This window comes from Carassius auratus, unplaced genomic scaffold (genome assembly GCF_003368295.1).
Source record: "Carassius auratus strain Wakin unplaced genomic scaffold, ASM336829v1 scaf_tig00033206, whole genome shotgun sequence".
NCBI classification, from domain to species: domain Eukaryota; kingdom Metazoa; phylum Chordata; class Actinopteri; order Cypriniformes; family Cyprinidae; genus Carassius; species Carassius auratus.
Window position 1 is genome coordinate 1 of NW_020526059.1, and position 111,261 is coordinate 111,261.

The 111,261-nt window shown below is 37.5% G+C and overlaps 3 protein-coding genes, 1 long non-coding RNA gene, 1 other non-coding gene and 2 pseudogenes across 8 annotated transcripts; 4 read left to right on the plus strand and 3 right to left on the minus strand.

Annotated features, from left to right (window-relative positions):
- The first annotated feature begins 1,380 nt into the window (after nt 1–1,380).
- Nucleotides 1,381–13,161, plus strand: LOC113081127 (cytokine receptor-like factor 3; annotated as a pseudogene).
- A 111-nt stretch (nt 13,162–13,272) lies between these two features.
- Nucleotides 13,273–24,435, minus strand: LOC113081122 (polycomb protein suz12-A). 2 transcript variants are annotated; one of them, XM_026253158.1, is made up of 16 exons: nt 23,714–24,435; nt 23,091–23,137; nt 22,881–22,945; nt 22,599–22,667; nt 22,463–22,512; nt 22,281–22,366; nt 19,992–20,211; nt 19,784–19,886; nt 19,580–19,685; nt 19,289–19,469; nt 19,075–19,163; nt 18,608–18,751; nt 18,187–18,344; nt 17,345–17,543; nt 15,276–15,355; nt 13,273–15,065 (listed from the first exon to the last, which is right to left on the minus strand). In XM_026253158.1, the coding sequence occupies exons 1-16, from the start codon at nt 23,886–23,888 to the stop codon at nt 14,789–14,791; spliced, it is 2,049 nt and encodes a 682-aa protein (XP_026108943.1). In that variant the 5' UTR covers nt 23,889–24,435; the 3' UTR covers nt 13,273–14,788. The 2 variants fall into 2 exon arrangements, with proteins under 2 accessions (XP_026108943.1, XP_026108944.1); XM_026253159.1 differs by having other exon boundaries at nt 14,804–15,168.
- Nucleotides 24,436–26,438: 2,003 nt separating this feature from the next.
- trnat-cgu (transfer RNA threonine (anticodon CGU)) lies at nt 26,439–26,510 on the plus strand. The gene has a single exon. It is a non-coding gene; the product is annotated as a tRNA-Thr (tRNA).
- Nucleotides 26,511–27,712: 1,202 nt separating this feature from the next.
- LOC113081126 (uncharacterized) lies at nt 27,713–46,262 on the plus strand. Its single transcript, XR_003282106.1, has 2 exons — nt 27,713–28,413; nt 44,160–46,262. It is a non-coding gene; the product is annotated as an uncharacterized LOC113081126 (long non-coding RNA).
- A 5,750-nt stretch (nt 46,263–52,012) lies between these two features.
- Nucleotides 52,013–96,785, minus strand: LOC113081123 (rab11 family-interacting protein 4A). 3 transcript variants are annotated; one of them, XM_026253161.1, is made up of 15 exons: nt 96,523–96,785; nt 91,120–91,207; nt 88,502–88,587; nt 69,309–69,547; nt 69,025–69,192; nt 68,144–68,278; nt 63,901–63,936; nt 63,281–63,380; nt 62,981–63,084; nt 62,288–62,428; nt 62,106–62,187; nt 54,417–54,554; nt 54,179–54,334; nt 53,560–53,703; nt 52,013–53,166 (listed from the first exon to the last, which is right to left on the minus strand). In XM_026253161.1, exons 1-15 carry the CDS (start codon nt 96,673–96,675, stop codon nt 53,050–53,052), a joined length of 1,887 nt encoding a protein of 628 aa, XP_026108946.1. In that variant the 5' UTR covers nt 96,676–96,785; the 3' UTR covers nt 52,013–53,049. The 3 variants fall into 3 exon arrangements, with proteins under 3 accessions (XP_026108946.1, XP_026108947.1, XP_026108948.1); XM_026253162.1 differs by having other exon boundaries at nt 52,014–53,166; nt 69,330–69,547; nt 96,523–96,784; XM_026253163.1 differs by lacking the exons at nt 88,502–88,587; nt 91,120–91,207; nt 96,523–96,785 and adding an exon at nt 75,786–76,113 and having other exon boundaries at nt 52,014–53,166.
- A 1,155-nt stretch (nt 96,786–97,940) lies between these two features.
- Nucleotides 97,941–101,919, minus strand: LOC113081124 (coilin-like; annotated as a pseudogene).
- Nucleotides 101,920–102,022: 103 nt separating this feature from the next.
- Nucleotides 102,023–106,492, plus strand: LOC113081125 (retinoid-inducible serine carboxypeptidase). The gene is made up of 13 exons (XM_026253164.1): nt 102,023–102,194; nt 102,835–102,974; nt 103,131–103,220; nt 103,429–103,584; nt 103,669–103,743; nt 104,155–104,227; nt 104,423–104,460; nt 104,694–104,822; nt 104,924–105,014; nt 105,100–105,213; nt 105,296–105,433; nt 105,864–106,027; nt 106,214–106,492. The coding sequence occupies exons 1-13, from the start codon at nt 102,128–102,130 to the stop codon at nt 106,274–106,276; spliced, it is 1,338 nt and encodes a 445-aa protein (XP_026108949.1). The 5' UTR covers nt 102,023–102,127; the 3' UTR covers nt 106,277–106,492.
- The last annotated feature ends 4,769 nt before the right edge of the window (nt 106,493–111,261 follow it).

Below are 111,261 nucleotides of genomic sequence, written 5' to 3' on the forward strand. Positions count from 1 at the left end.
AGACTTCAGCCTATGAGGAATGATGCACATCTCTGGACAGAAGCATTTTTCTTGCATCAGTTGCAAACAAAGTGAAGCCCGGAAATTTCCACTAATGTTGATTAATAATACAGTCTCTTTTGGGTTTCATCCATTTATCCTGCACCACTTTATCGGTGTTATTTTAGGACTCTCTTCCCACTTCCTGGACGACAGGGTGTTATCTCTACCTACACACACTGTGACGGCAGTCTGTCGAGATCCATGGTGCAAATTGTCAACACGTTTGCACTGCGGTCTGCTGTGCGTGTTTCTGTCACATGTTTTTGCCTGTGGCTGCATTGCGTTTCACGTAATTATAAGGGAATTGAGATCTTCCTCGTTCCAGAAATATGACTCACAAGTGTAATTTTGCCTTCAACATCTCCTTTTTATGCCAATGTGAAGAGTGCTTGTTTGTGATAGTTCACTAGGTTTTAAGCTATAGTGTACTGGGCAATAATTCAGCTGAAGCATGCATCAGTGAACATTACAAATGTTGTTTTTATACATGGCATGTAAGAGCCAAGCTAACCTTATTTTGCAAGCGCAAGTTTCATGCTCACAAGAGGAACTGGTGTTTTTTTTTGTTTGTTTTTTTTACACTGAAAACCGCCAGGCTTCCTGTCACTCTTGGCTCCATTTTGCTGAAGGTGAAGTAGTTATTCTGAAAGATGCATCAAGAAAATTGAAATGTGCCATTGACTTCACCACTTTCCGCTTTCAGAACCTACACTTCTTACACAATACAAGACAGTGGCACATTTGTGTGACTTACTTTTTCAGCTAACATGGGATCATGGGATCAGTTAGTACTTTCATTATTCAAGAACGCATTTAATTGATCAAAGATGAACAATAATTGTTATGAAGTATTTCTGTTTTAAATAAATGCTGTTCTTTTGAACTGTCTATTCATTTAGAAATCTTAATATCTCTACAAAAATATTAAGCGGCCACATCTGTTTTTTACATTGATAATAATAAGAAGAAATGTTTCTTGAGCCAGCAAATTAGCATATTAGCATGATTTCTGAAGAATCATGTGACACTGAAGACTTGCAGTAATGACTGCTGAAAATACACACTTTCATTTACTGTAATTTGACAACTATAGATAATTTTTTATGTGCTACAACGGTGCACCCTCATCAGCATCTCGAGTAAAATACCCAGTTATGAAATTACAGACCATTGCTAACCACATCTGTCAATCAATGTAATTCAACCACATGTACCTTTTTCCCACTTTAAAAGGGAAACATTTTTCCTGAACTGTCGTCAGAAGCTCAATGGAATGGAGACAATTGTATGTAAATGTTGTTTGTGTGTGTGTGTGTGTGTGTGTGTGTGTGTGTTCAGGTGCGCGGCAGTGCCAGTCAGACGCGCGAGGCTCTGCAGCGGCACTTTTCAGGAGCTACAGACGGCAGTGAGTCGACTGCTGACCGAGAGGCTGAGTGCTCTGCTGCAAGAGGTGGACAGCATCGAGCTGGACAGTGTCAGTCCCTTAGATGACTGTCAGAAGCTGATTGAGCATGGAGTCAGCACAGCTGATGAGCTGCTTCGAGAGGGTGAGTCTGTCAGATCAATGGAAGGCTGACTGGCCAGTCAGTGCTAGGGCTACAGTTATACTTCAACTACAGTCACACTAATCTGATTACATGGAAGTACAAAATGACGTAAAGCCATCATTTCTCATGAGAGGGTATTAATCAGATCAGAAAATGAGATTTAGCCTTGTGCAAGACAAGGATCAGCTATGTCAGCTTGTAGGACTATGTCAGTGGTACGATAAATAGTCGAATAGCAGCAATTTAATTATCTGAATGTATCTATCAAACTGTCTGAAAATGTGGCTATTTAAAAAGGCTTAGCGATAAAGATGGCTTAAAGGGATAGTTCACCCAAAAATGAAAATTCTGTCATTAATTACTCATCCTCATGTCAGTACCATGACACATGTGTGAGAAGAGAAGAAATTGTTGAATAAAGTTTTCTTTGCGCACCAAAAGAATTCTCATAGCTTCATAATATTATGATTGAACCACTGATGTCACATGGATTATTTTAATGATGTTTTCCACTACCTTTCTGGGCCTTGAACATGTTAGTTACATTGCTGTCTGCAGGGCCAGAAAGCTTTCTGATTTCATCAAAAATATATGTATGTATATGTATGTATGTATGTATATGTATATTTATGTATATATATTTTCATCAAAAATATATATACATAAATATATATACATACATACACACAGTGCCCTCCATAAGCATCGGAACAGTAAAGACAAAATTGTTCCGTTTGCCGTGGAGTCAAGAAATCTGTAAATATGTTTAAAAGATGAATATGAGACAAAACTACAGAATGTCACATGTTATTATTGGCTGATTCAACACAAAGATGTTTTACCAGCTAAGAAGATTGGCACTTTTAGAGCTTCATCTCCCTGTCTGATGTGAGCAGAAGTATTGGAGCAGTATTGGACCTTACAGGTCTTTCTAAGTGTTTCTTCAAATATTAAAAGCAGGGAATGTGTCTTTTCAGTTATATCCATTGCTTCTGCATTCAAATCTTAGATTTGATGATGACACACACAAACCAGAATGAAGACGAGGAAGCCGACTCTGAAAGGAAAGCAAGCATTTTGGATGCTAAAGGAAAAGAGGAAGTCAATTAGAACTATAAGAAAAACAAAGGGTATGGAGAAAGCAAGAGTTTGGAAACTACTGGCGACATCAGCAAACAACAATGACCTGATCGACTGATGACTGACAAATCATAAAAGCTGTGAAAATGAACCCTAAAATACATGTCTGTAAAATCACCAACAACCTCCAGAAAGTTAGGGTGATGCTCTGTCCATCGACAGTCCGCAGGAGAATTTGACACAGAATTACAGAAGCTACAGCAAGATGCAAACCTCTGATTGGCACCAAAAATAGAAAGCCAAGATTCTTCACAAATGTAAAGTAGAGTTTTGGAACTGAGTTGATGGACCAATTAGACAAAGATTAACCTTTATCTAAGTGACTCGAAAGCAAAAGTGTGGAGAAAAAAGGGAACTGCAAATGATCCTAAGCCTACAACCTCACCTGTAAAGCTTGATGGAGGTGGTGTCATGGCATGGGCGTGTCTCTAGAACAGGACCTCGTCATTTTAATGATGACTTCATGTATGATGGCAGTAGCAGAATGAATTTTGAAGGGTAAAAAAAAATCATCTTGGCTACCAATATTCAAGAAAATGCCACCAAACTCATTAGAAAGCACTTCATATTGGATCAGGACAATGAGCCAAAACACCCTGCCAGTTGAGTCAAGGACTTTATCAGGGCAAAGAAATGTAAAGTCTTAGACTGCCCAAATCAATCTCCAGATTTTAAACCGATTGAACATTAATTTCATCATCTGAAGAGGAGACTAAAGACAGAAACTCCCCAAAACAAGCAACAGTTGGAATCGGTTGCATTAAAGGCTGGGGAAAAGCATTTCAAAGCATAAGACCAAGAGTCTGGTGATGTCTATGGGTTGCAGACTCAGCTCTGATTGCATGCAAGGGGTCTGCAACTAAATATTAGCTTTTAACCTTTTACAGCTGCCTTAAATCCAACTGTTCCAATACTTATCCTCACATCAAACAGTGGGATGAACTCAAAGTGCTGTCCTATTTATTTGGTAAAACATGTTATGTGTCAAAACTCCTAATAATAAAATGTGACATTCTGTAGTTTTGTCGAATATTCATCTTTTAATCATATTTGCAAATGTTTTGACTCCACAGCAGAGAAAGCAATTTTTCCTTTACTGTTCCAATACTTATGGAGGGCACTATCTATCTAAAATTAAATTTATGCATTTAGCAGATGCTTTTATCCAAAGCGACTTACAGTGCATTCAGGCTATCAATTTTACATATCATGTGTTCCCGAGGGAGGGAGGGAGGGATGGATGGATGGATGGATGGATGGAGCAGTCATTTAACTGCTGTAATGTCATTGAAACTATTAACAGGGCAAGTACAAATGTGAACCTACTAGCTCATATGGACCAGCAGGAAAAAAAATCTTGTTGTTGAGACCTGGTATTTGGATTTGCCAGCTATTAAATTTGTTGCCTGATTAAATGTTTAAGTGTTTAACAGTTAAACACAAACATTGCTAAAACCATACAACAGCTGGAATTTCCTCTAGAGCTCGTTTGATTATATTGGCTACAGTTTGATTTTTACTGCCCCTAACGTTCAGTTATAAATATAATAATATGACTGTCCCTTCAGGGGAGGCTGCCATCCGCTGTGGCATAAATGAGAAGGAGGACAAGCTGGGCAGCTTCACTAAGAAAGCCCTGCAGATCCAGTTGGACAGGTGAGGAGCACACAGACTCATTCACTTCAACCTTGGCTGGGCCAGTGAACGGAGACTCTCAATTCATGTCTAGAAACACTGAATACATGGAGATTCAGAGCTTGAGAACACAGAAAGCAAAGCCTTCTTTTCACATAATTACTAAAGCACTCATTTAAAGTAATGTCACCTAACCTTTATTAATGCCTGTTTTTATGACTCACGTTTTGTGACACATCTGCTCAAAGTTTAACGGAGAGATGGCAGCCGTACCAGCAGGGGTGTGCTGAATCATTCATGCTTAGCTTTATAGAACCATGCTGCCTTAGCTATGATTCATTTTACATGTACCCCGGGATCAGGTTTTAACATGCCTACAGTCATTACAGCAATAATTGTAGCATTGTGGATGCCATTTAAATAATAACTTGGGTGTTTTAGAATAAACACTTCTGAAATATTACATTTGAAAGTGTTTTAGAATGATCCTTCTGATCTTTAATCCTCATTTTGTCAATTAAGCCTCATTATAAGAGAACAATTACAACAGAAAATAATAATGACTCATCCCTCAGTTTGTGAAAAAGACAGAACGTGTTCAAGGTAACATACTTAAAAAACTGCAGCTACTGTTTAAATGCTCAAGCTTTTTAAAGTCAGGTGGATTCTGATTAGCTGTCATTGCTTTTATAGTTTGTCGTTTTCCCTCTTCACACAGAATTGGAATGAAGACACTTAACAGTTTTTTTTGTAGTTATTGTTCTTGGTGTAAACAGGCCTTAGGCTGATGATACACAGGGCAGCTTTTTGAGCAATGTTGCAGAGCAACTTTGGGTTTGTTACCCATTCTCAGTGGGAAAACGCCCACGCAACATTGCTCACAAAAAAAGTACAATACCTTTTGCATGTTATCCACAAAAGAGGAGCACAAAGGAACTTGACAACTCTATGTAAATAACTATTAAATGGGGCAAATAATGAACAAGTTGGTTGAAATCAATAAGTTGTTTAATTTTAATTCATAGCTTTGGGAAAATTTTTGGTTTTAAACTCCATGGCAATTATACATAAAATGACCAATAATAAAACATTTTGAAAATAATAGAGCTTTGCGCTTGACATGCAGGAGAAAAAAAGTGAGAATTGAGTGAATTTTAAGTGAATAGATAATTTAATTGGGTTTTATTTTGAGTTGGGAATGAGTTTTACACACATTCTCCAAAGCTTGCAGCATTGCATGGAGTCATTTTAAGTGAGAAGCATCTACATCAGTTTATGAGAACGCGGACAGCAAATAGTACAACTATTATTTCGTGCACACAATTTACTCGAAATGAGAGAACAAATTAGTAAATTGTAGAGATGTAGCGGTATTATCAATATCATGGTATCGCAATATGAAAATTGTCTATCATCATGGCCACATGACAATATCAAATGATACGTATTCCTGGCGAAAGGTGTAGTTTTATATATATATATATATATATATATATATATATATATATATATATATATATATATATATATATATATATATATATTAGTGCTGTCAATAAATTAAAAAAAATTAACTAATTAATCGCACAATTTTTTAAAATTAATCGCGATTAATCGCAATTAAAAGACTGAAACTTTTTGGATATGTAAATGTAAAATGTAAATAATTCATGTAAACTCAAGACAAAGAAACTATTTAAATTCAAAATATGATTGTTTATTGGAATTTTTGTTTAACTTGTAACACAGATTTTCTCATGTAAACAACATACCTGCAATAAACCATCAATATCCTCCAAATTAACTGTTGGCTTGAAAGCCATATTTATTACAGAAATAAAAACACAGGCATGTAAGTACCATTTGAATTTCAAAACAATCAATGCCAATAAAAAACAAAAATGATTTCCATGTTGAATTCTAAGTGGACTGCAAAAAGATTCCAAAGTATAGTCATTGCCAGTGCTTTAAGTGGGCCAGTACGCACCAGTACTCAGTACCGCCACTTCCAAATATAGCTCTTGAGCGTACCGGCACCTCTCCGTGCGCCCAGAACGTGCTTTTAGCATACCGGTACGCTCATTTGGACATCTGTTTTAATAGAGGTTTTAATCTTTTACCTGCACTGCCGATTTTCAGAGCGCCCTTCACAATGCAAGCTTCCTTATTCATCCCACCCAGAGCAGAAACTACATTACCCATTCACCCTTAAGTTATACTAGTGAATAGCGCATGTGTCGCTTTTCCCACTGTTAAGTGTCAACAACCGGAGAAGGTGTGTGAAACTCGTTGTGAGTTATACTAAAGCAAAATCTTGAGTATTTATTGTCTGATAAACATTAAAAACTGTCTGCGGAGGTTGAGTCGTCCTGCAGCCCCCGCTGGCTGTTCATTGGCTGCAGCATCTTTTTTCTAAGTTCTAAGAAAATACCGTAGACGGCAAGGCACAAATTTAGATATTCATTTATCTAATTAATCTATAGCCTATGCACAAAGACAATATGATCTTTTTGTCCCCTTTTTGTTTTAAAGCTTGATGAAGAGAGAGAGCGCAAGTTGCTGCAGCTGAGGAGGACAGTGATGCACGCGTACAGGAGTGATTGACAGTTCGCGGCACTGTGTACAAAAAATACTCCGCTACACAATTATTTCGTTATTTTCGTTTAAGCTTATTAACGTTAGCGTTACAGAAAGGTCTGATTTACGCACTGTTACAGTCATTGTTTTTTTTGTTTTTTTTTAACAATGACAATTGAGTTCATGATTTTAATGTTGCTGTTTCTTGTGGCAGACTAAATGAAGAGTAATGTTTCTTGTGGCAGACTGAAGAGTAATCCGGCAGAGTTTTATACTGAAACTTTCCGTCTAAAAGTCCTTCCTTGGTCTTATCCATATTTCTTTGCACGTTGAACACACATAGGCCACAACTGGAAATAAAAAAAAAACTGCAACCGCGTTAATTGCGTTATTTTTTTTTAACGCGTTAAATATTTCAAATTAATCGAATGCATTAACGCGCTAATTTTGACAGCACTAATATATATATATATATATATATATATATACACACACACACACACAGTATAGACCAAAAGTTTGGACACACCTTCTTATTCAAAGAGTTTTTTATTTTATTTTCATGACTATGAAAATTGTAGATTCACACTGAAGGCATCAAAACTATGAATTAACACATGTGTAATTATATATATAACAAAAAAGTGTGAAACAACTGAAAATATGTCATATTGTAGCCGCCTTTTGCTTTGATTACTGCTTTGCACACTCTTGTCATTCTCTTGATGAGCTTCAAGAGGTAGTCACCTGAATTGGTCTTCCAACAGTCTTGAAGGAGTTCCCCAAGAGATGCTTAGCACTTGTTGACCCTTTTGCCCTCTGTCTGTGGTCCAGCTCACCCCTAAACCATCTCGGTGTGTCCAAACTTTTGGTCTGTACTGTAAATAAACACCCTTCTTATTCTAACATAAAAGGTCTTTAAAGTTGTGTTTTGGTACAGTATGCTTTGGCACAGAATCTTTCAAACAAACTAAAACTGAAAACACAATATGGCTTAATCCCTTCATCAAGTATTCACTGCATGTTTCAATGAGAAGCGTGCACTTTGTTCACGCGATCAGTTTTCTTGATTCAATGTTTTCCGTACTTAATAACAACTCCGTTCACAGTGAATGCAGTGAACTCATTTATTGCATGTGCTGTGAGTACAGGTTTGGGAACGCAGTGGCAAACAGTTATGTTTTATTTTCATGGAAGATAATTACAGCATTTCACTTTAAAATGTACCACATTTTCTTAATTAGTTATATATATATATATATATATATATATCTATCTATATCATACCGGGGACTTCATATCAAGATATTATATCCTGAGATTATGATATCGTTACATCCCTAGAAAATTGTGTGCACGATTTAACTTTTTTTACCCCTGCATGTCATGTGCGGGGCTTTTCTTAAACAAAATTTTGTCAGCATGTTTTGTGCTACTTTATTCAGACTTAGTTACTTGATGTGCCTAGTTTTAACCTTACAGGAGAATTTGCCTAAGATTTATGTCTAATCATGAACAGATAGAGTAGATGTATAAACATGTTGTCGTCAGTCTGCCCGAGGTGCCTGCGCTGGTAGACGTGCCGTGTCTGTCTGCGCAGCTGGACGACTCTTTGCTGCATATGTTCCGTACACACGTGGCTCGGCACGGCAGCGTGGCCTCTCATCCGCCCGTCCAGATTGAGGAGCTGGTGGAAAGACCGGGTGGTGTGCTGGTGCGCTGGTGCAAGGTGAGTCTGGCCTCCCCTGTTCAAGGCCATCAGACTTTCTCAGCGCCACATGACTTGCTAATGTCCTCTGTTTGCGTGTAGGTGGACGATGACTTCTCCCCGCAGGATTACCGGTTGCAGTACCGTCGTGGTAACTCTTCTCAGTATGAGGACGCGTACATTGGAAGAGACACCGAGTTCCTGGTGCTCCAGCTTGACCCGCACATTGACCACCTGTTTCGTGTGTGTGCCAGAGGAGAGGGCCGAACCGAATGGAGCCCGTGGAGCATCCCGCAGACCGGCTACACCACACTCGCACCCCACGGTACAGACACGACGAAACCTAGCATTCTCTAACATTATACTGGGTTTCTTAAAGAGATCGTTCACCCAAAAATGAAAATGCTGTCATTTACTCACCCTCAAGTAGTAGTTTTGGAAGTCAGCGGGGACCAGCTACTCTTTGGTTACCCACATTCTTCAAAGTATCTTCTTTTATGTTCAACAGAAGAAGGAAATTCATACAGGTTTGGAACTACTTGAGGGTGAGTAAATGAGGTGGAGATTTCTGTGGAAATTCCTCATAAAGCACCTCCACGGAATGGGAGCTTGTTTCATGAATGTTGTTTAATTGTGTGTTGACAGAATGGCTTCCAGGCGTGGATGGGTACATTTTAAGCAGTAGGAAGAACATCGCCATGCGCAATGACTCATCGCCTGGTCACGGGGGTGTCCTGTACTCCAACTCCCCCTCGTACTTCTGTGGGCAGACCCTCACCTTCAAGTACATCAGTGTTTGATTCTTCCACATGATCTCATGGCAAATCAAATGTGGGCTATATGAAAGTGGGATGCTATAAATAGGCTAAGATCATATCATACATATAGCAATTAATTATTTAAAAAAAAAAAAACAACGGAGATATGCAGAATCATTGCAAATAAAATTGTTACAGTAATAAATATAAGCAGGCTTATGGTATGTCTTACTCATTGCGTGTCTGATTTTTGGCTCTCTGGTTTGTTTGCAGGATCACAGCTGCTGGACAGACAGATAAGCGTGACGGTTTGGGTGTGTGTGCGGACAGCAGAACTGCCACAGACTCACTGCAGAGGGATCAGGCGGTCTGCATCTCCACTAATGGTATGAACAGGACAATAAACTTCAACTTCCATAATATTTTAGGGCTGTCAAGACGCTCCAGTAATTAGAAGTATATCTCGAGCACATGCGTTCAGATCAGGGTTGCCAGGTTTTCACAGCAAATCCTGCCCAGTTGCTTCTCAAAACTAGTCCAAAACTAGCCTAATCGCGCTTCCAGAAGGTTCCCCGAAAAAAAGTTGCTTCCCGGGGTTAAAATATACGGTTTTTTTAGCAGGGTTGCCTTGGTAAAATTCGCACTTTAGGGGCTAAATATCACGTTATTTGTATTGGGGTCGCTTTGACCCGCGGACATTAAAAACTTACCACAGACTTGGCAACACCTGTTGGCATTTACTACACAGAGCCGTAATTCACTGACAATCTACACAAAATCGATGTTAATATCGTAGGCGATTCTTTGTCGATTTTGAAAGCGATTTTGTGTTAGTTGTCGGTAGACTACGGCTCTGTGCAGTAACTGCCGCTCCACCTGAACCAGTGTGGCCAAGTCTGTGATTGTTTTTCATGTCCGCGGTTTGAATCAACCCTAATACCAATAACGTGATATTTAGCCCCTAAAATGCAAATTTTACCAGGGCAACCCTTCCATAAAAATTATATTTTAACCCCGGGAAGCAATTTTTATCGGGGAACCTCCCGGAAGCGATTGGGCTAGTTTTGGACTAGTTTTAAGAAGCAACTGGCCAGGATTTATTGTAAAAACCTGGCAACCCTGATCTGAACGCACGTGCTGGAGATATACTTATAATTACAGGAGAGTCTTTACTGATGAGATGCGCATGAAAATCACATTCGATTTTTTGCACAGTCCTATAATATTTATACACCTTTTCAAGATATTCAGTGTTTACATTATTCTTCAAAAGTTTGAGGTTAGCATTTTTTTTATGTTTTTTAAAAAGTCTTCTGCTCACCAAGGTTGCATTTATTGGACCAAAAATACAGTAATATTATAAAATAATTACAATTAAAAGTAATTTTTTTTCTTTTTGAATATATTTTTTTACAAATTTCCCTTTGATGGCAAAACTGAATTTTCAGCACTGATAGCCTTGTGTGCAGCACACTGACATGTAACACCATTGCGCTACGGGTGTCCCGAGTTCGAATCCCAGCTCAATCCAATCCCCCCTTTCTATCCCACTTCACTTCCTGTCATCTTTATACTGTCCTATAGTAATAAAAGGCAAAACACCAAAACAAAATCTATAAAAATGTATACATATTTTTTTTTTTGTGGAAACTGTGCATTTTTTAGTGTTCTTTGGGGAAAAGAAATGCCAAAAGAACAGCATTTTTTTATAGGAATCTTTTATAACATTTCCCAGAATGTAGTTACTAACATAAAAGTATTTATTTCTAGAAAAAAAAAAAAACGTTGGAACAGTTGATATTTGTGCCTAAATGGCTTGAAGTATTTTTCTTTGAGATGGGGGAGCATCATTTTGATTTAAAAATTTCTAATTAAAGAAAGAAGTATAGTAAAATTCTAAAAATAACCAAGGATTAAATTCCACACTGTGTTCCTGTAGCTCAAGTGGTAGAGCATTGAGCTATGAAGCGCAAGGATGGAGGTTCGATTCCCTGGGAACAAGATAGGTAAAAATTTATAGCCTGAATGCACTGTAAGTCGCTTTGGATAAAAGAGTCTGCTAAATACATAAATTAAATTTAACTTAACCAAATGAACACAATCTAATATATATGTATGTATGTATGTACGCTATGTTTAATCAGTTTAACAAAGCATAAGAAATATTAGGTAGGGATTAGTGTTTATTGCTAAAACAATTAAATAAACACGAGCATTATGAGCATTCTCATTTATAAGATTTATGACTCAAATGAATCGTTTAAGTTATCATTTAAAAATGATTCACTGAAATGGATAGTTTAAGCTTATTAAAAGAAATGGACAAACTAACCCCTCTTTGGCGGGTTTAAATCATTAAAAGTGTCTTTTTGAGGCACGGCTTACTCACCGACTGCAGCCAACATTAGTGTCAAGTCAGCATGTGCTCTCCATTTTCCAGGTGCTGTGTTTGTGAATGGAAAGGAGATGACCAACCAGCTTCCAGCCATCACTGTTGGCTCTTCTGTGACCTTTGACATGGAAGTAGTCAACCTCTTTCCTGTGAGCAACAATAACAACCCCAGCGATGGTGGCAACTTCAAGCTGAGGGTGACGATTGGCTCAGGGAACAGGGAAGTGGTGTTTGATTGGCTGCTGGATCAGGTGGTGGACAGCCTTTTCTTTGGCTGCTCCTTCACGCACCCTGGATGGAAAGTGCTGGTGTTTTGATTGTTGCATGATGAAAGATGATCCAGTCTGATGGAATCCAAGACCTCTAGTTTTATTTAAATGTTATCAAACATCCCAAGTGCTTACAGTGTTCAGAAGTCACTTTTACCCTTTTTCTTATGATCAGCACCACGTATCGCTGCATTAGACTTTGTTCTGAGGTATGATGCCAACCACTACTCTTTGACCTCATTACAGATGGACAGGTGTTGTGGTATTTGCATAACAGTAAATATTTGCAAAAGAGACTGTTACGTGTTGCAAAGCATGCTGGGTCTGGTTTACCACAGAAAATAATCTACTGTGAAGTATTCAGAGATCAAAGGCACTCAAAAAAAAAAAAAGAAATTCCCATTTTATAAATAACGACAAAGCTGAATTTTCTACGCTCAGACAATCTTTTCTGCTTTTGAGTGTTCTCAAAAAAAAGTAGAGAATGTATCCTTAGAATTCGTAGTCTGTTTAAACAGCTGAATGTCATTTGATTTGGGACACAGTAACATTTAGAGATGGCATGTAACAACTAGTATTTCATTTGTTTGCCTGGTACTCAGTGTTCTCATTTAGAAAGTACTGTTTTTGATTTTCACATCACAAGGTTGTGTTTTCAGCAAAATAATACTGATCAGTAGATACCAATGTTTCCACAGAAATGTGATCATTCGCACTAAGCTTAAGTGTTGTGCCATTTTATGATGATTTTCTTTTCACATTTTTACATATATATACCGTGTTACTGAACCACTTCATGTTTTCATCAGTTGGCTTACCTTACAGTAATGTTTCGAATGCATTGGCTGGAGATTTCAGAGGAAAAACATAACAAAATGAGAGAACAAGCACCCAACTTGCATGTTCCGAAGATAAAACCTCATTTACAAGGTACTATGTGATTCCTCACTGCAGAAGAGAATATTTCAGCTCTACGCATATAAACCCATTAAAGATCTGATCTATACTATATTTATAAAACTGTGACTGTTTAATGTATATTTACTTTATTTTGTCTGTGCCTTTGCAATAAAGCTGTAAGAATACAACTTAACATTTGCGATTTAATAAACTGTTTGGAACATTAAAAAAGAAAATACCGATTTTTTTTTAATGCTAACTCAAAAGAAAACTATTAAAGATAATCATCAACTTGTGAGGTATCAATTGTAAAACAAAAAATCTTTATTTTAAATAAAGAGCAACCTCAAGCACAATTCAGAAACCCAAGCAGGTTTCATAATGTTCTTATTCAAGATATAAGTATCTTTTTTGACATTACTTTCTATCATTAATCCACATCCTGTGTAATCATAGCTGTATTGAGTGTTACACAAAAAAATGCAATTACACAATGGCTTCAGCCAGTTAAGTAATTGATCTCCAATATTGACCAAAAACATTTTCCAACCCAGTGCACAGTTGTAGAGAAATAAAGCAGTAATGATTCACAAACAGATCCCTTTAAAAATTTAAAACCGATGCATACAACAACAACAACAACAACAACAACAACAAAAACAACTATAAAGACTTACATTTCTGATTTGAAACCAACTAGACAAACATTATAGCCATTTCACTTTGGTCTAAAATAATATTCCTTCTGGAATGCAGTCCCCTTCAGCAAAGACATTGTGTAATATCACTAAACCTATGTACAACGTTACAACAGGCTTCCTCAGAAACACCTGAAAATCAAACAAAATGGCCACTGAAAAGGACAAGTGGAATCGAGATAAACCAATGGACATCAGAGCAGATGCACTGTGATTAAACTAATGTATAAACCGGACACAGTTTGAAATTATTCAAACAAGAATAAATGAAACCTTTCCACACTGATTTAGACCAAAAGTTCAAACCCTGCTTAGAGTCCACGTATTCATGGGTAAGGCAAGTGTAAACATTTCTGAAATCCACCGGTTGTAGTACCCTGTACCTGTATGTTTGTGTTTCAATGTCAGTAAAATTAAGGCTCTGAAAAACTTGATAAACTCTGCAGTGTGGACGCAGATGGCCTGCAGCACTGATGCTCGTTCTTCAATCCAAGAATCCAAAGAAAAACCAGGGTTTTTTTTTGTTTTTAAGTTGTAGTCTTCAAGTGTGGTGCAACATTGAAGTGGATACTAAGCCACCATGAAGCAAGCAAGAAAGAAAAACTTGGGATGGCACAAACTGAAATGCTGAACCCCCCCCACCCACCCACCCACCCCCAAAAAAAGAGAAATGAAACCATACACAAGCGCAAATAAACGTTTTCAGAACGAGTTTATCAACCCCTGTGAAAAATATGCAGTAAAAGCTAGTTTGTAGGAGCCATTTCCATCCACTGATTTTCAAAATATATTAAAAAGAAAATCTTCACAGTCCTTTTAAAAACAGGCACCTAAAACAAGTTTAACTAGAGCTACTGAGTTGTGCGGGAAGAGAAAAATCTGACCTGCTTGTACAGTCCATCATAAAGACTAATGGCATTTTCAAGTAATTTGAACCTAGTAAAGAGTTGCTTTGAACTCTGATGACATCAGGGCAAAATCATGATCTGCAGAGTATGTGGCCATCCAACCACATAACCCGCTTTAACTCAACATCAACTTGAACCCTGTGAGCGAGCAGAATTTGGTGGCTCTCGGATGCCTGCTGACACTCCATTCAACACAGAGTGTGAGGAGGAGGTTTCAGTGATTCTGGGTGTTGACTAAACTTGATACACTGGCATCACCATCGCAGCTGGATCCACCATCAGCATCGTCTTTGGATTGCTCCTGGCCTTCTTTCTGCGGTTTCAGGTGAGCCATGGCCTTATCTATGGTCGCTGTATTTACTAAACCGAAGTCGTGCATGCTGACCAGATGGAGCAGGATATTCCGGCAAAGATTCTTCTCCATGATGGTGGTGCTGTGCTGCTCCACAAACAACAAGCAGGCCTGATTCATTTGGTTGTCAGCTATGAATCTGCATGGAAAGAAAGCAGCGAATTACTGGCAGAAATGTGATCAAGCTCTGAGAGATAAACTCACGTAATAAGTAAGGTGATACGAGGAGAGTATCCAGGCCACTGTAATATACAGAACAAGGATTGCGTTTAACAGGAGAGGTTTGATTCAAAACAACACACTTTTAACAGAAAGGACCGGGGTGAAGTGGAAGTGAAAAATAACATACCCATGTTTCATTACATGCAGGTTCCACAATTTCATGACCTCTTTCTCTCCTTCGTTGACATCCGTGAATTCATCGATTTGCTAAGGGATAGTGAAGATAAAGTCACTTAAAATAGTAAATGCTGAACAAAATGTGTTTGCAATTTCAGATTTAGAGGGTGCTACAAACTATGGATGCACCAAAATGAAGATTCTGGATGCACTTGGCCAAAAACAAACTGAAACCGAAAATGCTGTATAATAATTATTTATTATTTTATTAAATTATATAAAGTAATTTTGTAAGACTTTTTAATTTAACTTAAATTTTAATTATACTAACTTTTAAAAACAAGCCAATAAAATAGCACTTTTTCTGAAAATAACACAAAATTGGACAGAAGATTTATTAAATATCAATATACTTGTATTTAGTTCTATGCAACAGAATGAAATTTAAGTTTTTTAACTAATTATCCACATAATGTATAGTTCTACAAAGCTTTTATTATCAGATGATGTGAGCAGAGCACAATGGGAAGCAGATCTGTGGATGAGAGGGTAGCATCATTTTACCAGTGTTGCCCAGTACAGCATGTTCCATCACAGTAGTGCTACTGCAAACAGCAACAAGAAACATAATACATAGAAACTTCCTGTCTGCGCATTATTTGAGCCATCTTTGCTTTTCCGGTGAGCGGCAGATGAGTAGAATACACATTCATAGAACGTAATATTGAGTGGAGCGGAGCTGCGGCTAGATATTTATATATATTTTTTTTCTGCTGATCATTTTTGGTGGCCAAAACATGAGTGCATCCCTACTATAAACCTACAGTCACTGAACAACAAAGCAATTATGCTAAAAATCAACCCTTTATACTTTAACATTAATTTAATACAACTTAATGCCAGATATGCAGTAACGTCCCTCCTCAGAGGCGATTTGAACATTGTCAGTGGAAGCATATCATATTCAATCTCACAAAGACTAAAGCCCGGCTCACACTGTGCGATTCTGGCCACGATTTGGTCGTGTGAGACCAATTTTGAAATTCCTAAAAGGTTCCTATAATCCTAAAAAAGTCTTTGATTGCTGGTTTAACGTTCACCGGCAGCCGATTAATGGCCGTTGCGATCCAATTTTACTAGGGCTGCTCCGATCACGATCGCCGATCGTTAATGCGCATCTCATCAGTAAAGCCGGTTTTCTAATCAGCGGTTAATTCCATCAGGTGCGTGATTTCTCATAGAGCAGCTGTTACTACACAGAGCCGTTGTTAACTGAGAAGATGGGCCAATAAACGCTGAAAATTAACGTGATTTGCGCATCTTCTCTATTATCAACGGCTCTGTGTAGTAACAGCTGCTCTATGAGAAATCACGCACCTGATGGAATTAACCGCTGATTAGAAAACCGGCTTTACTGATGAGATGCGCATAACGATCGGCCGATCGTGATCGGAGCACCCCTAAATTTTACCTCTGACATCAGAAGATTTGGCGCACATTCCTGCAGTGTGACTTCTCCTACGACGAACATTAGTTTTTCCAAGACAAGCCATGATCAGAATCAGTGCTAGAGATTTCTTCTAACCGCATTAGCTTCCTCTGCTCACAGAATTCATGATATGTTGCCTTTGCCATGATAAACACCAGTTGCACAACGGTCTTCACTTAGGTATTTAGTGCTGCTTGCAATATTCTTCTTAAAAACACCAGTATTGCTGCCATTCATATACTTTTAATGATAGCCAACATTCGCAGTCACTGAACGTGTATAAATTGATAATGTAGAACTCTTACAAGTTTTTTTTACACGTCCTGACTGTCGTACAGTCTGACATTAATGACAACTGAGATCCCACAGTGTGACATGATCATCATGTTTGTGTAGTCTGACAAGTACAATCCAAAAGGACTTAAAAAAAAAAAAAAAAAAAAAAACTCACAGTGTGAGTCATAAATGGCACACCATCTGTCTCGAGTTTTGATGGGTCATCTAGAGTCAATCTGATCTAGTAAATGCTACTCTGGATCTTCAGTGTTAACAGAACCAAAGGTTTTATGATCTTATGACTGCTTCCTCACCATAACGGTCTTCTCTCTGAGCCATGCTGGGTCCCTCTCGTCCTCACTGTCCACATCCATTTCCTGTGGCCTAAGTGGTGTGCAGCTGTCGCTGTGGAAGTACAGGCGGTTGTGGCCGCTGATGTATGTCCGCTGCTGCTCCTGTTCTCCATCCTCTGGCTCCAGGAACTCAGAGAGGCTGGGCTTTGAGCGCTTGGGCCTGAGAAAACCAAACATTGCGTTTTAACAACAGATGCAAAGAAATGCATGCAGGGTCTGTGATAGGCCCGGGTGGCATGATGACATGTACTGTAGAAATGTTTATGGACTTTATAAACTTTTGAAAGGTAGTCAGTGTGGAATTCGACTGATATGGGTTAAAAGGAGCACATATTTATCAATTTACGACTCACCTCAAACACAGGCCATCCATTGATATTTATAATGCACTACTGTTTTGAGTTTTATTTTTAACTCAAGTGTTGTATAATATAAAAGCAACGATTTAGGACTGATGCCAGGTGCGTCATTAATTTCTTTTGAACAATCGGTTTTGGTTATCAACAATCTTAAAACATTTCAATGCATCACAATAAGTTTCAAATTAATCTACTGCTGAGTGCAACCAATTCCAATTTAAAACACCAAGAACTACCAATTCCTTAGAATCCAGATCTGAAAAGAACTGGAATAAAGAAGGAAGATCACTACTATCAGCAGATGGTCTACAGCTTCCACACACTTTCTGATTAAATTATAACTATATTGTAATACACACAGACACATACATACATACATACATACATACAGAGACAGAGAGAGACCCCCCCTCAGTCTTTCTTTCACTTTCAACCCACACAGACCTGCAGACAAGAAAGTGTGTAACTGGAGTCCTCTTCACCGGGCCGTTGCGGCTGAAGGCAAAGCCAGGCTGGCAGTGGATGTCCTGAGGGTTGCCCACATAAGAGCCATCATAGCAATCATTAATCGACACATCTATCCTGGCTCCTTTAGGATGAGGCTGCGTGAGATAAAAATGACTTCATCACTATAAACATTTCTACCAAACATGGCCTGTATTTAAGCTGCTCTGCAAGTGGTCTGTCAGAACACTAATATTTAGTCATTTTTCCAAAGGTTGTGAATGTATAACCTAGCTCAACTAAAAGGCATTCACAGATTGATTCCCACAAAAGTGTAAGCACTGTGGCATTACGACTAGCATTATGACTAGGTAATCCATGCGGTCTGGTGACAGTTTCATAACCTTGAAATATTTCTTACCACATAGTTGAAGATGAAGCGGCTGTGGGAGAGCTTGAGGTGCTTGAGGAGACTGTAGAGCTTTCGGCAGTTCAACGTGCACCAGGGACAGTGCAGGTCATCTCTGGCCTCCGTCTGCTGCCGTGCGTTATTGTTATACAGGAACTACAAAACAAGGGGATGACACAAGAGATCATGACTACACATCAGCCCACCATACAAGACCAACAATGGGTCAGAGCAAAATGTCAAGGCAGGACTTATGGACTCTCAGCGCTCTCATGGCGATACAAGGATCTTCTCCTAGCATTAAAAACTTGTGTGTCATCCTGGAGTGACCAATTCTACAGCGGGTATAAACAATCTGTTCCCATCGGTTAGAAAACTGATAGAAAATTTATAGAAAATTCCTTTTCCAACATTGGGACTAATTTCATTAAGTTTATTCATTGTATATAGATCCCACTCCGTCATTTGTAATTACTCACCTGATAATAAACACGTAGTTTCTGACGAGGTTCAACATGAGTTTGTTCTCTTCTTACTGGTAAATCAGCACCAATTGATTCATTAACAGCTGCGATCAATAAAACATCATTGTTAAGGCCATTATCCTCAATACTGCACACAAATTATTATGCTTTAAAGAACAAAAAGTTAGTGATCTTCACTTGTAATCACTAACCAGGTTTGTGTTCTTACCTACTGCGTGTAGCGGCTTCACATTGCTAGGCTTGCTGCTGTCTACTGTGCTGGACTCAGAATTGCGTGTGGCAAGCGGTTTGGCCACTGGTGCCGTTCCCCTGTCAGCGGTGTCATTGGTCCATCGCAAAATGAACTTCAGCGTGGGTCCCTGAGAAAAGGTCTCGAAGGGTGGTAGCCACTGAAACACAGGGTAAAGATCCTAAATAAAAGTCCAAAAACTATTTAACGACATCCAAACATCTTGAAAAGCCACATGCAGACTAAAATAACACAATGCCTGCAACTGACCTTTCCATCTAGTATGGTTTCCCACGTTGCCCTTTTCTTGCCTACAGGACTCTCCTCTATCTCCTGCATGGAGACTTCATACTCGCCATCTAAAAGCTGGAGGCGTCTGTTGAAAGAACACAAAAATCAATGTCTTAAACCAGCCAAGCAAACAAAAAGCAACTGAACAATACAAGAACAAGCAATTTAACATAGACCATTTACCTATTTTTATCAAAAACTGTCATTTGCGCAACGAATGTAGTTTCTCCATCATCCTGATTAGAGCAGTATCTCTTCTTCCTGTTAGACAGCTCTTCCATAACATCTGAGAAGAAAATCAATTCTTGGTAAAAAGGCCTCATCAAAATGCGAAACTCGCTTTGAGGTGCAAGACTATCATAAGCTATTTTAAAGTCTCTGAAGCTCATACTGGTATCTCTGGTGGTCATGCCGTTGTGCTCTCTCCCCCCTGGACGAGACACTCTGAACAGAAGGGAGTAGGACTTCACCATGTGGCTGTTACTGGGTTCAAACTCTTGGCTGGGCACGTTCAGTGTGGGGAAAGCTCCATGCTTGGTCTGGCTGCTGTCTGGGTTCAGAGGCACCTGCTTTTTACCTGTAGGCACTTGCTTCACTGGACAACTTACATCCTAGAAAAACAGAAAAGAAACAGGAGTTCAAAGCACCTTAGAAGCCATATATACACCGGTTCATCTCAATTAATTAGAATGTCGTGGAAAAGTTAATTTCAGTCATTTTTATTTCAGTAATTCAATTCAAATTGTGAAACTTGTGTATTAGATAAATTCAATACACACAGACAGAAGTAGTTTAAGTCTTTGGTTCTTTTAACTGTGATGATTTTGGCCCACATTTAACAAAAACCCACCAATTCACTCTCTCAACCAATTAGAATACTCCATAAGACCAATAATTAAAAAAAGAAGCATTTTTAGTTAATTGTTGGCCTGGTTGTTCAGGTCTGGTGAGTTTGCTGGCCAGTCAAGCACACCAACACCATGCTCATTTAATCAACTTTTGGTGCTTTTGGCAGTGTGGACAGGTGCCAAATCCTGCTGGAAAATGAAATCAGCATCTTCAAAAAGCTGGTCAGCAGAAGGAAGCATGAAGTACTCCAAAATTTCTTGGTAAAAGGGTGTTAAAAACACAATGGACCAACACCGGCAGATGACATTGCACCCCAAATCATCACAGACTGTGAAAACTTAACAATGGATTGAGCTATAAGCCATGAGCTTCTCCACCCTTCCTCCAGACTCTAGGACCTTGATTTCCAAATGAAATTAAAAAAACTTGCTCTCATCTGAAAAGAGGGCTTTGGACCAATGGCAACAGTCCAGTTCTTCTTCTCCTTAGCCAAGGTAAGCAAATTCAGCAAATTCTTTGACACGTCTGTGTGTGGTGGCTCTTGATGCCTTGACCCCAGCCTCAGTCCATTCCTAGTGAATTTCACTCAAATCCTTGAACTGATTTTGCTTGACAATCCTCATAAGGTTGTGGTTCTCTCTGATGTTTGTGCATCTTTTTCTTCCACACTTTTTCCCATCCATTCAACTTTCTGTTAACATGCTTGCTTGGATACAGCACTCTGTGAACAGCCAGCTTCTTTGGTAATGAATGTTTGTGGCTTACCCTCCTTGTGAAGGGTGTCAATGATTGTCTTCTGGACAACTATCAGATCAGCAGTCTTCCCCATGATTGTGTAGCCTAGTGAACCAAACTGAGAGACTTTTGAAGGCTCAGGAAAGCTGTGCAGATGTTTTGATCTGATTAGCTGATTGGCATGTCACCATATTTTAATTTGTTGAGATAAATAGGTGGGTTTTTGTTAAATGTGAGCCAAAATCATCACAATTAAAAGAAAAAACTACTTCAGTCTGTGTGCACTGAATTTAATACATGATTTCACAATTTGAGCTGTATTACTGAAATAAATGAACAAATTCTAATTTGAGATGCACCTGTAGATTGTAGTGTACTACTAAAAGTTGACTGATGTTTACAAATTTAACATTTTAATCCCTTTAATTAGTGAAAGTTCTGTAAATTTGGGGGCAAAAAAAAAGTCAACGGTCTACAACGCAGAGCTTCAAACCAAGCAGCGTCAGTGTGGTGAATGTGTGTGATCAACTTAAATCCACTGCAAAATCTATGTGGGGAAATCTCTCACCCTCACACAAAATTCCAGTTTGCATGGATTCCTATTGAAATGACTGGATTTTGCCAATGAACAGTATATGTGACTGCACCTTTTCTCTTCTGGGACCAAATTGGTGGCTGAATTGGTGAAATCAAATGCTCTTAACATGGACATGTCAACACACGACTGAAAACTGTTCTTGTCAAGCAGTTTCATTGAGTTTGTAGTTGTGCAAGTTGGCAAGCATAAACACCAATTAAAAATTAACCTACAGTACAGACAGATATGACAACATGTACTGTATCAAGACAAGGACAAGGTTTTTTGATTGAGGAAGCTTGTTTTGTGTAGTGAGAAAGGTCAATGTAAGGCTGATGATACACATGGCAACTTTTTTAGCCATGTTGCTGTCAACGGGCAACCAGGTTAGACACAGGACCGATCTAAAATATCCAGATAGAAATGTATAATATATTCTCAATAGTAAAGTGCTCAAGCAAAATTGCTCAAAACATTGCCTGAGATACTTCGCTATGAATGTTTATGACAAAGTTTTACCTTTCTCTTCTTGTGGCAGACCTTGACAAGTAGCACTTCCACAGACACTGAGTTTTCTTCATTCTCTGAGTTCTGCAGTGGCTTCTCTGATTAATTGAACAATAAATCAGAATCACCAATTGATCGCAGCACATTTATTGTTTATTCTAATAAGAGTGTACATAAACCTAATGTTAGCTTACCAGTTTTATGAAAGAATCCAGTAAAAGTGAGCTGCAGGTTTGATGCCATGCTGCAAGACAAAACTGGAGTTAAAACTTCTGCAATCATGTTAAAAAAATGAGCAAGCGAAATAAATCTAGATCAAGAAGATCTTACTTGTGAGATTCCTGATCCACTTTCGACTTCTCTACTTTGAATAGCAGGTCATTCACGCTGAAGCATTTTCTGAAATAACAGATGCCAACAAACATTCTGGTAAATCACTGAGATCTGAAACTCATTCAATTTATCTAACTACAACTGAGGTACATCAGTCAGTTGCAGTGCATTTGTCAACATGCAAATTTTCTCTCTATGAGGCCTGCACAAGGAAATGGAAGGTGTGGCTTTTTGACAAACAAAAGAAATTAACACATTAGGTGCATGCAATCGTTTTACCTTTTAGAATTTATTCTTGAGTTTCTGTGGGACATATATGTAAGAGATCTGTGCAGGAAGATTGGCTAAAAGAACAGGGAAAAAATAAAAGATCAACCAGTCAAGTCTATTGTTATGACAGCCGTGTACAGTTAGCTCGCCAGGTTTCCACAAGAGTTCAAGTCTAAATGAAAAAGGCATGCCATTTCGTCATGACCATGGACTACTCACTGCCATAAGATTCCTTGTGCGAAGAAATCTGTATATTTGAGTTGGTTCTGTGAACAGAAATGCAGAGGTTTCATGTAAGTTACACAGATGTTGCCAGACTTAAAACTCATGCCCTGTAAATAACCACAGAAACTACCAGCCAGCATCTACAAAATTAACCCTATTTTGGACAAATGTCACTCTTACACAAGAATCAAGGTGGCAGTTTGGCAAGTCTTAGCTAGTGTAGAGAAACTGCAAGTGGGGTTTTCAAGATTTTTTTTGTTCATGACTGTTCCCCATTGCTCTTTTACTACAATAAGTACCCAATGTCATTTTAAAATGCATAAAAGCACCATAAAGCACGTGCTATCTCCTGATGCACGTGTCTAATTTTCATATAGGATGTGGCCTAGACAACTAAACCGTGTTTCAATCCCTCTATTGTGAACAAACCATGACATAAACAACTTTTAACGTGAATTATCTGGCTTATTAAAGCATTTAGCGAACTAACGTTACTGGACACAATTTCCCGTTGTTTAGTCCTCAAGCTGAAACTATGGGTGGTAAAGCAATCGGATACTTTTAAGTACGTCCTAAAAATATATGTATTAATAAAGCTGGATTCACAAGCGACTTACTCTCGAAGGCTTGCAGGAAGAGTTCGTGGTCGGCTTGGACCTGCTCCATCTTGGGTCGCTTGACTGAAGTCATCACAACACCGGACGATACGTGCGCTCCTCCATTAGCCGCTTTGCTCGCGCCGCTGTTGGCATAAAAACCGTTGCCACCAGATCCGTGCTTTTGTGGAGCCATCCTGAAATAGCGTTTGCGGTCGAATGAGTCGTTTGAGACGGAGCTCCAGTGGATTCAGCCGAGTCCTGGGCCCAAACAAAGGGAGAACAGCCGAGACCGGTTCGCCCCCTCAACAAAATAACAGTTAACATAAACGCGCCGGCACTTCAGTTTGTTTCACAGACCGGATAGAATTAGCGAATACACAGATTTAACGTTACGTGAAGACGTGAAAAGAACGCAACGTCGTCTCATTTGCGTCGCGAACTCTTATCGGATCATGTGTAATGTGGATTCCGGAGCGCTTGACTACACGAAGAAGAAAAAAACACCGCGGCAGAAAGTATGCGTAAAGATTAGCGGTCCGTTTTCGAGAATATCGCCGCTGTTTATTTATTAAGATTAAATAAACAGAAGCGATGTGCCCTATAAGATTCAGCCCCGGGTCGAAAGTGCTGTAAATATTACCCGCCCTCCGTCTTGAATGTATTCCACACAGCCAAGGTCTCTAGAAGGCAAGCCTGCAACCATTAGCCGAAAAAAGCGTAACGGCTAAAGCTAACACTTCCGGTCTGGCAGTACGTGGGAAAGGAGACCAAAGGCCGTTTTTTTTTTCAAATGATGTCAGTGGAGGAGAGGCTTCACTACACTGAATAAACAGCTTCTTTTTGGAAACGGCTTATTATTTTATGAATCCATTAGCCCAGATTTTATTGTTTTGAGTCACTTGTCGAAAGTTGCTAAAAGTAGCCAAATGAAATGTACAAATAGCTAAATTAGTTGCTAGGTGCTTTTGGAAGAAAAAGTTGCTAAATTTAGCAACAAAATTGTTAAGTTGGCAACACTGCCTGGAGCATACAGACCCGATCATCTCCTTATGGTAAAACAAGCTCTGACAGATGATGAAACCTCGAGTTTGGACATTGCAATCAATTATGGTAGAGAGTGCGCCGAGAGCTTCCATTTCGCTTATTATTTTTTCTTGGGATTTTATTTTTTTTAATAGACATTGTGGCGAGAGAAAAAAAAACTCAGGGTGTGGTAAATAAATGCTGAGCCCCTAGCTGTATTAAATATTTATCTGTAGACATATGCCTACTATTTAAGTTGTTTTTGAAAATTTTATCAGAAGTTTTGTTTGTTGATTGTCATTATTTTAAAACAGATAGTTGTAGTTTGTTTAGGGCCTATCGTTATATTATTATTATTTTTTATTTTTATTTTTATATTACCTAAATGTTTTTTTTATTCAGTTCACTTTGATAAACGTCCATTCCTTTTAATTCGTGGCTGAATCAAATAAGTGGAACAATCATGCATTGCTTTAGAAAATTATATTGAAATGTGAATCTCATGACTTTCCTTTTTAATCTGATCAAACGTTTAACTCAGTTGTGTGGCCTGACATAGACTATCTTTGGAATTTCAAGATTCAAGAGATTCAAGTAGTCAGCATAATTGACCAGAAGTGAAATGTGAGTCAGGTCTGCTCCATGCACAGTGCAATTAAAGAATAGCCTACTAACACAAGAAAAAAATTATATAAATATGGTATGGAAAAAAGGAAGATGTGCAGGACAGTATACTGTAGACTAAATGAATATTAAGATGAGCAGGGACTTGCAAGAGAATAATGTGCAATCAGGTTGTACAGGGTATTTACATAGCAGCAATAGAGCTAAAAAAAAAAAACAGTATAAAACAGTAATAAATAAAGATGAAGAACTGCTGTGTGCAAGTGACAATGTCAGTAAGTATCTTACTGATAATGACTTACATTTCACATTTTACATTTACATTACACCTGACTTATATTTCACTGCTGCTCTCCATATAACCATGAATGTGTCAAATAAAAATCTTGAATTAAGTGAAGTCATCTAGAAATTTGATAATAGGCTTGTCAAATCAAATCAATTATCGAAACCAAACATATTACCATTATAATAAATAATATCATGATATCTTCTTCGCCGTGAAAGGTATTTTAACTGTTATAGATTTATTTTAATGTTGACTCCCATCACTTGATTATGCGATAACAGGCCTTGAAAATCAAGTACATTTTGGCAATCTACAACACTAGATTTGATTTGTATTATTTATTTATTACATCATGTCCGTCTAACGTTACCTTTGACGTATATTTGACGCGTAGTTCAAATAGACCGATGTGTCGGGATATTAGTGAAATACTATGGAGAAATAACATTACTGGTGCCTCGTCGCGTCCTTTATAAAACACCAATGGCACGGGTTTTGCGAACGTTTATTGTGTCATGTGGGAGATGCATTTGCTGTACTTTTAATCTGATTAGTTGTAGGCTTTTGATTTGATATGTATACACATCCGGGAAACCTCTGGACTAATGTCTACCGGATGTTTCCAGTTTAGCAGAGGGAACAAAAATACCTGGCGCGCTTGATCGTTTCTATAATGTGTTGAAAAAAAAGAGGCATGGGCTCGCGCGACAGAATCAATAAACGAAACCTGTATAGATAATTACAGCAATTATGAGATAATTATTATTTTTACAGCAAATAAGGCAATTTCCGGCGTGTTGGCCGTCAGGCGCGGTGGCCAAGTGGTAAGGCGTCGGTCTCGTAAACCGAAGATCGCGGGTTCGAACCCCGTCCGTGCCTCGATTAATATAACACACATGGTTTTACAGAAACGTCTTAACATAAACAAACAATTGCGCTTCTAATTACTCTTTGTTTTCATATGTTATTGCTACACGAGCAGTTTTCATTTTATCAGGAGAAAAAACTATAGCCAGAGCACAGATTTGAATCCAAATTTTTATATGTATCTATAACCTGAACACTGCAGTCTGTCTATACAAATGCCGGACTGAATACTATGAATGATGTACAAACACACATCACACCCTCATGAATATCGGCAGAAATGTTTGTAGTTAAGCAGCAGTTGTCCTCATCATAGACCGTGTTCACAGATAATTGGGTATCGGCTGCAGCAGTAACTGGAGACCAATGTTTAGTGGTCTCCTTGTGTCTTGACAGTTCTCTATCCTCACAGCTGAAGCTCGTGCTCTACTTGGCCTACTGTCTTTAGAAAATGGACAAGAGAAAAATATTTTAATTTCACCCACTCATGTAAAATACTTGTGCATTCAGCACTTGAAAATGTAAAGACTGATCATATTATAATTATAAAGATTTTAGCCAAAACAAGAGTCACTTCGCACTTCGGTATTTTCTTCTGCTGGGTTCCAGTTCATATGTTTTTTTGCTGGCAATGAGAAAACGGACATCTCTGCAAAAGAAGCGCTCAACCTGAATATCTCAGAGTGTCAAATTCCTATCAGTGATGTCAAACCTGTGATAAACTTTTATATAATATATAACATAACGCTATATACAATAAATCCTAGTGTAAACCTAGGTATTAAGTTGTTTTTACAAGGTGTCTTTTAGGTCATACAGGACTTACACATAGATATTTATTAAAAGGTGAAGAACCACCATCACGCCTTACTTGCCAGATAAAAATGACTGTGCATATTCTATTAGATTGTAGGCCTACTGTTTTTAATGTAATTAGGCAAGGGTTTATTCAGTGGTGTGTTTAACTGATTTATTTTAAAATGTGTCACCTTGATCTTTTGTCTTGTGTAGATTTGAAATGTCTTTCATAACGTTTTGTTAGTTTTATGCCTTGTGTAATTTATTCTCAGATCCCCATGAAAATAGCCTTGATACTGACATGTCCGTTTAAAAAAATAATGAATGAATAAATAAAATTTTATTTTAGTATTGCTTTATTGAGAAGAGCAAAAAAAAAAGTTTAAAAAAAATATGTAAATCGGTGTGTGTAATGTTGTATCACGCATGTATCCACAAGATGCCGCTGGCGCTCCAAATTAAATCATATCTGGACTATACAACGGCTACAGTGCGCAGCTAATAATGCACGACAGTGAGGATTCTACGACAAAACATTATAAAACCGAAAAGGTTCAAATCAAACAACTCAACTGCTTTTGTTCTGTGGGACTTTAATATGTTTGCCACACCAAAGAAATCTCTCGACAGCACGCAGACATTTCGCATTTAAGACATAAATGCGCACCCAGCAATAAACTTTCTAGCTGCTGTGCCCTAAACCAAAGACAAGTAGGTGAGTGTCACACATTCATAAATGCATGTGCTACCTAGAATGCCATTTTGGGGAGGGCCTGCGTGAGGACTGCGCGTGCTGCTGCTGCGGCTGTCTCATGGCACGCGACTGTGTGCAGAATCCAGGTAAATCCTTTAAGACGGCGGCGGTGACAGTCATCACTACCCTCCCGATGAGTGAACTTGAATAGATTTCGGCGCATGCAAGAGACGAATAAACTCGCATATCTTCTCAGAAGAAACTTGCACGCAGGCTTCAGCGAAGACTGCATCTTTATTTCATTCCTGTGACAACAATCGGAACCAGAATTGGACCACAAACTTTCCAGCAATCGAAACAGAGGACGTAAATCAAAGACAAGCTGGGTTGATACACCTCTCAAACAATGGACGTCAAGCAGAGGTAAATGAATCTATTGTTGCTAGTTGTTGATAAGAAAATACATCAATATGTGCTTCTACATTCCTACTGAAGTATTTATTTAGATGTTTTTTAGGGTAGCCTAATTTTTTATATATGTTGTTTGGCTTAAAGTGTTAATATCTAGGAATGAAACAGAGCAAATAAAGTATATTAAAGTACAATTTAGTGAAATCGTGTAGTTTTAGGGTTATTCATTATAAAGAAAACATAACAATGGATGTATAATAATAAATGTTGTATATTTAGGGTCAAAGACATTAGTGTGTTAGAGGTTGGGTCTTTGCGGGCAAGGTGAGTAGTTAAATTTACTCTCAACTGGCCTACAAAGTCCCAGTTTCTGGCTCATGCAATCATCCTCACTTATTTCTGTCTGAATGGATATATTATAATACGCACATAAATAATAATAAAAAATATTCAGCTGCTCTGTAGGTGGGAAACAGAATGAGAAAGAACTCACTTGTAAGCTTTGGTTATAAGTAATGGAATACTAATTGCAATACAGTATTTTAAATAATTTGGTAAAATAATTATCCGAAGTAGTTTGCTCAAGGCGTTCTGTCAAGGATTCTCTATGCAATATCCCTCTTTTAGAAGAAGTTAAGATCATATATTTAAAAAATGCACATAGTTATCTATTTTAGTGTGATTTGTTGAACTTAAACACTTAGGCCTATCAAGCTGGAATTAGAATTGAGTATTTCCTATCATTTCACAAACATTTCGGTAGCTCATGACTGTAATATTGAAAGGACCCTCACGCTGTGTAATGGGCATGTTTGTAGTGCATGTATAAACACCGAAATACCAATCCGAATAGGAAAGAATCCCGCTCCAAAATGCACTGAACTCATTCACCCCTCTCAGCCACCCACTTAAATCCCAAAGCAAACCCGTCTTTTTATAAGGGCAATTTATAAACCCCTGGCATGAGGGGAAGAGGGAGGCTAAAATTCCCCTCACTCTCTTCCTAATTTAAACTTTTCACTTGTTGGACGGCTGACAAACAGGGTCTCGCTCGTTCCCAGCCGTCAGAAGCAAGGAAGTGATACAGCAGCCCCACGTCTGTGCTTCCTCAGGGGAGGGGAACGGGTGTCCAGCTCTCACCAACACCCAGCCGCCGGACTGAAAGCCGGCTCCGTGCTGTTGAAATGTGAGTCTAGGAAGAGGACAGAAAAGGCAGCAAGAAAAATGAGGGACTTTTAGGGGCAGCTGTGTTTTATTAACCCAGTCATAATGCCCCTAAAAATCCTTATTGCTCTTGCAATTTTCAGCGTCCCTGCATGGACAGACATGACCGAGCAGGGCATGCACGCTCTAATATAACAGAACACATACAGAGAATAAGAAAGCCTTCTTGTGAAAGGCTTTTCAGACCCTCCTTTTTAAATGCAGTTTCCAAATTTAGCTATTTAGATTTGTGGTCTTTGCGACACAGTCAAAGAATTGTCAAAAGATCTTGTGTAACTTAATGCAAAACACACTATATGTGATTTATGTTAATAAAGCGGTCGAGTCAATACAGCCTTTCCTTTCATTACTGCAATGTACATTTCCCCTTTCAAACCAGCTCTTTTTAAAGACGTGACTTCATTCTGCTATGAATCGGATTGTTTTTTGTCACGTCCACTAGTCAATGTAAGCCTTGTGAACACAGAATGAAGTTCCCCTGCTTGAGGTTATGTCTTTTCAGAGTTGGTCAGGAGACCTCTGAGACAAAGTTGTGTTGTCAAATATCAGTTTGAGCTCATTCATTCTCCCAAAACGTTCGAGTAAGTCGTCCAGTTCTTCTGGACTTGATTGTATTGTCTTAGGTTGAGCTTGGCCAGTCAGAGCAAAACCTGAACCTGCTTCACAATCACAGCAGATTCTCTCCCTTATTATAATGCAACATGGATATCACACTGAGAAACTCAATAAACGGTCTGTATCGCCCTGCATTTTGGTGAAGGGCAGGTAATAGCCTGCACAGAGGCTGAGAGAAAGAGTGACTCAGCTCGGAGTCGATGCATGCTCTTTGAGATCACCTGCTGTCCCACACATCTCAGTTGCACTTCGCTACTATCACAGCACGTTTCCCTCCGGCCAGGACATCCCTGTGCAAAAATAAGCCAAAGAGAAAGGCATGGCTATTAAAGGCTATGAAAGATATTAAAGCAATATTTCAGACACTTTACATATTGAAATATAAACTGTGTGCAACATACATTATCTACTCTACTGTTCAAGAGTTTGGGCTCACTACTTTTTAAAAATTAACTTGATACTTTTTTCAGCAAGGAAACAATAGCTTGATCAAGAGTGGTGAAAGCATTTCTAAAGTTAAAGAAGATTTCTATTTTTAAAATGGCGTTCTTTTGAACTTTCTATTCATCAAAAAATCTTAAAAACAAGATTTCAAAAACATTAAGCAGCACAACTGTTTTTTTATCATCGATGATAATAATAATAACTGTTTCTTGAGCTGCACATGAGCATATTAAAAAATAAAATCTGAAGGATCATGACAAACCAAAGACTGATGGCCGCTGAAAATTTAGCATTGTCATCAAAGGAATACATTTTAAAATATTCAAATGATAAAAAAGTAATTACATTTCCCAATATTGCTGTTTTACTGTATATTTGATCAAATAAATACAGCCTTGGTGAGCATGAGAGACTTCTTTCATAAACATCCCGCCAATAACAAACTTTTGAAAAACATTTTGCTCATTCAACTGGCTGGCTTTATGTCTGGCAATTAATGTAAAATGTTAAGCAAATTAATTGCACAATATGCTGATTAATTACCAGCTACCAATATTTGATGAGAAAGGAAAAAAACAATAGATAATTCAGTAAATTAGCATTTTTTTTGTAGAGATAAGTAAAGCGTTAAATTACATTACAAAAATTGGCTTTGAAGTCAGTGTATGGTCTATTCATATCCCTGAATTTTATGGCAGTGATGCTGAAGTTACTATAGTGCCCATGGAGGACAATGCAAGCATTATGGGCTGCAGAGTTCAGGACAAATTAACTGTTCAAACAGTTTAAAGAGTAAGAGGTTACAAGAGAGTTACAGTAATCTAGATGCAAGGTCATCAATGCATGCTTAACAATTTTGGTAACTTTGAAGCATAAGTTAAGGGCAAAAGGTTTGATTGAGAAAACTTAATGAGGTGCTTGATAATGGCTTTAAATCAAAATGACAAATCACACCCAGGTTACAGAGTATGTAAAGTCTTCACCTGAACATCACAGAGATGTAGTATTTGGGTTGTGTCATTGTTTAATTAGAAAAGAAATAAAAGCCATCCACACGTTTGTATTGAAGCTGATGTGGTATCACACATTACCTCTGTGACTGTAGTACGTGACATTGATCAAGCTCACACGAGTATGTCTTCATAAGTGATAACATGCTTGTGGTTTTATGATGCACCTAAACCCAGATTACACACACACACACACACACACACACTCTCACTTTTTACAAACAAACACACATAATGACGACGAGTGAAAACTTGTTGAGTGATCACGAATGCTCATGAATAGCGTGCGTGTGTGTGTGTGTGTGATTCAGCAGCTGCGTGTTGTTGAGGACTGTAGAGGCAGTGGTCTGTGACTGGGTGGAGAAGAGTACTAGAAGGGGGTGAGAAATGAAAGGTGACACAGATCTGGTGACTCAGCACAGACACACCTCCGAAGCCACACTGACTCACAGTCACAGTGAGGAGTTTGTTTATCTGGAAACCATTAGATATTAATGCTTTACAGTTTGTGCACTTCCGTCCATAGCCAGATTTATTGCATTAGTTTAATTGTATCATGACAACTCTCTAAAGATTTGAGTATGGTAATGAATATGACAATGTTTATGTATTTGGTCTCTGTGGAATAGATCTCCTACACTGCTGCTGCTGTTAGTTATTGCTGTTGTTGTAGATTATTGCTGCTGCTGCAAAGCAAGTACTGCAACGTGCTTCAGCCAATACAAATGCTGATAGGGTGCTGTGAGTATTTAAGACACTGCTGCTTCACAAGTAGCATATATATTACCTGTAGCAGATCTATACAGGTGAATAGAGCTGTGAGTGCAACATGAGCCAATCAGCTTGTGCCAAGTATTTTATGTGATGTGCTATATATAGAGGGAGAGAGAGATAAGTGTTATTATCGTTCATTAAAACTGTAACCATTAAAACATTTTTGTTGCTTGAAATAAAATAAACTTTAACTGAAAAAAATTCAGTTATTTTATGTCAGCTAGTTGCCACATAAAATTGTTCGTTTTCATTTAGTAAGAAGTACTAAAATAAAATGAATAGATTAAAATTTCTATAAATTAAATTATATATAGACATATTTTTAAAATACGAAAACTAATAACATTTTTAATAATTACCGAAACTATGATAATATATAGATAATACAAAATTAGCTCTGAACAATAAACAGTTAAAACATATAACATGTAAAACATATAACAGTAGCGTACTTAATAATTTCTCTCTACTTTTGACTGGTTTTCTTGTTATTTAATGAAAAATGATTGCTTCTGTGGTCCTCATTTGTAAGTTGCTTTGGATAAAAGTGTCTGCTAAATGGCTATATATATATATATATATATAAATAAATAAATATATATCCTCAAAAATATCTACGCTAATCTTTTCCATAACAAAAGTTTGTGATGACTGCTTGTCATGTTCATTAAAATTGTAAAAAAAAAGTATTTAGCTAGTGCATTTTTTAGCATTTTAACCACAAAATGCAATTGTTTAAGACAAAAGTCTTATGCATTTAGGAGAAACCAGTAAGTAGTTTAAAAAGTGGTGGGTATTTTTTGGCCTTTGGTCATGTCTTATCTCGCCTAGAGCACAGTGTGAGCCAGGACCGCAAAAATAGGTGCATGATGATCCTGACTTAAAGAGAAGCCAGTATTTTGTTTCTGGTGCCTGCTACAGACACAGAATGATGTTTTCTTCTCCGCAGCAGGAAGAGGCCTCAGGCCTGTAGGCATCATCCAGCTCCAACTGAGTGAACTACATAAAAACCCAAACCACAATCAAAGCATTTCTTTTCAGTTTTGCATTTACATAATGTAGTAGTTTCACCCGGGTGTAACTGTCAAATTGTTGGCTCTATATATATATATTTATATACTGTGCTCATGTGTGCAGTTGAATAGATACATATTCCTAGAAGCATTATTAATGCTAAACAAATGTAACCAAGATACACAGTCTGTACTAAGCCTCTGCTGGATGAAATAAGGAGAGGGAATGCCAGAATAAATCATACACCTCATGATTAAAATGATTCGCAAACATGCCCTGTGGTCTGTGAGACCTCCGCCAAACTTTCTGCGAACAGTGAAAGATTTGCCAGGAGAACTGAAAGATCCTATCAAATCTAAAGAAACAAGATGAGTAGAGGTAAAGAAATCTGCTTTTGTTCAAGTGAAAAATGAGAGAGGCAGCTGTGCCAAGATAGAAAAAGAGAAAGCAGGAGAAAGATACCACAGAAAATGAAATGATGTGCAAGAACAGACATTATATATATATATATATTTCAGTGCTATAGTGAAGACGATATAAATGACACGTTCAGAAGTACCCAGCCAGCGGTCTTCAGCCTTGTGGTGTGCTCTACCACCAAATGTATTTTTAGTTTGAGGCAAACAATTTTCTTTGCATGTCTGTCAGGGGAAAAAATAGATGTTTAAAGAAACAGACAAAACATCTTTTATTCAAATTACATTTGCTTTATGTGGACACAATCTGTCATCTAGCATGAATATGTCCTTTGATATCTGGACTCTGTTTTCAACTTATTTCCTGTTTGGCAAGCAAATAGAGAAGCTTGTCAAAGACTGTCTGGCCGCTCAAACATATAGACCACAGGTCAGATAAAAAAACATTAAGATGAAATCAAATCAGTTTAGGAAGTTTTGAAAATGAATGTGCGGTTGAATTTATGCACAAATTGGACTTCTTGTTTATAAAAGGGAAACAATTTTGTTTGAAAACTTTATTTATCAAACGTTATTGTCTAATTCCATAGCATGATTTTCTTTGGGTACAGGCCTTTTAGCAATGACTCAACTGATCAAAAATTGATGTGGTTGTAACAATTTAAATGATATGCAATATGAGCAGTCATTGCTGACTGTGTAGTAAAGTCTATTGTCAATCCAAATGGGCAGCCAAAAGCCTTTTAATAACCCAGACAGGGCTGGCCAAATATAAATTCCTTTTGTCAGTTTTATAAGACAGATCCTTTTCTTAAAATTTGTCATTTTAAAATCCAAGGATTTAACTTATTTAATTACAGTATTAAATCATATAATTTTTTTTTTATTCTGTAAAGCTGTTTTTTTTTTTTGTAAAGCGAAAACCACTATTCAAATAAAATGAAATATAATATATTTTTTTTATTATAGAGGTTATGAAAAATTATTAATATAAAATGAAATATTAGTTGAGCATCGGCTTTTATTCATAATAGGTACAAATTAGTGTCGCTTGATAGTTTATATTAGAAACATTTCTGCAAGTAAATGGTAATTATAATTACATAAAAAGACAGGGCATAATCTCAGTTTGTTGATATACCTTGGATTTGCTGAGACAGTTGCATGCATAAATATTATTTCAGAATCAGCTAATTTTAACAGACGCATGCTTTACATGTATTTCATCTGAGGCAGATGTTTTATTATTAAAATCCATGATGAGAATAGGAATGTTGTTCTGTCTGCTGAGAAGTGTCTGTGTGGGTTTGGACTTTTACTACTCTGCATTATTTTTTTTATTGTATGTGTTTTCATTTGTGTTTTAATAACAAAAAAACTATATATATATATATATATATATATATATATATATATATATATATATATGTATGTATGTATGTATGAAACAAAAATGTTTACTCCATTGCAATGAATGCCAAATGCCGAACAATGTGCATTTTCACAGCTTGAATCAGTGCCAGAAAGGTTTAACTTGCAAAGACATTTTAAAAATACAAAGATCATGTTTGTCATGTCCACAATGCTTTAACCAAGTATAAATCAAGTTTTCTTGCCAAAACCATGCTTTTCCACATTTGGCACAGAATTACTGTTCCTTGTAGTTCACCCAGCGTTTCAGTGTACACAACTGACAGCTTAAAAACAAGAGGAGCAAAATAAAGGGGCGTTTACCCTTCCTTAACATCATATTTAAGGAGTCTAGCTTCGTTGTAAACAGCATTTTTCAAAATACATCTAAAATGCCTCTCGAGCATGTACAGCAAGAGCTCTCAGTTTTACTAGACACAAAGTCCATTTGTTTGCATTTGTGAGCCATGGGCCAGAGGACATTGGAGTGTTTGCTTATGGTGACACTGAGTATTATCTTCAACATAATGAACTAGACTGTTTAAAAAGCCTTTTTGGTTCACAAAAAGCATTAATTTTGTGATCAATGTGTATATTAGCATGTCAAAAACGTGTTTTATTTACACATCTGTGGTAAATATCATTTTCAAACTTGAAATAATGTTTATATAAACAAGGACCAAACAAAATGATGATAATGCTACACTTATCCTCAGCATTACCTCAATAATAAACATTTTAAAAGAACAAATAATGTAATTTGTAGCATTTGATAAAAAAACATGTGACTGTTAGTTAACAATCCTGAAGTTAAAAACAATGGCTATTTGCTCCACCAGAGCTGTCTAGTGAAAAGTGTTGATTAATTTTTGGCAAATGTGGTCGCAGACTGTAACCAATTATCCATCTGAAAGGCAGGATCCAACCTTAAATAACCCTAAAAAACAAAACGCACTTTTGCTTGCACAGGCTGGATCAGTGAATTAACCACTGCCTTGACCCACTTGTGCTGAATGCTCTTTCAATGAGTCAATCAGGGGAGTTGACATCTTTGTTGCAGGAAGATAAAGAGGGGCATCAGTGCCCAAATTTAGCCCATTGTGGGCCAGGCCAGCTAGACTGGTAGAGACTGATGATGCTAAATGAGAGTTACAGACCACACAGCACATCTACAGAGAAAGGACAACTACTTTTCTAATTTCATGACTGCTCAAATATATATATATATTAGGGCTGTCGCGATGTACCGGTATTGACGATAACCGTGATATTCAAATAAACAATTATCTATAATTGATTTACTTATTCTAATGAAGTAATTACTCCATCCTTCAGAAATCATTCTAATATGCTGATTTGCTCCTCAAAAAACATTTTATATTATCAGTGTTGAAAACCGTTTAATAGGTTTGTGGAAACTGTAATAAATGTTTTGTTGATTCTTTGATGACTCGAGAGTTCAGGAGAACGTCTCTTTGGAATAGAAACTTTTGTGTAACATTATGAATGTCATTTTATCAATTTAACGTGTCTTTGTCAAATAAAAGCTGTCAAATTCTCACTATTGGCAAGCCAGTAACTATGAGATTTTCCTCAATAAACTTCTAATTTGCTTTTTATAAATAGTTTAGGTATCATCAGGTAGGATTAGGGAAGTAAAATGTGGTCAGAAGATGTGCTTTATAAGTACTAATAAACAGTTCATATGTTAATAATAGGCATGTTAATAAGCAATGAGAATTGGTCTCTATACTGAAGTGTTACCTTATTTTTATTAAATGTTGTTTACATTTAAATGTAACTTACATTTACCTTAGTGAAGATGTTTTCAGCCTTGGGTCCCAGAAGATAATCCAGAACATCAGTGGACATTTGAATTCCCACTTTCTAACTATTAACTCAGTTGTACCTAATTATCTTCTACACATTATTTAATGCAGCAATGTTAGTTAATGTTTTAATGGAAGATATTTAAAAGTCCTAACATTCTCACCTAAAAATGAAAATTCATTCATCATTTACTCCGCTTCATGTCCGTCCAACCCTGAATGATTTTCTGTCTTCTTCACAACCCAAAAGAACATATTTTGGAGAATGTTTTAACGCTTTTGATCCATATAATTAAAGTAATTGCGCTCCAAAACAACACTGGACTCCACTTACATTCATTGTACAGAAGAAGAAAAAAATCATGCTCCACAGAAGTAAGGTTTAAAACGACATGAGGGAGAGCAAATGATGACAGAATTGATTGATTTATTTGTTTGTTTGAACTATCCCTCAAATAGAGACAGAGGATGTTTTTGATGAAGAGGGTGGCTTAATATAGCCAGGTATTCTCAGCATGTCTCACCTCTCTCCAACAGCCCAGTGATTTGACCCTCAGGATTAACAAGTCAGTGTTTATGACAGAGGACCACACACACATTATCCTGATGGGAAACTCAACCCGTGACTCTCCATTGGAAATTAACATCAGCATTCTAAGTGGACATGTGCTGTCAGATACCAAAATTGTGATGACCGTCATTAGCAGTTAGTTAATTTGCAATTTAAGACCGGATCTGTTTTGTAATAGATGCTAAATCAAGCCTAATGTATACATCAGCTGTTATGCAGTCAGCTTACTTCTATTTAAAGTTCTAATTTTCTAAATATGTGATGGACTCACTGCTAAGGTGTGAGTTTCCTGACACTAGCCTAATATAAGACACAGATGAGCAGATGCTTCTGCCAGGGCAAGACAACACATAGAAATGCACAAATGGCTTGATAAAGGGGCGTGCACATTCTTCTGCCATGCCCTGCACCCACAACCATGTCGTTTTCTGACAATCCATCACCGACGTGCGAGCCAAGGGCTAAATGAAAACCAAATATGCCATACCTGCAGAAAGCTGAGCCAGCTAACACATGGGTGTCAGTTTGCTCATGTCGTGTAGGAGCATTTTATGAGGTGATGTTAATGGGATACAGAAAGTAGGTCCTTCTTCTGCACGCTTCATCTCGGGGTATGTCATCCTTCAGCCCTCCTGAACCTGCGCTGGGGTCAGAAACAGGAGAACCAGATAGATTATCCAGACCAGATACAAGCTGTGGACACACACACACCGAGACACAGAATGCACTTTAAAGGACACACATCCTGTGGATTCATGTAATGGATCATATTAAACATGAACCAGATGTTAATTTCCACTCGAGAAATGTTTCCTATTGCTCTCTCGATTGTGTGTCAGTAATGTTAAAGATAATAATAGAAGTATTTCTGGTATTCATTTTAACTCCAGCCCTCTCACACCCACACGAGGACAACAAGTCACATGCTTTCTCATTGGTAGCAGAAGCAACAAGTCAAACAGTCAGGATATAGACTTTCAGTATAAACTCACATTGGATTTGATCAGTCTCGTAAATGTAAATAAAAGTGAATCTTTGTCTTTCATTCTTTTTTTCAGATGGAACTGACTCGGTGACTGTAATCACCGCATTCTTCATAAATCGTCAAGATGACAGTTAGTTTTATCGTATGCTAAATGTATATCATGATGACTTTATAGGAGACACAGTTTTAATACACAGAACTATATTTCAAATGTGAGGCTGTCCAGAAACACATACTTTTTGATCCATGGCAGGAGTTTTTAAACCGTTTGATGTCAAAGACCCCCCAAGTATGATACCACAGTGAGAGACTCTCTTCCAAACTATACAGTAAAAAAAATCTGTAAAGAGTCAGTAAATGTTTCTTGAACATCAAATCATCATATTAGATTATGATTTCTGAAGGATCATGTGACACTGAAGACTGGAGTATAGTCTTTTTATAATATATATAATGGAATATATATATATATTATTGTGGCGAGTGGGGCGGGGCCGAGAGGCGTGGGCCATATTTATTTATTTTTTTATATATTTTTTTCACAATCAAATAACATTTTAATATTCAAAATAAACACAAAACAGCGCACCAGCCCTTCACGGACGACTGGTGTGTACAAAATAAAAAGCAAACATAAAAATATGGCCCAGGCCTGGTCCTCTCTCGTCCTTCACTATAGTCGCTCCAGTTTTATATCCTTCCATCTCCTACGTGGGACTCGATACCAGTGGTGGAAGGCAGGTGTAGCTCATCTCCAATCACTACACCTGGCCTCACTCCTTGTTCCCACGCCTCTCGGCCCCACCCCACTCGCCACAATTATAAATTTCAAACAGTTATTTTAAATAGTAATAGTTAAGTTACTACATGATTTTCAATTAACCTCTTAAGTGCCACTGGCATTTGTCTTTTTTTTCTCTGTCACATAACTTAGTAATAATTATAAATGACATATCATTTGAAAACTTAAACCTCAAAATTCATCCTGTGAAACCCATTTTGAGATTGGACATTGCATTACAATGGAAATATTACTTTAATGTCTTTTGGCAGTCTCCTTCCCCTTAGAGGGTGGATTCAGGTGTCATATTACAAAATGTATTATGGTCTTTTAGAATCAAACCTTTCTATAATCTTGACAAAATACATATTGTCAGAAAGGTCTGAGTCTCAAGATTCCATATTTGGTGGTTATTTTGTGATAGACATAATAGAGATATTTAGACATTTGTGAAAGAAAAATGCATTTAAAAAATTCAATGTAGTTTTGATGGCACCCGGTGGCTGTTTGTGGTATAATGCCCGATATAAAATCTATTGGGAACCTTAATTTTTTAAAAATCAACTTCAAATTTGGAACATAACTTATTTAGACATAAGGCTTTAATTTTATAGCAATTTTGGATTCAAAAATATTTTGAAAAATATTTATTTTATATCAAATAAAATAAAACGGTGCAGTGTTTTCTTTACAGTAAATTGTAACTTTTTTAATTTATTGATATTTTACTATCTTGATATTATTCCACTTCTGCAATAATCTGCAGATTGTTTTCTTTAAAAAGAGTCCAACCTTAGGTCTGTAGTCCAAAGCGTCCATGAGTTATAACAATTTAAGTTTGAATAGTGCGCTTTCAGATCTATATTCAAAAATTGGGAGTGGCACTTAAAGAGTTAAACAAATACAGATTGGTGAGCAAAAGAGATTTCTTAAAGAATAAAATAAAAATAAAAAATCTTACCAACTCTAAATGTTTGCATCTATTGACATGTATACAGACCCATTAGTACTGTGTAAAAATAACTGCATTCAAGCTAAAAAAAAATTAAAATAATATCTGGTTAATATTTACTTTAAGTTTTTTTTGTCCATTATTAGAATAATGCAAGATCTTACAAACAAGGGTTGTCAATATGGTCTGAATGAAACACTATAATGTCAGCATAATGCAATTGATCTTCTTCTTTTTTTTTATGTGCACACTCCGATTCCCCTGATGCCATTTTGAAAACTTCAGACCTATAAGATTAAATTTCTGGTGAAACAACTGTCAGGTTCTCAATCCACTTATATGCAGATTAAAAATCTTACATACTCACCTAATGTGCATACATTTTGTTTGGAAAGAAGATACACATAAACTGCAATGGAATGCATTTACCAGATAACTTCTTAATGCATCTAAAAAGTTATGCAACTTTGCCTTATCAGTGTATAGCAACTCATGTGTTGCTCTAGTCATTCTGAAATACTTGAGCCAAAGCCTGTAAAAATGATCACATTGCATGGAAACATTTCAAATGATCGCAAATTATGTTTGCAATATTCCTGCCACTTGGAATAACTATAAACAGTTGGTCAAGTGCTGGAGTCGCTTTGTCAGTCACTAAGCCACAGTGAGACGAGGGTAAAGCGCAGGGGCGGCAGGGCGACACACCCTGGATCAGCGGCCCTGCATTACTCACGGGGACACAGAGAGCCTCTGCTGTGCTTTTCAACTCTGTTCTCCAATCAGGAAGGAGAAATGGGCCCAGTCTGAACCAACAGCTGACATACACAATAACACACAGATGCAGGGAGACTTATCACTTTAACACAAACACAGATGCACGTGTACACCAGCCATAAAACATCATCAATACCTCGGTTTCAAGGCGTAGGACTCACAAACAGACAGTATTAAATTATCAGAATAAAAGGAAAAAAACAAGCAGTTGCGTTTAGACTTCTAGCACCGGGACCTTATCAACACTGAATATACGTGCTTGAAATCCAGGCGTTTTGATTTAGACCATTTCCTTTCTTTTGTGAGGCACTTGGCCCAATGCATTAGGCCCAAGAGGAGCATTTCTACAGGCCACCAGGCATTAATGAAGCCATCCTGGCCCTGCTTTAAAGAGAGACCGTTAATACACTGTTAAGACTACATTCCGGGGATGATTTAAGGAGGACGGCGAGACTGCGCTCTGGAGGAAAGGTTTTTATGGATGGAGGAGTCATGTAGGGAGAGGGCCAGGTCTCTCCAAAAGTATTTCAAACAGAGAGGAACAGGCATCTGGGTAAGCAGTACAAGGGCCACGAGGAGTAGAAGTTTTCGGTTTTTCTTCTAATATTTGTTTTGTATTTTATTACAGCATAATTGTAATTAACAAAACTATTTTAATAGTTTTAGTTAATAATAACAACACTGCTTTGTACCCTTTTGTACACAGTAAAGGACTGATGCTGTCCTGATGGTGAGCCATGCACAAGCATGAGAGAGAACGAAACACACCCTCACACTCAGTTTCACCCTTTTAGAGGGAATTACTATGTATATTCTAATTATTTACATCCTCATCCAGTGTGTATTATAGAGACGGAGAACAGGCTGATTTATTGAGACATGATTCTTTGAGAAGTCAGGCCTGAGGCATAAATCTGAAGCGCTATCACCAGCAACACAAGACAAAATCTAATCATGCTTCCATGTGTGACAGAGATAAATCCCAACTCTAATATCTCGAGTAAAACTTAGAGGAAGTTCTGCTGAAGGCAAGCGAGTCTGATGAATGCCAAGATGTTCATTCCCACACCTCTCACCTAAACCTGACATTGTTTTAAAAAAACAAATAAATAAGGTAAAATTAAGTAACTCACTTACTTACTTATATTAGCAGTTTATATTTCTGTAATTGTATCATTGCATAAAAAAAATAGTTCCAAACTAAGTAAAAAGTAGAAAAAAATTGGTCGAAGCGTCTCAAAGCTACTCACAGCTTCCGTAATGGAATGAATCCGTGTGTTTAAACGAATCGATTCACTAAAAGATTCAATGACTCACTCAAATCAACTGCCGTTCAAGTGGAACCACAAAGGACAACTGGGAAAACAGGATGTTTTTTTATATACCTCCTGTTAAGAAGTGATATAATTGAAAGCTATATTAAAAAACATAAAAAATAGAATATAGAAAAAAAGAATATCATAATAACAAATTTGAATGAATGTTCGGCCAATCAGATTGGATTATGTCTTAAAGGGTTACTCCACCCCTAAATAAAAATTTAGTCATTAATCACTTACCTCCATACATATAGACGCTTGGTCTGGGAACACCCCCTGGAACGCCCCGTCACATTTTTAGCCCATTGGGGAAAACATTGCCTTGGCGCCAATTGAAATACATGGGACAATCATGCCGAAGAGTTGCTGTGTCGTTTTCTGTACCTCCAATAAACTAACAAATTATTAATTAAAGTTCTACATCCTTCCTTATAAACATACAGAACTGGAAAGGATGACAAAATGGCTATCAAATTGTGAGGATGATCAAGGGAAGTTGTGGAATCCCAAGAATAAGCGTGTGTGTGTGTGTGTGTGTGTGTGTGCAGTCTGCCTTTCGTCACAGGGAGGCTACGTTAACATTGTGCTCATTATAACGTTATCAAAACTGTATAAGGTTGTTTCAGAAAGTGGAATGCATATATAATTAGCCTTATTATTCTACCTGAAGCAAAACTATGTAACGTTAGCCTAGTGTCGAACCTAAACTCGCATGAAAACACGTCTGCTAAGAGGTGTAGTCCACTAGAGAAGACCAAGGATTTCCGTATACCCACTTAAAAAAGCGTGAGGATACGTAACAACTTGCTTTTGTGTCTGAACTTTTACACTTTCATTCATAAATGAAAGACTCCGCCCCCAACTATGACTAGATGCTGACTGTATGTCGTTCCAAACCCGTAAAAGCTTTGTTCGTTTTCATATAACAATTTAAGATATTTTGCTTGAAAACAGGGAGACTTGTGACTGTCATTATTTTCGATTTCTTGTCGTACAAAAAGTTTTCTCGTCGCGTTATAACGTTACGGTAGAACCACTGATGGCAGATGGACTATTCCGATAGTGTTTCCATTCTGTACCTTGACTGTAATTCAGAACAACTCGCACGTTTGTGTGATGTTGCCTAATTTAAATAGTTTGTTTATAGTTGTACTTTAAACACTTTTATGTTATTCAAAGGCTGTAGATGTAATTAAAATAGTATTACCAGCGATATAAGAAACTGGATGTGTTGCAACTGGTTGCACACAGACAAAGAACTCGTGTGGTAAATCCGTAGCCTAGCCAGTAACAGACAACGGCCTTAAATCATGATGATGAAACACTCAGGCAATGCACAGCTCAGAGCCAATGTTAACATTGGACTTATGTAGTTAAGCCTGTGTCTGCAGGTTTCACTGTTAGACAAATACCCATATTACCCTGCCTCAAAACTGAGTCCCATCTACAGCTATTAGCGAGCTTAATGAGACCTCCTCCCACTCACAATAATACATACAGTAACACAACAGGGCCCGCACCTACACAACAAGTATTAAGATGACTAATAGACGTTTTTGCCAGTGTCTCAAAATAGCATCATTAGCATATTAGGGTCATGTAGTTTTGAAATCCATGATTAATGTCTTGGACATCTCTAGTATGATGAAAGCAGAGGCTTCGCACCTTTCCGACAACCTGCTCTTCCACCTGTCATATGGCCAGCACAGGAGACATAGAGGGAGAGATGTTTACTCGATAGGGTCCTGGAAAACATCTGTTGTCATGCTGACCACCAGAAGATACAACAAGAGCACTTGATCCAGGCAGAAGGATGGGCTGGGTGTGGGAGCGTACAATAAAGATGATGAGAACATCAGGTCTGACTCATTTCCTCATATTCATGAGGAATAACAACAACACCACTAAGTGAAATAGTATCATATAGCCACAGCTTTCCCAGGGAGACAGAGGTTAAAGTCTGGCCTGTATCATGTCTCAATCCCAAATATTTGTAATAAACTAAAAAGTTATCCTCGCCCCATCATGCATGTCATTTCTACAAAGCATGTTGTTTTAATGTTATATTTGGTAACTTTTAGTATAGGGACCAATTCTCAGTATTAACAGTTGCTTATTAGCATACCTTCTTAACATAATGGCTGTTTATTAGTACTTATAAAGCATTTTTGCATGATCATATTCTACATCCCTAATCCTACCCAATACCTAAACTTAACAACTACCTTACCTAACTATTAATAAGCAGCAAATTAGGTGTTTATTGAGTGTGACCTTGAAATCATGCAAAATCTTTATTTTCTTTTTTTCTTTGCACAGTTTCCTTCATGGAAGAATGCATCCTGAGATTTTCTGGGATTTTCAGGAAGCAGCTCAAATCTAGAGTCAACAGTCTGTTCACAATGACATTCTTCTTCCTTTCAAGACTGCAAAGCCACAGCAGTTTCCCAGCGTTTGCAAACATTTGCTCTTCTCATACCAAACTCATACCTGAAATGCACACGTGATGACTGCTCTCTGCGGTTACAAACATAGGCCACTGCGAGCCCTGTTACCGAGCCAGTTCAAATTACCAGGAGCTTCAAATGTGGTATTTTAAGTCCTACATTGAGTGTGGTCTGTAAAATGACTTTCAATTTGTTAGCAAGCCTCTCCCCCCCCCCAACATGGTTGGTTTTAGCTGGTTGGCATGGTCTAGTTAATCCTAGTTCATCGAGTACTTTATTATAGTAGTTTGTAGAGGACTCTTTAAAGTGTGAAACTGGTTTCTCTGTGCAGCTTGAGAAAATGCCATTTTGATGAATGGAACTGCTCTATCAAAGTATCGTAATCCTCTTCGGTTTCCATCTGCACCTGCATAAGGTTTCTCCAGGCACACTGTCTAGTGAGCATGCCTGAATTTGCTATGCATATTAATCTGATTAAATACTTCAGATTGCATAGACAGCTAGGGGTCATTACATGTGCCAAAAGAGATTCAAGAGCCACTTAGACGTGAAGACACGCTGGTATGTCATTACCCAAGCATCAGTGCCACGATCTCAGGAGACGTCCAGAACCTTGTGATCTTCTCATGCTTGGTGGCCGGAGATGAGCTAGATGAACAAGAATGCCAGGGCTATAACACGACCCACATGGCTCCACTCGCAGCTTGGCACTCTCTCTAGGCAGGACCGGCACAGTTGCCAAATCTGCTCCCCATTGGTGGGTTTGGCAAAGCCAGAACCTAGAAAATTTCTCAACACTGCAATCTGTTTTTCCATCAGTTACACTGAACTTGAAATGCCAAGCTGGAATCTGTTTCTGCTGTGCGTTTAGACTGACAAACAGATTATTGCCAAATGACATTCCAGTACGATGCGCTAAAATCACTGCAGCGGGACTGCTTTAGGCTCTCGTTGGCTAGTGCTTTTTAGCATGAGCTTTCCATAAGCCATTGTCTCACATTAGTCCCCAATGTGCTGGGCAGACAGACCAGGGCAGAATTCCCCTACTTTAAACAACACGTTTCTATGAGTCATTATATGGGAAAGAGAGAGTGCTGGAGGCATGCCTGGACAGATCGGAGTTCCCCTTTACAGCACACACACACACACACACTGAGTCACACACTCCATGCTCTCCAAAAAGTTGTATTTTTTCTTCACAAAGTGTCATTTGTGATCCAATGTCCCATTAAATTTGTCTTTATCTCTTCTGTAGCCCATTTCTATTCAAATGCTGTTCTTAATGCAGACCTCAATGACTTCTGTCAAGTAATATTGTAATTAAAATCATATGATCATAAAGCTTCCATATGTTCCTTCATAAAGAGACTACTGTACATAAAGTCCCTTGGTGCTGTGTCATTCAAACTGCATTGCAGGCCAAGAAAAGCCAAACTACTTAAAGGGATAGTTCACCCCAAAAATAAACATTCAATCTTCATTCACTCACCCTCATGTCATTCCAACCACAAAAGCATTTCTCTTTTTTTTCTGCAGAACACTCAAGACAAATTATTCTAGGGATGTTGGGGCCTTAACAACATTAGACCCCATTAGCTTTTATTGTATCATTGAATGGACCCTGTTTTGGGGCTCCTAGAAGCAGAACAAAACACGAAGTATTGTGTCCTAAATGTACATAAAATAAAATTATATATAGCATGTTGACTATTTATTAGTACTTATAAAGCACATATTCTGCATGACCACATTCTACATCCCTAATCCTAATACCTAATACTATTAGTAAGCAGCAAATTAGATGTTTGTTGAGGCTAAAGTCATAGTTAATGGTTTGTTAATAGCCAGATTTGGACCTTACAATAAATTGGGACCAAGTACTCTAACTGACTTTTTAAGCAAGATGGCCGGTGATTTTTTTTCATTCAATAGTCTCTTACACATGATGGAGTTATCTTAAAGTGAATCTTTTGTCCTCCTACCAGTCTGACTACGCGGGAGGCCTTCAGATTTTTCCCTAAGAGTAAAACCTCACTAAAAACAATTTCCCTCAAAAGACCCGAGTGAAGATGGCCCGCTGGACGTGTGGGAGGACGGTGATCTTTTTATGGCCAGAGGGCAGACTTCACGCAGAGAGCAGCAATTAACACGCAGGTAATCGATTTTCTGGCGAGGAGGTTTGTGAGTCTCTTAAAAGCACCCTGTGAGAAAAGCACTCAGCATGGACAACAGGGACTTAAAGGGATAGTTCACCCCTCATGTTGTTCAAAAACTGACAAAACATTCATTCATTCATTCATTTGGAGAAGAAGACGTAGAATGAAAGTCATACTGGTTTTGGATCAGAGTTATTATCGTTAACTGAAACTATCCCTCCCAGGCTCCCTGCTGAAAAACAAAACCATTAAAATCAGCTGCTTGGCTGGTTTAAGCTGGTCTTCCAGCCTGGCTAAATGATTATATTTATGGAGTTAAAATTTTTTAACTTGTTTTATTTCTCACAAAATGTCTAATTTTTTGGTTGATTTTCATGTATTAAAATAACAAAACAAAACAATTTTTTTTAAATAGTAAAAAAAAACAAGCAAAAAAGAAAAAGTAAACCGTCAAAAAATATTAAAACTAATGTAAACATAATACTATATGGACTGACATGTTGGTGATGTAAATTATGACTTTTTTTTAGCTGTCCCTTTAAAGCTACGCATTAGAATTAAAAACCCATTGATCTGGCAAGTCATACTTTTTTTCCAGCTATATAGAAAAGTAGGAAACAAACAGCTTGTTACTGACAAAACAAAACAGAGAAAAAAATCGGACTAATCTGATCTTGGATCATTTTCTAGAGTCTAAACAGATCTTATCTGATCTAACGGGGCTGATTAACGTTCCACACTAACATGCTTTATGAGTGTTGGATCAGGTCAGTACTGTTGATCTATCCCAGCAGACTATAAAGTGACTCTCAGCTGTGATCCAAAGTCTCTGGCTGAAGTCCAAGATGAGCCCATCCTGAACGGAGATCCGAGAAAAGCCTGAAAGTGGGACAGACCCCTGCACATTGGGTTGCTCACTTACGTCCTCCCTGCTCTTGTGAGAAGGAGGTCATTCACACCTTGCAGTGCTCAATCATGAGGAGCAGCCGTGCCTGGCCCAAATAAAGCGATACATTCCCCGAGCAGAGAGGTAATGTAGCACACAACCTGACAGGCGAGTAGAGACTCTGAGATCTGCTGTGGGAGGGAAACAGCTGTGGGCTACAGCAACACTGACAGCCCATTTAAAACATATAGGGCTAATAGCTTGAAGTCAACTTCAAAAGTGACCCTATTTACTTCTGAAAAGCATGCTCATTGTGAGCATTTTATTGTTGCATGCTCTTGCAAAGCAAAAAATTATGTCATAATCTTTTATTTAAAAAAATAACAATTCTGCTGAGATCACTTTGGACCACACATGCTAATGTTAAACAATAGTCAAAAAGCTATTTTCACAAATAACTACTCAGTTTGGCTCAGCTCTGGAAGTAACGCCTAAGATTCAATAAATTATTAAAGTATAAAAGGCTCCTTTTTTTGTAATATTCAGTTCACTCTCAAATATACAGAGACATAGTTTCAGCAAGGATGCATTAGTTTGATTTTTTTTTTTTTACCTTTTTATTCATCAAATAATCCTTAAGCAGCACAACTGTTTTCATCATTGATAATAACAAGCAATTACGTTGTTTTACCCTCTCTTGGCAACAACACATCATCTTCTAGCTGAGCAACCATTTCAGTCCTCTCTTTCTAAATATATCCCTTTAAACCCCCCAAAACCTGAGACAAAAGAGGTGTTTAGTGAATACCGGAGACAGGGTCTGGGAGGCTTTTTGTTTGGACAGCTGTGATAAAACACATGCAAGTCATTCTTGAGGAGCACATTCTTGTTGGATGTGTCTAATGAGAATTGTGCAGGAGGTGACTGGCTTATCAGAGCCTCAGCAATGTCAAGAATGAGGATATTGTTTAAATACAAATACTTTATGTTGGGAATGCCAAGTGAAGCTCAGATATCATGAGACTTGCACATCTATAGGCTACATGTGAGTTTATTATGTGACTATTATGTGTTCCAATTAAAGGCACATGAAAGCTCTCTGAGGGTCTGTGGGATAAACACACATTGAGATGTTGGAAAACAGCATTGCCGCCTCTAGCTAAAAAAAAAAGAAAGAAAAAATACCAAATGGCAACTGAAGCTAATCTTCGTTTGTTGATGGACTTATTAGTTGAGTCGTTGTGAATATTTCTGTTTCAGTCGTAGAAAAAAAATCACCTCGGTTCATTGGTTTCAATTCAACAGTAGGTTCAAATGTTTAGAAAACTCCGTAGCACCCCCTGGTGGATCATTCAAGAGGACGTTAAAAGAGTGCTCGTGTAAACTAGATTCAATAAACGTGCTATACTGTAAATTACTTAAGTCATAAACAATCTCTAATCAATAATATTTTTTTACATTTCATGTAATCGCCTATTAAAAATTCCTGCATTGTGAATGAAAGCGGAAGGATCTGCAGATGAGAACAACCAGACATCCTTGTCATTCCCAGAATTTCCAGACAAGTGTGTAACTTTCCCATCTGAACTGAACTATTATTCACTTATTTTAGGGAAGTTATAGTTAAATCACATGTAAACTCAGTGGCAGTGCCGTTTCTGGCTAAATAAAGATGATATTGTGGTTGGTCTATATTTTTATATCTGCAGACTTCACAGCACCTTGAGAAATCCAAATTTAGGGTGGTTTCAGAATGGTACATTGTCACAAACTACTGTTACATCCCATAGGCAGAATAAGTGCCACTTGAAGATTATGAGGGATAAGAAAATATATAAAATTCTTGCTTTTCAAATTGGATTTAGCTATAGTTTAAAAAACGAAGATTCCAAATAGAAATATTTGTAGTGATGTGATAGAACTACTTTTGATTCTCCAAAGAACCTTTCAGTGAACAGCAAACTTAAAAGAACCATTGTGTGTTATGATCATTAAGAGCTAAAGAAACCTTTTTACCACTTTAAGGAAACTTTTGTGCAATGGACAGGTTCATTGGATATTAAAGGTTCTTCAAGGAGCTATCATTGCCACAAAATAAACTTTATTTTCAAGAGTGTTGTGTAGGGTACTAATTCTTTTAGATCACTTTGAATAGATTTGACACAAATCCATCCTGTTAAAAAAAATACTAAATCGTTTTTATATTTCATTAATTGCTCCAAGAGTCGCCATCATTAAAAATAATAGATTTTAAGAATTTCATAATTGTTGATTTTCCATTATATACAAATATAAATGGTTGTTTATCATCAAAATTGCCTTTATATATATATCCTGGCCTGCTGTGATGATGCAGGCTTTGTCCACTAGATGAAGACAACGTTACACTTTGTGCATGCTGAAACAAAGTTGTTTCCAAATTAAAATCGATCTATTCATGTGTTAAAAACTGATGGAGAAGACAAAGAATTCAATACTCTTGTCATTTTAAACCATGCCAAAACAAGTCATTTATTGTACATTTCAAACTCTTGAGGCTTTTAAACTATTATTGAATTTTCTGAAAGCTTTTTTATTTGTCCTTTTCTACTCGTGTAAATATAAATGAGTAATAGTAATCTAGTTACATACCCACACACTGGACAAAAGAAAGGTCCATCTTTGTCTATAACAACAAAAAAGGCATAAACAACAAAAAACATTTTGTTTTGTAAACCATGACCCACAGAAAAATGTCAAACTGTGTTACGTCTACCTGTAACAGTGGACACAGACACAGCACAACACTTCAAATGTGCAAAAATCACATTGTTGCTGTGAATGGGTCAGGGTTTGGTCATCCAGATGTTAAACAGAAATTATATGAAACATTAAGGTTTTGATATATGCGTTTCTTCAGAACTAACGGCTCCAAATCAAATTTCCTTTCTTTAGATTGATAATGAAGAACTAGTCTTGTCTGTCACATCAGCACTGATGAGCAAGGTGTGATGTCATTTCAGAAGTTACAAATGATTTATACATTACTTAGTTGCTTGTCATTTCTCATAAAACTGTATAAAAGACAGCCTTTCTTTTATTCATTAAGGTTGATGAGTGGTACATCAATACAAATATTAACTAGTTTCTGTACAACATTTACAATGAGTGAAAAATGCTACAACACAAAGAGAACAGAAAGATATAAAAGTTCCTCTAGAACCGATCAGATTAATAGTTATTGAAACAACCGAAACATTAACTGTTACATTCCAAATAAAGGGCAGAAACAGAAAGAGATTAAGACCATGCAAGGAAACAGATTCAGTATAATTTGTGCAACAAAGCAAAACTAGTTTGTGACAATCGAGCATGTAGTAGTATTGGCTCCTTTCCCAAACTACACAAGAATTGAAAACACTGATTCACATAGTAGTTGACTAGCTAAATCTGGAAAGTGGTAATATGGGAATACAGAATAGTGTGGCATGGCGATACATTCATGAGATGTACACTTCAAGCACTTTTATTAAATGTGCAGCTTCCTTTACCCATGGCTCTGATGTACAATATCGTCCAAGTGACCAAGACCAAAAAAACAATGAAGTTTAAGATCAGTAAGATTCACTATTTTTGAAAGAAGTCTTTTTTTCTCACCAAGGCTACATTTATTTTTATTAACAATACAGTTTCCAGTCTTCAGTGTGACATGATCCCCCAGAGATCTTTCTAATATGCTGATTTTCTTCTCAAGTAACATTTCTTAATATTTGGAGGATTCTTCATTAATGGTTTAAAAAGCAGAATAGATTTAAATCAAACTCACTTGTAACATTATAAATGTCTTTACTGTCACTATTGATCAATATAATGCATCTATGCTGAATACATTTGTTTAAAATAAATCTTACTGACCTCAAACTTTTTAACGGTTATATATATATATATATATATATATATATATATATATATATATATATATATATATATATATATATATATACCTTTTTATATATGGATTTGCATATGTTTTTTTATTTCAGACAATGCATTGTTCTAGTACAGACACTGACCCTGATCTAAATGTTTAAAGCAGACTGTATTATGACCATCATTTGGGGGACTTTTATAGTTCTTGTTCAACAAGAAGACATAATTATATCATAATCATTTACCTCTCATTCATCATTTATAACATCCATCTCTTCCTTAAACTTCAGCGGACCATTTCATCCAAACATCTAAGAAAAATAAACCTTTCTTTTTTGACATTTTCAATCGAGTTGTCTTTCTATACGTATATACTATATTGTATAACTGTGTCGGCTGTACTCACTTAGTTCACCTGTGCTTCTCTACAGAAAGGAAGCTGATAGTACTGTAAGCACAGACCCGTTAGTTAGTTAGTTAGTTAGTTAGAAGCTGTAAGATCATTTCAGCCAGACTAAAAGCATCAGCCATTAACAGCAGTGTTGGGATCTTGGGATGGACTGGCATTTTATTATTGTTTCAACAGCAGACCACAATGTATGTTGGCAGAGAACATTCAAAAGAAGTCCCCTTATCTGCTGATTATTTCAGTATGTCTTCCCGTTGCCCAGTCCATTGATTAAAACTGAAAGAAATTCTTGAGGGCTGATTAAATGCTTAAATAATATTAACAAACCCCACACATGCCATAGGGTGCATGTAAAGCTCTCCTACACGGTGTGATATTTAATATAAGTGTACTTGTTTTGTTCATGTGTAGAATACAACACTGAGTTGTACATACTCAGAGGTAGTGTGTATATAACTGAGAGTGAAAAGTACACTTCTACTCTAGTTTCTAGTTTCAGCACATGTTTTTGTCAGTTCTACAGCCTAAACGCTCAGCGTGATGACATGAATAGTGAGGGAGACCGTGACCCATGTGTGAGACGGAGCACACGAGAAACATGACCTTTTGCTCTGTAAATACATGATGACTTGGTGTAAGGGGGCAGATGCGGTGCATTTCACACCCCTGGCCAGAAGGGGGAGCTCTCTGCCGAGTGTGAGTCCTCTATCCGCTCTCAGGAGCCTAATGCTTGATCTCTAAAATGGAGGGGTTGTGGTCGAGGATAGCCAGGATGATCTTGTCCATGTACTGCCTTAAACGGAAGTTGATCTCCTCTTGTTCTTTCAAAGCATCAACCAGCTGAAAGATTGACCAAATGAGAGACAGACTTTTATTTAAAGCTAAAGGACGTTTCCTGAGTCCCTCTAGATTCGAACATCTTCTAATGCTCTTAATGTAAATGAAAAATGCCAACAAAACATAAAAACACATATTATGTACAGAATCATTCAGTAGTCAATTATAGGCTACCTAAAGCAGTAATTATTTTAATAAAACTTGCCTGTCAAAGTCAGTACTATATAACTTGAGAAAATGGAGAAATATGGCTGTGGCTTCACTTTTGGCAGTAAGGTAGTAAAACGACAATACCCAAACTGTAATGCACAGGGAGAGGGGACTAATATGCCGTCCCTCGACGGGACCAGGTTCAGTATTCTTTATGTCTCTGTACACTGTGAATGTTGTTCTCACCTCATCTCTGGAGGCATTGTCGATCTCTGCTGCCAGTGACTGGGCCTTGGTGTGACATGCGAACAGGTTTTTGGCCTCGTAAAGACTGAGGCTGAGAATCTGTCCGTTCAGATCATCGTTCTGGTCTCTGAGTTTATGGTTTTCCTGTTAGAATTTTAAACACATCAGTGTGCAAATCATACTGAATGCAAGCAGGTAAACAGTATGTGTACATAATATCTAGCAGTGGTTCTCGCTAGGGGGCCTCAGCACACTTCCAACAGAGCCACAAAATGGCTTGACTTGAATTAAAATAAGCTCAAATCAAGGTATGCTTTAATCAGCTCTAATTTTAAAGTGTGATTTCCAGGCCTGGAAATGTCAGAAATGTCTTCTAATTATCTAAGATTTTTTGTTTTCCTTAAATTTCTGTTTGTGATTTGAAACATCTAATCTCATAATTACAAAAGAAAAGACTGGTATTATGTTAATTCACTGGTCATAAAAAGTGTGAACCCTGATATATGTGAAGTTCTTGAAATGGCTAGAATTGTGGAATGTATTGTATTGGATGCAATTAATTATAATTATTTTATTTATAAATATTTTATGTTTATTGTATTAACTCTTTGCACTGTACCTGCTTAAGCCGCTTTACTTCATGCTCCAGTTCGATCTCTCGAGTCTTGGCGTTGTACTCGGACAGTCCTGCGGCGCTGCGTCCACGGCCGGGCTTCTCAGTCTCCAGTTTGAAGAGCTGCAAGTGCTCCAGTTCACGCCGCAGGTCCTCAATCAGCTACATGCACATGTGGATTGTGTGAGAGGTCTGGAGATTTATGTTTATGTGTATAATTGTGATTACAATGACACTGTGCTACCTCCTGCATGGCCTCTCGCTCCTTCTGAAACTCATGTCTGTTCTGCCAAAGTTTATCCATCATTTTCCTGTACAGATCCATCTCATCCTTCAAACGCAGGCTTGTGTCTTCCAGTTTATCTGTCATACGCTGCTTCTCCTGTGCACAAATATACATAGTGAGCAGAGATGTATAGTAACGAAGTAGAACTACTTCACTACTGTACTTAAGTACTAAAAGGCGGTATCTGTACTTTACTAGAGTATTATTTTTTTTCTCCTACTTCCACTTTTACTTCGGTACATATTTTCGCTGAGTTTAATACTTTTACTCCGATATTTTTTTATGTGCTGCATCGTTACTCGTTACAATTATAATAATGTTACGAATCATTCCATTACAAACCACTACCAGAACTGTAGATGAGAGGTTTGATGAAGCTGGCACATCATTGAGCGAAGGAAGCGAGACTGCGCGTGCTGACTGAACTGCTGTGAAGAGAGAGATGAACACCGAGCCGAGCCAGATAATGACTCGTTCACGAGTCAAGAACCGGTTGCATCGGTTTTCGGATGACCAGCAGTGTTGGGCAAGTTACTTTTAAAAAGTAATTAGTTACAGTTACTAGTTACTTCTTCCAAAAAGTAACTAAATTAGTTACTCAGTTACAAATTTTAAAACTAACTAGTTACTTAAGAAAGTAACTATTGCGTTACTTTCAAGTAAAATTTAATTTTAAATGCTCAAATGTGACCTCACCTCTACCCCTCTTTAAAGGAACTTAAAATACATGTGCATGTTCAATTATTTATGATAAATCTGAATATTATAATGAAATGGACACTTAATACAATACATTATTAACAGAAACATGAAACATTGTACACACATCTGAAGTGAGACTAGCCTCCAATCAAATGCCATGTATGTATATATTATGTTTATATAGTGGATCAATGCAAATAACACGATAGATTTTTGGGAACTTTTGATATTTCCTTTTATTGTTTCTTTAAATTCTTGAAGGAAAAAGTAATGTATATACTTCTATTTAGAGAAGGCTACTGTTGGATTATTTGGGCTCGTCGCCATACCTGTCTCTCGTTGACTGACTAGCTTGTGTTGTTTGTTCCTTGTGTGTCTTGTCCTGTCCGACTATGCGTTATGATGGGTTGTTCGCAATTCATGAGCGTTAGTGATGATGGGTCGTTCGCGAATGAGCGTTAGTGATGATGGATTGACTCGTTCGCGAATGAGCTTTTGATGAGTCGTTCGCGATTCGCGAATGAGCCGACTCTAAGAGCCGGCTCTTTTAGTTGAACTTCGGGAGCTGGCTCGCATATCTGAAGAGCCGACTCTATTTTTTCAAATTTAGCCTATAGAAATTAAATAATTATGTAATAAAAATTGAAATATTATACTCAAAGTCATTTAAAGAGCCGTTTGTGAGCCAAAGAGCCGGTAACCCCAGAGTGCAGTCTGGACGATGGGGCGGGGCGACACTTCGAGGCGGAGCGACACGTGTCGCCCCGCCCATATTTGTTTTCCCCGCCTTTGACATTTTCCTCCGAGCCAGCAGGGGGCAGTTTGCGTTGAAACAAACAGAACGGTGGCAACTACAGCAGCAGAGTAATAACGCTATTCCGTTGATTGCTTGAGGTGAGTAAAGGTGGTTGTGTAAATATCTTATAATATGAAATGCGATGTTCGATCATTTATTTATCCATGGTACGTTCAATTTGAATAATTATTGTTAATAATTGTTATAAATTGCTCATTTTATTGTTCTTTGTGGATTGTAACAGTACACTCTGTACATGGCTTTAGTTCATAGGTTCGATTTTACAGAGGTATGGCATCACATTTGTCAAGTTATTTGAACAGACATGCATGATTTTTGTGTGTATATTATTATTATTATTATTTTACAGGATGACATGATCAGGAGGTGGTGGTGTTCTGTTCTCCTGGACAGCTTTACTCCCCAAATGTATGTAGCTGTTTGAATGTTGCTACATGAAACATTACTCTGTACTATATCTAGCAATATACCTACCTCTTGACATTTGTTCTTTTAGAGCTCAACCACTGAGGAGAACTTCACCATTCACCATGTCTTCAGGCAGAGTCCAGCAAAGCAGGTTATTTGTGCACATACATTCATTAAGAACTAATAATTACATATGTGTGTACATGCAGAGGTATTTTAGTTATTACAGCTACATAGTTGTTCAGATGTGAAATTGGTATTATGTACAAGTACTATATTGGTCAATACTGTGGATTATTTAATATATAACTATCAGTTAACATCAGCATCAAAGACATTTAAAAACATTTCAGCTTAATTCATTTTCAGACAGCAGCAAGTTTTTTAAATAACTTCTGTTTGCGATCTAATGTGGATTTTGTTCACCATATAAGATAGAAATATTTATATTCAATGTAAAAGATCTTCATGTGGATCATGCATACAAATATATACAAATATCTCACTGGATTATTACAATTAATGGCAAAATGAATGTGTGGAAATGTAAACTAATATATCCTACTGACACACAACAGCAAAATATATAAATAATTGGCTTAAAACAGTTTTTTTTCAATGTGAAAATACTAACACTACTACTTCTGCACAGTACTGTATATATTAACATTTTATTAGTGTTATTATAAAAGAATGAGTATGCAGTTGTGACAACAATCTATAGAGTTTTTAATGAGAGTTTGTTTAAAGCAAGGTTGTCTGTATTCAGTGTTTATATAATGTTTAATAACTTTTATATACATGTATAAATAAACCTATGTATGTTTTTGATTCAACAGCTTCCACTGGAAATCCTCAGGGAAGTTATTTTGTCGGCGGGTGACTCTGCATATTTGACACTTTCTCTGGTTTGCAGATGGTTTAGGGATGTGCTCCGAAGTTTTTCGGAAAGCGGCACAGTTTGCCTGGCTAGAGAGTAAGATTTCCCCGTTTAATGCTCATTCTCCAATTGAATTTTGTAGTAGAAGGCTGTTAAACTTTTTTTGTATTATTATTATTATTATCTTTCATGTATTTTGTCTTTACACTATAAGTTGTCGAGAGGAGCCAGCTGAGGTGGCTCGGGCATCTATTTCGGATGCCTCCTGGACGCCTTCCCAGGGAGGTGTTCCAGGCACGTCTCACCGGGAGGAGGCCCCGGGGAAGACCTAGGACACGCTGGAGGGACTATGTCTCCCGGCTGGCCTGGGAACGCCTCGGGGTCCCCCCGGAAGAGCTGGAGGAAGTGGCTAGGGAGAGGGAAGTCTGGGCGTCTCTGCTTAGACTGTTGCCCCCGCGACCCGGCCCCGGATAAGCGGAAGATGATGGATGATGGATGGACTATAAGTTGTGGCCAACTGGAAGAATTGTCCTCCTGTCTCCTGACCGGAACGAGTTCAGACGGATGTACAGCATCAGGGAACACTTGCAGTGCAGAGCCCTTTTCAAGTTTAACCCAGGGTACAGGGAAGAGACCGGCGTGGTGATCTTCTGGGCTTTTGTTTACACAGGATTTTGTTCCAAGGACTGTTTTTTTTTTTTTTTTTTTTTTTTGCGGCATGAAACACATTTGTGTGTTAAGTTCATTGAAGGGAAATAGAGAATGGGCTGAGATCAACTGGTTTTGATTATTAATTGATGTAATTTAAAGTTAAACTTTGCACTGTATAATGTTTTAATAAAAAAGCTATGGAAAACACGTGCATGACAACAGGTTTCAGTCATTTACATCAGTCTATCATTCTTTAAGGTTTCTCATATTTGATGATAACATGATTTGCTATGCATTGCTCATAATGGATTCTTAGTGTAGCTGTGACAGGATTGTGAGGATTAATGAGGTTTTCAGTAGTGCAGTTCAGAAAACAAATAACAGAAAGTAACAAGTCTTTTTGGGCAAGTTCTTTAGAACCTGTATTGTTCCTTCCTTGCAAAAAGTAACCATGGATTTATTGTAGTAAAAATATTTGTTGGCACATTAATTACTGTGAGCTGTAATTATAAAAACACCATAGTTTTACTATAGTTACTGTAGCAGAACCATAGTAAATTTTCGTAGGGGCCAAGGGAATGTTCAGAATATTATTGGTGACGTTCAGAGACTGGTGACAATTTGTTACACACACGACACACACACACACACACATATATATATATATATACACACACACATATATATATATGTATGTATATATTATTTGAATATATAAATCAAGGTACTCCATGACTATCTACGTAACCATACTTCGCATAATATTGCCGTGTCATTTTCAAACCAGCGAGTAATGCCGAGGTAGCGTCTACACTACAGCCATTGAGGGAGTAGACCATTTATTTTTATTCTGTTCGTCGTAATCCAAAACTCTTTGTATTTATACGGGATGTTGTGGAAATGCAACAATAAATGCAAAAACACAACATGTATATTCACTTTTTAATTTTATTAAAAGTTTATTCATCTTAGTGTCTATTTCCGCATTCCAATCCTGCTAATAGCGTCATAATTCTCTATACCAATAAGCTGTAAAATCGTCACTCATCTGTACACCAATAAGCTCATCTTAATCATAAACCAATAACCGCTGAGGTGGGCGGGGCGACACGTGTCGCTCCGCCCCAACGTGTCGCCCCGCCCCATCGTCCAGACTGCACTCTGGGATACTTGGCTCTTTTCAGTGAGCTGAGTCAAAAGAGCCGAATTCCCATCTATGCGTGCTTTCGAACACCCGCCCAACTCTACCTCTGATTGGCTTACAATGAAATTTTACTCTACCTCAGCCAATCGTCAGCATTTATGCGCTTGTCTCGTGCTCTGTCCACTAACCAAGGAAGAACAGTAAAAAAAAGTATTTGCCTCTCGCTCAGAGATCTAGTTGGTCTGATGAAAAAAAAGAACAGCTTCATCATCAGTTATAGTAACGCGCCGCATTTTTTGGCAGTAACGGTAACGGCGTTATTTAGATGAGAAGAGTAATCAATTAGATTACTCGTTACTGGAAAAAGTAATGCCGTTAGTAACGCCGTTATTTATAACGCCGTTATTCCCATCACTGATGACCAGTAACGTTAGTTCTTTCTGACAGTTCGATTCAATAAACCAGTTGAAGAAAACAGTTCACCGATTCTTTTGCGCTCGATGCAATGGCGTCATTGGCGTTGACTGCACATGGGCTCATAACATTAACACAGAATCAGTTCAGAATCAATCACCAAAAGAATCAGTTCGGTTCCAGACGCTCTGTGTGTCGGTTTGCTTCACGCTAAATCACACATGCGCAGTATCATCAGCTCCTCGGTTCACGAATCGGACAGAAACGGTTCTTGACTCGTGAACGAGTCATTATCTGGCTCGGCTCGGTGTTCATCTTCAGTTCTCTCTTCACATCAGTTCAGTCAGTGTACTGTTTGAGTCAATGAATTACTCCGGGATATTGGTTTGTTTTAACTCAGAGGGAATGTCAGACACATTAAACAAGTTAACAGCTTAATTCATCTGTGGATTAATGCGTATTGGAGACGCGAACTGTTTAAAACGATTCAGTTCGATTTGGTGAACTGGTTCAAAAAGATCCGGTTACATCGAATGATTCGTTCGCGAACCAGATATCACAAACTGCTTTGTTTTAAACTGTCTTACAACAGACACGGAAGAGAAGACAATGCTGAATAAAGTCTAGTTTTTGCTATTTTTGGACCAAAATGTATTTTCGATGCTTCAAAAAATTCTAAATGACCCTCTGATGTCTTACGGGTTTGAAACAACATGAGGGTAAGTTATTAATGACATCATTTTGCAAATTGGGCTAACTAACCCTAGTAAATGTTTTTTGTTTACAAGAAGTTACAGTCAAAGGAATTGTGATTGTCCTTTAGGTTAATCATTTGAAATAGTAAAAACAATATGTTCAAACTTTTGACTACTTTCTTTAATAGCTACATAACACAATACTTCTACTTTTACTTTCAGTACTTGAGTAGTAAATTTTAAAATAGACTACTTGCAATACTTAAGTACAAAAAATGTTGAATACTTTAGTACTTCTACTTAAGTGTGGTGCTTAAAGAGCACTTCTACTTCTACTCAAGTCACTTTTTTGATAGAGCACTTGTACTTTTACTCAAGTATGGTTCTCTAGTACTTTATACATCTCTGATAGTGAGTGACTAAAATCTCTACCATGAAATGAGGAATCGGTCGACCACTATAAGGATGTAGTTATTCTGTCTAAAATCCTTCTAGTGTCTACAGCAAGACATTACTGATTTCAAATAAACCCATACCCACATATTTCTCAACATCATCTCATAAATGACTGCTAATTAAATTTGTAAAAACTAACATCACATTTTTTGACAACTGCTTACATTTACTAAAGATGACAGGCCGTGTTTTCAATCACTTTGAGAACAGTTTACCTTTGCTTAGAACAAAACCCATGTCATTCCAAATGTATATTGACTTTTTTATAATTATCATTTATTTCTGAGTGTATGGATGTAAAGTGTGTATTTAAATGTGCATTTTATGGACTCCCAGAGATGGATTATTTTTCTAAAAATATTCATTTGTGTCCCACAGGAGAAAGACTAAAGACATCTAGGATGGCATGAAGATGAGTAAATGGTAAATTATTTTTGGGTGGAGTACCAATTTAAGGCATTGTAGATATAACAGTAATAGTTCTTGAAAAGCTGCTTTGAAACAATGTTTATTATAAAAACACTATACTAATAAAAATGACTTAATCTTTTTTTTTTTTTTTTTGTAATTAAGACAAGTCAGTTCACTTGGCAGCTAGTTTGGACCCCAATGCAGCTGGGATTTTTTTTCTTTTTTTTTTTTTTTTTCTTTTTTTTTTTTTTTAAGTAGGCAATAGGCTTACAAGTATATGACTCTCAGTCTCATCCACTTAAAAAATCTTTGAAAACCTTGTGTCAACTTTGTATTTAATGTTTCACTGCATTTCCTATCAGCAATAAAATCTGACAACAATTTCACCATAAATGTAGCTTTAGCTGATTTGTAACGTAACAAAAAAAAATGCATTTTCAGCCTAGTCCACTAGAGGACCTTTACTTTTTTAGCTAAATCAGACAATGACCTAGTTTTGTAGCTTTATGGAAAGTCCTGCAGTTGCTGGACAATGCTTCACTCCATCTCAGAGATCAAAGCCTCACAGACTCTGCGTCTAAATACAGGGCTGCTAATGTCATGCAGGCAGGAGCTTTCACACTCATTACACTAGCGAATGCAAGCAGTATGAAAGAGTGTGCTGTTAACACTCACAAGCTCCAGGGATTTCACTGCCTGCTTCAGTGCACTCTAAGAAATAAAGGTACTAAAGCTGTCATTTAAAAAGCTGTCAAGCATTTCAAACGGTACACTTTTGTACCTTTTAGGTATTAATATATATACTTTAGGTACTAATATGTCCCCTTTAAGTTACCAATATGGACTCTTTAGGTATAATGGTGTGCCTTTTAAAAAGACAACTTCTGAACTTCTGAGTCTAAAGTCAGAAGTAATAGTCTGAAAATGGGTGCATTAACGTGTTTCAGTGAGACTTTAAGTGCAAGAGAGTGCAAGATATTGCTATATTTTCATGTGATGTGGGTTGTGTGGTTGTGGTGATGGTCAAGGGATTTCTACTCAAGAGCTTGAGATTTGATGCATATCTGACCTGGTCCAGTTTCTCAGTTTGAGACTTGAGTCTGCACACATTAACTTTCATCTCTGCGTTCTCCTCTTCTAGCTGCTGGACCCTGTGGGGTGAAATCATCCATTATAAAGTAGTATGCCACATGCTGCCCTTCTAAAATGCTCTTGAAACCTCATGTTTTTGTGAGTTTCCTGATTAGGTACCTGTTGCTAAGCATTTCAATCTCAGTACTCTTGTCTCTCTCCATCTTACTGTAGGCCTCTCTGTGTCTCTTCAGCTCCTCCTCTAAACCTTGCTCCGCACGCGTCTCCTGATCTTTGATCTGCTCCTCCAGCTCATGTACCCTGATGGGAAAACATGTACAAACACATACAGACATCAGAAAACATACTGTATAAAACATGCCCACATCACCGAGAAATCATGTATGTGACAAAGGATTAATAGAGCATAAACATTAATACTGTGAAATAATAAATAATAATAACTAATAAATTAAATGCAATGTATTCCTGTGATGCAAAGCTGCATTTTTAGTAGCCATTAATGCAGTCTTCAGTGTCACATGAATATGCTGATTTGCTACTCAAGAAACATTTATTAATAATAATATTATTTTTAATGTTGAAAACAGTTGTGTTGTGTTATCAAGACGCACTTTATTATTTCTTTTGTAAAATTCTAAATGTCTTTAATGTAACTTAAGATCAACTTAATTGATTCTCGCTGAATAAAAGTATGAATTTCTTTTCAAAAAAGTTTTATTTACCCCAAACATTTGAATAGTAGTAGAATTACAAATAAAGTAATAAATAATAAATCAGCCATGTACATAATTACATTAGATTGATCACTATACTGTACTGTGTCTGTAACTAATAGTCAGCTCTCTTTACCTGTGAACTAGTTGTGTGTTTTCCTGTTTAAGTTTGGACTTCAAATCTCCATTAGCCAGACTGTCATTCTCAAGCTCTGTTATCTTCTTTTCCAAATAACTCACCTGCAGTAGAAATACAGAAGAACTAAATATAATACACATTTCATATAGACAACATTCTCTGAACTGAATCATATTCACAGGAAAACAACAATATTGCAGTGGCCTTAAAAAGTACATCCAAAGCATTTTAATTTTATGCATTAAGCCTAAGCAATTTACAGGGTGTACAGTGACCACATTATTGTGCTTCCAGGACCTTCTCGGTGATGTCAATGTCACAGGAGTCGATGCTGTCTCTGAACAGGTCCTCTGTGCTGCCCTGACTGCTGCTGAAGTTACTGTGGTGGAAGAGCTGTCTGTGGGACACACAGAGAAACTGTTACTGATCATTCTTCTCTCTGAACAGCTGGTGACTTTCGCTGCATCCGAAGTTAAATACTGATGTACTATATAGTGGACAAAACATACATGCAAAAAAATAAATAAATAAATGTTCAAATTTATAGTATTTAAAAAAACAAAAGGCAAAAAGTAGCCTGATGACTTCTACTGAGAATTCTGGAGTGTGCATTTGAGGGCAGTTTACTATCCCATGAGGCCATGGGAGAGGATTTATGAATGGCAGTGGAGTGGAGGTCATGTGACAGGATGGAGGCTGTAGTATATCCAAATTTAATTCATAAAAATATTAATAGTATATATATGCTATATAGAACATTCTTTTTTACAGTGAAAAAGTAAGTTCAATTTCAAAAGTAGCACCTACTCAGTATGTGATTTCACACACACTGATAGTCAGGCAACGGGTTTTAATCCAGCGCTTTGTAATCTCATATTCTACAGATCCTGTGAAAATAACAAAGACGAGAGACTTACCGACCAAAGGCTGTACTGGAAATTTTCCTGTTTGGGCTGTAAAAAGAAACGGAAAGAAATCCCTGTATTAAAACATTATAAAATACCATGCTGTTCAAATCCAGTTTAATGGAGAGAGACAGAGAGAGAGAGAGAGAGAGAGAGAGAGAGAGAGACAGACAGACAGACAGGCAGACAGATTTTTAGCACCTAACTAATTAGTAACTAATTACAAATTCACTACTGCCCCAAGTGGCCAAGATCATGTACTGCAGTCAGTTTGTCCTAGGTCATGAGATTACACTGATAATCAGACAGGTCTGGAGGACCTCAGTAAAAATAGAATACCTGCACTCTAATTATAAACCTGTGTTTATGTAACTGTGTGACCCAGGTCACTCTTTAAAGGCCTCCTCTCATTACATCCCACAGGTCTGAACTCAAACAGCACGCTGAAAATACAAGTCAGCTCTGTCTCCTGTCCTCATATCTAATCCAACCCAGCTATCACAGCACTGACGAAACACATTTAAGTACAACAACAACAACAAAGCCAGACAATCTGCAAACCAAGGGAGATGAGGACGAATACACTCACAGAATGCACACACAAGCCCTCTAAAGGGCAGGTACAAATAGTTGTTCATGGGCTGTCCTGATAAAGTAGCTGGTACAAAATAACATTTTCTGATGGCTTTCACACTAAACAGTCCTTCAACAGCAGATCTCTCTTCAAGTTTACCTAGTGTTATTTTTTAAATATACAATAATACTTAATTTGTACAATAACCCAAATGTTTGCTGATCATTACAGAGAAGTCCATAGTGGTGCTGCTGATCATGTCTTGCATGAATGCATTTTAACTTCAGCAGAGTATGCACTGGAGGATTTGGCCAAAAATGCCAGCGGATTAATAGCTAAAGGCCAAAGAATGCCACATGATCCAACTTCCCCATCACACCTATTCAGCCAGAGACAAGGAAATCACACAGCTTTTTACTGAACAGCGTCTCTTGCTCGGTTCCAAAAGGTAGCCACTTTATTATGCTGCCACCTTGTTTTATTATGATTTATAATAATAAAAATGAAAAGGCACTGCATCAATCTCGGTGAAAAAAAAAGAATCCATTGTGGCAGAAGGAGTGATGTAGCTAAATATACACATATTTCATTCAATACTGAAAAGTATAAATAAATGAAAAAGTATATAAAAAGTATATAAAAATAAACTGCGTCCCAAATGATGCACTTATGCACTATGCAATTTTATAAGGTTACTTTGTCATTAAGAATCAGGGCCCTATTTTAATGATAGAAATGCAAAGTGTAAAGCACACGGCGCAGGTGCACTCAGGGCATGTCCAAATTTTTTTGCTATTTTAACAACGGAAAAACGGTTGGCGCGCACGGGCGCATGATCTAAACGGGTTGTCCCTATTCTCTTAATGAGTAATGGTCGTTTTTGGGCGTAACGTGAAATAAACCAATCAGAGTCTCATCTTCAATTCCCTTTAAGAGCCAGTTGTGTTCGTGCCATGACAGATTTGCTATTTACACGGTGGAATCTGGCAAGCGCAACGCGACAGAACGCGTCTCGGAGATGAAACGGAGCTGCTCGTGTGCGAGCACATAGAAAGCCTAATTCTGATACGTGCAATGACTATCCATTATGACATGTAGGAATTTATATATTTAATTAGCCTACGAAAAATTATTATGCATTGTAATCCTTTAATGTTTAATATTTGTCATGTTTGTGTGCTGCTGTGCGTCCCTGTGTTTAATAAGCAGCGTGTACGGGCATTGCGCCTATACTAACATGCTCTTTAAATAACAAAGAAAAAACATTGTGCCAGACTTTAGACCAGGTTTGAGTTGGTCTATGGCTCAGTCTATGTTCAATTATCATTGCACCAGCAATGCGCCTGAACACACCTCTTTATTAGACCAGCACGCCCATGGGCGAACAAATGAGCACAAATGCATTTGCTAATTAAACAACGTGACGCTGGACGGGAAAATGCGAATGGCTTCGGACTGAAACTAGCAAACACACTTGCACTGCGCCTTGCGTCGCATTGCACCGGGTGTTTGATAGGGCCCTCAGAGTCTGGTAGCCCCTCCCCCTTCACAATGAAATTAAAGATGCAACAGTTGAGTGCATACTCAAGTGTACCATACTTTCAAACTTTAGAAAGCATTTATTCTCCTGGTAGTTAGCGGTTTTGGTTTATACCTTATAACTCTTAAACAAAGACTTTTGGAAAATGAATATTAAAAAAATGAATAGTGCAATTACTTTCAGAACCAAGGCTGCTGAAAAAGTGTGCAGATACTGTTATGCAATTTAAGTCAATTGTCTGTCTCTATACTGCTGAAATAACTTGTGTAGTCCCAGGATGGTTCAGATGCTGTCTTAGAAGGCAGCTGTCTGCCTACAATAGCAAGCATCTCACTAGGTTTTAAGATAAGGATCTATGTCTGCAGTATCGTGTCTGCTGCAGAGGTGGAAACCTTATAATCCCACGATGCTTTAAATCTTGTTACAGATGAAAGATTGCAGTGTCATTCTCCTGAAGTGCCAAATTTGTTAGGTGTCCACATAATAATAAAAGGATTATTTTATCAAATTCCACCACACACGCCCACTTAAACACCCCAGGCTTTTCTTGAGGGGCTCAGTTTCCCCTCACTGTCTGATAACATTCAGGAAGATTAGTAAACCCTTGACTGGAACATTGTTGCTTTGGTAACAGTTCCTCTGATGAAACCGTCTCTCGAGAAAGCTTATGACAGACCGGGGTGATTAAAGAGACCCATAAAAATATATCTAGCTTTACCTACAGTTAACATAAAGAATCCTCTCAGAAGTGTAGTGCTATGCCATTTAATATGAACTATAGATGCTGCAAAGTTAAGGGAACTAAATATATATATATATAATAGATGTATATAATAAGCAAGTACACAATGAATCCATTTCGTCCCCTTGGAGTTATAAGGTTCTGTCTGCATTCCGAGTAATTTTGAGACATTGAGCTTCAAAGTTTTTGCATTCCATTTGACTGTGTGGATAGAACCTTATTGTTTTTTTAATAAAAATCACATAATATAAATAAGTTGTCACAGAATAACAATATGGGAATAACTCAATTTAGACAAAAATGTCAGATAGAATCTTATAATTGCAAGGGGGCGATTTTCCAAACTGTGTTTTTAGCTTGTCCTGAATCACTAGGGTGCACCTATAATAAGTGTTTATATTCAGACTATTTTAGATTGCTTCGGGGGTACCGCGGCGGAGTAACCCAGTACCTTTGTGATTCTCCATAGACATAAACAGAGAGAAGTAGTTCCGGCTACAATGTTCTTCCGCAAGACAAAAGCAGTTCTGTTTATTAACCGCTAGAGCGTCAAAAGTTACCAACTGCAGCTTTAAGACGGAGGAATAAGGCCTATATCTTAATCAATCCTCAATAAAAAAAACATACACATAAAAATATTTGGGTGTAATCAAAAATGGTTTATTTTTACATTTTACAATGCTTGCGTATGTTTATGCTTACGGAGTGCTGCAGGAATGAGCACATGATTAAAGCTTTTTTAAGGGATTTTGTTTAAATGTTGGAAATAAGGTCCGCGGTTATCAGAAGCATATTTCCACGTTTTATTCTACAACATACAATACACCAATAAGAATGTGATTTATTACATTTTTGTTCTGAAGTTTTTATGTGTCTTGAAAAAAAGGCTGTTGCTAACATTTAGCTAAATGGGACTTTTGGGTGACATTAAACATCATCATGCCAAACAGGAAAACTCATCTTCGCACTAATCTGAATGTATTGTGTTCAAACCTTTACTCTTGCAAACTAACTCCAGCCTTACAACTTGAGTTTGGAGTTTAAAATAAAAGAGTGTTTTCATAAGCTTAGTGATGGTGACTTAATGAATAACTTTTAACTTCTACCGACAGTATTTAGGCTTCAAAATCATAAAAGCTTTGTCATTTTATCTTGATGAACAAAATGTACATGTACAAGAATCAAACTTTTGTTAGTCACAGAGATTATTTTCTGCAATAATCGAAAAGCCAATGGAAAAATCCGACTGGCTTTATGTTGTGGGAACCAGTGTTATGCTAAACTGTTATACTTCTATATTGCATAACAAAAATACTATACATCATCCCTGTAGCTCTCCATTAGAGTAACATGCTATTATATTAGCAACATGCTCATCTCAAACTCTGTCGCCTCTTACCTGTTAGCTTTGAGGTTCTTGAGTCTTGCCTCTAGGTCATTGAGCAGGTTGACTTTCTTGCAGCACTGAGAGCAGTAAACATCCAGAAGCTCGCTGTTGTACAGGTGCCTGATCTTCTGAGGGGTCTGACCCGCACTGCAAACACCATCAAGTGTTGAACAACACTGGCAGTAGAAGCATTCAGATTGTACTTGCTCACTTAATTTAATAATATGAAATGGCAAGATATTTCACATTTTGCGTGGTTGGAAAAGAATGTATATTCTATATATGTTATTGATTTCATGATAGGATTATGCTTGATTCAGTCAGAATCACACAGAGCAAATGAGAACAGCTAAAAATACAAAACTCCCACTGTGATGCCAAAAGCATTTCATAATTATTGGCTGTTGTGATTTTATGTTTAACAATTGATTGAGTTGATTAATGGCTGTCAAAAGCATCAATGGAAGAGAGTGTATTTGTGTCAGAATTATAACTACTATGCAGTAATAAAAGTCTTAGTAAATATTATGAAAATATATCTGTCGTAATCCAAAAATATGAAATTAAATTCTGAAATTGTGCAAACATTTTATTTTGACCAGAAAGAACATTTTAAGCACATGCAAATGACCATTGACATAATGCACTTTTTTATTTTTACTTTATTTTTTTGTGCTTATGTCTTGGGTAAGGATGTGCTTAATTGCCATGAAAATAATAATTAAGCAAAATATAATTTCTTTTTTTTATTTTTACTTGTTTTTGCTTCCCCTTTTTCATGTTTGGTTTCATGCTATTCCCCCTTATTCATCCATGCAATCAACTGAAACATACAGAACAACCCCATATGTCAGGATTTGATGTGAGAGGTGTGCTAAAGTCAGTTAGTTAACCTGGAGGGCAGAGAGGAGCCCAAGTCAGAGAAACCATTGGTGCGTGTGTCATCATCAGGGATGGGGCTGCTGGGAGTGAAGTCCACATCTTCTCCCTCTCCATAGTCCTCAAACTGCTCCTCCACTGAGATCACTGAAGCGGCTGCTGACGACACCATCTGACCACAGCTGAAACCAAACCCACACCGCTCACTTTAACTCTCACAGTTCATTCATTTGATTAAATGTTAAAAACTTCTGACTTCTTAAGCTCAAATAATGCGAAAACAGCAACAACAGAAAACCTAATCATTAATGATGCTGACTTGTTTCCACGCAGAAAGAGTCCTCCCAGTCCTCCTCCTTTCTCATCATGACGTCCTCCTTCAGAAGATTCGGACCCTGCCCCGCTGTCTCCTGCACTGTCCATGTCTGCCTCCTGCACGTCCCGTCCGCCCATTGCGTCCTCATCAGAATAGAGCTGGCACTCTGGGTACGGCCGCGTACACACAATGATCGGGGGTCCCAGACGCCCCTCCCCGTGCTGCAAACAGATATCATGCAAAAGCTGTTGAATAAAGTCATACTGCTGAAAAATCAAAATGTAACATCAAAACTAGACCAGATTACTCTCTGACTCACTATGTGGTCTCTTCACACACACAACTTGGTGAGGTGACATGAGAACTCAAGAAGACCTTTCTCAGAGGGACACAAAAGATAATGGGTCAGAGGTTATGGAAACTTTGCTCATTAACCCCATAAGACACAACGGACGCCAAGACAGGACAAAGGTCATCACGGTGAACTGGTGTGACTGACGAATAGTGAGTGTAAAGAGAAGAAAAGGCCGAGGATTTAGATTGCATGATTGCATGACAGAAATAGTGCTCTCAAAGTGAAATAAGATTTAAATAATCTCCAGTTTACACCACCATTTCTCCGACTCTCACAAGGTTTGACTGTTTTTTTTTTTTTTGCATCCATTCTGTCCTACAACAGCTGCAGTTCAAAATATTAATTTAGTTATTAAAATTCACGTCACATCTCAATGGCAGGAGGACAATGGGAATCAGCTGATGTTGCCCAGTGGCTCATTGTTATTTGCACAGACAGAGCAAAATAATTATCACTATAAGAGATTGTTAAAATGCCAGTCAGTTTGATATTTTATCCTAATTTAACATAATGCTTATGTGTAAACAAACACTCAAATGGCCTTATAGGCTCCCTATAGAACAGCTTTAGATCTTAAAATCTTTACTGCTCTCTCTATATTACTACTGCTTGATTAGCACAGGAATGTAAGAGTCAGCTGCTCTACTCTCCTTTGATCCCTTACGCTTTATGCTAAGCCTTTACCATATTTTTTTACCTCTTCCTCATTTTTCTTTCCTCAATAATATACAGTACAACATATTTGAAAAATATATATATTTCCTTCAATCACAAACTCAGCCTTTTCCTAAAGCATTTGGTTCATATCTGAGTGTATGTCAGTGAGAGCAGCAGTGTGTTTCTGAAGTGACCCCCTCACATTCACACCTCAGTGGGTCCGTTACCCTCCTTTGTAGGTCACACATGAAAATGAAAACGACACACTGAATTAAACAAAACTTGAAAATAGATTGATGAAATAGTATTTTCTTCTAAAACATCTACTCAAATAATATTTATTACAACTTATACTGATTAAGGAAATCTGCAGTGTAGAACCAACATGTCTCGCATATAACCAACCAAACAAATATATATTATATATATATACATACACACACAGTCTTTAAACTAGTCCTTTGCAATTATTAAAAAGGGCTTGAGGAATAAAGCTTCTAGTCTGTCCGGTCTGATCTGAGAATACGCCTACGAAAAGGAGATGTATCGGTCAGCTTCAGGATTGAACATCTTAGGTCTAGTCACAAATCTGAGGAAAACTTTGATTCTTCCCACATGGCTGGATCTTTGGAGATAAGAGCGGAGGAGCAGATTACTGATGAGCGATATCTGCATAGTCTTAATGTGAAGCTTTGACAGCAAAATAGAGGTCCTCCCTGCTGAGCAGCGACTGATGAATGCAGCCCTATCAGATCCCCTCCGACTGCAGTAATGTAAGAGGAGAAGCAGGGGTCTCCTGCAGTGAGAGCCCAGATAAATGAGCTAGAAACTAAGACCCCTTTTGGTCCAAACCGACCTGAATCTGCCAGCCCCCCTTAGACAGCACCGTCTGGAATGCCTAGACTTAACATTCATTATTTAACCTCTTCTACTGACAGACTGCTTTTAATGTTAGGCATGCATTAATACACATACCATTTTTTAAACCAAGAAACATAATACTAAATAGAGTTATATGTATTTCACTGATGAAAGCAGTTATAATAAACTGGTACTATAATTTCACTCAACTCTGTGTATATGGTGTAGTGACTTGATTTTATGTGGCTGATTAACTTACGATTCATATTACGGACACATTTTCTTTAAAAGAAATACCAATGAAGGGAAGCTTCACTTTAATGCAGTTGTTGTAAGTTAGACTTTTACTGATCAAAACTACAGGTATCAGAATAGTATTTTCATGTTACAACTGAGAATCAAAGCAGGGTCAGTTTGCAGATTTTGCTGTCTGCAGATTTTAAGGTTAAGACAATGGACTAATACTGTCATGCTGCAGTACTGCTGACCCACCCGTACCTTCAGCGTTTCATGCAATGTTGCTGAGTACAGACTAAGTTGCATCAAAATAAATCTGGGATGCTAAGAGCTCAAATACACCCACCAGTGTGTCCACAGTGCTCACAGTGGGCTGATTTGGAGGGATGATCATCATTAAAAGCCAGAGATTCTGTTCTGGAATATGTAGCCAGGTATTGATTCAAACACATAGTGATGTCCAGGCCGTGTCAAAGCAGCTGTATTCTTGCAGAGTGTAAGTGGGATTCTGTCGATGGTTACTGTGCAATCAACAGACACTTTTATGTCATTACTGACCGAAAGCAATATTATTTTATTACTTGGCTTAAAGGGACAGTCCAATAATTAAAGTTCTGTATTTGAGAGAGTGAATTAAATGAAATGGTCAGAAAGTACACTACCATTTCAAAGTATGGGGTCAGTTCGTTTTTTAAGGAATAATTTATTTTATTCAGCAAGAAATTTCTACTACAAATAAATGCAGTTATCTTGAACTTTCAGATCATCATAGAAATCTGAAAAAAAGGGATAGCGGTTTCCACAAAAATGTTAAGCATCACAGCTGTTTTAAGCATTGATAATAATAAAGAAATGTTTCATGAGCAGAAAATCTACAAATTGGAATGATTTTGCATTTAATGCTTATGACCTGGCTGCTGAAAATTCAGCTTTGCAATCACAATAAATTACATTTTTTGAAATATATTCCGATAGAAATTGGTTATTAATAATATATTCACAATCACAACATTATGGTTTTCTGTATTTTTGTATCAAATACATGCAGCCTCGCTAAGCATAAGATACTTTTTTTCAAAAGCATAAAAGCAATCCAACCCCAGATTTTTGAATGGTAATGGACAAAACTTGATTAATGCGACACTATTTCCTTGTCTCTGAGCATGCCTGAAAACATTAAAATGCACAACATGTCCCAAAGCACTCAGATCTATAAATAATAGAGAAGTTTTGTCTGTGAAGTCTAGGAGAAGATGTGTGATGGTGGAATGCACCTAGATGTCTCACTCACATACATTATTAGATTATTCTCCTCAGTGAAAACAGTGCAAATTTTCTCTGCAAATCTGGAGACGATCAGCACTTCTATACAGATCTGCCACCTTAAGATGACAGCAACCCACACAAACAAACAAACAAACAAACACAACACTCAGTCAGTTCTGGCTAGCGTCCAAAGTGCACCATCATATTCACAGCCTTTCAAGTTCAGCTCACAAGAAATGTCAAGTGTGCACATGAACATGACAGAAAAGCCTCTCAAAGACAACAGCGATCCCCACCACACACAGTAGCTGCTGCTTTTAGGGATTTCTCAGGTAACAAACCACTTCAAACAAACATTTTGGACCACCTGATTCCCTGCCTCAAAGCAATATGTACTAAGAGTTTAAACCCTGTATCTTGAAATAGCTTTACCTTTAAAATGACTGTTTTTGCTAAATGCTAGTTTTGGCTAGTGACCCTAATGCACCTGTAAACTAGCTAGCTAAGATCAAAACAACAGAAACATGCTAGTGACTGACATTCAAGCTGGGTGCTCATTTTTGTATCCACTCCGTTTGGCTGGTTTTGATTGAGATCTCAGTGGAAATGCGGCTGGATAGCTGGCCATCTCGCTGCCTACACAGTCAGCAGACAAAAGGCAGAGTGGATTTAGCAGGAGCCATGAGTCATAATCCAGCTCTCGGGGCTCTAAAACTGTCGGCCGCCCTTCCCTGGACGGTACCAAAGCGAAACACCTTTGAACTCTTTATTGACCTTGAAAACGGCAACCCAACAAACACAGAGAAAGGTCATCCAGAGCCGCAGTTACACAATCAACACTGCAGGGGCATTTGGCTTAGCAAATTACCGTATTATTATTTTAGAGCATGTGTAGGCATCCATTTGAAAGCAAGACATGTTGAGACAAGTGGAAATTTGGTTCTTAATTTATTTGCTCTAACATCCAGGCACAATCATAGAAGTGTACCACTGACTTCAAAAGGTCGGTCACAAAATGTTCATCCACTCCTCTCCCTTGGCAGAGCAACAGTCTGGATGCACCACATTATTGAGTGTCCAAACTGCTATTAACCTCTTGTCCCAACTATAACACTGAATTATATCTTTTGCTGGGCTTTGCATTATGACGTCTATGAAATGGTAGTACAGATAGTGCCCTTGGTCCAGCACAGATTCTCTGCTGCCCATGCAATAATCAGGCCTGATACAGCATTTCATAACAGATGGAGATCTAAAGCTGTCAGACCAGCTGATAAATGACTAATCTTAAATGCAGTAGACAAGAGAACTGGATTGACTTATGTACAGTACCTATTTATACCGCATCAGCTTATACTGTTTAAGAGTGGATGACATTAAACCAAGCAAAAGTTAGAATAAAAATGATAAAACTCCAGAAAAAAATGCTCACTATAGATTTATTTTACTTCTTATTGAGCAAGGACACATTAAACTGATCAAAAGAGACATTTAGAATTTTACAAAAGAATTTCGTAATAAATAGTATTTCAAATAAATTCAGTTCTTTTTAACATTCTATTCATTAAATGATACTTTCCACAAAAATATTAAGTAGAACAATAGTTTTCCACATTGATGATAATAATAAGAAACGCTTCTTAAGCATCAGATCAGCACATTAGAATGATTTCTGAAGGATCATGTGACACTAAAGACTGGAAGCTGCTGGAAATCTAGCTTTGTCATCAGAGGCATAAATGACATTTTTAAATATTTTCAAATAGTTAATTTAGCCTGTACCAATATTTCAGAATAATGCTGCGAGTTATAAAAACCTAGACAGAGCTTGTGCTGACATCCAATACACTAATGCATTATATGATAAAATTATGCATAATTTAAGACATTTTATTATTTTAAATATGTATGACCACTTTGACAGATAAAAACAATGTTATTTCAACCACACATATGCTGTGTTTAGAGCAGATTCGTGACTAACTGTCCTCCGCAGCAAGGGAACAGGGCTTTGTATTGACTAAACTTTGTCTACAAAGAACATTTATCAGCATATAGCTGACAAGCTCTCAGCAGTAAAACTTAAGAAGCCAGTGACATTTTGGCAAAGCAAACCAAAAGAGAAACTGGGGAAGGAATTTTAATGGACGTCTTACCCTATTGTTTCTTGACCTTTCTAAATTGCCCCCTGCCAGTGGAATAACATTACTGCGACATTAAGAAACACACACATTCATACAAACACAATATAGATGCAGTACTGCCAGCAGGTAGTCATTAACACATCGAAGAGTCTTCCCAAACCACCCCTTTCATGTTCACACAGTCCCTTCTAACTATCAGCCATATTCAAAACTCCACAGTTCCTCCCCTTCGACAACCCCCAACCCCACAACAACTCCCAGCACACACCATTAGCCCCGCTCCCAAGAGACACAGAATTAACCGTTTAAGTTTACAACAGCAATCAACCAGGCTGCTAGTTTCTCTACACCATTAGTCTCTTTTGCGGTGCGAAACTGGGGATTTTCTCCAAGAACAGATATTTTCACCATTCTGGCATTTAAGAAACAAAGTAAGAGGAAAACAGAAACAATGGGGTCACCAACGGTTGTTGGGTAGACGAAAGCAGACATGAACACACACACACACAGCCAAAAAACGCATCAACACACAGTCCAAACACTCACGGGCTGATTAGCATTTCAATAGCATGACCCCTCTCCCCTCAAACAGATCACCACACAATCCAGCCTGGCTCTCATTCATTCATTCAACTTGGCATTCAAGGGCAGGTGTAGCGTTTGGGAAACACACAGGCTGGGTGTGAATTCCTCCACAATCAGAGCCTTAATATCTTACAATATTAAAAAAATATCTCTCTAAAGTGCCATTGGGAGTCAAAGAGGTCTACAAGAGATTCTCAGCATCAATGTTGGGAGAAGATGAGCATTTGCGCTGAATGATTATTACAGAGGAAAGAGGATGAGAGAAGAACATGAGAGGAAGAGCAGGAACAATGGACTTTGCTTTGGCTGCAGATAACGTTCACACATGCGAGTTTTCTCATCTCATCCTCTTACCCCGCCACTCAATAATGATGATCCGTCTCCTCCATCCTCTTCACCCGTGCCGGTTAAGCCCTCATCGGCTAAGGACGCCCAAGACTTGCTGTCCCCGTCTGGCTCCAGGATCCCCACCCTCACCACAGTCCAACAGGTGAAATATCAGAGTCCAGTCCTGTCAGATTTCAGTGGCTTCAGGTATTTCCGCCTACATCCACCGCTCCTCCTCACACATTCACACACACTCGCTCCAACCTGCAGCAACCGATCATGCGGCCGGCCACACACGAACACACACGGACAGAGACGCCTGCGATCTGGCAACAGTTGTTGGGCTTTTGGCCACTCCTCCTCCAGCAAATCACCTCCCTTACTCCGGCCTGTCACATTCCCTCCCTCTCTCTGCCTCGTTCTCTAGGTTGTTGCTAGGAAACTATTCAGCTGAGCCGCCCCACAGCCGTGAGTGTGCTCCCTCGCAACACACACAGCTATCTTAAGCCTAACCTCAGCTGTGCTGGATAATACACACAATTACGTATAATTAACCTTCTCCTCGTTTAAATACCATGACAAATAATGCAAATAGGTAAATAAGATACAGAGAAATCATATAATCAATAGGGGGTTAATCATGGCCTGAAATAAATAAAACAGGCAGTGTTTTTATGATCAAAATGAAAACAACATTCTAGTATTTATTATGCCCTATTTAAACCATAAGCCAAGCATATGTCTTTGATAATCCCTCACAAAGATGCCAAAATGTTTATTAGCTCAACAAAATACTATAATAATGTATTTATTTGCTGCGAACAGAAATAGCAAATAACAAATGTTCTCTGAAACAGATATTTGCGAATCTGGCAACATTTTATTATGCTGGTTGTTACATGCTGGCAGTTCAGAAATTAAATATATGGCAAGTGGCTGTAAAGGGTTAAAGCTTTTGAAAATTCTGCGCCACCTACACTGAACCCTACCCTAAACAGATAATGTTAAAACATATTTGCTGTAACAACTATGCCATTTCAGCTCACTTTCTAAGCTCTTTTATCACAACATGGGACTCCTTAGTGCAGTGCTATACCAGGAGAGCTACTGAGCAAGTTTATTATATCAGAAAAGCTATACATAATATGGAGCTGGATATGTCAAGTCAACACCAAAATATATTCGTTTACAAATCATGTTAAATGGGTTTTGAGGCGTCAGCACAGTATTCTGTAAGGAACCAGCGGAAAATATGTTTTTATTAATCAATAATTTATTGTTGGCATTTGTCACTAATTTTCTTTTTTTGCTATAAATGCTGTAAATTGTATGTATAGGCAAGTTTTTGGAGTTTTGCTAAAAATGAAGTAGAGCCATGTTTTTCCAATGAGCCTATGTTGGATTTTCTTCTCCAAAGCCCTTCATACAGACTTCAAAATGTGAAAATACATAAAATATTTTTTTTATTTTCAGCAGTTATTCTATAATACATCTAAGCTGACTAGATGTAAGCCACCTGAAATAGTTAACAGCAGTAGTTAAAAATGAACCTGAACCTAAAACTTAAAAATGAAAGTGATGTAACCCTGCTTAATCCTGATCATTTTTAAGTGGGTTTAACAGTAAAAAAAATAGTGTGAGGGTTATTTCAACAAAGAAATTGCTAATTCTGTCATCATTTATTCCCCTTCATGTCATTCCAAACCTGCATGACTTTCTTTCTTCCATGGTACATAAAACATTTTGAAGAATGCTGGCAACCAAACAGTTTGGTGATCATTCGTTTATCAAACACTGAAACATTTATCAAAATATCTAGAAGAAGTAAAGTCATGCAGGTTTAAAGCGTCATGAGAGTGAGTGCATGATTACATTTATGGGTGAACCGTCCCTTTAAGCATACTGTAGCATTATTTAACATTAACAAGAAGTCTGCAAATAATTTCATTTAAAAAATTAACTAGAGTACACTTTAATAACTAGAGTGGTCTTATGACTGATTTATTGAATATCTTAAGAGCTTCCTTAATTAACACTCCTCATAAATTCACAGCAGCAATGAGCTCTCGCTCGAGGCAAAGACGGATGAAATAAAAATCAAATCACTGGTGAACATTTACACATGTACATTCACACTGCAAGTGTGAAGCCTAACATATGCTGTGCTCTGCATATACGTGTGGTTTGAGAGTCATGTTTATGCAGGTGTGTGTGTGAGAGAGAGAGAACTCAAGAAAGAGCAATCCTCCTCTGTTTCCTCCTTTCCACTGTGTATCAGTGATGCCCCACTTTCCCATAATTCCCATGAGCTCAGTGCAGCAGCAGCAGCAACAGCAGCGGGGGTTAGTTTCTGTCCAGACACATGCTCTTCTCTCTCGGTCAGAGCTATGGACACCTCTTCAAACCATCTTAAAATACATGACACATTATCTCTGTGATGCAGGCAAACAGATACAGTCTGAGCTTTAGTTGAGAAGATGGAAGAAAGAGAGCGACGGAGAGAGGGAGGGTGGAAATGCGAGAGAGGATGCTGTTAGATCAGGAGGGAGCTGGCTGCAGATGAATAGATGTTCACACAGCTCTCTCACCAACTGCTACTCGGCTCCTGATGCTGTTTATACAGCCAAAGCCAGTCGGTTTCAGACATGTTTTACTCAGATTGCAGGTTTTAAAAATACTGTGTAACGAAAGGGAGCTGTTATTTCAGTCAGGTGTGGTTGCTCTCCACCTGCTTCCTGTTGTCATGTCTCAAAGGAAAATAAACAAATGCATAATTTTTTTTTTTCACAGTTGCTGTTTGAACATGAAAAATAATGTAAGACCATTATTACAAGCAGTCAGAGTTTTAGAAGAAAAGGTGAGTGGTGCTTGACTTTGGGTGTCCAAGGTGGTTCCCAAATAAAACCACCATAGCTGCATCCTCCAAAGGTCGCATGTTTCAGCCGCATACGTCAATGATAATTAAACAATATATTGCAGAGTGTGTTTTTGTGCTGGTACAGGCCTGTTATGGACAAATAAACATGACACTATAACCGCCAGTAGGTGTCTTATTGAGTGATTCATTTAATCATTTAATTCAATCGATTTGTTCAAAATGGGTGATTTATTTAGAAATGAAGCAAGTGACTCCCCAATTTTCATACTATCCATCCTAAATAGTATGTGAGATTAAAATAAGTGTGTGTCAAAGCATAGTATGTCGAAAAGAGTATGCCAAAAGCTTCTGTATGGTCTACTATTTCAGGTAGCTTTATGAAGTGTTGATCTAATGGCTAATATTGCCCACAATCCATTGTGCTTTGGCAAAGGATTCAGTTCAAACTACAAACACATGGTGGATGTGTGCGACTGACAGTTAAATCGAGAGGTTTAGATAAAGCGGTGTGAGTTAATAATAATCAGCATTTAACCTGATAAAATATATATTTATTTAATTTAATCTGTGTTATATTTCATCTGCAGCAACAATGTAAACTTTCATAAATATCTGTTTGGCCATTAACTTCTAAATGCATCATTATGACTTGATTCAAATTATTCTTTCTAAAAGTGTTTCATTCAGGAACGAAACACTGCAGTATTGCTGTGAGACACAAGTGGTCTGCTCTAACTTAGTTTAAACTATTTTTATTGGCGAAACAGAAAACATTTTTGTAACTCATTCAATATTAACTTCTTGTTTTTTGAAATGTTGTATAAAATCAATACAACATTTTGCAATCTTGAACTGTAGGGCATTCTAACTGCATTCTAATAGGCTTTCGGACTCTCAAGAGACGTTTTGCTTGTTTTTTTGCAAAGTCAGTGACATAATAATGTCAGCGTACACATCATTAAAACAACAATTACGATGTTACTGTAGACGATAAATATTGCACACCCCTATTAAGATGTTCTGAGGGTTTTTATACATCTGCTGTGTGGTTTCTTGGGTGTACGGAGTGATTGTAGACATCTGTTGTCTGGATGCTAGTATGTTGTATGTATTGGCCAGAGTCGGAATGTGTGACTGCTATGGTGTACCGAGTGATTTTTAAATGTCTCAGGATGTTCTGGGGGGTTTCCAGCACATTATGTATTTGTCAACTGTTCTATCTGGTTGCTAGATTGGTTTGAATTGAGTTTTTGAGGTTCTAGGATGTTCTGGAGGCTAGGGTTGAATTGCTATAAGTGGTTGCTTACATCACAGAATTTGTATGCTTATCACTAAGGATTTGTTCAGTTTATAGCAATAGTAATGCTAAGCCAAAAGGAATCAGACAACACACACATACTGGATAACATCAAATTAACAATGAGTTGAACAAAAAAAAAAAAAAAAAAAATGTCAACAGCCCTAAAGCTTAAGATGCTCAATCGAAGCTTAAAATGTTATTGCGGCTATAGTGTAACAGAGTGGATTAGAAAATGAATAGATGAAGTGAGAGACAGCAAGAGTAAAAAGCAGGCAGAAGAGTAGGAGGGAACACAGTGAGCCCAGGCTTGGCAGTTTGGGCACAGTGTGCATACAAATGACTGGATTCCTCTATAATCTAAAAGCAGAGGTCTGAACTGGTGGATTGCAATGTATAAATGGGTCACAGGTCTGTTCTGATAGGCTCACAAACAGCAAAACAATGTTAAATGTAACTAACCATGTAATCTTGCATTGAAACTACACAACGAATAAGAAGAAAACAACCCAGACTACACTAGATATGAGTTAATTTGCAATGCAGACCACAATCTGGTTTGGAATTTTTGTTTTTAATTGGACTAAGCTGGTTTGCTGGTCTCAACTTGCACCCAGCCTAGTCAAGATGGTATTGGGGACATCTGCACCCTTCTAAACCAGATAAACAACTTGGCAACTTTTTGTTGGGAAGCAATCCTAAACGTGCCCCCCGATCTACATAAAGGTGTACTCACACTAGGCACGGTTGTCTCGCAATTTTTTTTAAACCACAACTACATCACCTCGTCTTGTGGTTAAAGTGGTGCCTATTTGCATTATATGTAGGCATTTGAAGCATATTGTATAAACAAAGAGTTGAAATAAGCAAGTAGGCTATTTGACCGAAATTCCAGAATCGTATCAAGCTGATTATCTAGTGCGGTGAATGTTTATGGTTATCGACCAATGGAATAGTACATTTTATTCTTTCCAACAACAAATCCCTTGAATGCAACGAGCTCGTTATATAAAATAACTTCATAAGTGTGAAATGCGAAGTTTTCGTTAGCGTGAGAAGTTAGAAGAGAAGTGCTCTTGCTCAGCACAGTGAAGTGCATCGTTTTGTTAACTTTGTGGTTTATTATTATTTTGAGCCTTTGGGATGCAGTGACACACAGCCCTCTCTTATATTGCAGATCTATCGCTTTTGCCACTAGGAAAATTTCACGCAATCGCGCTGAACGTATCAGAAGTTCTGAACTCTGGCTCGGTATAAAACGCCTAGCCTGAGTACAACCTAAATGTGTCTCTGTTCACGCAAATCATTCATGATCCAGCTTCACCTTCAAGTGAGTATAAGGTTTTTTAATGAATCTTTGCAAATCACCTTCCCTAATAATGTGCTATAGTTAGCAAGTTCTGCGGCTAAAGTTTACAGTCTCATGAGAACAGCTTGGCACCCCAAGGTAGACAGGGGAGGGGTCAGCAGAGCTCATTATCATTTAAAGGGACATGCACTGAAACAGCTTGCTGAGAACAGAGCTGTTTTTGACGAGGTAAAAAAAGGTTGTTTTACACTACCATTGACAAATTTAACCAAAGTATGTTATAGACTTTTCATGAAGACTCTAAAAGAATCATCAACTTGTTGAAAATAAGCATCTGATGACCCCTTTAATACAATTCAGTGTTTAACTTTAAGAACCACTGTGTTTTAATTTTAACAAAAAATTACAACTATTAAAAATGATTTTGGTTATTGAAATTATACTTGGCTAAAATTGAAATGTCACATGAAAATTTTAACGTAAAAAAATTGTAATTCTGTCTTTCCAAACAATTAAAATAAGTTTAGTTACTAAAATGACTGAAACTAAAATAAAACCAAATTAAATTTACATAAAAATATTACAAATAAAAAAAAATTAAAAAGAAAACTGAAAAAATAAAAATAAACACTAATTCCAAATATTAATAAATATTATAATAGTTTCTGAAAATTACAAAAATAACATTGTAAGGACATTTTTGTTTACGGTTTAGAACAAATGTGGTAGTGTATTAGGTCTTTAAAATCCTGGCCCTGAAGAAAACCTAGTTTTTGAGCCACTGGATAAATCAAAGTAAACACGTCTCTTGATACAGCTAAAGACATACACAAACAATGTAGCTCAATGCCCTTGGTGCTCATTTGTTTTATATTAAATTGAGCGGCTGGCCATGTCTTTATCTGGCAATAGTGCACCACTGTGAATACAAAACAGAAGTGCTCAAAACAATGACTACATTTTAAATCTGCTGCAAAGTGACAAAGTGCACAAAAGTAATACTCAAGTAGGCTATATTACTATGAAAACATACCAATTCCTGCTGTGCTCTGGGTTCTAAGCAACACACTGACATTTTATCTAATGGTAGCAATGTCAGGCAACCTCAAGCTCACACTGGCTGTGACAGTCGGCTTCTTGGTGAGAAAGCTCATACTTAAGGTGTGATGTCATTTTTTATTTGCACAGTTGTGACAGTGCATACACTCAGAACAGGGCTGCTCACACCAGCCCAGACAGAGAGAGGAGAGGAGACAACATGATAAACACGGCCCTGTGGCATGTTGAAAGCTTGATGGCAGTGAGTGACTCAGTGGGTAGTAGTACCGCACAGCATCCCTCAAAAATGGGTTGCCTTTATAATCTGACCCTGGATCAAATGACAAGGTCAATAACTTTTTGATTTGTTCCATAACTTTCCTCTGTGTAAAATGAATGTGACTTTCACTGTATGGATAAAAAACACAGAGACATATTTCAAAATATCTTCTTTTGTGCTCCACAGAAGAAAGTAAGTAATACAGCTTTGGAACAACATGAGGGTCATTTTCATTTTTGGATGAACTATCCCTTTAAGTCCTGCCAATTAATACATGGGTGAATGCAAGATCACGATGAAAAACATAGTTTTTTTAAATCCATTAACAATCAGTTATGGCTACTGTTCTTACACAATAAATCTCCTCATCCTGCTTCTCTCCTTTAGGCTCACAGGTAACAGGCACTGGCCTGTGAAATTCAATGTCACATCGAGCAGAGTTGCAGTGCTCCTGATGAAGTGAGCGCTGTGATGCATGAAAGCCACGGGCTTTACTCGCACCGAAACATCTTCATCACACACTGTCTCTGTGCATCTCATTTCAACATGCATCTGTGCTTGAAATACCAACAGCTTCAATCTCATCCTGCTTAAGCACCAATCTGCTTCATAGTATCATCTGTATGCATTCTACTCTGAGCAGATACAGATACTTTATGAGATATATATTTATATTTATATATAGTGACAGAAAAGAAATGTATTATACATTTATTCCAAATAAATGCTGTTCTTTTAAACTTTCTATTTATCAAATATTCCTTAAAAATATATACAGTACCACAGTTTCCACAAAAATATTAAGCAGCACAACTGATTTGAACACTGATAAATTAGGCTACAACAAATATACTACAAATACTGAAATAGAAAACAGTGATTTTAAATTGTAATAATATTAAGGCCCGTTCACACCAAGTATGATAACTATAAAGATAACGCTAAAGGATATAGTTCTAAAAATCGTTCTCAATATTAAAGAATAGCGGAGTCCACACCACAACTATAACAATAAAGGCACAGAGAAACGATATGCTGTGCTCTCGGTTTTAAATAACACACTGACATTTTATCTAATGGTAGCAATGTCAGGCAACCTCAAGCTCACACTGGGTATGGTGTGAAAGTGACACTTTCAGAACGATTTTTTTCTGATGAACGATAAAAACATTGCCAACCAATCAGAATCAATCCTGCTGTCACGAGCTCGGGAATTTAAAGCAGCAGACGCGCGTCCGCTTAGAATACACACAATATCGTTCGCTGGTGTGGACGCTAATATCGTTATCTTTATAGTTATCGTTCTTGGTGTGAACGGGCCTTTACTGTTTTTTTTTTTTTTATGTATTTTTTCAAATGTATACTTACCGACCTCAAACTTTTGAATGGCTATAAATCACAAACACAAAAGTCCCATCATTGAGTCTTCCAGTACCTACTGTTATATAATCCATTATTCGAAATCTCCTGATGTACACTAGAGTTGGTGCGACCTGAGATACAGACAATAGAGCAAAACTGAAGAATGCTCCACAGAGACAGATGCTGCTCTCTGCTCTCTCCACCACTCAACCCTTCAATCTCTCATTCTCAATGACAGCCAAGGACATTCAGTCTCGACTTTCCCAATCACCAGCAGTAAAGTCTCTTCTCTACAGATTCAGCTTAGTCGAACCAAAAATTCATAAAACGACAAGAAATTGTGTACAGACACTGATGTTACAGGCAGAAAGCTGAGACTACAAGACAATAAGAAAAGAAAAGAAAATGTAGCTTACTCTCTATTCCTTAGATGTCAACAACAAAAGAGATGATTAATATCTTTAGTAAAATGAGCTCACAAGGGACGACCACCTCAACACATGCTCTCTCTGTGGTTATCCATCAGTGTAATCAATGTGACAGGCTCATTAGTGCTCTGACTCAACGATCATTCAGCAGCAGTCACTCAGAAGAAACATCTCTGTGTTCAAACTCAATCACCAGTGATCTGTACCCAACACTACATACACATACACGCACATACTATACAAGCCCAACTATAGAAGCACTTTTGTTTCAGATTGTGTTTTTTCCCCCCTTCTTACTAAAACATAGCACCTCTGTTATAATTGATACTGTAACAATGTATTGGTCATTGTTAGTTAATGCATTATATGCATTAAATATAGTTTAAAAATGGAAACTTATTGTAAAGTGTTATAATTTCAATAGCTATTGTGTGATAATTAATAACATAAACTTACAAATTACGACTGTGACTTATTTTCACCACAAACAGAGAAAACAGAGGATACTGTATTCACATAAGTAGCATTAACAGACCAAGTAAGCCATTAACTGCTCTCAAGCAGGTCCTGTACATGAGAGGTAATATGCTTGGTCAATCTGATCAGCTGTCTGTAACCATAATCTCTAAAACACGTGTGTGCACAATGATCTACACAACTGTTTAGACATTGATGTGTTAGTATGACAGTGACTCTTTGTGACAGCAATCACACTACACTGCTGTGATCAGAAAGCCTTGCAATGACTGTGCTACCTGACCAGTGAAGAGACCGATATTACAGACACAATATCAGCAAATGGCAGCTTAATTGCATCTTAGTTTAGTTACAATAGCCTATATTTCTATGAATATTTCTGTGATGGCAATATTAGTGTCATTCGCATATATTCTCTCTTATAGTATCTTGTTAACAGTAAGAGAAAATTAACATGTCAATAGTTTTTGTTTTTGGAAAGAGAGAGGGAGGGAGGGAGAGAAAGAAAGGTGCTCTGCAGAAGATCAATGCAGCGCTTCAGTCCAGTGTTCATTTGAAGTGCTAATAGAAGAGCTTGCAGCAGAGCACAGAGAGAGCAATGCAGATGTCATTTGCACATCCTCGCATGACAGCAGTCCCACACTTTAAAGCTAAATAAACAACCAAAAAAAAATAAATAATAAAACTGTACAGCAGGAGGTACCCTGGAAATATTCCTAATACCTGCACCACCCTTTTGCGGTTTGAGTGGAAACACATAACATTTCCTGTAAATACTGGAAAGTGCTGGATTTTCCAGAAAGGTTTAAACGACACTAAATGTAATAATTTACTACAACATCCTGCTCAGGCTGTGATCTGATCAAACATGGCTTGTTTTAGCAGCACATTTAGCTATAAACTTATAGATTTGTTCAAATTTCTCTTTTCTCTTCTAGGTTTTTATATGAGAGCAGCGTGTCTTCAAATAAATGGCAATATGGTTATGAAGCTCATTATTATATTCCTAATGTTAATGAATGTGTCTTCTTTATCACACTGTACCTAGAGGAGGCTTGTTCACTACTGCTGCTGCTGCTGCAGTGTTTAATATTCACACGAAACAGCTTTACTCTGAAATGTACCATCTGATTGATAAAATGTTTAAAATTGTCCAGTCATTGCTCTAATGATTAATGAGCTATTTTAGATTACAACCGATGGTGCATAACACAAGTGACATTAGATCAGTATGCCATATGTTAATACATCTGCATAATGCCATTTCTGAGCAGAATTCTAATCCACATACATAAAATTATCTCTGAAGTGTTGCTGTAATGCTAATAAAAGCCTTTTCTAAGTCTGTTTTGAGCTAAATTAATCTTTTTTCTTTCCAAACACTGCCACCTAGTGATGATGGAACACTGTTGCAATAACCTATTAAGCCCTTGTGCTTAACAAATGATGTTAACTGTAATGAGGAAATCAATACATTTAGTAATGAAAACATTTTCAAAACTAGGCATTGCTACCAAATAAAAAATGTTGTTCATTAAAAAGAGCAAGAAACGTTTTATATCAAAGTCCAGCAAAAAACACCTTACAGCTTGTAAAGATTGATTCTCATGTCATTCAAAACCCATAAGACCTTTTTATGAAATCATAGCCAATATACATGCATCATATTTTAATATCAAAAGGCCTTTAAAAGCTCTAATAAAAACAGTGTGTGATTAATCACATAATAATACATCTAAATGTCTTCGTGTACAGTAGGTACAGTCTATGGATGTCAGGATTGCCCTCTACTCTGGCTGTTTGACTGACAGCTCCATTGAGTCTTATATATACAGCATGTTGACAGCAGCCATTAAAAGGTCTGGTGTCAGGTTATGTTTTACAAGGCTTCAACTGTAACTCAAGCACTAGCCTGTGAAACAGTGGCAGTAAGGATTGCTGTGTATATGTGAGTGAAAGCTGACATGTTGGGGATGCATTTTGCCTCCACTTATTACTCTCATCTATCAAGTTCACATAAGCCAGGCACTGAATCTGTATGGACGAAAAGAAGGTCGTTTCTTGTTATATCAGAGAACAATACATGCCTCTTCCATTAAGTGACCTAATGCGTCTAGACACACTGCCAACAGAAGTGCTTATAGTTTCTGGCTTGCTGTTGGGTTTTAACTGCCTCCATATGGTGCAAATGAACACGAAAAGAACAAGCAGGAGTGCATGTCCCCTAGTAAAGTGAAACAAAACGTGTACAAACAAATATATTAGCCCGGTCCAAGCCCACCATAACCACGTCAGTGCTAAATTACATGATAGTTATTTGTAAAACACAAAAACATTTTCTTCTATATTATTGATGCTATTTTCGCTGGAAAACATTTCTCTGTGCTAACACATACACCAAACTTTTCAACCATTTAGTCATCTCTCGACAACTTCTAGAGTTCTAGAAGTGGTGGGCGATATGACCAAAATCTTATTTCACAGTAACGATATATGATAAAGTTATTTTTGCATTAAATAACATCTTGATGATATAAAAAAAAATTATACCATAGAAATTTCACAATTCTTGTCTTCAGTGTCAATATCACAAAAGACTAGCCTAAATAAAATAAAAACTGAAATAAGAAAAAAAAAGACAAGTAAATAATCAGTGATTAAATAAGAGTAAAAAAATAATTACAAGCAACAGAAAAAAAAAAAAAAAAAAAAAAAAACGACCGTAGGACACATGAAGAATTTATTTGAATTTTTTTTAATCATGTTTTTTATCATGTTATCATGTTTTATTGTGTTTCATTATGTTAGTTAGCTGTATCATGTAGATATTTTTTTACCTATTTAAAATAAGATTTGATTTTAGGTTGAAGTTTGAAGTTTGATTGAAATTCAATGCAATGCACAATAAAAAAAATTAAAATGATTAAGAACGAAGTTATTTGTTTTTGTAAATGAACTCCTCAAATGAATAAGAATAATTTTCACTGAGTAAACTAATTATATATTTCTTCTTATCAAAGAGATGATCTCTCTTTTGTTGTTTGAGTCACATAAATGACAGATTAACTCACTTTAAGAGCTGCCCGGGTCCAACATACTGTTACACGTGTCTCTGCTGTGTGCTTTCACTTAAGACCTTAATTGTTGTGTTTACAAGGATACTTGCAAAGATAGACAAATGTGTGTAACCATTCAATGCCTATACAGCGGCAAAAATGCCCTGACTCTATAAGCACGTCTTCATATATGCATGCCTCTCTAAAAGCACTCAAAAACATTCTCTCAGAAAGCATGTGCATATAGCAGACTGAGTTAGTTCTCTTTGCTGCTGATTGCTTTAAAGGCCTAAATCATCTCATTTAAACAGCAATACTTAAAACATGCATACGCTTAGTTAACTTGACCACATAGTACAGCAACATCATGTGAGCCTGTAACTGCAATAGAGACGTTAGTTCTAGTAGCTCAGAGATCCTCATTATTATGGTCAATGGCCATTAATTAAATGGGATGCAATTAGGTGCATGTAAACAATGGTAAACAAGCCTGTTCAACTGAGCGGACTTAATGTCTTGGGTTTTTTGGGGAGGGGTCAACAATATAATTAGACACTTCATGTAGTTAAGTAAAGACAACAGCATCAACTAGCCAGACACATTTAGAAATCTGCCCACCTGATAGTAGTAGCCATTGTCCGTCTGGTATGGTTGTGCACTGATGTTGGGGGTCCCAAGAGCTGATTTCAGGATCTCCTCACAGCCTGAATCACAAAAAAAAAAAAAAAAATGTCTCATAAACAAGAAAGAGATGATGCCCAGGTATTATCACATACATAATATTATGGATTTGAGTTGCCTGTATACTTTAAAAATGATCTGTCTATTATAAAAAATTGTTAATAGACCTAAAACAAGATGGCTATAGATTAAGTTTGCATCACCACTCCTACATTAGTTTAGAAGGATTTTAATGCATCCATCTATTTTTCATTAGAGAAAAAATGATTCTCAGATATACACTGACTAATTCAAGAAATGTGTCTTTCTCACTTAGACACTATATGGCTATTGTACTGTATGTATAAATCAGCTTCTGTCACTTTAGATTTCATTCCTCTGTTTGACGACATTTTGTGTTTCCTCAAACCAGGCATGAATTATTAATCTAAACCCTCTGTAAAATTTACAGATTCTCTGCTCCACTTATGAGCTTTAGAAAAAAAAACCTGTCAAGGTTTACCAAATTTTGATAAAACTAAAGTTTAGCTCTAGATAAAATGTTGAAAAGAAGAACTGTTCTCTTAAACATATGACTAAATTGTCTCAAACACACAAACCCATCTGTAGAAATACAACAAGCTAAGTAAAATGTCATGAATAAATAACAAACTGCGAGGCGCAGCGGAGGGCAGCCCTGGCCTCGGATCCATTTATAGTCACATAACACAAAATGTAGTGAAGACTCAGTGCTCTGTGTGATATCTCAAGTGGGCCACAGCTCGCCTTGGCTCCGGGAATGTCCCGAATGGGAACGTACTGTGGGCAATACATAAATATATAAAGCCGTGCACAATATGCCTGTTATAGAAGAGCAAATATAGACCAATGACCAAGCTATACTAACAATCCTGCACCACACACAACAACACGGTCTCCTCTGGGACCCTTAAAATGACAAACATAGGCTTTGGCTTTGTAGAATTGCTGTGCATGCCGGGGATCCGGGATTGGGGGATTCATTAGGGAAAGAGTGAGTGGGAAGACCACTGGGGCTCATTAAACACAGGACACTGTGGGGACAAGGTCTCTGGGCCTGGAGCCCAGTTGGCCTGCCTTTGTCTCCCTCTTCAGCCACTTCCAAAGAGCGCTGGCACACAGACGTCCTACCCGGGTCCCCGTGCCCGCTGGCACATCTCTGCTGCATTAGCTTGCCAAGCAACGTGAGTGTCCCTGGCTGACAAATGTAACCCTGTTTACTGCGCTTTTAATGACAGTGAAATAGGGACGAGCTAGACAAGGCAATAAGTGTCACAAAACAGCTATAAATAAAGTGAAATTAGATTGCCGAACCATGATTACGTAGTAACTTTGTCTACCTAAGAAAACCTCACAGTGATGCTTGACACTATAATCAGGAATAACATGCCCCCGTCTTTTAACCGGGAAGCACAACCCACACTAACAAGTGAATTACTATGCTGTCGTTAAACGGGAAAATGTTTCAGTCTGATAAACGGTTCATTAAAGGCACACCCAGAGATGCTCGTAATTTGTTGTTCAAATGTGGTTATTTTCAATCAGGGAGATCAGCGGTGAAGAAGAGATCTCTAATCAGATTCTGCTCACCAAGGCTATTCATTATCCAATGCATTTCTAGATTTTCACCAGACACACAAGTCAATGCAGAAGGCTTTGGGTTCTTCTGATTAATCGTTTAGTAAAATAAAGTGATAGTCTGGAGATAAAATTGCACAAATGTCTGGAATGATGTACAACATGCTCTTTTTAATTCAGGGACATCTTGTCTGTCTAAAAGAACATGCTGTCTAGTAACTAAGCTTTAATCTCTGGAGAGCTCTTCAGTTTGGCACACTTTGTGCTGAACCTAACAGCTGTGTGTGACAGAACAGAAGAGATGAACATTTAGACCATTAAAGGAAAGTTTAGTATATATAAAAATACATTTCATAATCAGTATTTCTGTCATGCTAAAATAAGACATTCACCTGATAAGCAAATTTGTATTTTTGTTTTTTACTAAACTAATAATACATATGCAAAATAAATTTTCTTAAACTATTTCTATTATTTTTATTTTATTTTTTTATTCACAGCCATAATAAGATATTTATTTGAAGTACTACCAAAGATTTCAGGTTTTTATTTGCACATTCATGATTCTCTAATGTTGGTTAGTGATCAAATGACAAAATATTTTGTTTGTTTGTATTTTTAAATGATTTTAATTTTAGATTTTCATGATTTTATTAATTATTAGCTTATTATCATCTCATGCACCAACTGCAGTTCTGTCACGAATCCCAGTTTGTGATACCCGAGGTAAGGTATACACAATACATTTAATTTTTAATAAAGTACATTTTTGATTAAAAAATATTAACATAATACGACAATATGTTTTTCATGTAGCTATGTTTTTTACTTTATGTTTGCAGTCATATTTCAGAGATTTTTACCCTTATGTTCTAAGAAACCCTTTCATCTAATGCAAACAGATTCATCAGTGGTATTTATGGGCATGAAATACTGTTGGAGGAGAACTGTCCTCTTACCTTTGATTGCAAACACTCCATGACAGAAATCTTTGAAGTTAATTCTGCCATGAGCGTTGGGATCCAGGTACTTGGCCAACTTCTCCACCTGAAAAATAAGGACAGTTGTGAGAACATTAACCACAAAGTCACCTTCATGATGAGGACGATCACATGTTCAGTATGGTACCCTTCTATAAATAAATGAAAGGATGTGCGTATTATCAGTGGTCAGCTTCACCTCCCATAGATGAAGCACTGGTACAGCTGCTGTCAGGACGTGTCGGCACTGTCAGCAAGTCTTTGTGATGGACAGCTGTCCAGGTGAAAAAGACTGATCCCGACATACTGCTGACATGTGACAAGACTCGCTTACTCAAGGCGATTTGACTCGGTCAAGCGTAGCTGTATCTGTTAACAGTAAATACTGCGTTGCTCACAGGCTACTATTTCATGACTTGAGAGTTTCAAACTTTCCCTAAACAAAAACTAGACCATTGTTAAATCAATCAAATGAAATGGAATCGCATAGCTCAGATAATAAATGGTCTTGGAAGAATGTAATGAGATTTCTAAGTCTTTTTCATCTCCATTGGATCTTACTCACAGCTCTAAGACACAATTATTAAGTAATTAAGGAGATCTCATTAGTCATTTTTCTTTCCTGTGGGAGGGCTGCCAGACATGTTTATGAGAGTTTATGAGAAAACATTCCATGGTAACACAGAAGCCATCGAAACTGATTCCCACTTCACACACGGCTCCTTGACGTCACTCCCTTCTAAATATATTCTCCTCCAAGAAGAGAAGAAGTGTTCTTGACAAACGCTCAGTCTTGCAGCCCTCCGCTCAACCTGCTAGAGTGATTCACCACACTGCCACAGAAATAGAGGCGTTTATAGCAATAGCAATAGGATGGAGATGGAAGCAGGTGATGCATCTCTGTGATGGTGCATGCACACACCAGGAAAAGAGGAACACACGTGGACTAAATCAATCACTTGGCTTAAATGTCTCTTCTAGCTCAGCTCAAAGATTCAGAGAAATATAACATGTACACTACCATTTGGGGTCATTAGTACCCTGGCTTATTTGATAAACGTGTTTTGTGAAACAGACCCCTGTTAGTCTGACTTATTTAATTAAAAAATACCCTGGCTTATTTGGTAAATGTGTTTTGTGAAACAGGCCCCTGGTTACATAGACTGAATATATAATATCATCTGCATATCAGTGAAAAAGAGGAGCATAATTTGGTACATTTTATTTAGAGATTTCACTAATTCAGATCAAGCAAAGATTGTCTTCAAAAGAGTTCATAAAGACATTGTAATCATAATTCATGCTCAGCTCATACTGATTAGGTTTACAATGTCTTAAACTTTTGGCAGTGTGAAGGTTTGAGGAAAATGAAAACGACAGAAATCTCTTTGGTTTCATTAAAGGGATAGATCACCCAAATTTGAAATTACCCCATGATCTACTCAACCTCAAGCCATCCTGGGTGTGTTTGACTTTATTCTTTCAAATAAATACAATCAGAGTTATATTAAAAGGGGGTGTTGATGGTGCAGTGGATAAGACACATGCCTTTGGTGTGGGAGACCCGGGTCGAATCCACTGTGAGACACCAATGTGTCCCTAAACAAGACACTTAACCCCTAGTTGCTCCAGAGGCATGTGACCTCTGACATATATAGCAATTGTAAGTCGCTTTGGATAAAAGCGTCAGCTAAATGAATAATGTAATGTAAAAAATGTCCTGGCTCTTGCCAGCTTTATAATGGCAGTGAATCAGCTGGAACGGCACTCTCGTGTGGAAGCTAGAGATTATGGTTTATAATGTTAAATATGTTTATTTTTTCTACAAAAAAGGAATTATTAACCCCATGGAGCCATGTGGAGCACTTTTTATGTTGGATAGATGCACTTTATTGGACTTATATTGAACTGTTGAATATCAACAGCCATTCACTGTCATTATAAAGCTTGGAAAGAGCCAAGACATTTTTTTATATAATTGTATCCGTCTGAGAGAATCAAGTCATATGTATTGAGAGTGAGAAAATCATGGGGTATTTTTCTTTTATTATGTCTTTACTAGTCATACAGGTTTGAACGGTGAGTAACCAGTGACAGAATTTACCCTTTCAGTCGAAATGTCATTTAAAGAAGTACTTTAGAGCAGTTGTGTTTAGTTTACATAACTACAAACTGGTGAGAGCAGCATAAATAAAAAATTCACACCAAGCCCAGAATATCTGCAGGCTGATTCTGAACTCTTTGTTTCTGTGAACTCACTGATCAAGCAAGAGTCTTTCATCAGTCTTCATCCTCACAGTCAGCCAGCATTTGTGATGCATTATGCAACATTTTCGTTGCCAGTTTTGCATTCTGTTACGTTTGAGCCTAGAAAGGTTGAATAACATCTGTGAAAGATTAAATTAAAGCTCGGTCTTGTCACTGTGTTTTCTGTCACGGTCCCTGTCAAGCCGTGCTGTTGTCAGTGAGTGTTGCATCAAGGGCTCAATGTTAGCAAGCGCTCTTCAAGGCCACCCCAGTGCAGCCTGTGGGAGGGGATGGAGAGCACAGCACACATGTTCACCACACGTTCTGCACTGAAACATCCTCGTGCTCTTCACGCATACCAATCACAACAACCACATCATCAGGAAACAGACTGGAGGAGGAGGAGGAGAAGGGGAGGGGAGAGACAACAGGGAGGAAGAAGGAGTGAAGCTGAAGACTAGATGGAGGATGAAGAAAAAGATGAGCCAGGAGAGGAAAAGGAAAGGGTATGAGATAACAGCAAATATAAAAGGAAGAAGGGATGGGTATAAGGGTATGACATTTAGAGAAATGTAAATAATGGAGTAGAGAAAAGAATTGGAGGAGGGGTTGACGGGAAGCTAGGAGACAGTCTTCACAAACATTCAAGCTGCTATCATGAACTGCTCCTCACAACTGTGAGTCAGAATCTGTGACTAGCACCACACAGAGACCAGTCATCTGTGACTGTACCTCCTGCTGTTACATCACTTCCTTCTGCACTAAGCACTCAGCTGTAGCACTGCAACTGGTACAACCTGGCACCAAAACAATGAGAAATACACTACTTTATAGCCATTTTGTTCATTGCACTTTTTCAGGATTATTATTACTATTTTTCCATATTCAGTTAGATTCTGTTGTGATAGAATTCAGCTAAATATACATACATGCATATATATACATATATATGTATATATATGTATTTTAATCTGTATTTAAGGTTTAGAAAGACGACGAGTCCTTCCCCTTTATGCCCACTATAAATCAGATAAAATCACCCATTTGTCACCACTGCTGACTCCTGCTTACGTCTCACCATGTTTAGCAAGAAAAACAGTCCCACGGCCTGACTCGGTATAAAGCCATTCTGTGACAACTCAGTGAGCTGGCATGGGATTCATTTCTGAAATCAAATGAGATAATCTGTGATTTTAATAATCCAGGCCATGCACAACATCAAGGTTTCCTGAAAAAGATGTAGGCAAACTGAGGCAGGTTGCTCATTTCGTTTTCATTACTGCTTTCATTACTTTGTTTCCACTGAGACTATAGAGACTTATTTTAAATGTCAAAGAGCCTTGAGGCACCTCAATTCATTACGGATTCAATTGAATGTGTAAAGGAAGCCAATTAAACATCTTAATCAGCTGAACAAAAAAGCAAACGTCAACCAAGAACGGCTGCACGTGGTTGAGCAGCACACAATGCAGAAAAAAAGACTATAATTTGTGTCAAGTAGAGAAAATACTAATGTATTACCAAAATCTCCAGCCAATCTCAAAATAACCCTGATAAATCCAGATATCTTTCTTAAAGTCTGTGTACGATTCAGATCCAAAACACTACCTGCACTAACTTAAACACCACCCTGTTTTAACTGAAAGGAAAGGCCTCTTCAGCATCCTCAGAGTATTAAACATCGATTGCCATGTGACAGCAAAGGAAATGAGTATTTTTATAGCCGTAATTTCTGCTGTTTGTATGGTGCCTTCATATCAGCCTAATGACATGAGAAAACACATTCAGGGGTCCGTCTTCTCCTGAGTGATTCTTACTAAAAAAAAAATTTAAAAGGCCTCCTGACAAACACAATGTGGCCCACTTGGGCAGAAGAATGAGAAAAAGATCATGAGGATTAGCCAAAGCACCCATGTTTCCTGTCATTATGATGTTTGTTTCGGTCACGCTCTAATTACAGGCAGTTCTCTGACAGATCAACTCAACGATCACCGTGAGAGGGGAACGCAATCACATGCTTTATTGTAGCATTAAATAAATCCCTATGGGAGACAATCGTGTTTTCATTATGTTGCCACTTTAACTGATTTATTAATAAATGTAGTAGAACTGTGTAAATGAGAAAGTCCACAGACACATGCTATATTTTGTTGTCAGAGAGCTGATCGCAACTGAATGCAACTGAATTCAGCAGGAGCAGAACTCACACGGGGCAGTGGATATTGACTAGTCACTCTGAGGAGAGATGCTCTCCATTAGACAGATGTCTAGACCAAAGCATTCATTGGCAAGCTTTTAGGAAGCACAAACTGAACTACACAGACAAATAAAACATATATTATTTGACAGGCTGGAATTTTGCAAAATAACAAAACTAGGTTACATTTTCCATGAAATACTTTTTTGAATACTTGAAATAATAAACTGAATAATAATTCTTAATGTTTTGCATGTCCTGTACAGTGAGTCAATTATCCATTATCAAATTTTCCCATTTTAAATGCCCAATGGCCTAGTGAAATTAATATTGGGATATAACCTACTCTAAAAAAAATACATTGTATGGGTCATAATTATTTTATGCTAAAAATCATTATGATATTAAAGTAAATAGCATGTTACATTAAGATATTTTGTAAATGTCCTTTCATAAATATATAATTTTTGATTAGTGCATGGGTAAGAACTTCATCTGCAGCTTTAAAGGTGATTTTCAGTTTCTTGTTCAAATATTGTCTAATCCTAACAAACCATACGTACATCTATGGAAAGCTTATTTATTCAGCTATATCATATGCATTCGTATATACATATGAACGGTTGAATCTGCAAGTGATGCCTGATGACATCACAGCTGATGAGGGAGAGTGAGGAGACAGTTGTCTTGGTTACTTGGCGGAAGTGCAATTATTAAACTGCTAAGATCCTAAATAAACCATAAACCTATAGCTCCAGTCTGGCACCAATTACAGAAAATACTATAAGTGGATAATCCAACCTGTTTGCACAAATTTGGAGAAAGCGTTTTAATTGAACCCAGAGACTGAAAGAAGTAGGGTACAAAAGTGCTCCGCAATTTTAAAAGCCACACATTCCGAAACGAGGTAGTGAATATATAAATAGAGAGGTTCTTACTTCATCTCCCTGGCCGAACTGTAGACCGAGGTCCACGAAGTGCTCAACACGAATATATCCGTCTGCGTCCTCGTCGCACACGTCGAACACTTCTTTGAGCTTTTTCAGGAAACCCAGCAGCTGCTCTTGGTCGGGGAAGACACTGCCGTCCATCCTTGTGAAGAGGCGCTGTATCAGAGAGCCTGGGCAGCTGCGAGCGAGCTCTCCATCATCTCAGCCTCGCAGCATCGCTTCAGTCCGGCTGGAGGAGAGCCTCGGCGCAGCGGAGGAGGAGGCTTTGACGTCGCGTGTGACGCGCATGCCTTTAGCTCGCTAGGATTGGTTCACGCAACTGACATAAGTGTCAACGAAACTCGGATGGGATTGAATTAAGAGAGAACGGATCACCAATTAAAGAGGTTTCAAAACAAAAGATACGATACATTATCGGCTGTATCCGTTCATGTTCTCTTGCTCAGGGTGTCAACACTACTGAATGGATATCGGTTTATACGTCTGTTCAGAATTATTCTATTCACTACTAATGTTGGGAAGTTTACACCCCCCTTTCGGAATCTGCAAAATGTTAACAATTTTACCAAAATAAGAGGGATCATACAAAATGCATGTTATTGTTTATTTAGTATTGACCTGAATATTTAACAAAAACGATATTTTAGAAGAGAAAATAATAGCTGAATGTATAAAAATGAGCCGATTCAAAGGTTTACATACTCTTGATTCTTAATACGGTGTTGTTTTGTTTAGTGATAGTTCTTCTGGAGCCCCTTTGTCCTGAACAGTTAAACTGCCCGCAGTTTTTCAGAAAAATACTTCAGGTCTAACAAATTGGTTTTCACACTGAGGACAACTGAGGGACTCATATGAATCCATTACAGAAGATTGAAAAGCTCACTGATGCTCCAGAAGGAAACACAATGCCTTAAGAGCCGGGAGGAACATGTAACTATCTTCTGTAGCCTCTGAAGGGCAGTTTAAAATAAAATTAAATATATATATATATTTTTTAATACTGCTCTTCAGAGGCAGTATTACACGTGTACATATACATACATACATACATACATACACATATATATATATATATAGGCAAAATATGAAATATGTACACATCTCCTGTTCAAAAAGTTTCAGAACAACTTATAGAGGAACTTTTTCAAGCATATACATGTCTAAAATGTTTACTTATTTTTGCATGGTGTAACAATACCATAAAGGAAAAAATAATTACAAACAATACACATATGCTTTAGTCTCAGTTTTGTTGCTTGCTTTTGTGATGACACTACTTTTTAATTAAATTCATCTAAAGACATGAATTGTATAAATTCTAGCAGAAATGCTGCTCAGTTTTTTTTTTTTTTTTTACTTTCAACTTTATTTTTAAACGGAACAAATTAACACACTAAATTTCCTTCTCAAAAGCAACAAGTAGAATATTGTTTACACTAAGTGCAAATTGTGACAGGTGAGACTGACAAAGAATTAAGCAATTCGTACTAAAACCTAAACCTATGTAAAAACAGCCTATTTGCACCCACTGTATAAACACACACTCATAATAAATCAATCACCTCTACTACCATCTAAATAAAAAATATTTATTTAAAAGGTTGTCCGTGTAGGTCTGGCTCAGTTAACATGTTTTGTGTGACCATCATCCAACATTCTCCACAATGAGCCGGGGCTCCAGAAGAGAATCCCAGCGCTCAGTCAGCTGCAGGAAAGACATCAAAGAAACGCTTGTTTTAGCCTGCCACAGCATACACTTGTACAAAGAACTGCCCTTATTCACTTCAACAATTAAAAGGGATAATCAGGAAGAAACATTTGTTTGGGATTGGGGGATGGGGTTACAATCCAAACTACAAAAGAGGGTTTAGAGCTTTGCCAAACTGTGCTCGCAACAGCACTGTCAGGACACTGCATGTGCATACACATAACACATAGCATATACACATAACACATAGCATATACACATTTATATTCCTTTGAAACTTGTGTAAAATGCACTTCCCCAGCAAGTGTTGGAATTATGATCCGTAATCTGAATTCAAAATATAATATAAATCTGAGAAATAATCAGTCATGGTGCTAATTAGTCCAAAACACTCTTCTTACTACAAGCAATTTTTTCCATACAACTACGACTGCTGATATCTGAAACATCTCCCTATCAATAATGTTTGGATGCACCGACAGCATTCTTTGGGCCGATACCGATATTAACAAAAACATATTGGCTGATTCCGATACCGATATTTGTCACTTCTCTTATTTGAAATTTTTCAAATCATGTTTTAAATCAGCAAAGTTCAAAAACACCTATATTAAATTATACTAACAGTTGTATTTCGCCTCAACCGATAATTTTTAATGAACATGGACTGGATCCATTTAACATTCAGCAGGCCTACATAAATACAACAGAACAAAAATACTTATTAAATAAACAGTGCTTTTTGGGTAGGTTTAACAGTTTTCAGGTACAGAAATAAAGTAAAAACATGTAAAATAACACTTAATCCGTCTTTATTGTAAAAGGCCCGGTTTCACAAACAGGGTTTAGCGTAAGCTAGGACTTTAGTTAAATTAAGATATTTACAAAAATGTCATAGAAGAAATACAACATTTACAAAAAAGCAACTTTAATAAAATTGTCAAAGAACAACGACACTGACATTTTCAGATATGTCAGAGCAAGATATTTTCAGTTGAGACAGCTCAAACGTGCATTTTAGTCTGGGACTAGCTAAAGTCTTGTCTGTGAAACCAGGGGTTTATTATGATCAATCTTATAATTTCTTTTCTCATAGTTTTTGTACGTTGAAATATCTATGAGATCTCCTTTACTAAGGCGGGACTCTTATTTTGACGGGTTTTCTAATCTATGGAGGTATATGGGAAAGGAAAGCAGGCAGTTCTTCAGATTTTTTTTGAGGACTGAATGCAATAATCTCGCTTCCTACATAACAACAGCAAACTGTTAATTTACATTACACACAACACAATTTGCTTTAAAGAAGTGTAAAATGGCCTACTTTATAATCAGACACCTCTGGTGTGTAGTTCTCAGTCAGCTCCAAAAGCTTTAAGACAAGAGAGAACCATGAAAAACACAAAGAGAACTTACACGTGGACACTGAATCTAGAAATAACTATCAAGGCATTAAAAAAAAACACTGAAGTATATCTATTATCATTTATCATATCACATTGTACCTTTTTTTGGCCCACTGCAGGGGGAGCTGCCAGCAAGGGTAAAGCAGTGTAGTCCCATCTGGGAGCTATTTCAGGTGGATTCTACAGAAACACAAAAAATTACCTGTATGGCGATTAATATGTAAAAAAAAAAAAAAAAAAGAATGTAATCATGTACTTATAATTTAGAATATCTATTATTAATTAATACATAGAAATGACTTTAAAAAAACTAATAAAAATTTGCTGAGAACATTACTATATTATACTTTTAAGAAAATGTTACTGTGAAAATAATATTTTTTTTTGAGGAAGCAAAAAACACTGATTATCATAACATAATGACATGATAAGCAAGAAAATATTAATTTTTTTCTTTTTTTTTTTTTTTACCAAGAAAATCGTTTATGTTTTGTACATCTTATATGCAGATCCCTGGTTGAAAACATTAAATAAGGCCATTTTTATCAGTTCAAAAATATCACAATTTCCTTTGAATGATGTTTATACCATTGTTTGATGCGGCTACATGCCGTATTTTTATATGAAAATAAACAAGCTGAAAAAAACTAACTGAAAAGCTATTAGTGCTTTTAGTACTTGTTAGTGCTTTTCTATAGTATTAAGCATTTTGGTTTCTTTAAATTATAAAAAAGTAAAAATATGAATGATATTATAAATGTTATACTAGAACTAAAATTAAAATAATGGGGAAAACCCTTAAGATAACATGTAGAAAGTAAAAACGCATCTTAGGCACGCAGAATAACATAAGTGGATTTTGAACGATTAATTGCTGCTTTGAACGATTAGGTAATTGTGGCATCCATAACTGTAATCGCGATTAGAAATTTGATTTTTTTAAATTTGAGCTGCCCTAGTAGCAGTATCTTCTTCCTATCTTCACTTTCAACTCACCTGCACAATAAAACTTTCATTAGTTAGAGAATCGTTCTTTTTCTGCCGCTCTCCATTTTCATAGTTGAATTGAAAGTCTTGTTTCCACGGTGTTCCCTTGGCCCTACCAAAACCTCCTCTCCCACTGCCTCGGCTCGCTCCTCGACCTCTGCCTCTCTCCTGACCTCTTGTGTTTCCTCGGTCTCTGTTTGCTGCTTCACTAACACCAGGGCTCAGCCCAGCAATGTTCAATCCCATTCCTTGCAGGTTTGGTTTCTTTATCACCAGCTCTATTTCACTGGCCTCCTGGGGCTTATTAGACACAGAAGACGAGACTGACTGAGCTGTAGCTGAGGAGGGCAGAGTTGCTACTTCTGATTTCTTCGCTATGGTTCTGGCCTGATGATGATGATGAGGAAGAGGAATCAGTGGAGCTCTCTCTGCGTTGTGGAGTCTGTAGTGGAAGTTTTGAGGTTGTGCTAGATAGTTTAGGTGTAACCAGAAGAGACTGTACAGCAACATTGCGTTTGGATTTCTCTGTGTCATCCGATGAAGATGTGCTTTCTTTCCGTGACTTTCTGGCAGCGCCATTCTGCTTGGGTTTAGGTTTTGGTGTAGGGGTTTTATAGTGAGACTCATCCTCACTGCTGTCCGGAGAACTTGACGTTGGTTGCCGAGTCTTGGCACAAGTTGTTTTGTCACTCGTAGGGACAGCAGAAATGCATTTCCTGTTGTTTTTAGTAGAAGACGGGGTTTCAGTCTTCTTTTGAGGGGTGGCCATTGATTTGTGCATCTTCATGTTTCTTTTTTGTACTTAAACCTTCGCTGATCTGCGTTTCATCCTCTCTTCCTCTTTTCTTGGTCTTTGAGTTTTGAGCTTCAGGGTTCTGGTAAACTTCTTCTCCATTAATGTAAACAGCACTGGATGCCTTCACCCTGTCAATAGACATGATAAATACTTATACAAAGGTCATTTAAACTAGCATAAACGTTCGCCATGTTATTACATAATACAGTTCTTACCTTATGCTATCATTATCACGTACAATATAAATACTTTCTGTGGGAGGCAGGTAACAATCCTCTATATACAAGTCTAAAATAGTCCTACGGGGTAGCCAAACTTTTCCTTTATGATGCTGGAAAGATCTGCGACAACTCGGGATTTGTTTAAGTTCACCAACAACCAACACATCCGACACTCAGGTGTCGCGGGAGGAGGATAATCAAAGTACAATCTAACCCTGAAAGAATTGAGACTGGAGGTGGCCATGCCCGAGCAGTTCATTATCAATGAGGATGATGGAGGCGCGCACTGTTTTAAACACACACTCTGCTGCTCTCTCTTGGTGTGGAAGAGAATAACTACAGTTTACTTCCATGTTCGTCAGCTGACTGAAGTCATATGATACTGATCCTCACACCACAGTGTCCAGAGGACTGGGTTTGGTGGTGGTGGGTCTGAATACAGCCCATGCGGCAGACTGTTTGAGAGAGACTGAGATCGATGATAATGGCGCGCTCGTGGATGGACATGCTGGCTGTGCTGCTGCTTGCTGTGAGCTTTTATAAAGGTACGGAATATATCTAAATTATAGCCTGCTGAATGTTACCCCTTTGGAAATTTGTAGGGATTGTGTGTATCTTTTCCGGCACAGTTATACTTTTTGTGGTTATTGGTATTAAGGAGTGGAACTGCAACATGAGGAGATGCACTGATATGTTTTGTAACTTTAGATACAAAGTGAAAGCGAAAGAGAATGTCCGTTTTTTAATTTATTTGCATCATGTTATACGCAAATCTGTGAACCGAGAACCGAGTTAAAATAATAAAGAACCCGAATGATTTCTCTCAGTTTAGGCTCTGTCCAGGGTTTTCGAATTCGAACATGCATTCACGTTATTAGAACGATGACTCGTATGAGTCGGTTCTTTTTAATGAATCAGATACACTAATGCGCTTTAATTGGCTTTAATTTAATGACTGGCTATTATATTATTCACAATGTCAAATATAATTAAATAATGCCTATGTTAGAACAAATTCTATAACATTGACATTAAAACGTATTTGGAAACATATGAAAGCAAAAACTTGCAAACTGTATGCAAATGAGGCACAGGGTCAAATGAGGATTCAGAACAAGAATAGTTTTGTGCAATCTTCAGACTTAAGTTAATATAATGTGATTTCTATTGTTCTTGTTTTCACAGGAAGTTGTGTTCCAGTTGAAACCAAAGAGTCATGGGAATATGTGGATGTCCGTGATGGAGCTCATATGTTCTGGTGGCTCTATTATGGCAATAGCTCCAGTGCCAGTTATAAAGATCTACCTCTGGTTATGTGGCTTCAGGTTTGTCACTCATCTGCCCAGCGTGATCCGTCATATATCTTCTCCACATCCTTCTCCAGATCATATCTCTGTTATACCTTTTCTGTTTTTCCAGCTGGATTTTCCCTCTCTTTTCTGTATTACATCTATGGTTGCTCATGTTCCTGTTTATTTTAGGGAGGTCCTGGCGGATCTAGCTGTGGTTTTGGCAATTTTGAGGAAATTGGACCTCTTGACAGAGACCTTAAGCTGAGAGAAACCTCTTGGGTATGTAAAGATATATTTTCTAGACTTCCATATCCATAGTATTGATTGAGGAGTTTATTTTGAGAAATACAGAATATTTTATTGCCTCGTTTGATTTTCATTGTTTCTTTATAAATAACTTTTTTTATATATATATACACATTATATACATAAAAAAGGAATTTGTGAATATTTTATATTTCACCTACAAATATATGTGTCTATCCAGGTGCGTGCTGCCAGTGTGTTATTTGTGGATAACCCAGTGGGCACCGGATACAGTTACACAGACACTGAAGATGCCCTCACCAAGGACGTTGCAATGGTTGCATCAGACATGATGGTCCTCCTCAAGAGCTTTTTCTCTAAACAGACAGAGTTTCAAGTAAGCAAAACAAAAATACCCATCAGACTGAGCTTAATATATTTTCAAACATTTGACATGGTATCTCACTTTTCTCCCCAACAGAGTATTCCCTTCTACATATTTTCTGAGTCTTATGGAGGCAAAATGGCAGCAGCTATTTCCCTCGAACTCACAAAGGTACTGAAATAACTGTTCTCCCTTTAGGCTTCATGAGAGTCATTTTGTAGCAACACACACAAGACCAAAAAGGTCACGTGCTTGCTGATTTCATCTAAATGTGGAAGCGTCACAATAGTTCCTACTTCTGCAAAAGTAAATCTGGGATCAGTTTAAAATATTAGTTTTTCCCCTGGCTTCACAGACCAGGCTTAAGCATAGTCCTAGACTAAAATGTAAGTCTGAGCTGTTTCGACTGATCTTAAAGTTTTTTTTTTCTAAGCACGTTTATAAAACTTAAACTTTTTCCTAATTGAACTATGGCCTAATCCTGGTTTAGTCTAAACCCTGTCTGTGAAACTGGGCCTTTATCTGTTAGATTATTCTAGTTTAATTTAATTTGCACTGAATGTTTATTTACTCTCTCTTTAGGCTGTTCAAGCTGGTTCAATCAAATGCAACTTTGCTGGGGTGGCTTTGGGAGATTCCTGGATCTCTCCTGTAGGTCTGTAATAAGCTTGTCAAATTTAGCCTGCTTGTGTACAGCTATGTGTCTCTTTAATGAGTTATCATATCTTGGTTTACTACTCATTATGCATATTCATCATGTATAGTCCTGACTCACATGACAGCAAAAACCAGGTGTGATGCATTACAATACAGCACTCAACACATCTGATTGCTTTTTCTCTCTATGCAGATTCAGTCATGACATGGGGTCCTTATCTTTACAGCACAGTGAGTCATTCATCATAACACCTCTGTCTCTCCAGAGAGATTAAGCATGATTGCATTAGCCTGATCAAAACAATACACTACCATTCAAATGTTTCTGATTAGTTTGGTCCAAAATGATGGTGTATAATCAATTTAGTGCATGAAATGTATGCGATTGTGTCCTGACACTTCAGATGCATGTTGATCAGAGGGTTTAATGCTACTGATGTGTGTCTCTGTGCTGTGGTTTATAGTCTCTGTTGGATGACAATGGACTGGACGAGGTGACTAATGCAGCAAAGGCAGTGCTGGAAGCAGTGAGACAGGGCCAGTACCAAAAAGCCACAGACTTGTGGTCCATCACTGAGAATGTAGTGGAACAGGTGAGTCGAGCACCAGGAGCTTAAGATTAAATTCACTTAATGCATCGTTTAATTCAAGAAATTAGATATAATGCATGCTTCATTCAGTGATTTTGTTACAGAACACAAATGGTGTGAACTTCTATAACATCCTCACACAAAACTCAGATGAGATGGTGAAGACCAGTTCAGATCAAACCAATGGATTCCTCTGTGAGAAGCTCATCATGCACAAATTCAAACTTTCTTTGTGAAATAAATGGAAGTGTTTGCTCACCGTTTTGTCTTGTTTTTACAGCCTCACTGAAGCGTCGCCACATTCGCCCTTTGCACCGTCAGTCCCTCTCAGAGTTGATGAATGGGCCAATCAGAAAGAAGCTTGGTGTCATACCAAATAATGTCACATGGGGAGGTCATTATTCTTTTTATGATTTTAATTTATGAGGTAATTGTGTAACACTGTGTGTCTTACAAGTGTTCTCCTGTTCCTTCAGGACAAGCTGAAGCAGTGTTTGAAAGCATGGCAGGAGATTTCATGAAGCCTGTGGTGGACATTGTAGATCAGCTTTTGGCTGCTGGAGTCAATGTTACCATCTACAATGGCCAGCTGGATCTCATAGTGGACACAATGGGTGAGGACGTCAACCATTAGAAACATTTCAGAATGGCAACTCCCGACCAACACATTTTAGACTATAGTGCTTGGGCCATTTACACTTGATAGTTGTGTGTGTCCAAACTAATATGTCCCAGACAGCAAACAAAATCTACTTGCTGTACACTGATTTATAAAGTCATGAAACCAGAGACCATCCTGTCCATTAAATCTGATCTCAAGTGCTCATAATGCAGTGCTTGGTGTAATTGGTAATGTGCCACAGCTGACCGCTTGTGATCAGATTACCCGAGTCGGATGTTAATAGATGGTGTTTGTAAGTCAGTAAGCTTTTTTTATAATCCACTTTACCCATCAGTTTGATATTTAGACCATTATTATTGGGTGTTGTCAGGATAGTGTTTTTGCAGTGCAGTGATAATTGATTTGAGTTTATTTGTGAGCAGGTCAGGAGTTGTGGGTGAAACAGCTGAAATGGGACGGACTCCAATACTTCAACAAAATGAAATGGACGGCACTGGAGGACCCACAAACACAGAGGCAAACTGGAGCTTTCTATAAGACCTACAAGAACTTTGCCTTCTACTGGATCCTCAAAGCTGGGCATATGGTACACAGTTTTATTTTTTGTTCTAAATGGTTCAGTATCATTATATTCAAGTAGTGTTAGCATGGTCTAAATGCAGAAGCTATGGTGGTTTGGCTTCATTTTTCTGAAGGGAAAATACATTACTCAGTATTTATTTTTAGATTTCATGAGTGTATGTGACCATCTCTGTCCATTACATCATCACAGATCCCATCTGACCAGGGGCCAATGGCTCTGCGGATGTTGAAGATGGTGACCCAGCACGAGTGATGGATCTCATTCAGATACGAACTGGAATGGCTTGCTAACTACTTTTAGACAATCAACACAAGAATGTTTTACCAAAATCTGACACTTTTTTTTTTAATCTTTTTGTTGAGATTATGAGGTTATCTAATCAGTTTTTTTTTAATGCCTGTGTCTTGTAAAATTTGTAAATTTGAATGCCTGCAAACAATAAAGTCATAATTTTTTATACGGTTTAAATTGTTGCCTGAAAACTTAATTTGGTAAGAGAGAACTAACTTTTGGTACTTTTCCTCAAACAACATGACAAGAGAACGAACTTGAAAGTTGTTTAATATTCCCATTTATTTGCAACACAATTTATCTGCAAGTCGAGGAGGAGGAAAACTAGGATCATCTCCTTTCTTTTCACACAACTGCATAAACAAGGACTTTTTAATTTTGCAATTTTGAAAAAGGTACATGACTGTGTTCAAGGTACAAGTTTAGTTTATGAATAAATGTTAAATTATAAATGTGCAATCACTAAAAGAAAGACCACTCTGGTCCTCACACAATAGTCTACAACATGCACCATAGCACTTAAAATTGCTTTTACTATAATAAAGGATATATGTGACCCTAGACGTCAAAACTTGTCTTGTAGCACAGGTATATTTGTAGCAATAGCCAACAATGCACTGTATGGGTCAAAATTATTGATTTTTCTTTTATGCCAAAAACCATTAGGATATTAAGTAAGGATATTTTGTACATTTCCAACCATAAATATATCAAACCTTATTTTTTAACCTGTTAATCGTCACCCCGTCCCGTATACGGGACGCCTACGTTGACTATACTATATAACAATCTAATCTAATCTAATCTTGACAAACTATATATCGTTGGAAAGGTCTAAGACTCCCAAACATATATTTTACCAATATTTTTTGTTAAAAATGATGTAGGAAAAGTAATAGATGAATTTATGACAAGAGTGCACCCTCAGAAATCTACATTACAAAAGGAGCTTTGACCTTTGTTTAAAAAAAAGACTTCCTCGTTGCCTTTTTCTCGATCACATTTTAGAAATCATCAGAAGTTATATATCACTTGAAAACATAAAATCTCAAAATTCATCCTTCAAAATCCATTTTAAAATCAGACATTGCATTACCATGTAAATGGTACATCAAAATCATGTTACAAAATGTTTTCAGTCATGAATTATAAAAATTTTGTATCAAGCACATTCATCTCTATCTTCAAAAACGTGAGTGACAATTAACAGGTTAATATGCATTGCTAAGAACTTAATTTGGACAAATTTTAAGCCAATTTTCTCAATATTTTTATTTTTTTGCACCCTCAGATTCCAGATTCCCAAATAGTATTTCAACCAAATATTGTCATATCCTTACAAACCATACATTAATGGAAATATTTTTTATTCTGCTTTTTTTTTTATTCACACTTAGGTCACATATGAGAATAATATTGCATATAGTGCAAATTTGATTTGCTGCCTCTTCAATTAAGTTTTCAGTCATTTACGAAATACGGAATACATATTTTGCACCAACACATCACACATTTGGGTCAAAATCACTAAAAAGTGCCTTTGGTGTCCTTATCAGAAACACTCAGTCGTCGTGAACATAATACAATATAATGCAATTCTTAAATATGAAAATTTGCCAAACATTTGCACACATAACTACAACTACAGACTCTTGAAATTTATTTTTCTCATTTTATACTGTTTCTTTGATTAGATGTGTGTGACTTTGGCATGTCCCTCACGCAGCTCATCTAACTTCACTGAGTGTAAAAAGTGGTTAAATAACACAATATTAAAAATTATTTTTTAAATATTCTTTTTTCCCTCAGCCAGTTGTTAATAAAACATGTCAGATTTTTCATTTATATTCTATTTTCATAATATTAAGCATTTTGCACATGTCCCTGATTGCTGTCCACCCTGTCATGATGTTGTCAGTGCCCCTTTAAGAAACCCTCTGATCTACACAGTGAAATCTCCACATCCATTTATCCTTTCTTCACCGGAGGTTAAAACATCTGCTGCAAGTACACCAAGTATCTACATTATATTTCCTCATTTTCATCATATTGTGTTTGAAGCTGCATGTTGTCAAGCTTTACATGTCCACCCTAGTAAAATATTAATTTACATAAAAGTTTTTCAGAAATTCAAAATATAAATTTTAGGCAGTACATATTCAACTTCAACAATGAAACACTTTGCTGACTGAAGGTACACCATGTGTTTATTAAATGCGAACCAAAAATGTCCACCCTGTCTCAAAGCCTTCCATGACGGGGGACATGTGCATAGTTTTTTGCCAAATTCTGATAATGTTTTAATGAAGGCTATTGATTTAACATGTTAAATTGGAGTGATTAATTACGGGGGAAAAGGGTGAATTGATAAATGCACTGAATGCACCCCAGCCCAGAACTGTATGCTATCTTCCACTGCTTGCAGTTGCTTAGTGATGAACATGATGGAAGGCACTGTGATTTAGCTGATTAGAATGTGCCTAAAATTCAAGATAAGTAAGCAAAAGTGCCATTTTCCTGAATATCTGTTCGATTGCGAATGTGATATTGCATTTATACAACAGTTCAATGAACGAAAACTAAAAAATATCTGTAAATAATAATAGTTATCTTTTAAACACAATACTGTCAATATTGTCTGTTTTTGTTCTATTTCTCCAGAGTGAAACTGTTGTGCATCTCTGAGCAACATAAAGCCGTGTTTCGTTAATGAATTAATCCGGGTTTTAACTAATCTAGTGAGTGGCTTCAGTTTCGAAATTTAGAGTATGATTTCATTTTTATTACTATCAGAATTGAATATTACATTTTTATTCATTAACACTTAAAACCCCATTAATCTCATAGCTTTATTTATGCAATTCTAAGTGCAGTGTATACAGTCTGTGGAAATTACAATTATTTAATATATATATATAATGATTTAATTTGATTTGGGAACAGCCCAATAGTGTCTTACTATTCTAATTTAAATCGATTGAAATGTAAGAATTTTACAAAACGTCATGCATACCTGCATGAATATACTCTACTTTAAATTTGTCCATGACAGAGTGGACATATTTTGTAGTTTACTAGAAACTGCAGTCTTTTTTTTTTTTTTAAAGTGCAGGAGCTTGACCAATATGCATTTCTAACAGCCTACAGTCTCCTTAATAAAAAAAAAATATGTATTTCTATTTTGGAAATAGTGACGTCTCAAAGGCAGTTTATAGTGATGTTGACCCATTTATTAAGGCACTTGATCAATAAGGTTTCAGACTGAAGGGTTGTGTGAGGAGCTGGCGCTGTAGCTGAGTGTGCGGCGGCCCCACTGAGCCTCAGGCACTCTGAATCCCTCTCTGCTCACGGGCTCCACCACCAGCTCTAGGAGACCCGGAGCGGCAGGCACCTCCAGCTCCACCACACGGTACAGGGTAGAGTAAGACCTGCCAATCAGAGTCAGTGGACCAGGGGGAATGCGAGGGTCAGGACCACGGAGATGCCTCCAGTGAATCCGGAAATGGCGGACCTGCTGGATGGGGTATTGCCAGCGTAACGTGGCATTCAGAAGTACCTTGAGTGTGTGACCGTCTCCATTCGAAGTAGCTGTGTGCCACACCACATCATTCACACAGATGCCTTCCACAGACTGCAGGGGTGCTTGAAGACTCTCTGCATCCAACAGCTGTGAAAAAAAAAACAGAAACGGATCATTTAGCTACTCCCAACTTTATATGTGCACTCATCAATTAGGGATTAAATACTTCTTTTTTTTTCAGCAAGGTTGAATTTCTTAAAGGTGACAGTAAAAACTAATTGTAATAATATTTCACATTATTGCTCTTTTACTGTATTTTTGATCAAATAAATACAGCCTAGGTAGGCCAGCATAAGAGACTTCTTTCACAGACATAAAAACATCCTACAGAACCCAAAATTTTTTTATGGTAGTGTACTATGTTAAGTCAGGATGTCAATTTGTAGGACAACCTGGAAGGCGATTATGCAACTTACTGTATATTTTTTTAAGAAATTCTATATTCACATTTGATGTACAGTGCCTTTAAGTGTTCCTACCCCTTCATTTTTTTCACATTTTGCTTATGTTGTTGCCTGATGTTAAACTGCCTTAAATTCCTTTTTTCCACATCAATCTACAACTCGATACACCATAATGACAAAGCAAAAAACAGGTTTTTAACATCTTTGCAAATTTATTAAAAAAAAAAACTTAAAATAATTTCTAAATTCCATTGCTAGTAATCATATACTTAACTCATACAGTTAAAAATTAGCTTGGGAGCTTTCATATTGCTTATAGATGTTACTACACTTTCAAGTGAAGTTAAACCTGTGGCAAATTCAATTGCATATCAGAGCAAAAACCAAGGTCAAAAGAACTGAGCCCGTAGAGCTCAGAAAGAGGTTTGTGTCAAGCCACACATCTGGGAAATCTCAGAAAAAAAATCTGCTTCACTGAAGGTTCACAGAAGCATGTAGTCTCTGTTACCCTTAATGGAAGAAGTTTGAAACAACCAGGAGGGGGAAAAAAATAAAAGCACCTAAAGGACCATCAGACTCTGTGAAACAAGATTCTCTCTGGTCGGATGAACCTGATGAAACCAGCTCTGCTCATCACCTACACAGTACCATCCCAAAAGTAAAGTGTGCTTGCAGCAGCCTCGTGCTGTGGGGCTGTTTTTCAGTGACAGGGACTGAGGGACTCGTCAGAGTAGAAGAAAAGATGATGCACCAAAATATTGAGATTGAGCCTTACTGAAAACCCAGACCAGAGCATTCAGAACCTCAGACTGGGCAGAAGGAATCTTCCAACAGGACAATGACCCTAAACACACAGCAAGAGTGGCTTACAGACAACTCTGTGGATGTCCTTGAGTGGCCCAGCCAGACCTGGAAATGTGTGTCTGCCCCCATCCAACCTGACAGAGCTTGAGAGGTGGAGA

Excerpts from the sequence above, each read along its gene's own strand:
- LOC113081122 (XM_026253158.1), bottom strand. The coding sequence starts at position 23,888 with ATGGCTCCACAAAAGCACGGATCTGGTGGCAACGGTTTTTATGCCAAC. Across the intron at positions 22,946-23,090 it reads GCACAAGGAATCTTATGGCA|CCAATCTTCCTGCACAGATC; the intron begins GTGAGTAGTCCA and ends CTGTTCTTTTAG. Across the intron at positions 18,345-18,607 it reads GCTTCATCTTCAACTATGTG|CCTCATCCTAAAGGAGCCAG; the intron begins GTAAGAAATATT and ends TATCTCACGCAG.
- LOC113081123 (XM_026253161.1), bottom strand. The coding sequence starts at position 96,675 with ATGGACGGCAGTGTCTTCCCCGACCAAGAGCAGCTGCTGGGTTTCCTG. Across the intron at positions 69,548-88,501 it reads ACAATGGCTACTACTATCAG|CACGGGGAGGGGCGTCTGGG; the intron begins GTGGGCAGATTT and ends ATCTGTTTGCAG. Across the intron at positions 63,937-68,143 it reads AAGAACCTCAAAGCTAACAG|CCCAAACAGGAAAATTTCCA; the intron begins GTAAGAGGCGAC and ends TTCTTTTTACAG.
- LOC113081125 (XM_026253164.1), top strand. The coding sequence starts at position 102,128 with ATGATAATGGCGCGCTCGTGGATGGACATGCTGGCTGTGCTGCTGCTT. Across the intron at positions 102,195-102,834 it reads TGCTGTGAGCTTTTATAAAG|GAAGTTGTGTTCCAGTTGAA; the intron begins GTACGGAATATA and ends TTGTTTTCACAG. Across the intron at positions 106,028-106,213 it reads TCCTCAAAGCTGGGCATATG|ATCCCATCTGACCAGGGGCC; the intron begins GTACACAGTTTT and ends ACATCATCACAG.